Genomic DNA, 139,664 nt, shown 5'->3' on the forward strand with positions numbered 1-139,664 from the left:
GAATATCGGTCGAAAATTGTGAAATGTACCGCAACTGTCTCATCTGTCGAGGAGAAGCCTTATCATTGTTTTGCTTGAAAGCAAATGTGAGTGGCTTATGATCAGTGAAGATTATGAAGTCTCTTTCTTCCAGTAAATGCTTAAACTTTTTTACAGAAAGGTAAATTCCCAATAATTCTCGGTCATAGGTACTGTAACCCTTCTGTGATTTACTCAGTTTCTGAGAAAAGATGCAACAGGTCTCCAATTTCCATTTTCCAGTTGCTGGAGCACAGAACCAACAGCAATATCTGATGCGTCTGTACATAATGCTAGGGGTAAATCTGAGTTAGGAAAAACCAAAACCACAGCATTTGCTATATCTTGTTTAGATTTCTCAAACATTTTCTTTGCTTCTTCAGTCCACTGGATTTGTCTATTATCCTTCTTTCTTGCTCCCTTAAGACAGTTATGCAAAACAGCCTTAGTCTCTGCCACATATTTAAGGTAGCGACAGTAGCAGTTGGCAATGCCAAGAAATCTGCGGAACTCATGCAGTTTGTCAGGTAATTTATACTCTAAAATTGCTTGCACTTTCTCAGGTAGTGGACGGGATCCCTCTGATTTTATCCAGTACCCCAGGAACTCAATTTCATTTACTCCAAAAGTTGATTTTTATATGTTGATTCGAAGTCCATAATTAGACAATCGCTCCAGGACTAGTTTCAGGTGTGTTCGGTGTTATACTGGATGAGGCGATTAAAATGTCATCGATGTAAGGAAACTGCATTAATGAATCGCTGGAATGTTGAAGGTGCATTCCGCAGGCCAAAGCTCATGACATTCAATTCATACAGTCCAAATGGTGTGATTACAGCTGTTTTGTGCTTATCTTCTTCAGCTATAGGTATTTGATAATAGGCCTTAAAGAGATCGATTTTAGAAAATATGTTTTTGCCTTGAAGAATACAATGGAAATCTTCTATTCTAGGTAGAGGATAACGGTCTGGAATTGTTCTTTCATTTAACCGTCTATAATCTCCACACGGACATATTGAGCCATCCTTCTTAGGTACAATATGGAGAGGACTTGCCCATGCAGATTTAGATGGTCTAATGATGCCATTGTCTAACATGAATCTAAATTCTTGTTTTGCCATCGGCATGCGCTTTGGTTCAAAATGGCTCTGAGCACTATGGGACTTAACATCTGTGGTCATCAGTCCCCTAGAACTTAGAACTACTTAAACCTAACTAACCTAAGGACATCACACACATCCATACCGAGGCAGGATTCGAACCTGCGACCGTAGCAGTCGCGCGGTTCCGGACTGAGCGCCTAGAACCGCTAGACCACCGCGGCCGGCCATGCGGTTTGGGTCTAATTGTCTTGCCCTAGAAAAACCGGGCGGGCCTTCAGTGGTAATATGTTTAATTTCGCTATGTACCAAATTAGGTTTAGCTATGTCTGGATACTGTAACAGTAGATCTGTAAATTTTGTGTTTTGGCTCATGGTGCTCAGGACGTTTTCCTCTGAGATTGACATAACTTTACCCTCAGCGTTGAGCTTGGTTACATCATCTATTAATCTTTTATTATGGACATATACTAATAATTGAAATTTATTAAAAAATCGGCACCCAGTATAGCTTTATTGATCTTCGCAACTATAAATGGCCATTGAAATTGACGTCGCAGTCCCAGATCAATAGTACGAAGATCGATTCCTTATGTAGAAATTTCGGTACAATTTGGAGCATACAATTTATATGGTGAATTACCAATAACATGTGCGTGAGCGGGAATTACAGAAACATCCGCCCCACTGGCGACTAAAAATTGCTATCCCGTTTTTTTGTCGGTTACAAGTAAGCAGGTTTTGCGGCAATGGACTTGGGCAGCAGAACTTGCCGCTAATTCAGCTGCTGGGTCGCGTTTCCCTTTTCAGTCCAGCTACATGGAAGTGTGCATTTTTCAGGCTTGCAGTTCTGCCCAAAGCGAAAGTGGTAATAACAGTCCTTGCCCTTGGGGTTGTATTTATTTCGAGACGTAGTGCGACTTCTTGTACATTGATGCTCACAGCTTCTGTTACGAGACCTGCCTCGATAACCAGTTGACAGCGCGGCCATTTGTTGCTCTAGCCCCGAAATTCTTCCCATCAAGCCACTCATGGTTATAGAAACATCCTGTTGACTACAAGCACCACTTTTTGTGACGAACAATTCGTTATGGGGATTTATTTCTGTTATTCTATCAGCCATTATAGCCACCTTTTCGAGTCCCTCGTCACTAACAATTAGAATGGTCCTTATAGAATCTGGAAGTTTTTCTAGCCAAAGTGTATTTAGGACTTTTTCTGACACATATACACCTACCAAAGCTTGCATTTTGCGTAATAACTGACTAGGTTTTTGGTCTCCCAAATCAATTCCAGTAACTAATCTCTTAATACGCTTATCTTCACTTTCTTTAAAAATATTCAGTAGACGTTCCATAGCCAACGAATATTTATTCGCACCTGTGCCGCAAATAATGTCCCAAATATTTTCGATGTATTTTGGTTCTAATTGTGACACTAGGTGGTTAAATTTAATTTCTTCTGTGACAATTTTGCAAATGCTGAACTGTGCTTCTACTTGACAGAACCAAATTTCGGGTTTTTCACCCCCAAAAGGCGGAATTTTGAATCTGACCTTGTTTGCTTCCAGGCGATCTTCGGAACCGCTCCCGTTTGTCGTCATATCTTCTTCTTATCACGTCGGGGTCACCAAATATAACAGCTGTAACGTAATAGTTCCGGTAGTTCCCAAAAGATGTTGCTTTACGATATTTAGTCTAATTTTAAATCACCAAGAACACATGCCACTTGGCCTGCTTAAGACTTCTGTATTTACTTCTGCTTAGCAGCCATCTCAGAATCATCACATCTTTGCTACCAAAGAATAAACAAAAAAATTTTTTTTAAAGATATTACATCATGTTATCAGTAATGAACTATAACTATTAACGGTCTTTGGCAACATCATAAAATATAAAAATTCCATTTAGATTCATCACTGTTGTCTTTACAAGTTCTTCACAAGCATCAACACGTTGTTATCTCATTTCAGGAGTCAGCTGCCGTGGCACCCATCTTGCAGACACTTTGTGAAACTGGAGCACATCAGGCACAATGTGGTGTGCTGACCCATGACTAATCTGTAAACATGCTGCAATGTCATTCAGTGTCACGCGGCGATTTTCCTTCACTATGGCTTCAACTGTTGTGCCTCACCTGGACAAGGAGCATCATCCACTGAAGTCACACCATTTGCGAACTTCCTACTTCATTCGTAGACTTGCTGCTGTGAGAATCATGCATCACCGTACTGAACCTTCATTCGTCGATGAATTCCAATAGGTTTCACACCTTCACTACGCAGAAACCGAATAACAGAACGCTGTTCTTCCCTGGTGCAAGTCGCAAGTGGGGCGGCCATCTTTATACTGATACTGCGACAGTATGTGTGCACCTGCACTATGCTGCCACCTACAGGCCATTCTGCACGCTGTTTGTAGCACGCTTACCAACTTACAGGATAACGGCGCGAAATTTCGATTTCTTATTACAAATTTAAGGTTTTCATTTGACTCACCCTCGTATAAAAAAAATTCAAGCAAAATTCCAAGCACTTTGCTCCATATCTCATCATTCACTCAGAAATGCAAAATTTACTCTTGAGACAAAATTTAGTGGGTTTATAGAAACAACATAATTTTAGCCTTCATAGATTCTAAGAAAAGATACATAAAGTTTTAAAAACATAATTTTCAGGAGAAGCAGTTTTAAGTTCAACACTTTTTTTTCTTGTGTCACCTATTTAGAAGGCCCCAGATTGTACTCAGGGTCCTCTTTCCCTTCAAGGCTTCTCTTCTGGCTTCTTGTTTTCTGCCTTCTTTCCTTTACCAGGTCTTCTATTGATTTTTTTAGATGCAGATAGGTTCTGAAAAACTTTTTTTTCTCAAGATGCCTTGAGTGAAATTTCCCATCTTAATGCCCATTCTCTCTAATACCTTTACCCCCCCCCCCCCCCCCTACGTTTTCGTCCTTAAATGCAAGAACTGCTTCATAAGTTGCAATTCCGACAACTGTAGTAGATGAAAATGAAGTGTGGGTTTAGGGTATGATGATGTTTGGTTTTGTGGGGCGCTCAACTGCGTGGTTATCAGCGCCCGTACAATTTCCCAACCTTTGCTCAGTCCAATTTCGCCACTTTCCTGGATGATGATGAAATTATGAGGACAACACAAACACCCAGTCATCTCGAGGCAGGTGAAAATCCCTGACCCCGCCGGGAATCGAACCCGGTACCCCGTACTCGGGAAGCGAGAACGCTACCGCGAGACCACGAGCGGCGGACGTGGGTTTAGGGTATTGTTCCCTTACGAGTAAATTTAAAGTCTCATTTTGATTCTGGTTCTTGCCATGAACACACACTTTTAGGTGTAAGGATCGTCAGAAACCTGTGCGTGGGCTTGACAACATCCAGGGTACTATATGTAACCCTTTCCTTGTGACTGTAAGGGTTGATAACCTTCTGAGCCTGTTGATATGTACACCAGCTAATGTGGCACAGATCATGAGTGGGATGTCCATCTGTTGACACCACATGGAAATATGTAGCCCATACTGCAGTTCTCATGTCACGCAGGAGAGGTTCTGTCTAATAGCCTTGCCATCTCCGTAAGTAGCGCAATGCAAAACAAGAATTGCTTTTTCACAAAGAAAGCTGCTGGTTTGTTTTTGTTTCTAAGATATGGTACAGAGTCAGAGACGACCTATAAAACCAAAGAGTATGTATCACAACCTTCTGGATGTATTCCATCCAAGTTTTCTTGAGAATCATCCACGGAATCGCTGTTCACTGAACTTCAAAAAGTGAAGTGCCAACAAGATCACATCACACATTTAGTTGTATTTCAGGAACTTCTGATGCGACTGCATTCTTGAAACTTTAGGAACTTAATGTCCATGAGTTTTACGAACGAATAAAAAATAAATTGAAAATTGACATTTTTGATCAATGTCATGAAGGTTCCCCCTTAAAGCAGTGGGCTGAGATGTGAATGGGAATTTGGATTGAGGAGGGAGGTGTGCTAGCGTAGTTGTTATAGTTGTGCAAAGCCACTGAACAGTGGTTAGCGCATCAGCCAAGTGAGCAGGAGGCCCAAGTTTGAATGCTGGTCTTGGTACAACTTTTCATCTGTCACTTGAGCCTGCATATATACATCATGGTTGTTTGAGACTTGAAAAGGTCTCTGTAACCACATAGTTTCATTTCATCGAGTCATATTATTAACAATCAACAGCGACATAAATATCTTTTGCGCAATCTCCCTATAAATGATTCTCGTTTCGTTTTCAGTCTTTTATTCAGAATCACCATGGAAGAGGAAAGGAACATAATACTTTTAATTACATACACTTAAAACCTTATAGTTGTGTCGTTTATAGTATTTAATTCACTCAGCATGTAAGTGGGTGTTTGTTGCAAAATTCGAATATTCTTTCTTAGCTTTCATACTGCTCTATTGGAATTCCGCTACAGGTGAAACACCTCATATTTACATAACGATTTTCAAGTACAGGTGGCGAATTGTTTTCACGCAAAACTTCTCCTATGTAATGAGCATCATACAGAAGTTTTGTAGAAATTTCTGTTCTGCAGGTTTCATCTGACACTGAGTAATATGTAAAATAAACTACAAATTTCAAATTTAAATCGAAAGAATCCCTTGTCTCATACCTTTATTCTCTCCAATTGTTCCAGCCTGTGGTATCTAATACATCTCTGTATAACATTTATATTTCTCTGCATGACGTTTGAAAATATATCTTCCTGTAGAACACATTAGGCATAGATAGCGGTAGCTACCTTGCCGTTTTTATAAAGTGTTCTAATATGAGTTGTAGGGGTTGGGAGATTGAATCCTACAGTAGGGGCTGAAGTCAGCTGCTGGTATGTCAAGATGAAATGCGATTCCCCACTAGGATATGTCTGCAGCGGTGATGCTCGTAGGTGTCAAATGGTGGCCCATCACATAAACACTCTATGTTGAGAAAGTCCTATATTCATAACTGTTTCAGTGGTGAAATCGGAGCTTGAGATGCGGTCGCTGTTCTCTGTAACGTAGGAGACCACCGCCACTGAAGTTTGTGCCATCAGCAGTTGTTCACCAGGAGGATTGTGTGTGGCGAGATGATGGCTGACAGCATTCTGCTGCTATCAGCACAACAGTAGAGGTCTGATGCAAGGCAGTTGGCACCTACCTGTGATGGGCAGCTTTTGTAACTAAACTGGAAACACATCAGAGCCGACGAGGGACGGGGGGTGCTTTAACATGAAGTCTCCAGCATGGGTAATGATGGTGGTGTGTGCCCACTCTGGATGCTGAACAGTAAATGACTTATGACCACAAATGGCTGCAGTAGCGGGAGAACTACATGGCCCAGACTCAAATCCACAGGCCACCAGTTATTGGTAGTCACCCAATGGGTGACACAGTGGCGCAAAGGCACCAAGTGGACTACATACTGATGGCAGTCGCTGTCTGCTTCGTCTCGGACTGCAAGCAGGCTTCATGTCATGACTAGTGGTTAGCGTCGACCTCATAGCTGGGTGTACTGTGCACAATTGAGAATTAGCGGATTGTATATATATATATATATATATATATATATATATATATATATACACTCCTGGAAATGGAAAAAAGAACACATTGACACCGGTGTGTCAGACCCACCATACTTGCTCCGGACACTGCGAGACGGCTGTACAAGCAATGATCACACGCACGGCACAGCGGACACACCAGGAACCGCGGTGTTGGCCGTCGAATGGCGCTAGCTGCGCAGCATTTGTGCACCGCCGCCGTCAGTGTCAGCCAGTTTGCCGTGGCATACGGAGCTCCATCGCAGTCTTTAACACTGGTAGCATGCCGCGACGGTGTGGACGTGAACCGTATGTGCAGTTGACGGACTTTGAGCGAGGGCGTATAGTGGGCATGCGGGAGGCCGGGTGGACGTACCGCCGAATTGCTCAACACGTGGGGCGTGAGGTCTCCACAGTACATCGATGTTGTCGCCAGTAGTCGGCGGAAGGTGCACGTGCCCGTCGACCTGGGACCGGACCGCAGCGACGCACGGATGCACGCCAAGACCGTAGGATCCTACGCAGTGCCGTAGGGGACCGCACCGCCACTTCCCAGCAAATTAGGGACACTGTTGCTCCTGGGGTATCGGCGAGGACCATTCGCAACCGTCTCCATGAAGCTGGGCTACGGTCCCGCACACCGTTAGGCCGTCTTCCGCTCACGCCCCAACATCGTGCAGCCCGCCTCCAGTGGCGTCGCGACAGGCGTGAATGGAGGGACGAATAGAGACGTGTCGTCTTCAGCGGTGAGAGTCGCCTCTGCCTTGGTGCCAATGATGGTCGTATGCGTGTTTGGCGCCGTGCAGGTGAGCGCCACAATCAGGACTGCATACGACCGAGGCACACAGGGCCAACACCCGGCATCATGGTGTGGGGAGCGATCTCCTACACTAGCCGTACACCACTGGTGATCGTCGAGGGGACACTGAATAGTGCACGGTACATCCAAACCGTCATCGAACCCATCGTTTTACCATTCCTAGACCGGCAAGGGAACTTGCTGTTCCAACAGGACAATGCACGTCCGCATGTATCCCGTGCCACTCAACGTGCTCTAGAAGGTGTAAGTCAACTACCCTGGCCAGCAAGATCTCCGGATCTGTCCCCCATTGAGCTTGTTTGGGACTAGATGAAGCGTCGTCTCACGCGGTCTGCACGTCCAGCACGAACGCTGGTCCAACTGAGGCGCCAGGTGGAAATGGCATGGCAAGCCGTTCCACAGGACTACATCCAGCATCTCTACGATCGTCTCCATGGGAGAATAGCAGCCTGCATTGCTGCGAAAGGTGGATATACACTGTACTAGTGCCGACATTGTGCACGCTCTGTTGCCTGTGTCTATGTGCCTGTGGTTCTGTCAGTGTGATCATGTGATGTATCTGACCCCAGGAATGTGTCAATAAAGTTTCCCTTCCTGGGACAATGAATTCACGGTGTTCTTATTTCAATTTCCAGGAGTGTATATATATACGGTATGGTACACTGATCGTGACTGGGGCAAATATCTCACGAAATAAGCGTCAAACGAAAAAACTACAAAGAACGAAACTTGTCTAGCTTGAAGGGGGAAAACAGATGGCGCTATGCTTGGTCCGCCAGATTGCGCTGCCATAGGTCAAACGGATATCAACTGCGTTTTTTAAAAATAGGAACCTCCATTTTTATTATATATTCGTGAAGTACGTAAAGAAATATGAATGTTTAAGTTGGGCCACTTTTTTCGCTTTGTGATGGATGGCGCTGTAATAGTCACAAACATATGGCTCACAATTTTAGACGAACAGTTGGTAACAGGTAGGTTTTTTAAATTAAAGTACAGAACGTAGGTATGTTTGAACATTTTATTTCAGTTGTTCCAATGTGATACATGTACCTTTGTGAACTTATCATTTCTGAGAACGCATGCTGTTACAGCGTGATTACCTGTAAATACCACATTAATGCAATAAATCCTCAAAATGATGTTTGTCAACCTCATTGCATTTGGCAATACATGTAACGACATTCCTCTCAACACCGACGTTTCTGAGATTCCCGATTCTCGCATAATTTGTCTGCTACTCATGTGCTCATTAGCCGCAACAGCAGCTAAAACACCTACTTGGGCATCATCATTTGTTGCAGGTCGTGGTTGACATTTCACATGTAGCTGAACACTTCCTGTTTCCTTAAATAATGTAACTATCCAGCGAACGGTCCGGGCACTTGGATGATGTCGTCCAGGATACCGAGCAGCATACATAGTGTTGTGACTTGGCAAGACAGCCAAGTCACTATGACCGGTAGCCGAAAAGCACGCGTTTAAGCTCACGCAGGCTGGCGTGAGGTCTGGAACAGGACAATGTAATTAATATAGCCAATAAGGTACGTTGCTGCTGGAATACTTAAATTTAATTCATAATTGATGAACATCGGTCTGACGGTACATGTATCACAAGATAAATAGCAAATGATAATGGCGCCTTGCTAGGTCGTAGCAAATGACGTAGCTGAAGGCTATGCTAACTATCGTCTCGGCAAATGAGAGCGTAATTTGTCAGTGAACCATCTCTAGCAAAGTCGGCTGTACAACTGGGGCGAGTGCTAGGAAGTCTCTCTAGACCTGCCGTGTGGCGGCGCTCGGTCTGCAATCACTGATAGTGGCGACACGCGGTTCCGACGTATACTAACGGACCGCGGCCGATTTAAAGGCTACCACCTAGCAAGTGTGGTGTCTGGCGGTGACACCACATTCAACCCCCGCAAACCGGCGAACGGTTGTGTTATAAGGCTTCCACCCGCCGTGGGGAGGACCCCATGTTGACGTATGCGACGAGGTGGGGAGCCTAACAACAGCCGAGGCTGTGCCACCCGCACCCTGCCATTCGGTCCGAGGGGAGCTAGGAAACGCCTGAAAACCTAGTCCAGGGTGCACGCCAACACGCGGTGTACGCGCCCGTAGAGAGACAGGAGGGGCCGAAGGGTCGACCTCCATCGGGTCGGGGCACCCGACGGGCGAAGACGCCATGTGGTCCGGAGCGGGCAAGAAGTCCATGGCGGAGGACAACGGGTCACGGGAAGCGATCGGCGGCGCGTGACCCAGGGAGGCGCCCGGCGGTTGCAGCAACGCGTCCACTTCGGGCGTCGCCGGCGGAAGAACAGGCGGCGGCGGCGGCGGCGCGTCGCCATGGGACAAAATGGAAGGCAGCGTCGGTAACACCTGGGGCTGAGGCGAGCCAGTAGATGGGTCCCCAGGGCGCTGACCGGACGGCACCGTCGCTGAAAGGAGACGGGGAGCGGCAGAACCCGTGCGACGACAGAGGCGCAGCTGATTGAGATGCCGACGCACCTCACCAGAGGCCTCCAAAACCAGATACATAGCGCGGCCGAGGCAGCGAAGAATGCGCCCTCGAGCCAACGCCGTGAACCTCGATAGTGGCGATAGTAGACAACGTCGCCTGGGGCAAAAGCAGGTGTCTGCCGCTGCACAGGAACCTGATGCGGTGGATGTAGCAAAGACTTCAAGGTTCGATGAGGGCGACCGTGAAGCAACTCAGCCGGCGAGCGACCATCTCGTGGCTGAGAGCGATACGAGGACAAAAAGAGCAATAACGCGTCCTCCCAAGAATGCGACTCTTTCAACTTCAACATTTGTGACTTGAAAGTCCGGACCAAACGTTCAGCAGCACCGTTTGATTGTGGCGAAAACGGCGCGGACGTCAGATGTTGAATACCATTGGCCCTGCAGAATGACTGAAATTTTGCGGACATGAATTGTGGGCCATTGTCGGAAACAATAGTCTGCGGAAGACCTTCAATGCAAAAGATAGCGGATAACGCTTGGATTGTGCAGAAGACGTCGTGGAAGACATCCGGACAACAAAAGGAAAATTACTGAAGGAATCGACCAGAACCAACCATCGATCATTCCAGAATGGACCAGCAAAATCGATGTGTAAGCGTTGCCAAGGGGAAGTGGCTTTTCGCCATGCAAAGAATTTCTGCGGTGGTGCGGATTGTTGATCGGCACACGCCATGCAAGAAGAGCACATATTCGTAATCGTAGCATCGATTCCGAACCAAGTACAGTGCTGACGAGCAAGTTGTTTCGTTCTCACTATACCCCAATGTCCTTGGTGGAGAAGCCGTAAGACAGAGGACTGTAACGAACGCGGGACCACGACCCTGGACTGATCATTATCAGAACGCAACAGCAAAACACCACGTCGTACAAAAAGTCTCTCCTTGTGAGCAAAAAATATGCGAACCAACGGATCTCCGATCCGCGACTTTGACAAGGGCCATGCGTAGCAACAAACCGCAGAACGGTAGCAAGGACAGGGTCGGCAGCTGTGGCCGTAGCTACCCGACGAAAATCAATCGGAAACGATTCGACCACGTCATCGGTTTCCCAATCAATGAACATGCAAGCAAGTTCGGAGGAATCGAATGCTCGATCCTCAGCAACAGGCAAACGGGACAACGCATCGGCGTTTCCGTGCTTAGCAGTGGACCGATACAAGATATCGTAGCGGTACTGCGAGAGGAAAATAGACCAGCGAATGAATTTCTGCGCTGTACGCGGAGGTACAGGCTTGGTCGGATGAAAAACCGATGTCAAAGGTTTGTGGTCTGTGATGATGGTAAAGTGACGACCATACAAGAAATCATGAAACTTTGTAACACCAAATAGGAGAGCCAATGCTTCTTTCTCGATCTGTGAATAATTTCTTTGTGCAGACGAGAGCAATTTGGACGCAAAGGCTATAGGGCGATCATGCGATCCATCTTTGTCCGCAAGCACAGCACCGATCCCGAAATCCGATGCATCTACCATCAACAAAAGGGGCTCCCGGGGATCGAATGGCGTAAGGCAAGTATTGGAAAGCAACGCCGATTTCAACTGGCGAAAGACGCGTTCGCATTCCGTCGTCCAGACGAATGGAACACCCTTACGGCGTAAGCGATGAAGCGGAGCTGAAATGGAAGAGGCGTGGCGCACATAGCGATGATAGTAATTTACTTTACCCAGCACACTCTGTAGCCGCTTCAAATTCTGCGGCGAAGGCAAGTCTTGTATGGCACGGAGGTGCTCTGGACTGGGATGTATGCCTTGGGCATTGAATACATGGCCCAGATAGGGTAAGTCACGAGCAAAAAACACACATTTGTCCTTCCGCAAGCGAAGACCATTTTGTCGCAAGACCTGAAATAATGTTCTGAGATTGGCTAAATGTTCTTCTTCCGTCTTTCCGGAGATCACAATATCGTCCAGATAGTTCGCTGCAGTAGGGACCGACGTACAAACAGTTTGTAAATATTGCTGAAACAATGCAGGGGCGGATGCACACCCGAATGGCAGTCGTTTGAATCGGTACAAACCAAGATGCGTGTTAACCACCAAAACGCGCTGGGATTCTTCGTCCACTGGTATTTGCAAATACGCATCTGCTAAGTCCAACTTCGAAAAATATTTATCCGGGCACAGTTTGTCAAAAAGATCTTCCGGGCGGGGTAAAGGAAAAGTTGCAGTCACTAGTTGTGGATTCACTGTTGCCTTGAAGTCCACGCAAAGTCTCAATTTTCCGGAAGGTTTTTGCAAAATTACTAAGGGTGATTCCCAGAGAGAAGCCTGCACACGTTCAATTACACCTTGTGATTCCAAATCGTGTAATGTTCTTGCGACCTCATCACGCAATGCGTGGGGAACATTGCGCGCTCTGAAAAATTTCGGTTGCGCGTTTACTTTCAGTTCCAAATGTGCTTTATAGTTCTTAGCGCAACCGAGGCCCGGTGCAAAAATGTCTGCAAATTCTTCACATAGACGAGAAACACTGTCTGAAGGCACAGTCCGGTTCACTGATAGGACCTGATGGACTATAGACAAGTTAAACAACTGAAATAAATCGAAACCAAACAAGTTCACTGCAGAAGAAGAACGAAGGACGTAAAATGACACAAGTTTTGTTTGTCCCTTGTATGTTGCAAGAAGGCTGCACTGTCTCAACACAGGGATCGCTTGTCCGGAATAACTAGTTAGCTTAACATTTGCGGCATGCAACGGAGGTGTGCCCAACTGTTTGTACGTGTCGTGATTGATCAGTGAAACTGCAGCTCTGGTATCGAGCTGGAATGGGAGCACTTTGCCGTTAATGTCCAAGTCTACAAAAAGTTTATTGTCCTGCTGACGACAAGAGCGACTGTCTCGTGCAACGTGAACTGACACCGGTACAGAATCACTTGCGACATGACGGGATTTCCAGCGATGTCGACGCACACTTTTGTGGGACGAACACAGTCACTGTTAGAGAGAGTGGCACTGGGCGGAGTGGCATGAACTATATGAATTTCCATGGGCGAAGTGTCGCGAGCCTGAGTACCCTTGGTTCGATTCCGGCGTGAAGCAAAGGGCCTGGAATGGTTGTGAGTGTTCGATCTGAGCTTTTTCTGGCAAACACTTTGAACATGTCCTTTTTTATTACAGAAAAAGCAAATAGCCTGGCGTGACAGGCAATTCTCACGCGAATGTCTAGTAGCACACCGCGGGCATGATTTCACTGTATTTGCATGCTGGCGCAGGACACGTGGCTGAGAGCCAGGCGGCTTTGGCGCGTCCGGGCGCGAGGACTGTTTACTGTTCCGTGCAGCTCGCCCGGCGGGCCGGTTAACGTGACACACAGGTGGCGAAGTTTCAAATGATTTCTGAGAAAAGTCAAGTGTGTCCTGCCGATCCAATATGTCCATAACTTGTTGAAGGGAGGGATTGACTAGTTTCAAAATCTGTTCCCTTATATGAACATCAGAAACGTTCTGTGCAATTGCATCACTCACCATACTATCTGAATAAGGGAGTCCACATTGACACTCAAAATCACAATCCCTAGTAAGGCCCTGCAAGGTTGCAACCCACTCCCTATTAGTCTGACCTGCCATACGTTTTGTACGAAAGAAGGTATACCTTTTTGCAACTACATTGACTGATTCTTTGAAATATGCATCCAATGCAGACCAAATTTCTTCGTAGGACAGAATTGCTATGTCACGGCGGGGAAACAATTTCACTATCACACAGTACGTCTGGACGCCTACTGATGCTAACAAAAAAGGCTGCCGCTCATTACCTTGAATTCTGTAGGCGGCGAGATGGAATCCAAATTGGCGCGACCACTCCGTCCAGCTTTCCAGTGGCGCATCAAAAGGACAAAAAGGTGGTGCAACTGCGTGTTGTGGCTGCGTGAGCGGTGGAGCGGCGGCTGTCGCATCGTTTTGCAGTGCACGTTGACCCTGGACGAGCTGTCCAAGGGCGTCCAATAAGGCCTGCGTCTGCTGATTCTGCAAGCGATAAAATTCGGACAGTACATCTGGAGATTGTGGCGAAGCCATGACACAAGTAAATCAATACGAACGCAAAATTCTCGTCGCCAATCCTCGTCGCCAAACTGTTGTGACTTGACAAGACAGCCAAGCCACTATGACCGGTAGCCGAAAAGCACGCGTTTAAGCTCACGCAGGCTGGCGTGAGGTCTGGAACAGGACAATGAAATTAATATAGCCAATAAGGTACGTTGCTGCTGGAATACTTAACTTTAATTCATAATTGATGAACATCGGTCTGACAGTACATGCATCACAACATAAATAGCAAATGATAATGGCACCTTGCTAGGTCGTAGCAAATGACGTAGCTGAAGGCTGTGCTAACTATCGTCTCGGAAAATGAGAGCGTAATTTGTCAGTGAACCATCTCTAGCAAAGTCGGCTGTACAACTGGGGCGAGTGCTAGGAAGTCTCTCCACACCTGCCGTGTGGCGGCGATCGGTCTGCAATCACTGATAGTGGCGACACGAAGGTCTGACGTATACTAACGGACCGCGGCCGATTTAAAGGCAAGTGTGGTGTCTGGCGGTGACACCACACATAGCACACGCCCCTTGGGCATTTTGATCACAATAGCCATACATCAACACGATATCGACCTTTTCTGCAATTGGTAAACGGTCCATTTTAACACGGGTAATGTATCACGAAGCACATACCGTCCGCACTGGCGGAATGTTACGTGATACCACGTACTTATACGTTTGTGACTATAACAGCGCCGTCTATCACAAAGAGTAAAAAGTGGTCCAACTAAAACATTCATTATTCTTTACGAACGAATATATAATAAAAAATGGTGGTTCCTATTTTAAAAAACGCAGTTGATATCCGTTTGACCTATGGCAGCGCCATCTAGCGGGCCAACCCTAGCGTCATCTGGTTTCCCCCTTCAAGCTAGACGAGTTTCGTTCTTAGTAGTTTTTCATTTGATGCTTATTTCGTAGAATAGAGTGTGTCCCGACATGTCAGGCCAATAGATGTTCAATGTGGTGGCCCTCATTTGCTGCACACAATTGCAATCTCTGGCGTAATGAATGTCGTACACGCCGCAGTACATCTGGTGTAATGTCGCCGCAGGCTGCCACAATACGTTGTTTCATATCCTCTGGGGCTGTAGGCACATCGCGGTACACATTCTCCTTTAACGTACCCCACAGAAAGAAGTCCAGAGGTGTAAGATCAGGAGAACGGGCTGACCAATTTATGCGTTCTCCACGTCCTATGAAACGCCCGTCGAACATGTACCTCATCCCTCATGGTAATGTACATGTGCGTCAGTGAAAAAGACCAATAAAAAGGTGTTAGCATGTGGACGTAATGTGCTGTTCCAGTCTTTTCTGTACCTAAGGTCCATCACCGTTCCCTTTGGATCCCTACGTAATTTGGTGCTCTCCGATACACACGATCGAACAGCGGAGGAGTGGTACTCAAGCGTCAACTTTAGGTTACAATATCTCCGGATGTAATTAACATTTTACAATGCAACAAACGGCACTGATTACGTATTTGTTTATATGTTCAGATGTGCTAACAAAACTAACGGGGTTCCATTTAAAAAACGTAGGTTTGTGTTAAAAAACATACTTCCGTGCATTTTTTTATGGTTTGTATTAACCAATTACACTAGCCCCTCTCCCCACGTTTGGTCTGTGAAATCGATTCGTCAGTATTTGATGTGGTTTACGAAATACATCCAGCGGTAACGTTAGGTGACTCACCCATATATAATGTTGCATGCAGGCATGCAAACATGCATGCAATGTGTTGTATTGGTGTAGAATATCAGTTTGGGGGTTGGGCTTCATGCGTCTTGCACTTGGCTGGTCAACACAGAGATAGTTAATGTTGTTTGTTGTTTACGGATGACACTGGAGGTGTCGTCCGATGGTGTCCCATATGTGCCCGACTGGAGACAGATCTGGTAATCGAGCAGGCCAAGGCATCCCGTCGATATTCTTTAGAACACGTTGTGTTACAACAGCGATATGTGGGCGAGCGTTATCCTGTTGGAAAACACCGACTGGAATGCTGTTCATGAATGGCAGCACAACAGGTCGAACCACCGGACAGTGTTGCAAATTTACATAACCATATGAAATGGTACACCAGAGCACAAATCCAGGTGTAGATCCATTGCGTCTAGCACTCAGAAAGGTCTGTTGTAGCCCATCAATTGACAGAACCAGCTTTCATCAGAAAATACAAGATACTTCCACCCTGCCCTTCAATGAACTCTCGCTTAACATCACTGACGTCGCAAATGACGGTGGTTGGGGATAAATGGAACACACGCTATTGGGAGTCTGGCTTGGAGCTGCCCTTGAAGTAATCGCTTTGTAACAGCTCATTGTGTCACTGTGGTGCTAACTGCTGCTTATTTTGCTGCTGAAGGTGCAGTGCGATGCGACAGAGGCGTACGCCAAACACTATCATCTTCTCTCTTGGTAGTGTCATGTGGTCATCCAGAGCCCAGATTTCTTTGAGCCGTACATTCTAATGACCACTACTGCCATCACGTAAAGTTGCCAAATTCCTGCCATGCCTTTCTGCAGTATCGCAGAAGGAACATCCAGCTTCTCGTAGCCCTTTTACACGACCTGATTCAGATCTTGATAATGGTGTCTTTGTCGCCTTAAAGGCATTTTTGACTAACATGAACTCACTGTGTCCAATCTCAAAGGCAACTAACGCTTACAACTGTTACAGCGTGTATTTAAAGGAAACATTATTCGCCTCCTCATAGTTGGAATAAACATCTTTTGGGTGTAGAAACACGCCTATCAACTTTTGTTTATGTAGCACAACTCCTTCTTGGTGTTGCGATTATTTTTTGTCAGTGTATGAGCCGGGCTGGCTAGTGTTTCTCAAAGAGCAATACCCATGGCCTATAAATCTCAACAGGCTGGGGTGACTTGACCTAATCGTTGGGAACTTTGACGTCATTTGCCCTGGCTTTCCTGTCTGGTCACTTTCAATTCATCCTCCTTTATAGCAGTTGTCGACAAATGATCCAGATTTAGTTTTTCTCTTCCATTTCCAGTTTTATTTATCGTACACATAACACATTAATTGCACTTAAAGGAGTAATTTCTTTTATCAGAAATGGTTTAGATGTGTTCGATACACTGGGTTCTTTTTTTTAAGGGCTCCAAAATGACGTCATTTGTGGCCACCGGCCCCAATTCGACTTTTTCTTCTCCAGCTTTAACAGAACATCTCCATATAATACCTATGGTGTGCCTTGTGTTATCATTTACGACATAGTTTACACGTAAATAATTAAAACTGTTGACATGAAAACATATTTTATAATTTTTCTCGGTCTCGATTGTCTGGAAGGTTTGTTAGTCTACTTTCGCGTATTCTTACGGTTCCAGTGGACTCATGTCAGAATACTGTCAATCATAACACAGCCGCTGTTCTGTAAGCTGTCTGATAGTTTACACAATATAGAAACATCTGGCACATTACAGCAGAGCACATGTTAAACACCGTTTGTTTGTGCAGGATAAAACAAACCATACATTCTGCAGTTATAAATTGCAGCCTCTGATCTGGTAATACCACATTCTCTGGTTAGGGATGATGCTGTTGTACCATGACTTTGCCCAGTGTAATGAATGCCTCCTGTGTCGATTCATCAGAATGGCAACGTGAGAAGGGAAGTGCATTTCAGCTCAGTAAGTAGATGCCATAGCTCAAAAGTGCATATTCAGTAGGCAAGAACACATATTCAGAATGCTGACGATGAAGAAGATGCCATCCCGCGTCTCGTTTCTTATCTATATCGAGGCCGCGTGGTGTAGGGCGCCTTGTCACAGTCCACGCGGCTTCCCCCCGTCGGAGGTTCAAGTCCTCCCTCGGGCATGGGTGTGTGTGTGTGTGTGTGTGTGTGTGTGTGTAAGTTAGTTTAAGTTATATTAAGTAGCGTCTAAGCTTAGGGAGCGATGATCTCAGCAGTTTGGTCCCATAGGGTCTTACCACAAATTTCCAAACTTTTTTTTTATCTATATCGAACCAGAATGATTTGAAAGAACATCAAGCTTCCTAACATATTTTGTATATTTCCACTCAATAATGCAATACGGAGTAATTTTCTGGGGTGACTCATTTTTAAAAGGAACGTATTGATTGCACAAACGTGTGCAGTATGAATAACGTATGGTGTTCACCCAACGGTTGACATGTATGTACGTCTTCAAGGAACTACACATTTGAACGCACCATAACAATACACATATTTGCTGATCAAATTCATCATATACAATGAAGAGCCAAAGAAACTGATACACCGGCCTAATACCGTGTAGCCCCCTCCCCCTCCGCGCCCCCCCTCCCCCCAAGAACGCAGAAGTGCCGCAACACGATGTGGCTTGGACTCGACTAAAGTCTAAAGTAGTGCTGGATGGAACTGACACCATAAATCCCACAGGCCTGTCCATAAATCCGTAAGAGTACGATGGGGTGGAGGTCTATTCTGAAGAGCACGTTGCAAGGCATCCCAGATACGCTCAATATGAATTTGGCGGCCAGTGGAATTATTTAAACTCAGAAGTGTGTTCCTGGAGCCAATCTGTAGCAATTCTGTACCTGTGGGGTGTCGCACTGTGCTGCTAGACTTGCCCAAGTCCGTCGGAATGCACAGTGGACATGAATAGATGCAGGTGATCAGACATGACGCATACGTACTTGTGACCTGCCAGAGTCGTATGTAGAAGTATCAGGGTCCCGCATCACTACAACTGCACACCATTACAGAGCCTCCACCAGTTTGAACAGTCCCCTGTTGACATGCGGGGTCCATGGATTCGTGAGGTTATCTCCATACCCGTACACGTCCATCCCCTCGATACAATTTGAAACGAGACTCGTCCGAGCAGGCAACATGTTTCCAGTCATAAACAGTCCTATGTTCGTGTTGACTGGCCCAGGCCATGCGTAAAGCTTTGTGCCGTGCAGTCATTAAGAGCACACGAGAGGGCCTTCGGCTCCGAAAGCCCATGTCGATGATGTTTTGTTGAATGGTACGCACGCTGACACTTGCTGATGGCTCAGCATTGAAACCTGCAGCAATTTGCGGAAGGGTCGCACCTCTATCACGCTGAACGATTGTCTTCAGTCGTCGTTCATCCCGTTCTTGTAGGATCTTTTTCTGGCCGCAGCGATGTCGGAGATTTGATGTTTTACTGAGTTCTTGATATTCACGGTACACTCGTGAAATGGTCGTACGGGAAAATCCCCACTTCATCGCTACTTCGAAGATGCTCTGCCCATCGCTCGTGGGCCAACTATACCACCACGTTCAACATACTTAAATCTTGATAACCTGCCACTGTAGCAGCAGTAACCGACCTAACAACTGCGCCAGACACTTGTTGCCTTATACAGGCGTTGCCGACCGCAGCGCCGTATTCTTCCTATTTGCATATCTCTGTATTTGAACAAGCATGACTGGGTGTTGTGTGATGTCCTTATGTTAGATAGGTTTAAGTAGTTCTAAGTTCTAGGGGACTGATGACCATAGATGTTAAGTCCCATAGTGCTCAGAGCCATTTGAACCATTTTTGAACAAGCATGCCTATACCAGTTTCTTTGGCGCTGCATTGTATAATGCATCACAATTTGAGAAGAATAGTGATGTCCACACCTACAAAACTGCAAGAAAAATTATCTTTATTACCCGTCGTTATGCTCTCAGTGGCTCGGAAGGGAGTTCAGGTGTAGTTTTGATCATTTGCCCAATTACATAAAACGTCTGGCAGACAGCAAACTAAGTTTTAATTCTAACTTAAAATCATTTCTCCTGTACAATTCTTTCTATTCCACGCAAAAATTTGTATTAATTAGAAACTATTTTGAAGCGTAATTGCATGAGTATGACTAAAAAATAATGTGTTCATTGATGTTAACATTACTTATATATGCATACCCTGTAAACCGACCCGTTCCACATCACTTCGATTAAAGAATCATTCAAATGATATGTGATACACGTAGCTAACTCCAATAAATGGTGACGCCATCGAATCATCAGAAATGCTTTTCCTAAGGAGACTTTATAAACAATGGCAATTTAAATATGTTTCCTTACTTTTTTAGAGATGTTTTTCTGTACAATGGTTGGCTACTGAGGACAAGTTGGATTACATTAAAAATAGTGCCATCTTCGTTTTGTATGAACTTTTTGTTACAGATTTAGTCCAGAATGATATCGACTCTCTGTATGACGTTAGCCGTGTGGTATATTTATTGAAGCATATTATTCGACTTCGAGGGAGTGAGAGAAGTTGTGTGGTGACTCAGCTATAAAAACCGCCTGATGCAGAAAACGCCCTTTGTTGTGCTGCACTATTTTCTCTAATTCTAGTGGAATAAAAGAACACTGCAGCGTTCATGTCTGACAGGATGGTGTAGATGTCAAATTCATCTATTTAGCACGTGATATTACCTGTGTCAGATAAATTCACATTCAAAATCTAGATCTCATACATACAATTCAATCACGTCGTTCGTTGTCTATTCACTGTCTTTTAGTGATTGTGTGACTACTCGTGTTTCTGTGTTGATACTACATATAGTGTGTTTTAGAACAATGAGCGCTTCGAAACGTATAATTCATGCTATATTGTCAGCTGCAATCTATATTCTTGCTTTATACAAATTTTGGTTACATTATCCTCATTCAGACCACAATTTTATTATATGTCTAGTGAATAGTAGTATATTTTTGAGAATTTTTCAAAGTTTTGGGAGTGTTATACGTAATACAATTCGCAGTAAATGGAAGGTTACGAGTTACAGAAGCGTTTTCTACAAATTTCAGCAGCAACATCGGCTTTGGAGAATAGTTTCCCCCATAACAGCGGTCAGAGTAATAAAGTAATTAGTGAAATATTTCCACCTTTTCTCCACTTGTTAGACAGTTTTCTTTTAAAAGGAAACTTTACGATTACACTGTACACATAGCGTCTTTAACTTAGTCTGTATTGTATGCAAATTATTGGCGTCATATCGTGTTGTATTTAGTTTCCCAGTGTATATGCATTTGTCGCAAATGCGTGTTATATTCTAGATTGTTATGTACATTTGACAGTGATTGTTTTGCAAGTAGCTTCCTGGACTCAGTTCACTTCCTTGCTCCCTGTGAACTATATGGAAATCGCTCGAACAGTCATCTGGTGTACTGCCGGTCCATAGTGTCCAACGGGCACGATATTTGGCGATCAGACATGTCGCCATCGTCAGGTGCCCGTTGGACTCTATGGACCAGCAGTACACCCGTGGACTGTTCGAGCAAGAAATACGCCGGGAGAAATTGGACAATCACATTACATGGAAATCGATAACATGGAGGACAACACAAAAATTACACAGAAGTGTTAACCCATTAATGCGTTTGTACTCAGTTGAGGACAGGCGGTTTTCCGTTATTATTGCAATATGGGCTGTTTCAAACCAACAAGTCCGCCGCTCGTGGTCTCGCGGTAGCGTTCTCGCTTCCCGAGCACGGGGTCCCTGGTTCGATTCCCGGCGGCGTCAGGGATTTTCACCTGCTTCGAGATGACTGGGTGTTTGTGTTGTCCTCATCATTTCATCATCATCCAGGAAAGTGGCGAAATTGGACTGAGCAAAGATTGGATAATTGTACGGGCGCTGATAACCGCGCAGTTGAGCGCCCCACAAACCAAACATCATCATCATCATCATCAAAACCAACAATGGACTTTTGTTGTGGTAAAGTGAGTTTCCTTCAGCACTGGATACTATTGTTATCTCTCTGCTACAGTTACTCAGTTCGAGACTGTTAAGACGAGTGGAGTGTTTTTGCAGAGCCTGCTGATTATTTCTATTTTTATTAGTGTGACTGTGTCTAAGGTAACACCACAGTTATTTTTTGCTGCTGCGTAATGTAGTACTGTAATAGTGTTTCGAAGTAGTAATGGCCAAAATAGTTTGTAGCATTTTGTGTTCCAGTGCATCAAACTTGCTGTCTACTTTCGAGGACACTGGACATTTAAGTGGTAAATGTTATCTTTTAAAGTTTTTTCAGATTTCTTTGTCATAGCTCGCCAAATTTTTAAAACTATTGAGGGGGGAGTGGAAGTCATGTTTTTTTAAGAAACAGAAGCAGATGTGGTAACTCTACCTCCAGATGTAAATGAGCAAACAGATGAGAAAAATGCTGAAGATGAGTTGTCAGGATATAACTATAAGAAAGCTTCTTGCATGTCGGATGAATTGAAATAAAAGTTGTGTGGTCTCACTCCCGTACAGGTTTTTGAACAACTCTTTTCAGAAGAAGTTGTAAGCATGATTATGTAGGAAATTGAAAGATACGCAAGGGAGTGTGAAAATAAAATACATTTTTCAGTTGTACCTGATGAAATTCGTGTATTTGGTGGGTTCTTGATCTTAACTGGCTATCATCCTAAGAAATTTTGGTCTTATGTCAAAGCGGTAGGTGGATCAAAACAACGTGTCCAGACAATCTGTGTCCAAAATGGTACTGAAACAGAGGATGACAGACTAAAGGCCGAAATACTAAATATCTTTTTCCAAAGTTGTTTCACAGAGGAAGATTGCACTGTAGTTCCTTCTCTAGATTGTCGCACAGATGACAAAATGGTAGATATCGAAATAGACGACAGAGGGATAGAGAAACAATTAAAATCGCTCAATAGAGGAAAGGCCTCTGGACCTGATGGGATACCAGTTCAATTTTACCCAGAGTACGCGAAGGAACTTGCCCCCCTTCTTGCAGCGGTGTACCGTAGGTCTCTAGAAGAGCGTAGCGTTCCAAAGGATTGGAAAAGGGCACAGGTCATCCCCGTTTTCAAGAAGGGACGTCGAACAGATGTGCAGAACTATAGACCTATATCTCTAACGTCGATCAGTTGTAGAATTTTGGAACACGTATTGTGTTCGAGTATAATGACTTTTCTGGAGACTAGAAATCTACTCTGTAGGAATCAGCATGGGTTTCGAAAAAGACGGTCATGTGACACCCAGCTCGCGCTATTCGTCCACGAGACTCAGAGGGCCATAGACACGGGTTCACAGGTAGATGCCGTGTTTCTTGACTTCCGCAAGGCGTTCGATACAGTTCCCCACAGTCGTTTAATGAACAAGGTAAGAGCATGTGGACTATCAGACCAATTGTGTGATTGGATTGAGGAGTTTCTAGATAACAGGACGCAGCATGTCATTCTCAATGGAGAGAAATCTTCCGAAGTAAGAGTGATTTCAGGTGTGCCGCAGGGGAGTGTCATAGGACCGTTGCTATTCACAATATACATAAATGACCTTGTGGATGACATCGGAAGTTCACTGAGGCTTTTTGCAGATGATGCTGTGGTGTATCGAGAGGTTGTAACAATGGAAAATTGTACTGAAATGCAGGAGGATCTGCAGCGAATTGAAGCATGGTGCAGGGAATGGCAATTGAATCTCAATGTAGACAAGTGTAATGTGCTGAGAATACACAGAAAGACAGATCCTTTATCATTTAGCTACAAAATAGCAGGTCAGCAACTGGAAGCAGTTAATACCATAAATTATCTGGGAGTACGCATTAGGAGTGATTTAAAATGGAATGATCATATAATGTTGATCGTCGGTAAAGCAGATGCCAGACTGAGATTCATTGGAAGAATCCTAAGGAAATGCAGTCCGAAAACAAAGGAAGTAGGTTACAGTACGCTTGTTCGCCCACTGCTTGAATACTGCTCAGCAGTGTGGGATCCGTACCAGATAGGGTTGATAGAAGATATAGAGAAGATCCAACGGAGAGCAGCGTGCTTCGTTACAGGATCATTTAGTAATCGCGAAAGCGTTACGGAGATGATAGATAAACTCCAGTGGAAGACTCTGCAGGAGAGACGCTCAGTAGCTCGGTACGGGCTTTTGTCAAAGTTTCGAGAACATACCTTCACCGAAGAGTCAAGCAGTATATTGCTCCCTCCTACGTATATCTCGCGAAGAGACCATGAGGATAAAATCAGAGAGATTAGAGCCCACACAGAGGCATACCGACAATCCTACTTTCCACGAACAATACGAGACTGGAATAGAAGGGAGAACCGATAGAGGTACTCAAGGTACCCTCCGCCACACACCGTCAGGTGGCTTGCGGAGTATGGATGTAGATGTAGATCACAAGTTGTCCAGTGAAAGTGATTGTTAGTCTGAAGATGGTCTTGGTGACCAAATAGTGACATATGCAATGAATCGTAACAGGTATCTTGTACTTAAATCTGCATTACATTTCGGTGATAATAAAAAAGCCAACGGAAACAAAAAAAATTGAAAGTAAAACTATTAGCAGTGGTCCCAGCATAAAATTATCGGAGGTGGTGAGTCTTTCAGGAAAATGTAGCTGCTGATGAAATAGTTGTGACGTACTATGGACATCACCCTATAAAGTAGTTTATCAGACTCAAGCTCATACGCTTTGGATACAAACTATGGGCCTTACTGATGGCTACTGTTACAACTTCTTACTACATTGTGGTAAGACCAAAAGGATGACAATGAGCATCTACCGCATGCTCTGACGAACGATTCGTCTCCCACTGATGGAGACTTCTATCAGAGGCTTTCAGGGAGCTGTTACAGACTCAAACAAACTCAACAATCCGTACTCTCGACGTCTTAGGCTGTAGCGCCCTATATACGTCTATGTAAGAATAGGCATTTCTTTTGAAAGAGAAAGACGACCAAATTTCATTTTTAAATGTACAGATAATCACAATATATGACGGAAATTTAGGGCATAAAGGCTACAGAAAGCCCACTCGCACTGATAGATACCATCACAAAGATTCCGGTCACCACCCCAAACAGGAAATATAAAATAATCTTTGAACGCCAGTAATTGGAGGACGAGCTCGATCATTTAAGTACTGCCTCCAGAAAAAAATGATTACTCTGACAAAGAGGTAAGTAGGGCGCTATATCCTAAAAGGTCGGGAGTTTCTAATGACACAGAACCAACTAAACGGAAAGTTTTCCTTCGATTTGAAAAAATTATCACAGATCGCATCAGCAAAGTACTCAGTAAACAAAATATTGATACAGTGTTTAAACCAAGAAGAAGGGTGCATGAATATTTGCACTCTGCAATGGACTCATGCCCAATGCTTGCCACAGCAGGAATATACAAGGAACGTTCAATAAGTAATACAACACTTTTTTTTAAAAAAAGTGGGTTGATCTTATTCAGGATTCCAATACACCATATTATTCCCCACTCTTTCCTCTGCAAAAAAATATGTTTTGACATAATCTCTGTTCAGTGCGACGGCGTTATGCCACCTTACTGTAAGGGCCTGTACGGTCGCATGGCACCACTCTATTGGTCGACGTCGGAGCCAACGTCTCGCTGCATCAACAACCTCCCCATCATCCACGTACTGCTTCCCATGGAGTGCAGCCTTTATTGCGCCAAAAAGATGGAAGTCTGAAGGTGCGAGATGTGGACTGTAGGGTGGGTGAGGAAGACCAGTCCAATGAAGTTTTCTGTGCTCCTCTCGGGTGTGCAGATTTGTGTGAGGCCTCCCATTGTCACGGAGAAGGAGAAGTTCGTTTGCATTTTTGTGGCGACGAACTTGCTGAAGTCGTTTCTTCAGTTTCCTGAGGGCAGCACAATGCACTGCAGAGATGATCGTTGCATCATGAGGGAGAACATCAAACAGAATAACCCCTTCAGAGACCCATAAGACTGTCTTCATGACCTTACCGGCTCCGGTTGCGGCTTTGAGCTTTTCCTTCGGAGGAAAGGTAGTGTGGTGCTGCTCCATGGATTGCCGTTTTGCTTCTGTTTCGAAGTGATGAAACCATTCTTCGTCGCCTGTGGCGATGTTCGGCAAAAAATTGTCACCACCAGGCTCGTAACGCGTAAGTAGTTCCGCGCAAACGGTCCTTCGTTGCTCTTCATGTTTTTCTGTTTGGCTGCAAGGAACCCACAGGGCACAAACCAGATCCCCAACTGGTGGACGAGTGTATCAGCACTACCAACAGAGACGTCCAGTTGAGCAGCGAGGTGTTTGGTTGTGATCCGTAAATTACCTGGAATGGGAGTGTCCGTGTGTTCTAAGATTGGAGGAACCACAGCCGTGTGCGAGAGATCGAACAGGTTTGCGCGACCTTGTTGTGTTGATGACAGACGAGTCGCCCCATGATTAACTATGCTTTTGTTCACTGGCATGTCTCCATAGACATTCTGAAGCACCTCTTAGCATCTGCAGTGCTGTGGTTTTTGTCAAAAGAAATTCAATGACAACTCTCTGCTCCGTTACAGATGCCATTCTGAAGGCTACGTACAGCGCCACCACCAATCACAACTATAGGGACTGAAGCGGAAATATTCTGCAATGTCCCATAACAAATTCAGCATTTTTTCAAGAGAAATTGGCTGAGAAAAAAAGTGTTGCATTATTTATTGAGTGCACCTCATATAACATCCCATGCACTTGTGGCCAAGTGTACATAGGAACTTCAAAAAGGAGTATTAACACCCATCCAAAGGAACACAAGAATAATTGTGGTCTTGGATGTACAGAGCCAACTATCCCTCAGTACAAGCTCCATAGCATACGTCGGCGCGACACCACGATCTTAAGTCTATGTCCTACAGGAGCGACAGAAATGACAGGCACATATCTGAATAATGGTTTGCTTTTCAATGCATGATATGTTGCTACTTTCATATGGCTGGCGGAACTAGACATCAAATCTACATCTGCAACTGAACTGCTTTTAGTTTTACTGTGAAACTCTCTCAGATCGAAATGAAGTTTGCTTGCATAAACATTACATTTAATTTTGGACAGATCTCTGCCGACTTCTAGATCATCTGGAGCTTTGCAGACCTTTTCTACTTGATACATTGTTGTCTTTGTACGATATTAGATTCTAAACAAGTTATTCGAGACTCATGTGGTCCAAACAATTCTTTACTCCTAGAAACTTATTCTGAAAATGAACCAACTACTAACTTCCGCCTCTCTTCATAACCTTAAGCAAGATCGAGGTTCTGTAAATCAATCTCATCTTCCAGTTTAGCAGTATTGAGATTTGTTTTTCCACTGGAAATTTTAATTGCTTTTTCAAGTTCTCCTTGATGGAAGGTTTATTTCCATTAATTGAATTTTTAATTTTCTTCAAGATTTCTCTGAGACTCTTCCTGATATTGACGAAATTATTGTTTATTGTCTTTAATGGAATTTTCAGTTGACCAGTGGCATTCCTGCATATCATTTTCATGATCAGTAACATATACGACCTGACTTTCATTAGATAATTCACCATCACTATCAACAGGTACAGTTTCCGGCAAATACAGTGTGGTGACTTTCACTTGGTAAATTCATTTTGGACTCATGGTACTCTCCACGCACTTGAGCAGTATGTTCCATGTCAACTGAAATATCTTGCATTGGTGGACTTTCATCATATAACTCTGACAAATCGTCATGTGATTGTGATGAAAGTTCGTGATCAAAATCTCTCTCATGAGAAGGGTAATGCGCTTCCAGATTCCCTAATGCGTTGCCTCTTATGGCCCAAATGTTACTGGTATTTATAGCCACAAAATCTATTTACTACTTGCTACCAGGAGATTACATATTGCTGTACGCTAAGGGTGCATATTGCTCTACTCAGTAATGCTCTCCACACTCAGCTCTTTGCCTTTTAAGAAACTTGAGAGGGTGCTGCCATGAACTTATGGTGTCTGGCAGTCTGTTGTCAGTTGTATGGACCTCTCTCGCTCCACCAGGTGGTGTGTTGACTTTTGTTTTCATTGCTGGTGGCACCCCAAAGTGAGAAGGGTCATCTGCCTGAATCAAAGTAAAATCTACATTGGGCTGTCTGCTGCCTATTGCCGCACACAGTGATCTGGAGCGCAGCTGCTATGTTTTCACTCCAATGCGATGTGCTATCTCATAACCAAAGTCTTCAGTTCCTGTTTTCTTGATGTCAGTCTTTTACATCGAATCCCACCTCAGAATCAAATATGTTCCTCAAGCAACTCAAAATATGTACTGTCATTAAGTGTTTCGTAATTTTGAGATCATAACAAAAGTCGCCAAAGTGACTTACACTAATTTTTATAATCTTTAGTGATATTATGATCACAGGTCACTGTAGGTCCTCTTCAAAATAGTGTTCACCAAACTACTATCTCACGTGTCCTGGTAACTGGCTGTAACAGACTGACCATACACATCAAGGCTATAGTTGGGGAGGTAAAGCGACAGGCACACCTCGCAATGTTTTTAGTTCTCCTGTCTGGCTTCTTGAGAAGATGATGATGTCCTCTTGATTGCAAAAGACATGCTTGGTCATGGATTCGTTTATGAATTGATGCTGTAAAAGTTGATTATACGAGCCTTTCAATCGAATTTCAGAGCTATTATACTTTATTCTATGCTCTAAGTCTTAATACATTGAAACTGCTATCTCCACAAATCCAGCAGCAGGAGAGGCACCTATGTCCCGTGCGATAATGATCTCAACTGATTTACCTAATTACTATAAGCGACTTCAGCCCACAATCAAGGATTCGGTGGCAATAACAATAAACAAGGCTCAAGTTCAGGGAGAGGGGGGAACGAGGAAATCAACAAAGTTATCACACGAAATTATTATATGAAATAATGAATACACAATCTGTCACTCACGTAACATCCTGCCACACAAATCCAACAGTGCTTGATATAACACATTTTGTGAGCAATGAACCAAGTTATGTACCCTGCAGCTTATTTAATTAACAGAACTTTATACTCATGACTGCAATTGGCTTCGACCATCACGTACATGTCTGCTTTCTTTAATGGCCCGCTCACAACTCTAATAATGCAATACCTCTTAATAGTGATGCTACATTTGGGTCTGCTCACTATAACGGTCACCAGCTGACTCTAGTAATGCGCTCTCGTGATACAATTAAAGCTTTGAACGAAATAATTAACACATTTAATGCACCTCTTTAAAATGACCAATAATAGAACAATATGTTAAAAAAGCAAACTTAATAAGCTTTCCAATAATGTTAAAGATATTTATAGAGTGCATAGGATGACCTGAATTTAGTTCTAATTTCGTTTTAAACACAAATACTGAGTCTGATTAGCTTCCACTTCACCTATTTCTCATTGCCCTTATCTGTTTAAACTACTAGTGTAAGATACTCTCGTATTTTCTTCATATTAATTAGACTAATAATACTTATTTGAAAAGTACTATGCTTTGCAGTAGTGCTATCATTATTCTTTGTCATAATTTTGATTTTTAAATGTTTTTGCTTCCTCTTTTAACGGTGACTGTCGAGCTCAGCCATCGTTACTTTATAGTGATAATGTGATATAAAATTGGTGGGAACTCCACTTAGCCAACGGAAGCACAATAAAATGCTGGGAAACATAAAGAGCCAATGAAGATCAAGAATCCACTCCTCCTGCCCCTTCTTATCTTTTATAACAAGCTCAACTGTGTGCTGGCCTTTTCATTCAAGGTATGAGCGTCATGGGGGGAGGTGCAGGTTTGTTATAAACAATAGCAAATTTCCGACAGTAATTTTCTCTGTCCCTATACAGCTCACTTATTGCATGTGCCTAATCAGTAGCATTTGGTTGTGCAAGGGTTTGTAAATAATGAAAAGGGTATAAAAATAGTGTAAGGTTTATTGACAATAATTTTCTTAGTTAAGTGTTCTTGTATATTTATTAACTATAATACTTTTCGCTTTATTGACAAGGATATTATAGAATAAATTATTTTTCTTCTAATTTTCTTATACACAGTTTTTGAAAAAAATTAATAATCTCATGTACTATTTGCACTAAAACTAGATGAATGTAAATACTCCAATAGACTTATAATCAGTTCTTTTATTTGCTTCAATATTTACATTTCTTCCACACTATTTACATTAATCATTTCTATTCTATTTACAGTATTTATATTTTCTTTCATTTCTTTAAAACTAATAATCTCAATTACTAAAACTAGAACTTAAATACTACATTCTCCATTTTGTTTCTGTGTACTCATTTATACAATATTTACATGTCATTCAGACTGCTTTCATCATAATTTAGTAATATATACATGGGAAATAGACACTCACAGCAGCAGGTGAAAGAAAATCATATCCATACACGTACCCTAATAAAGAAAAAAACGTATGCACAGGAGTCTGGCTCTTTACAAATATTAACAAAAATATATTCTTTCTCCAAAAAGTAACACTTCAGTAATTATTATATCAAGCACTAACGATCCAGCATAGGATTATTTACAATTTTTGCACAAAATAAGCCACTGACAGGTCAGGCCTTTGAGATAAGCTGCCCATGCAGAACACCATCGATGCAACATCTTGCGGCAATGAAAAAATGCGAGCCTACCTGCTATAACGTGAGTTTGCTGCTTGTAATGCATAGAGGGCAAACTACGGATTTCAGACAAATACAAACACTCAGGTTTATCGAGAAGACGTAATTTTTGTGGAAGACACAGTATTTGGGGATTTGTAGACAGCAGAAAAGCATTTTGCTTAAAAACGTCGGTTTCACTACTTGCCTGGAAGTGGAATTGCAGATGTCACTAGTATGGAATCCAGTTATCTACTGGGTGAAATGGTGCAAATGGTAGTGGCGGATGCTGTTTGGGCTTGATGAGTTTCTGGAATATAAACTGTTGCTTCTGTTGTTGGTTAATTACATTCGAAGTTGCAGTTATTGCTTTCACTCTTCTTCACATTGTACTTTTGAAGGATCTATAATTGCAGTTGTTGCTGCCACAGTTTCATGAATTCTAAATCCATGATCAACGAAATTAGTGTGTTGTCCTAATACACACGCTGATTCGAAGTGTCTTGCAGTTGCTTGGCGGTCAGATTTTATTTCAGGCTTCACATCAACGGCCAGGCCCAAGTGACGAACCGCTGGCGTCTCTTATTGGCCTCCAAAATCGTCGATAGCGAAGATCGTAGTGTGTTGACCACGCTGTCAGATGGAGATACAGCAAGAAACATGTGGTGTAAATACTGTACTAGTAAAAAATTCCACCATTCGTTAATACTGGATAGTTATGTGTTACAATGTGACCACTGAAAATTAATGTTTGGCGCAGTACACGAACCGGGATCCACTTTCTTCGCTTTACTAGAATAGGCTACCTTATTGCACTTCTTGAACTGATTTAAATTCTGAGTGTCACACTTTTTGCGTCTGTTATCTCTCAATCAACGCACAAAAATTGTCCATTGACATAGGAATAGCACAGCACTGGGAACAGTTTGTAAACAGGCAGGGCTTAACGCTGACACAGTGAACTATACTATACAAATGTCTAAAGAGTAGTTCGTAAGTACTGAACATATGCTTGGAGAGAATTTGAGGCAAACTTATTGGACACTGTGAAATCGAGTCGGTTCAGTACGGTAATTGATAACCTGATTATTAAAAGCAGCTGGTAGCGAAAATTGGGAGATCCAGTCTGAAATCCCGAATCTGGAAAGAAATTAATAATGGTCAGTTTGTAATCGTATAGCAAATATTCGGTACGGTTTTTGTGCCATAAAATATATTCTTGTAAATGCTGAAAATAACCACAACATTTCCTCAGATCACTTGTGGCTGGATTTGTAAGTCTGTAAAGTTTATATAACTTGCCTTTGATGAAAAATAATAAATCTCTCCAGCATAAAATGTAAATACCATTTCTGGACCACTACATACTTAGGCCGTGTAGGCTATACATGTAGACTAACCAGCTGACCAGGGTATTCTCACCTTTGGTTTCACTATGTGGGAAGACTAAGGTATCCACTGATTCTGGTTTTTACCGTCTTTTCAATTACTGATAAGCAGAACTAACAGCAACAGACACCGCAGACACTGAGTTGTACAAAGTGCCTCAAAATTGATTCAAAACTATTATAGATCACTTTGTAAAGTAAAATGTTTCATTTTACCGACTTATCAAGTTTAAACTTCTGCATAGAATGAAACTACCTGACTCACCTTACAGGAATACGCCACACAGCAAGACGACACCTTAGTTTAGAAAGTCTGAAGTATACAGTGCTTAGCATTGGGAGCTTGCAACACAACATTGCGACACTTTGTGGAGAATCAATGAGATATAATACCACAGAGAGGCAACACCGTGACTATATTGAAGCGAACTGAATAACCAATGATCTCCATAGTATAGAGATCACTGTGAATAACCCTCCGCCATGTTTTCAGAAGTCAATAAAAGGGTGTCATGGAACATGATTGCACACAAGAGAATTACGAAATTACAACTGTTGGTACTTAACTATTATAACCAGAAAGAATATTACCTCTGAGTATAGTACACATCATCTCTCGACAGTGTCAGTAGGTTTCACGAAAACACTGTAACCCCAGATGGTCAGTAAAACAGTATTCATTTGAAATAAGCAATATTCGTAGTTGTATTTCTTCTGAACATGCATTTATATGCTACACAAATGTTAGGCATGATTTCGAAAAGAAATTCAGTAGTTGCATGCCTTACAGGTTCGCACACATACTACCTCGCCTTCAGAACAACCACAGATTGACTTCTGAAAATATGGCTGCTAATGGTACAGCGTGGCTCCACAAGGAGCGCTAACTAATGTGCCACAGCCTCTGTTATATACAAGGTGATTAAAAGAAAGAAAGTTTACAAACTGAATTGGCACATAGAGCATATAAAAGGATGAACAATCACAAAGGAACCAAGGATCACAAAGGCCATCTGGGTCTACTAAATGGCGTTGCAGTTATTTAGTCACATGCTGCAATTGGATACCCACCACGGGATATGCTCAAAGTTTTGTCCAGATTCCCTGAGACACGCCTGACATCGATGCTGCATTGAACAGCACACTCTCTCAAAGATACCTGGTATATATCGAAGACATCCTGCTGTCGCGACGATGCTGTTCACTAGGTCCTACGGAGATGTAGAAGGTGTTGCATACATAAGGTTCTTCAGATATCCCCACACGAAGAAATCGACAGAGTGCAGATCGGGTAATCGTGGTGGCTGTACGACTGGCCCACCATGATCAATCCATCAGGCAGGAATGGTTATGTAAAGATGTGCTCTGATTTCTCTGCTGAAATGCATTGGGACTCTTTCGTGCTGAAGCAGAATGCGATGACGAATAGGAACGCGAATTTCATTCAGTATATCCGCCACAACCTCTCACAGGAGTATGAGATATGTGTGACCATCAAATCCATGCGAGAGACTGTACGTCGCAATTAAACGTCCCCTACAATGCCAGACGACTCTTTATGGGTAAATTTGCGTTGTTAGGCATGTGTACAGGTAGCATGTACGTTCACATTTACCCACGTATGCAGGTGAAAAGGACACTCGCTGTGAAACTTAAGTCTACAGTGGATTCCTGCAGAAACCACCAGACAAATCCCATGCAACTGTTGTAGTCACCCAGTTACAATGCTATGACATGTTGAAATGAAACAGATGCAGACCTTCGTTGTACGCCAGACAGTCTGTTGAGGGAAATCAGTGGCGTGGGTTACATTTGGTGTTGCCATATGTAGTTGGGACCTCTGTTGGAACACTCTGAGATGGGGATGTGAAAATGAGGTAAAAAATTTATTTAATATAATTACTTTTTATTTTGAACACAAATGCAAGGAACTTGTTGCGGCAGAAGATTTGGTACTGTTGCAGCATAAAAGTCAAATGCCGACACGACGTTCAGCAACAGTAAAGCAGATAGGGCTGTGACGAAGACGTCAGTCAATAGTATCGCTATCGCTGACCTACCCCTCTCTAGGACGACACCAAGACAGCGCTAGACGAAGAGAACATAAGCGCTGCGCCACCTGGCCAAGGCCCAGTTGAAGACTAGTCGTTTTACAAGCTCTGCAGTATTGTTTCACTTGTATTAGGAGTTGTGTGTACTGAAGAGATTTTCTTATTTCGTCTGTCGCCCATTGCTTACGACACACCATTGTAAATTCTCAAAGTTTAGTATTGACATTTATCTTACTGTAATAAAAATTCATTAATACGATTTGCTTGAACTGTTGTCTAGCTGTCCAGGAAAGAAGGTTTGCTAGGTAGGTTCGAAGAGTAGGCAGAACACAACAGGTACACCATACTTTTCGTAAGATTTCCCGTTTTTTAGCAAGTTTTTTTCCCCTTTTACGTACATATAAAAGTCCATTCAAGTCAGCTTGTAGTTAAACTGCAACTGTAATATTGAGTTCACAGTCCCTGGCAGCAGTCGATTTTTTAAGTCCGCTGGGCCAACACGAGCGAAAATACTCTTTTCACTGTGGCGTTGGGTGTAGGAATAGAAAACAAAACTCGCATAATTTTAGCAGTTGACATTAGTGTTCAGGATTTTTTGTTTCCTTAAGAAAGTAAATCCACCTTTCTTCCATCGAGTGGTTAGAATTCCATTCTTGCGATTCACACTTAGCTTCTAAAAAGCTCTTCAGATTCATATATTCCCGAAAACAATTATCGCCTAAAATGTTCACACCATTGTTAGTCAGGTATATAACAGTGTTTTCAATAATCACTCAATCCTGGGCTTCAGATAGCGTCATCGAATCAAATACTTGATATTAATTGAAAGAAATAGCCCATTCTCTAAGTAATCAAATGCTATGGTATAAAAGCCATTATCTCTTCCTCAAATTTCGAAATCGAATAAATTATTTCTTGGTTAGGGTTCTCATTCTTTAATTTGTTCAAATTAATCTTGATTTACATGTCAGTAAAATTGACAGTCTTCCTTTAATTTGGACATCTTTGAATGTCGATTAATATATTTCTTAATTCAATTATTGATATTTACTCTTCTCCACACTTTTTATATTTCTTTCAAACAGAGCTAACTCTGACTGTAGAAACACGAAGTAAATTTCACTGATACGACTACTGAAAAAATCTGTAATTATTTTATGTGGTCTACTTTTGGCACCAAAAAATTGTTTTAATGGAATCCAAAGTTTAGAATTCTCTCAACTGCAGGTATTAACCACAGCCATCTCGTTTTTGAGTCAGATAGAAGAGTGTCATGATTGACATCAACATATAAGCAGAACTCTTTCAGCTTCTCTGTCCTTACTGTATATATTGAAAAATAATTAAATATTTTCGTAACGATTATTTCAATGTCAACAGTTAATACTCCAGCAGCGCTTGATATAGTATTGTGGAGAATATGGGCAGGGCCTCCAGTTCCTTCTTCACTTTTTCCTAGATCTCCTTTAATTTGGTGAAACACATACCGATGGCCAAGTCGATGAAGCCCCCGAGTTGGTATTGGTAAGGTCCCCCAAAAAGCTATTAATCTGTCCAATGGAATTTGCAGTTGTCTTAAAGTGTCTAGACAAAACATTGCAATTGTCCCTGATGTTTCGTTTTTCAGTGAGTCAGACTTCAACAGATTCTGTTGGATTCCATTAGTTTCAGTAAAGTTTGAGCAACTAAGGGAAACATCTTATCAAGAGTGTGGTGTGACAATATTTTTAACAATCACTGTAGTTTTGATTCTGGCTGTAGGATACTTTGCGGCGACTTTGGAGTTGGGACACATCGTGGCATTCAGTTTTACAGTACAGTCAAGAGAACTGAAGGATTGATGATGCTTGACAACTTTATAAGCCGTTGTTTGTTCTGCAGCAGCAACGAGTAATTCTTCCTGGGTATTTCCTTTGATCAATAACGTAGACATAGGCTTTGATGTCAATTCTACTGCGGATTTGTTTGTATGATTATTTGTAGAAATGTGATACCTCAAAACTGCCTTATCTCCATGAGTTACTGATATGAAGTAGTTACAAATCTCACATAATGCTTTCTGATCCATGCATCCTTTCTTGACAAAAGACCACTCTTTCGTGTCATCATCCGAAAAGTGACACATTTTCTTTCCATGCTTAGGCATTTTCATGAGCTGTGGTAAAATAAGATCATTAGACGGTGAAAAGTCGACGATAACACTTTAGTCACCGAAGTACACGTCACTATACACTGCACGCCCTATATACCCGAAGTAAACACTTCAAACATCACTAACTTGCACTCGTTGTTCATAATATGTTTAGAATGAAACGTCCTATCAGATTTCTATTCAAATGGGAACTGTTAAATTCCTCTGCGTGGCGCTCCTTAAATAGATCTAGCTCCGTACTGTTGAAGAAGTTTTATTTATTTATTTATTTACACATCAAGTTCCGTAGGGCCAAATTGAGGATCAAATCTCCAAGGTCATGGAACATTTCAGTACATGAAATTACAACATAAAAGTAATAACAGATAAAAATAAAATGTTTACGAACCCAAAAAAAGTCAATCCATAAGTTTAAGTTAAAGCAATCAACAATACAACAAGAATTAGTTTTCTGTTTCAAGGAACTCCTCGACAGAATAGAAGGAGTGACCCATGAGCAAACTCTTCAGTTTCGATTTGAAAGCGCGTGGATTACTGACAAGTGTTTTGAATTCGAGTGGTAGCTTATTGAAAATGGATGTAGCAGTATACTGCACATCTTTCTGCACAGGAATTATGGAAATTCAAGTTTGATTTCTTCCGAGTATTAACTGAGTGAAAGCTGGTTATTTTTGGGAATAAGCTAATATTGTTAACAAGACATGACAGTAAGGAATATATATATATATATATATATATATATATATATATATATATATATATATATATATATACACTCCTGGAAATTGAAATAAGGAAATGGAAAAAAGAACACATTGACACCGGTGTGTCAGACCCACCATACTTGCTCCGGACACTGCGAGAGGGCTGTACAAGCAATGATCACACGCACGGCACAGTGGACACACCACGAACCGCGGTGTTGGCCGTCGAATGGCGCTAGCTGCGCAGCATTTGTGCACCGCCGCCGTCAGTGTCAGCCAGTTTGCCGTGGCATACGGAGCTCCATCGCAGTCTTTAACACTGGTAGCATGCCGCGACAGCGTGGACGTGAACCGTATGTGCAGTTGACGGACTTTGAGCGAGGGCGTATAGTGGGCATGCGGGAGGCCGGGCGGACATACCGCCGAATTGCTCAACACGTGGGGCGTGAGGTCTCCACAGTACATCGATGTTGTCGCCAGTGGTCGGCGGAAGGTGCATGTGCCCGTCGACCTGGGACCGGACCGCAGCGACGCACGGATGCATGCCAAGACCGTAGGATCCTACGCAGTGCCGTAGGGGGCCGCACCGCCACTTCCCAGCAAATTAGGGACACTGTTGCTCCTGGGGTATCGGCGAGGACCATTCGCAACCGTCTCCATGAAGCTGGGCTACGGTCCCGCACACCGTTAGGCCGTCTTCCGCTCACGCCCCAACATCGTGCAGCCCACCTCCAGTGGTGTCGCGACAGGCGTGAATGGAGGGACGAATGGAGACGTGTCGTCTTCAGCGATGAGAGTCGCTTCTGCCTTGGTGCCAATGATGGTCGTATGCGTGTTTGGCGCCATGCAGGTGAGCGCCACAATCAGGACTGCATACGACCGAGGCACACAGGGCCAACACCCGGACTCATGGTGTGGGGAGCGATCTCCTACACTGGCCGTACACCACTGGTGATCGTCGAGGGGACACTGAATAGTGCACGGTACATCCAAACCGTCATCGAACCCATCGTTCTACCATTCCTAGACCAGCAAGGGAACTTGCTGTTCCAACAGGACAATGCACGTCCGCATGTATCCCGTGCCACCCAACGTGCTCTAGAAGGTGTAAGTCAACTACCCTGGCCAGCAAGATCTCCGGATCTGTCCCCCATTGAGCATGTTTGGGACTGGATGAAGCGTCGTCTCACGCGGTCTGCACGTCCAGCACGAACACTGGTCCAACTGAGGCGCCAGGTGGAAATGGCATGGCAAGCCGTTCCACAGGACTACATCCAGCATCTCCACGATCGTCTCCATGGGAGAATAGCAGCCTGCATTGCTGCGAAAGGTGGATATACACTGTACTAGTGCCGACATTGTGCATGCTCTGTTGTCTGTGTCTATGTGCCTGTGGTTCTGTCAGTGTGATCATGTGATGTATCTGACCCCAGGAATGTGTCAATAAAGTTTCCCCTTCCTGGGACAATGAATTCACGGTGCTCTTATTTCAATTTCCAGGAGTGTAGATTCTGTATAAGTCGCCTCTCTTTCCAATCTACTCCTTTTCTCTTCAAAATATCTATCAGCTTGTTCCAATGAACTCTGTCAAAAGCCTTTCCTAAATCTATAAAAACAGCAAAGATTTCTCTACCTTTTTCCATACATCTTTCCCCTATAGTTCTTAACAGGTCAATAGCATCTCTTGTTCCTTTTCCTCTTCTAAATCCGAACTGCTCCTCTGCAATCCCTCTATCCAGCTTTCCATATAGCCTTCTATTCCACACACTAGATAACACTTTTATAGACCAAGAAAGGTTTAAAAACATAAATTCTTGTCCTGTTGAGAATGGGTATGTCACATTTGCCAACTTTTTAGTGTAGTGTTCCAGTGACTATTCAGTGTTGTTTGTCTTTCTCGTGTTGTGAACAGAAACCATGCTGTCGCTCGGTGTGAATTTTATGTCTTCTGCGAACAGAATCCAGACTGTCGCCGTATTTTTTAATTGTCTGTCTATTGTTTTCCCTGTCTGCTTCGTATGTATTTTATTAGCATCATCATCCCTCTGTTGTTTGTTTTAAGTTCCACGATTTCTTTTCGCCATGTTATTCATTAAGTCTCCGATTTTATCGCCTGTTTTTCATTATTTATTCTCTTGAACTTTCTCGCAAAATCTGTAGGCTGAAGAGCGGCATACTAAGCTGCTGCCAGCCCGCCCCCTTCGGGGGGAATTGAAATTCAAAAAAGAAAAAAAAAAAGATGCGTTTCTTCTGTTCAACTTGGTGCACGAGCAGAAATTTCCAACAGCGCAACTGCGCATTCGCATGTCTAATTTCCTGGACATTGAGGCCGTGCGTTTAGCGCATTGCTACCGACCTTCGGTGGGAATCTGTGCGGTTTTTTGCAGACGACAGGTAGGTGGAGCTAATGTGTGCTTCATCGTGTAGTATGTTGAGGTTATGCTGTGAAGCTATTTACGTGCAAAAATATATGTTGACTCCAAAAGAAGCCTTACGAGATTATAGACAAAGAAAAGTCGTATGGAATGCCGCTTCTCAAGATTGTTTCAATACATATTTGAGATGTGATGCGTTGAGCGTCAAGTATTAGATAAAAAGTCTCTGATCATATTACTCTAAAGAATAAGTTACTGCAAGTTTCGAAGCAGGTAAACAGAGACGAATAAGCGAGAAATTTACGAAAAGTGTATGAGAAAACAGAGGACGAATATTCATGCTATGGTGACGTTAGAGGCAACAACTGAAGAGCGTGACATCTGATCAAAAGAAATGATGGTGTATGTGTAGCTCTTGGATTACTGGAAATTGAAATGAAAGACATCGCTGGAGCAAAAAATACAAAATTGGAAACCATAACCTCTCTTCTAGAGGAGGTTGACGTCTATGAAATTCAGAGTCCGAGGACAATCTACGTATAATCTTTCGTAATTAAAGTTGTGTAAACAGTCTTTTATGAACTAAAATACACATGGGCATAGAATGTTAATTAATCTTCACATAACGACTAAGAACCTCCTTAAGTATATATCAATTTCAGGAACAAGTTTTGAAATGTGAAATAAATAGTTCAGACTGGTATAAAAGTCGTCGGTTACCAGATAAAGAAATGTTATAACACTATGCAGTTTCCCTAAAGGCCCGTCCACACGCAACGATCTGTCTGCGCAAATGTCTGCGCACAACACATCTGCGCAGACAGATTGTTGCGTGTGGACCTTCGACCATAGATACTATGGTCGAAGGTGTGGACAGAAGATTTGCGCCAACCTGAGGTGTGTGCAAACCTGGAAGTTGGAGTTGGAGGTTTGAGCGAAACCTCTCAAATCTGTGGGTTCAAACCACATCTGCACAGACAAGTTGGAGCGTGTGTACAGGAGATCGCCGCAAATCTGGCGCGAAACAGCTGTTTACTCAGTCTAGTGTTTGTATTTGTGCGTACAGGGCATTAAAATGGCTGATACTCGTCAGTGTTCTCGAGAGTTTGTAAGTGAATTCATGCGCCGGCCGGTGCGGCCGTGCGGTTAAAGGCGCTTCAGTCTGGAACCGCGTGACCGCTCCGGTCGCAGGTTCGAATCCTGCCTCGGGCATGGATGTGTGTGATGTCCTTAGGTTAGTTAGGTTTAAGTAGTTCTAAGTTATAGGGGACTAATGACCACAGATGTTAAGTCCCATAGTGCTCAGAGACATTTGAACCATTTGAAGTGAATTCATTGAAATATATAGAAACCACCCATTTTGTGGAAGATTAAAAGTAAAGAATATAGTGACCGAGACAAAAAGACAGCAGCATACAATGCTCTAATTGAAATATTGCGGGCAGTTGACGCCTCGGCAAACAGAGAAACGGTAATTTAAAAAAAATTCGTTGCAAACTGGCGAAATTATTTGCGGATGGATATGGAAACTTATAATTATCTCTTAAAGCTTGTAACCCCTCATATTATGAGAAAAAAATACTTGTATGAGAAGGGCAATTTGTCCTCATGAACGGCTGGCGGTAACATTAAGATTCCTAGCAACAGGAAGGAGCTACAAGGATTTGGAATTTTCAACTGCAATATCGAAACAAGCGTCGAGTAAAATAATACCCAACACATTTGAAGCTATTTACGCTCTCCTGAAGGATGATTCATGAAGGCAAGTCAAGTAAATTAAGTCTGTCAGCGAACTGTTTACCGAAAAGAGTTATCCAAAGTTCGGAAATCTAGAAGATCTGGTGTAAGAGTAGATCAAGTATACCAGCCAATGTTATGGTATTTTGATCTGCTTGGCTTTCTTAGTGATCAAGAAACGCCAAGACCAAGCAGGAGTACAATTGAAGATGAAATTGGAGTGTCAATGTGCCAGGAAATGGAACACGAAGTAATGTAAAACAAAACAGGTTCGCCCTGCAACTCTCGCACTAAATGTACGTGAGAAAACTGCTTTCGCTTTAGCAGCCACTGTCTACACCATTTTGACCACTTTCTCTGTTTCTCTGCGGTTGGTCTGAATGTTTTTTGCAACACAAGCTGCGAACACAGACCACAATAGAACTTCCTACATTTCTATATTTCAAAATAACTGAATTAAATTTTTGACGTTTAAGGTGAGCGTAATCGTTTGCCACTGATATTTCTTTTCTACACCGACAGATGGCGGGCGAGTAGTAGATTGGGGTTTGTGTCGTGCGAACACACCACATTTGCAGCGATCTTTTGCATGTACAGACATCTGCGCCGATGTCTGCGCAGACAAATCGTTGCGTGTGGACCGGGCTTAGAAATTTAAAATCTCGCTGTGGCGATTGGGAGTAGGATATCGATTGATTTTAGAGAGTCGAAGTAAAATCGATGCCGTAACTGTCGATATAGAGAGACGCGGAGCATTCAGCGTTGTAAACACGACAACACGTATTTGTTTTCAGGTCCATCTGTCATGTGGGAGCGGGGTCTCATATGGCAAGAATGATGGAGCTTTATTGTGCATTAATTAAAAAAATGCACTGTGCGGAAAAAATAGTTTACTCAGAATTTGTGACTCATTCTTTTCTTTTCGTTTCCACAGTCTTTATAAACAAGGTAAGTACTGGTAAATACATAACATCACTACACGTGTTTTGCTTTGTTGGCATTCAGATACGGCCTGATCTGAAGTGAAGCTGGATGGAAAACAAATTCTAACTATTAATTTACCCCCTGTTCCGGTGTTTGATGGCGGCAGTTGTAAATTAAAGTTGAACAGTATGTCGACGCCACAAGCAGAAGATTGTTGACTCTAAGTATTAATATGTATTCCATCAACGACCAAACACCAGTGATCAACAAATGTGCAACCTGGTTGTTGATTCATCCGTCGTGTTTCACAGATCCCATAGGAAAGAAGAAACTTCATAGGTGGGGAATGTGACGAAGTATGCAATCTCCAAATGAAGCAGCTTTTATGAACTGCATTGTTTCCCCTAGCTCAACTACTCCAAAAATTATAATCACTCCGCAGCTATCGATACCACGAAACGAACACCTAAAACAACAAAAATTGGAATCGGACACTTCCCTTGATCTATGTAGGTCAGCAGCAGCTCACGATACCAAAACACACATAGCTATGACGACACATTGGAATCGGACACTTCCCTTGACCTTAAAGATGCATACCTCTCACCACAAGCACATGAAAATCATACGGCAACACACTGATCTGAGTACCAATAAATAAAATGAAATAAAAGTTAAATTTTTAAAACCTCTCACAAGCAACTTGGAAGACAAACCATTCGCCTATAGCCACACATTTCATCCACACATACTCGTACAAATACGTTAGCTGTGTAGTTCTGCGATACCCCTCTGAATAGCTGCCCTAATTGCAAGCCAGTGAAACCTTACAGCATGTGTACATGCTCCAAAATTCAAAATTTTTGGACTCCACCTGATGATTAACCATAAACTGCTGCTAGTTTAGGTCATCTAACCTTCAGTTAGTGGTCTATCCGTCAAAATATGTCATACTTTCCTCCTCTAAATTTACTTTAATAATGTCTGGTGAAGTGGCAGCATGCCTGTCATAAACAACATAAGACTAAAAACTTGAACACTTAACACTGGCTTACACTTATGACTTTTAATCTTCTGTAAACTAAGTTGAAGGTATACAGACCACATCTCTAACCTCCAATAAATACACAGAGAAATGAGAAAAATGTTCCTAAAACAAAATTCACTAATTTCTACTAATACCCCCCTCAATTATTGGCAAAACCGAAGATTGGGGTACTACCCATCGGTTTTGACCAGTGACATCAAGATTGCAGACACTTCTATTTCAAACATATCCCATACGATGACTGTGACATCACTCACAACATCCCCTGAGACAGACATGTACAATATGTGAAATATTGTATTACAGACATACAGGGGAATTATTGACACAACTGTGAGAATTAGGAACTTTTGGCAGTGACATACAAAATCAAATACATGGCACTTTTAATACTGAAGACATACCACAACCAATATTAAAGCAAAAATGAAACAAACAAAATTCTCAGAAGAGAGAGGGGGGGGGGGGGGGGGGGGAACGCACGCGCGCGCGCGCACACACACACACACACACACACACACACAGTGTATCAGAAGTTTCACTAGACCTATACAACTCAAATGAAGTCTGTGATACCACAAAACAAAACTTTGTTCACATAACATATGCTGAAAATGTAATCTCACCGGCTCCGATAAAACTATGTTCTTGATATCTACCAATCTCAATCCAACACAATCCAATTAACAGCACAAACCAGAAATTCATAAAAGCTAGCCTTGCTACTGAAATCGATATACAAGACACACACACAATTACAAAAAATACTCATTAACCTAAGCTGCTGATGCACAAATATTTTCTGGCCATCCACGCACACTAGCATGAACAGCCTAAGAAACAAAACAATCCACAGGTGCTTTCCAAACTGACCACCGCCCCCCCTCCCCCTTTTCCCCAACTATTAGACATAGTGAACCCACTACACAAACAAAAGTATAACTGATAACAAATAACAACATTAATAACTCTCTCTCTCTCTCTCACACACACACACACACACACACACACACACACACACACACACACACACACGAAACATCATCATTCATGAATCATCTCCAGCCCCCCAACCTACAGCACCTCCCCCAAACCACATCTTCTGCTCCAGGCTGTCCTCTGATAAATTTGCATCTTGTGGTAATTAATCTTCCCATTGCATACTGAATGATGGTAAGTTTTTGAAAGTGGCAACCAGAGAACACACATATAAAGGTACTGAAATTTGCAAGCTTTTGGCACCAGGAGCTCTTCCTCCTGGCAGAAGGATTGAAGGAGATGGAAGAGGGGTGAAGGAAAAGGACTGATGAGGTTTAGGGAATCAGGAGAGTTCGGACGGAACCGTAGTGCACAGGAAACTCACTAGGTGGGGTGAAAACAAAAGCTTGATTATTGGGAACTGTACCAGTTAAGATTTAAAAACCTCAGATCTTAAAAGTGAAATAAAGGGTAATGTGCAAGACAGATTACTGACAAGCATCTTAATGTGCATTGTTTGTGGTGGAGGTGGGGAGGGATAAGGAAAAATAGACAGTTTGGAAAATAAAAGATGTAGAACTAAAAGGGAATGAAGAACAGAATAGTTCCTGTGATCAAAGAAATTATGTAAATTGAGGCCAGGTGGTTAGTAAGAACCAAGGACATCTTGTAACACCAGCTCTCGCCTGCAGGGCTCTTGAAACTTAATTCTGCCACTGGCTTCAACATCAATACTGGTTAGACATGATGTGAAAGAATGAGCAAAAGAGTATATAGGAAATAAATATTCAAAAAGAAAGTGCCATATGAGGGTGCAGTTTCCCCCAGAAACCATTTCTCAGAACTTCACTGGTGGTAACTGGCATTACAACATGTCTTGGTTCTCAGCACCCACCAGCCACCTAGTCTAATATTGTGTTATGTTATTCAGTCTCAATATTTCCTCTCAGTAGTCCCTTTTAGTTTTCTAAATCTTTTACTTTCTGACCTGTCCATTTTCCTCACCCTACCTCTACTACATGCAATGCATTTAGCTTTTCGCTCTTATTAACTTGAGCATAATTTTTACTCTTCTGTTTATTTCTTCTGCAGCTCATCCAGTGGTTCTCTTGAAGTTCCCTAAATGGAAGAACTCCTCAGCTGTTTCTGTAGCATCTTTGTTAATTTCTGTGTTTATTATTGAAAGATTGAAACTTTCCTCTAGGATTGCTGAAAATAGTTTTGGTGATACAAATGCTGGGTGCATGTCTAATCTGTCAGTGTTAAGTTTTTCAATATCTTTACATAGTGAAACTGAAGCTGTGCCATTGATGTAGGTATTATTCAGCATAGCAACATAAATAGAAGCAGTACCTTGTATGTCAAGGACTGGTAAAACAGCTTTTATTGAAGGTGAGTCAGTAGCAATCTCGAAATCTAAGAATCATACCAAAGTGAGAGTTTGATAACTGTAGCCTTGTCTGTCACCTTTTCTGCAAAGTACTCTAATTACAACATTTTTCTATCTATGTGAAGTAGTTTTCCTATGCAGAGATGCAGCGGTTAATTTTGCAGGGTTCTTTTTCAGTTAGCATCCCTCCAGGTTCACTCATTTCTGTTGTAACACCATTATCTCCAGCCATCTTTTTTTTCATACTTCAAATGGAAGAATGTGCCAAAAACAAAATTTGTTGTTCTTGGCAAATTCTGCTAGCATATGATCTCAGTCATTTCTGAAGTTTCTTCCTGATGGATAATTGTTCTCTTATTTGTCCTATTTTCGCGTTAAATACACACATTATTAGCTTTTAGTTTATTTACTGTCATTTATCAATTTTTGTTTCTGTTTATGGAAATCTTCTATGTCATCATAATTTCAGAATGTTAGTTTGTGGCTTTCCTCTCCCCTGACATTTTCTCCATCCTGGAAACATTTTGTAAAGCTTATGCTTATTTTTCCTTGTAGAAGAAATATACTGTAGAACTACACTACTGGCCATTAAAATTGCTACACCATGAAGGTTACATGCTACAGAGCGAAATATAACCGACAGGAAGAAGATGCTGTGATATGCAAATGATTAGCTTTTCAGAGCATTCACACAAGGTTGGCACCGGTGGCGACACCTACAACGTGCTGACATGAGGAAAGTTTCCAACCGATATCTTATACACAAACAGCAGTTGGACGGCATTGCCTGGTGAAATGTTGTTGTGGTGCCTCGTGTAAGGAGGAGAAATGCGTACCATCATGTTTCCAACTTTGATAAAGGTCGGATTGTAGCCTATCACAATTACAGTTTATCGTATCGCGACATTGCTCCTCGCGTTGGTCGAGATCCAATGACAGTTAGCAGAGTATGGAATCGGTGGGTTCAGGCGGCCACATAGCTGTAATGGATCGTGCAGCCACGTCTTGATCCCTGAGTCAACAGATGGGTACATTTGCAAGACAACAACCGTCTGCACGAACAGTTCGACGATGTTTGCAGCAGCATGGACTATCAGCTCGGAGACTGTGGCTGCGGTTACCCTTGATGCTGCATCACAGACAGGAGCACCTACGATGGTGTACTCAACGACGAACCTGGGTACACGAATGGCAAAACATCATTTTTTCAGATGAATCCAGGTTCTGTTTACAGCATCATGATGATCGCATCCATGTTTGGCGACATAGTGATGAACGCACATTGGAAGCGTATATTCGTCATCGCCATACTGGCATATCACCCGATGTGATGGTATGGGGTGCCATTGGTTACACAACTCAGTCACCTCTTGTTCGCATTGACGTCACATTGAACAGTGGACGTTACATTTCAGATGTGTTACGACCCATGGCTCTACCCTTCATTTGATCCCTGCGAAACCCTACATTTCAGCAAGATAATGCATGACTGCATGTTGCAGGTCCTGTACAGGCCTTTCTGGATACAGAATATGTTTTACTGTTGCCCTGGCCAGCACATTCTCCAGATCTCTCACCAATTGAAAACGTCTGGTCAATGGTGGCCGAGCAACTGGCTCATCACAATACGCCAGTCACTACTCTTGATGAACTATGGTATTGTGTTGAAGCTGCATGGGCAGCTGTACCTGTACACGCCATCCAAGCTCTGTTTGACTCAATGTCCAGACGTATCAAGGCCGTTATTACGGCCAGAGGTGGTTGTTCTGGGTACTGATTTCTCAGGATCTATGCACCCAAATTGCGTGAAAATGTATTCACGTGTCTGTTCTAGTATAATATATTTGTCCAATGAATACCCGTTTATCATCTGCATTTCTTCTTGGTGTAGCAATTTTAATGGCCTGTACTGTACTTTGCAGTAGCCCTGCTTACATTCCATTTGTGTAACACTGAATTGCATCTTTTGTACCACATTTAACACGAACCCTCTTCTTTTTCAGTATGTTCTCTCTGTTTTAAGTTTCACATACCCCACAGTGTTCCAAGCTTGGCAAACTTTAGTGGGAGCAGTCATTTTTAAATACTTGAATGCAAAGAAAATGCTAGATGTTGTTCCATTGGATAGATCAGCAGCTTTGCAGTTGCTGCCACACTGCGTCTTCTTTGTTGGTGGTATTGTTGCTGGATCGAAAGCATTATCAAAACTGGTAAGTACAATGGCTCACTTTACAAATTTTTAAATTTGGCTTTGAGCTATGCTTAAAATTAGTTTTTAAAGCCTAAAACTTTTATGAATCATCATCTTAAACTGCCAGTCGTATGAATTTTTTGCAGTGACTTTTGAGAGTAATAGTTCCTAAAGTGTGGTTCATGAACTACACAATCTGTAGACATTTCTGCTTTCATTTTCTTTAGTAGTTGTCAACTCGATCCTTTAGAGCTTTTTTTTAGTGAGAGAATTATGTCCCTCAACACTCCATGTTAAGTGCGACTTTCTGTACCGTAGGGGTCAACGTGATAATGCACATATTTATTTATTATGTTAAAGCATATTATGCACTTCATCAGTGGTAGTTTTATAGTTTTTTGCCCCTCGTACCTCCTTAAAGTGATACCTTTTATGTTTCAAATGGTTATTAAGAAGCAGGTAGAATGGACAGTGGCCACTAGCTTTAAATTCCTCAAGAGAAGACTTATGTTTACCTTAAGCATGTTTTTACCAACGTAAAATTCAGGTGAGAGACCCAGTTATTAATGTAACTCCTGTGAGGAGATTTTAATTTTAAGACTTTGGTTGTATATCTGGATTTCTCAGTGACATGGTGTCTTGTGTAAGAATTGAAAGCAAGCTTATTTGAAGCTTTTAATGTCTTGAAATGCTTCAGTTGTAGGTCTTGGGTAGCAAACGTAACATACTTATTACACCAGTGGAAGACTTTAAGAAGTTATTCTTGAGACCATTTGGCAGTTACTTTTGGTATCTATAGGATTAATTTCTTTGTAAACTCTTTCAGATTTAAGGAGACCACTCATTGAAAAGCAGAAGTGTTGAGTTGTAGATAGGCACACACAAAGGAAAGAAAACTTGTTAGCTTTCAGAGCTATCCTTTGATGAGCTAGAGTAAAACACACTCTCTCTCTCTCTCTCTCTCTCTCTCTCTCTCTCTCTCTCTCTCTCACACACACACACACACACACACACACACACCCTGCCTCTCACCTCTCTGCCCCTACATTTGCCGCATGGGCTAACAGTGCCAATGCTTTGTTTCTCAGCATGTGGACTGGTTGTGTCGGGTGGGGTGGTTAAAGGGAGAAGGATGCAAGGAGAGGGGCTGGGGTTGGTGGCTAATGGCTTGGCAGTCAGTCAGTTTGCTGGTTAGGAATGCAGGATTGAGTTGTAGCAGATATATGGGCTAGGCATGTATTGCGCTGTTGTAGGGCCAGTGGTAAGCAGTACACACTGAGAGGGAGCAGGGACAGTGGGTTACATGACATTGAGGCCAGGACAGTTACGGCAGCGGAGGATGTGTTGTAAGGATAACTCCCGTCTGCGTAGTACAGAGAAGCTGGTATTGTCGGGAAGGATCCAGATGACCCATGTTGTGAAGCGGCCATTGAAATTGAGCATGTTGTGCCCAGTTACATGGTGTGCCACGGCATGGTCAACTTTGTTTTTGGCAGTAGTGTAGTAGTAGCAGCCATTCATCCTGGTAGACAGCTGACTGGTAGTCACACCAACATGAAAACCTGTGTAGTATTTGCAGCAAAGTTGGTATATGACGTGTCTGCTTTCTCGGCCATCCGCTGGTAGAGTAGGATAAGCCTATGACAAGACTGGAGTAGGAGGTTCTGGGTGATTGAATCAGGCAGGTCTTGCTCCTTGGTCTGCCACAGGGACGTGATACCTATGTTAACAATTGGTATGGGAGTTGCGTGTGGATGGACTAGGATGATGTGTAGGATGGGTTGGTTTCAGAACACCACTTTAGGAGAGAAGGGAAATATCTTGTGTGGGATATTCCTCATTTCAGGGCAGAATGAGTGATAAACAAAGACCTGGTGAAAGATATGGTTCATATGTTCCAGTCCAGGGTGATTTTGGGCGACGAGTGGCATGTCGGATGCTGTTCTACATACCACCCATCAATAGGATCACAGTCTTAACACTTTCCAGCAACTAACCACTAAATTTAACCACCAAAACCACTCAGTTCTCCTCCCACATTGCTCCTGTCAGAATTTGAAATCTTTCGTTTTTCCCCATACATGGTGATAACTTAAGTACAGTAAAATATACTCACACCACAAAACTATCCTGTTGCTCCCAGCGCAATTTCTTCCACCCTTTTCACTCCCTGAACCCACACTATGTTATCTAGTTCCCCTTATAACAACCCATCGCTTTCAGTCGTCCATTTCCTGCATCATTTCCTGTTTCCTGAACACCATCCCTACCCTAATGGGCTGTTGCTCTATCTGCAAGAGTTCAGAAAGGTATCCTTTTCCCTGGATAAAACCAAGTATCATATCCTGTTTCTTAAATGTTGTCTAAGCCATGGAATCCCCCCCACCCAGTGGTCTAACCCTGAAAATCACCGTCTCTGGATCTCATCCCTCCTTTCACAACCACCTTCACATTTTCAGATTCCACCAGTCCCTATTCCACTCAAACCTGGTACTGCAGAAACCCGTCTCCATGACCCAGGCAACCCAGAACCACTTCTACTACCTCCTCAAGATAATATCATTACATTACTATCTCTACATACACATCATCTCTGAAATAGGAACTGTTGCACTCCAACACATGGAAGAGCATTCCACACACCACCTCCATTCATTTTCCAACCTGTTGACACCCTACTCTTGCCTTCAGGCACCACTATCCATCCACACCCACCCTACTCACAGTGAAACCCAGCATCAACCCCTCCTAGCACCCGGATCCTGCATCACTGATAACCCCACTTTACCACATCCTGCAAAACTACCTCTCAACACCCCACAGAACTCAGAACTCGAGCAAACCCATAACACTGTTATTAACTTTTCCGCCAAAAACCACAGTTCCACAGGAATTTCAGTTTGATCCAAAGGCCTCACTTCAGCCCTACAACCAAGTTGAACCATGTTGGACTTGTCAAAGACCTACTCACTCTTTCCCAATCACTGTAATGGAAACACTACTTTGCCACCAATCCCTCCAACCAAAGCCCTCCTAATCCCAACATTGAACTTGACCTCTCCCATTTCAAACCACCATCCAACTGTGATGCTCCTTCCCCCCAACTTCTCTACCTAGAAGCTCTGGCAAGAGTGATTAAGTCCCAGAAGCCCTACATAACTGCCAGTCCCTACTATCCATCACCATCCTCAGCCCACCATCACCCCACAAACCCATCTTCTGTATGCTCTCCAAAATCCACAAACCCAGCTATCCTGGGCATTCCATTGTAGCTGACTATTGTGCTCCCACTGAAAGAATTTGAGCAACACCTCCAACCGACTGCCAGGAACCTAATCTCGCATCTCAGAGATACTGATCACTTCCTTGACTGACTTTCCACTAGTGCCACCCCTTTCCCTCCTGGATCCCTGCTTATCCCATTCCCTTTCAAGATTCCAGCTCCAGATTTGCAGATCCACCTCAAATCTCTCTTTGTCTGAAAATGGAATGACATCTGGTGCACTACTGCTCATAGTAATAAACTCCTCACAGTCAAGGAGTCTACTGCAGTTTGACGCTCTTCCTTCTGCTCCTCTGTGAAGGAATCCACTGTTTTATGCTGTCTATGCACTTATGCACTGGTCATACCAGGCTCACCCATTGTTTCTTTCTGCGTAATGAACCACCCCCACCATGTGGTCATGGAGCCAGACTGATGGTGTCCCACTTATTGGTGGAATGTCCCCTTCTTTGGCCCTTTGTGCTAAGTATAGTCTTCCCAATTCCTTAAGTTTAATATCAGCAGACATTTCACTGATGGTTGAACTGGTCCTCAGTTTCCTCCATGAAAGTGGTTTTTGTTTCCAGATATCAAGTTTTGCTTTACTCTTGTAGCAGGCGGCAGGGTGATTGTGGTTGAGACCTCTCTGCGTGTCTTCTCAGTCTGGACCCTCTTGACCACTCTCCTATGGAAAAACTGCACTTTTTTCTAGTTTGGTCTCACCTTTTATGACTTTTACTGTGTTTGTTTTAATTTCATTATTTTACAGTTTGACTCCCTTGACTGGATTCATCCACTTTTAGTGGACCCTCTTTCTTCTGTGAGTAACTTCAAAATTGTGAGACTGATGACCTCGCCGTTTGGTCCTATAAATCCTCTCAATTAGCCAGTCGGTCAGTCACTGTTAATGCTGCATCCCTATATATCAACATCCCTTATGCTCATGGCCTTGCCACTTTCGAACACTACCTCTCTCACCATCCTTCAGCCTCCAAACCCACCACCTCAATCCTTATACACCTTACCATATATATCCTTTCCTTTGAAGGGAAGTTATGCAAACGAATCCGTGGTACAGCCATTGGCATCTGAATTTCACATTCATAAGTCAACCTGTGTATGAGCCCTCTAATGGAAACCTTCGAAGTCTCCCAAAACTGCCAAACCCTAGCTGATTCAGTTTCATTGATGATATCTTTACAGTCTGGACTTGGGGCCAAGACAACCCATTGCATTCCTTCACAATCTCAATAATTTCTCTCCCATCCACTTCAACTGGTCTGCCTCTACCCTATATGCTGTCTCCCTGGACGCTGGAATCCATCTCTCTGATGGCTCCAAGCACATCTCTGTCCACACTAAATCCACTAACTGCTGTCAGTACCTACATTTTGACATCAGGCATGCTTTCCACACCACAAACTCACTCCCATGTAGCTCTTTCACTCTTGAATGACATATCTACAGTGTGCCGTGACAAGAACCCCCTTGCCCCATATGTTGAAGACCTCACAAAGGCCTTCATAGACAAGCAGACCCCCCCCCCCCCCTTTCCGAAACCTAGTCCACAAACAGATTTCCCATGCCATATCCTCCAACCACACCAAGAATCAGCTAAAAAGTAGTGTTCCCTTTGTCACCCAATAGCATCCTGTACTGGAACAACTAAACCATATCTCTGCTAGGGCTTTGCTTGTCCCTCACCCTGCCTTGAAATGAGAGATATCATATCCAAGATCTTTCCCACCCCTACTAAAGTTGATTTCAATCACCCAACAAACCTGTACTGTCCTAGACCTTCCCTATGTTAATCCTATTACCAAATCCTTGACCCAGGGATCATATCCCTGTGTCAGACGAAGATGAAATACTTGCTCGATTGACCCACCCAGCACCCCCTACTCCAGTCTTGTGACAAACTTATCCTACCACATCAGTGGGCAGGCCACCTGTGAAAGAAGCCACATCATATACCAAATCTGTTGCAAATAATGCACAGCTTTTCATGTCAGTATGACTGTTCACCAGCTGTCCACCAGCCAGCCTGTTGCCCAGAACAGAGTTGACCACTTTGTGGGACAACATGCAGCTGGGCAAAAAATGCTAGTTTCAGTAGCTGCTTCACAGCCCGGAGCATTTGGATCTGTCCCTCCACCACCAGCTCCTCTGTACTATGCAGATGGGAGTTATCGTTACTACACATCCTCCGCCCCCGCATCCTCTGATCACCTTCAGCGTCCATTGCTCCCCATTGGTCACTACAATTGTACGTTACACGCATAGTGCATATACTTGCCAGAGCTCCCTCCTGCACTTCTAGCTGGCAAACCAGCTGCCTCCCTCTGAGCTGCTAGCCACCCACACTCAACCCCTCTCCCTGCTTCCTGCCTCTCTCTCCCTCCTGCCTCTCTCTTCCTCTTCCCACCCCAGCCGACACTAGCCCCTCCACAACTAGTCCATCTGCCGAAAAACAAAGCATTATTTTTTGTGTGCGCCTGTTGACAAAACAATGCTTCTGTTTTTCAGGTGAGTAGTCTCCTTTAATCCAAAAGTGTTTACACTGTATAAGACCTTTCCTACAACAGTTAATTTCTTTGCCCAGGGATGCGTTTATTTCTCCATCTTGGGTCCATTGGCAGACCACAGTAAATTGAGATTTACATGAATATAGAAATACAGTACTCGAACATGATTTTTGCACTGCCCTGAGGTTAACTACACAGAAGGTCTTAAGCTTGACTGCTTTATTGTTTCCTGTGCCTCTTATTTTCAAGATAGACCTGCCATCTGAATTCACTGTTATCAACACTGAACTGCTTTCAATCTTGAAGGCTTGGATGAAAAGGGGGACTGACAGTGTTGTGCTTATCTGTTCTATCTTCCTGGATGGTCTTCAAACAATTCTCTTCCTATGTTTAGCCTTCGTAAAAAGTTAGGGGAAGGAATTTATATATCTGGGTACTTTCGTGAAGAAGCGTTGGCATGGCTTGGAGTGAACAAGTGATTCTGTGCCTGAGATGTATATGGGTGCAGCAGAAAGCAGCTGCCAGCTGCCTTTGGATATAAAGCCATTTACTGTTTATTATTTACAGTCATTCTGTACTGTTGGCCATGGGTGTTCATTTCTGAGACCTCAGCGAGTTTGCCAAATACACCGCTACAGCACCTCCTGGCACAGTCCTTGTTGTGCCATCATTGTCAGCAGTATTGCTTACCAAGTGCCTGCTGATACAGCCTCAACTGTATGTAAATGTCCCATTTAACTGAGCTCATAGGGGGCTCAGCCGCAATGCATGTTGTTGCCCCAGTCTTGGCCAAGTGATGACAGGGCTACCCAGTACCCAGTGCCTTGAACTCTGCCCTGAAGAATGGATAGATTCAGCTGGCTGCATCAGGTACCATCAATACAGGGCTGCAGAGACCGTCGTTCAGGCCCTGGAACATATAAAGGTGGCTGGATCCTAACGATTAGACCCACATTGGTGGCAGAGTACATGGCTGCAAAGAGCCTGGGCAGTTAGATAGTAGTTCAAGGTTCGAGGCCCGGTGACAGTGTTGGAAGCTGTGTCATAGGTATGTTGTCTTCATGGCAGCACCCTGCACAGGGTTGGTGTCATAACATTGTGCAGCTGTTTGATGTCGACTGACCAGCTATGGGGGGGGGGGGGGGGGGGGGGGCACAAACATTGTTGTCTGGAGGTGATCTCGCAGATGAAGTAGCACTGCAACATCCTTCTGTCATGTGGAAGCTTTTTGCTTCTGAAAGTAAACCAATTTTGTGACATATTACAAGTTCGTAATCAGGGGCGAATTACGTAGTTTCACCTGAGTGCTTCAGTAATTAGGTTTTTGAATCTCTGTGTATTAATCTAATTAATTAGACATAGCTCCTGCGTTTTCATCAGGGTCCACAGTAGAGTTGCGCAGCACGTGCCTATAGTCTGTTTATCTGCATAGTTTAGTTTTCCATGAACTTTAGTATGGGCAGGGACTGCAATTGTTGTGTGCGTGTGGATGCGAGCCGAGTTAGTTGCACTTCGCTCTCCCTTTCAGGCTGTGATGACTTTGGTTACACAGCTTGAGGCTGCAGTTTATGGGCACCACTGTTGTGAGCCAGCTGTGGGGGTACAACGGACATCCAGCGTGTCCGAGTCCTCCGATCGGTCCTCACCGGTGGCCCGCTCAGTTACTGCTTGCACTGAGGTTGACCCCTGACGTATGGTTGAGTGGAAGGTTGGCCCGGGGTGTAGCAGGTGGCGAAAGACTTCCCAGGCAGTCGCACATAAATTCTCCCCGGTTTGTCTGACAAATTGGTTCAAGGTACTGTCTGTGTCTGACACTGTCGCTGAGCCAGATGCTGTCACATGTCCTGTTTCAGAGGAAACCTCTCAGCCTGCGAGATCCAGACAATTACAGAGGGTGGGATTGTTGCTAGTTGGGAGCTTCAATGTTAGGTGCATTATGGGGCCCCTTAGGGACATGGCTGCCAAGAAGCGAAAGAAAACCAATGTGCACTCCATTTGCATACCAGAACAGGTCCTCCTGGGTGCCATGAAGAGCACAGTGTGCAGCCAACTGCTCACTTCGGTACCAATGATATATGTCACTTTGGATCAGAAGAGATTCTCTCTAGTTTTGAGCAGCTAACAGAAGTGGTAAAGGATGCCAGTATTGCTTGCAAGATGAAAGCAGAGCTGACCATTTGCAGCATAGTTGGTACAGAACTAAGTGGAGGGTCTGAATCAGAGGCTCAGACAGTTCTGTGACTGTGCAGGCTGCAGAATCCTTGACTTGTGCCAAGGGGTGGTTGTGTTTTGGGTTCCGCTGAATAGGTAAGGTATCCACTATACACAGGAGGCAGCTACGCGGGTAGCAGGGACTGTTTTGTGTTGACTGGGCAGTTTTTTTAGATTAGAGGGTCTCGGGGAAAAAACAAGAAGGGCTTCCGTCACAAAGGGTGCAGGCCGAACACAGGAAGAATGTAGATACAGGAACCAACGGTATAACAGTTGTAAATTGCCATAGCTGTGTTGGGAAAGTACCATAGCTCCAAGTGCTGATAGAAAGCACTGATGCTCAAATCATTATAGACAGTGAAAACTGGCTAAAGCGGGATATAAGCTCAGCTGAAATTTTTGCGAAGAACCGAATGGTGTTCCAAAAGGATAGGCTAAACACAGTTGGCGGTCATGTGTTTGTTGCTGTTACAAGGAGTTTATTTTGTCGTGAAATTGAAATAGATGGTTACTGTGAGTTAGTATGGGCAGAGGCCATTGTTGGCAACCAGAATAAAATAATAATTGGATCCTTTTACTGACCTCCCAATTCAGATGATACAGTTGCTGAAAGGTTCAAAGAAAACTTGAGTTTGATTTCAAACACGTACCCGAGTCATATGATTATAGTTGCTGGTGACTTTAATTTACCCTCGATATGTTGCCAAAAATATCAATTTAATTCCAGAGGTACGCATAAAACATCATTAGAAATTATGCTAAGTGCATTCTCTGAAAATTATTTCGAGCATTTTGTTCATGAGCCCATGCGAATAGTAAATGGTTGTGAAAACACACCTGACCTCTTAGCCACAAATAATCCTGAGTTAATAACGAGCATCAAAACCGATACAGGGATTAGTGAACACAGGGTTGTCATAGTGAGATTGAATATTGTAACCCTCAAATCCTCCAAAATCCTCCAAAAATAAACGGAAAATATACAAGGTATACAACATTGCTTCTGCCATTTGGCGATATGTGGTGACAACAGTAAGTAGCGGTTGAAAGAAACAGATCGCAGACGTCAGGTAGTTAGCTTGGACCTCGGCCAACATAACCTCGTTCAAACATTAGTCGATTTGTGTCTGCTTCATAAAGTTGTTCTTGATTGAAAATGTCAGTTTACAGGCCTAATTCTCATCGTTTGCGGGAGGTGTTACTGTTTTGTTTCAGTATGAAGAAAACAGCAGCTGAGTCTCATCGAATGCTCTCAAGTACGTATGGTAAGGATGCTATTAGTGAGTTTCAATGCTTCAAGAATGGTGATTATAACATCATAGACTGCCATAGTGGTGGAAGAGAGAATGTTATCGAAGGTGCAGAATTGGAGACATTGCTGAGTGAAGACTTGTGTCAAACTCAAGAAGAATTGGCACGATTAGTGGGAGTGACACAGCAAGCCATTTCAAAATGTCTCAATGCTATGGGCATGACTCAGAAAGAAGGAACTTGGGTACCGTGTGAGCTGAAATCGAGAGATGTTGAACGGCGTTTGTGTGTTTGTGAACAGTTGCTTCAGAGGCAAAAACGGAAGGGATTTCTGCATCACATTGTGACCAGGGATGAAAAATGGGTTCATTACGATAACCCTAAATGCAAGAAATCGTGAAGATACCCCGGCCATGCTTCTACATCGATGGCCAAACCAAATATTCACGGCTCCAAGAACATGCTCTGCATTTGGTGGGACCAACTCGGTGTCACGTACTATGAGGGGTTAAAACCAAGTGAAACAATCACAGGTGCTCGTTATCAAATGCAAGTAATGCATTTGAGCAGAGCATTAAAAGACAAACGCCGACAATACAGTGAGAGGCACGGTTAAGTGATTTTGCAACATGACAACGCTCGACCTTACGTTGCAAAAGAGGTCAAAATCTACTTGGAAATGTTAAAATGGGAAGTCCTACCCTACCAGCCATAGTCTCCAGACATTGATCCCTCTGACTATCACCTGTTTAGATCAATGGCGCATGGCCGGCTGACCAACACTTCCGATCTAATGAAGAAGTCACAAATTGGATCGATTCGTGGATCACTTCAAAAGATGCACAATTTTTTCGATGTGGGACTCGTACACTGCCCAAGAGATGGGAGAAAGTAGTGGCCAGTGATGGAAAATACTTTGAATGATACATGTGTAAACAATTTGTTTCATTAAAGCCTCAAATGTTGGAGAAAAAATGGCAGAAGCAAAGTTGTACACCTTATACCTATTAGAAAAAGCAGATAAAAACTCACCTGATGCCTTCCTGAGAGACAATCTCCACTCCTTCCAAATTAATAATATAAGTAGACCAGATGAGGCTTGAATTCAAAGAAATAGGATCATCAGCAATTGAGAGATTTATACCAAATAAATTAACAAACAAGGAGCTGATCCACCTTGGTACAAAAAATTGGTCAGAACAGTGTTGCAGAAACAACAAAACAAACATGCCAAATTTAAACAGATGCAAAATCCCCGAGATTGACAATCTTTTACAGAAGCTCGTAATTTAGAGTGGACTTCAATGCGAGATGCTTATAACAGTTTCCACAACAAAACTTTGACTCGAAACATGGCAAAAAATCCAAAGAGATTCTGGTCGCATGTGAAGTATGTTAGCGGCAAGAAACAATCAATGCCTTCTCTGCATGGTAACAATAGAGATACTATCAAAGACAGTGCTGCCAAAGCAGGGTTATTAAACATATCCTTCCAAAATGCCTTCACAAAAGAAGACAAAGTAAATATTCCTGAATTCAAATCAAGAACAGCTGCCAATGTGAGTAACACAGAAGTAAATATTCTCGGGGTAGTGAGGCAACTTAAATCACTTAACAAAAGCAAATCTTCCAGTCCAGACTGAATACCATTTAGGTGCCTTTCAGAGTATTAACTCCATACTTAACAATCATATACAACCATTCACTCGACTAAAGATCCGTACCCAAAGACTGGAAAGTTACGCAGGTCACACCAATATTCAAGAAAGGTAGTAGGAGTAATCCACTTAATTACCGGCCTATATCGTTGATGTCGATATACAGCAGGATTTTGGAACATATAATGTGTTCGAACATTATGAATTATCTCGAAGAAAACAATCTATTGGCACACAGTCAACATGGGTTTAGAAAACACCGTTCTTGTGAAACGCAACTAGCTCTTTATTAGCATGAAGTGTTGAGTATTATTGACAAGGGATTTCAGATCAATTCCGTATTTCTGGACGTCCAGAAGGCATTTGACACTGTACCACACAAGCAGCTTGTAGTGAAATTGCGTGGTTATGGAATATTGCCTCAGTTACGTGACTGGATTTGTGATTTCCTGTCAGAGAGGTCACAGTTCGTAGTAACTGACTGAAAGTCATTGAGTAAAACAGAAGTAATTTCTGGCGTTCCCCAAGGTAGTGTTATAGGCCCTTTGGTGTTCCTTATCTATATAAACAATTTGGGAGACAATCTGAGCAGCTGTCTTAGGTTGTTTGCAGGTGAGGCTGTTGTTTATCAACTATTAAAGTCATCAGAAGATCAAAACAAATTGCAAAACAATTTAGAAAAGACATCTGAATTGCGTGAAAATTGGCAGTTGACCCTGAGTAACGAAAAGTGTGAGGCCATCCACTTGAGTGCTAAAAGGAATTTGTTAAACTTTGATTACACGCTAAGTCAGTCAGATCTAATGTCCATAAATTCAACTAAATACCTAGGAATTACAATTATGAACACATAGAAAATGTTGTGGGGAAGGCTAACCAAAGACTGCATTTTATTGGCAGGACACTTAGAAAACGTAACAGATCTAATAAGGAGACTGCCTACACTATGCTTGTCCGTCCTCTTAGAATACTGCTGTGCGGTGTGGGATCCTTACCAGATAGGACTGATGGGGTACATCAAAAAAGTTCAAAGAAGGGCAGCACATTTTGTATTATCGCGAAATATGGGTGAGAGTGTCACTGAAATGATACAGGATTTGGGCTGGACATCATTAAAAGAAAGGCATTTTTCATTGCGACAGAATCTTATCACGAAATTCCAATCACCAACTTTCTCCTCTGAATGTGAAATTTTTTGTTGACAGCGACCTACATAGGGAGAAACGATCACCATGATAAAAATAATGGAAATCTGAGCTTGTACGGAAAGATGTAGGTGTTTGTTCTTTCTGCGGGCTATACGGGATTAGGATAGTAGAGAATTGTGAAGGTGGTTCGATGAAACCTCTGCCAGACACTTAAATCTGATTTGCGGAGTACCCATGTAGGTGTAGATCTAGATGTAGATAGTTAGTATCCGAGGACTCGGTCATTGCCTTGTGGAAGTCACTTGGAGCCCAGTTGTGACTTGCGGTGGAGGGTGTTGTGTCAGCATGGCTCATTGACTGTGGCAGTCAGTGCACAGAACACAGCACTACAGCTATAGTCAGGGTTTGGTTCATTACATTCGGGACCAGGAAAATTAATTACCAATTGTCAAGGCTAAGAAAGCCTTTAGTAATGTTACTATGATTCAACTTGACATCCCCCCCCCCCCTCCCGCCCCCCTGCAATCAGTATTGTAACTGTTAAATTGGAATGACCTCGTTGTTACTGAGAACAACATCGACGGGAAGAGAAAGACAACAAACTTATGTCAGTGAAATTTACCTAGCCACAGTTTACTTTCTCTGGGCACTCTGATGGGGTAAATTTGTCGTAGTGTGTCTTCAAATAGGATATTTTGATTTGTTTTCATCACATTCTCAATGTTTTCACTGAAAGAAATAATCATATGACATTTTTGGTGGAGGCCCTATCTGGGGTTGATCACCTGCCTAGTGCAAGTCTTTTTATTTGACACCACTTCAGCGACTTGCAGGTTGGTGCTGATAAAATGATGATTGATGATGACAATACAGCAGCCAATTCCTGAGCGAATAAAATATGTCCGACGCAACTGGAAATCGAATCTGCCCCCCCCCCCACCCCCCCACCCCCCTCCCCGCATGTCAGTCAGCTGCACTGACCACTTGGCTATGGAGGTGGACATAGTTTCCATTTGTTTTTCATAATAAACTTGTATTATACCTTATCATATCCCCTTATGGAACTGTCGTATATTGTTTTGTTTAGTCCACATTGGAGGCAACTCATGGTTTCTAGACTGGGAAACTTGTAAATCTGTTACCATTGTAGTCATATTTTTGAATACCAGTCCGGCTGCTTAGCTGGGTGGTAACGTGCTCACCTCCCATGCAAGCAGACCCGAGTTTGATTCCCAGCCGCGGCAGATATTTTCTCCACTCGGGGACTGGGTGTTGTGTTGCCCTCATCATCATTTCACCCTCATCACCAGCGTGCAAGTTACCCAGTGTGGCATTGAATGAAATAAGACTTTCACCTGGTGGCCGAACTTCCTCGAATAGGGGCCTCCCGGCCAACTATGCCATATACACTTATTTCATTTCTTGAATACCAGAGATTGGTTCCTTAAATTATGTCAGAAAATATAGATTTGTGACAGTTTTATGTAATGCACACATTGCAAAAGCTGTGGAAGTGCATCTCAGGTAACAAAAAATCATGCTAACAACTCATTGCGTAAATGTCATTAGGAAGAAAGACGCTTGTTACCAGCTGAAAGTAAAGACACATTTCATTCCCTTATTTTATTTAATTGTATTTGAAATTTTCGGTAGGTCATGCAGCTACACAGAAGTCATGGGATACCTCTTAATATTGTGTTGGACCTCCTTTTGCAGGGCACAGTGCAGCTGCTTGAAAGGGTGTGGATCCAATAAGTTGTTGGAAGTCCTGTGCAGAAATATTTAGCCATGCTGCCTCTATGGCCTTCCATAATTGTGAAAGTATTGCTGGTACATGATTTTGTGCATGAACTGACCTCTCTATTATGTCCCCTAAATGTTCGATGGGATTCATGTTGGGCAATCTGAGTCGCCAAATCATTCACTTGAATTTCCAGAATGCTCTTCAAACCAGTCACAAACAATTGTAGCCTGGTGACATGGTGCATTGTCCGTGAATGGTTGCAAATGGTCTCCATGTAGCCAAACATAAACATTTCCAGTCAATGATTGGCACAGCTGGACCAGAGGACCCATTCCATGCAAACACAGCCCACTCCAGTCTGAAGCCACGATCAGCTTTCACAGTGCCCTGTTGATATCCTGGGGTCCATACCTTTGTGGGGTCTGCATCAGACTTGAACCCTACAATCAGCTCTTACCAACTGAAATTGGCCACCATGTGACAAGGCCATTGTTTTCCAGTTGTATAGGGTCCAACCGATATGGTTATGAGCCTATGTGAGGCACTGCAGTTAATGTCACGCTGTTAGCAAATGCACATGCATGTGTCACGTGCTGCCATGACCCATTAACACAGACTATAGCCACACTGTTCTAATAGACAGCACTGCTCCGTACATGTATATGCGTGAGTTGCTGACGGATGGGATGGTGGATACCATGCCGTGCACACACCTCCCACAGACGGCCTCCAGTGGCTGACCCTCGCTGATACAGTTGAGGGCCAAATTGAGGACACACACACGGCGACACCACACTCGGCACACTCACTCTCACGTGTACTAGTAGCAGGATACAGCACACCTCTCCCTCGTCTGAAGTGGGCACCCAGGCAACTGAGGAGACATCAGCAGCACGACGAGAGACATATCCATTGGATCTGGAGAGGCAGCAGCTGGGCAGGCATCAGAGCTCAAGGCCCCCCATGTGGCACTCGATGACAGCGCCAGAGAGGAGAGTGCCATGGCCATCCCTGCATCATCATCATCAGCAGGCAGGTCCCAGTGCAGAGGAGAAAGGGCTGGATCCATTGGTGATGATGGCATGAGGGATCATAGTGAGGGAGCCAGTGGAGGCAGCCCAACTAGAATGACAGGTTGCGATGACAGACTGGTACTTGACGCCAGGAAGGTGGAACTCTAGGGTGGTGCACATAGATGAGGCAGCGAATGGGACGGGGCTGCCTCTACAGGAGGTGATATTGGGCTTGAGGAGGAGGGCAGTGGGGTGCGCTGCAGTGATGGAAGCTGCACCCACAAATCAATAGCTTCCAGTGGCAAGGGAAGGCACAACTGATCAAAATGGCATGCCACCAGCCATAAGCTGTACGAGTGTCACAAAGACACCATCCCCGGCAGTGGACAACAGTGGCTGGTATCCACTTGGGTTAGCGACCAAACCCTTGCACCCACATTAGTGAGCCCACCGTGAAGCCGTCAAATGAACCCGACAGCGGCAGGTGCGGAGTTGGCCTCTCCACTCCGCTCCACTACTGGTATGAAGCAATAGGTGCTCAGAAAATGGAGAAAGGCATTGTCCAGCAAAGAATCCACAATATTTTTCATTTGAGACTTGAATGTATGCACTAGTCATTCTGCCTTACCATTTTATTGAGGGGGGAGTGGTGGAACCATGACGTGAGGACCACTGTGATGGGAAGAAAACAGTTGAAAGGTGTGAGTAACGAACTGGGGGCCATTATTGGAAAATTAAGGTGCAAGGCATAATAAAAAAAAAAAACTTTTAATTCTACAAATTGTGACCTCAGCCGACGTTGATGCAAACAGGAGAATGTAAGGAAACTAGGAAAAGGCATCCACAACCAAGAGCTAATAGGAATTCAAGAAGGGTTTTGCAAAGTCTACATGAATGCTTTCCCATGGCTGGCGGGGAGCTGGCCAGGGGCCAGAGATCCCTTGAGAGCTGTATGTTGTTGGGTACACTGCTCACAAGCTATGCCAAGGTGAACAAATTTGCCATCAATCCCAGGCCAGAAATCGTATCCCAGCTAACAGTTTAGTGTGCGAAACTCCCCATTGACGTTGGTGGAGAAGGCATAGAACCTCACACATAACACAGAGGGAAGGACTACTCTGGGAGAGAAGTCTTCCACAAATGACAGCAAAATACCATAAGGAAAAATGATTGTGTGGGGGGTCGAAAGCCTGACCCGGAGTTTTATCTGGCCAGACCTGTTGAACTGAACCACCTGGCGGAGGACAGGGTCGGTGGCAACAATAGCTGTTATGCTCGAGCTTGTAATTGGGAAACCCTCAACTGTGGTCTGCATTTCAGCATCGAGATGGAAGCAAAGTAATTCTTCACAATCAAAGTCAGGATCAGACCCACAGGAAGGCAACATAAGGTGTCTGCATTGGCATGTTTAGTAAAAGGTAAAAAATGGAATTCATAATTGTAGCAAGTAAGAACAGCACCCGACATTGTAGATGTTGTGCTGCCTTTTCTGGCAAGGAAGTGTGAGGGTGAAACAAGGAAACCAAGGGTTCATGGTCAGTAATAAGGTGAAACTTGGAGCCATACAAAAAAACATGAAATTTCCAGAGAGCATAGACTATGGCAAGAGCCTCTTTTTCCACCTGACATTAATGCTGCTGGCCGGAGTGAGAGTTTGAGGTGAAAGTAACAGGTGGTTCAGAGCTGTTGGCATATTGGTGCAGGGACCATGCTGAAGCTGTACTATGAGGTGTCAGTCGCTGAAACTGTGTGTTGGTCCGGAGAGAAAGTAGCTAAACAATGGGCTGAAATTAATTTGGATTGCAACACTTGAAAATCATGTTTGCAGTCTGGGCTCTAGCAAAATTTTACATTCTTGCGTAACAAGGCATGCAATGGGTGGGCCAACGTAGCCGCCTCCGGCAGGAATTTATGGTAGCAAGTATCTTCCCTAGGAACACCTGATGCATTGTGAATGAGTGCGTATTTCTCAAGTTATTGGCCTGGAAAAGCCTGTACAACAATATCATCCAGATAATTAATGCAATCTGGGACAGGCATAGTCAGTTGCTCTAAGAATAGTTGGAAAATAGCAGAGGCATTACCTACACCAAAAGGAAGGTGCAAATATAGTTAGAGACTGAAAGGTGTATCAAAACCAGAATTCGCTGAGACCCTTCATGTACAGGAACCTGTAGATACACTTCAGACAAATGAATTTTAGAAAAGCACTGACCACCCAATATTTTTACCAACAGTTCTTCCTGGCGTGGGAGAGGATACGAATCCACAGTCCTCTGTGCATTGACAGTAGTACAGAAGTCACCACAGAGGTGAAGTCCCCCCAATGGCTTCCGAACTGCAACCAGCAAAGATGAACGTCCTCTGGCCATAGCAGGTTTCACCAGCCCTAGAGATTGAAGTCTGTCAAATTCTGCTCTCATTTGATCTTTCAGGGTTACAGGTATAGGACGAGCACAACAAAAATGAGGCCAAGCCATGAATTTCAGAGAAATATGAGCAGGAAAATTCATAGCGCACTCTGTACTTTCCGAAAACAAATCTGAAAACTTTGCACACAATGTTGCCAATTGAGAATACGGTACCTGATTGGACACAAGGTTAACTGCAACGGTGGTAGAAAATCCAAATGCTTGAAATATGTCTATCCCGAAAAAGTTCTCAGCACCAGCATCAGCAACCACCAAAAATGTAATGGAATGGACTACTGACTTATAAGAGACAGATGCCATAAATTGTTCTAACAGTGCAATGTTCCGTTTTTTTTTTTTTTTTTTTTTTTTTTTTTTTAAGTGACCAGCTTCCGTGTGATCAGTGTCAACGGCAATGAGCCTAAACTCGCATAGGTTTCAGAATTCAATAACCTCACTGCAACACCTGTGTTGACCACAGGCTGGAACACTTGGCAAGAACACTTAATTCAATAAATAACTTGGGAGAAGTCACAAGAACAGGAGTCATTCAGATTGCATCCATGTCCCTATACTGACAATGACAATGACACACGGAAGCAAAGTGGCCTTTCTTCTGGCAGGCATTACAAGTAGCCCAGTGCTTAGTTCAACTAAATGTTTGTGCTGGAAAAAACAGTTAGGACAAGAGAGAGCTGACACTGGCACTGTGGCTGTCGCGGCTGATGGGACCAGCATTGGTCTGCTCAGTGCTGGACCTGCATGTATATTGCCACCACTGCCATTTCCTTCATCACCACTGCTGCTTCCTCGTGCAGGCTATCTGTTGTCCTAGCGGATGCATCTTGTGACTCTACTGCCACATCGCCCTCTGCTTTAATTTGGTCACCCGATTCCCAAGAAGTTTCGAAAGATTGTGCTATTTGCAAAACTTTATCAGTGGGGGTTTTTCACAGAGTAAAGCTTTCTGGTGCAATTCCTTGTCTGAAGGTAAACAGATAACTGTGTCGTGCACCATAAAGTCTACATAAGAATCATTATGGGCATCAGTAACAAATCGACACTTATGGCTAAGACTGTGAGGTTGGGCTGCCCGGGCCCTGTATGACTGGTTTGGTTTCTTGCGGCATCGGTAGAATTCAACTTGGGGTCAGATACATCACATGATCACACTGACAGAACCACAGGCACATAGAATTCAACTTGGTAGATGACACGTGTTCATGTGCAGTGGTAATTGGACAATAAAATGCTCATGTTTTCAAAAGTAAGAGCTGCTGGTTTTTGTAAAGGGGCAAGCTGACACAGTAATAGATACATTTTAGGTGGAATCCATGAGAGGAAGACGGGTTTGCACAAATTTGAGTCTGTCACACTGAAGACCAAGTCTTTTTTCATAAGCTTCCCAATCCTCATCTGAATCATCATATGGAAGAAAATGTGCGTGGATGAACTGGTGAAATGGCACTGTGTCTGTTAATGCAAGCTGACAATGTGGTCACTGCCAAAGTAAGCTGCTCAGTCAGGGCCAGTAGAATAGCGTCCATAATGACTAATTTGATGAAACTACACTTGAAGACTGCACTTGTGGAAACCACCCCACCTCATCACCAATAGGGTAGTAACCAAGTAGTACACAAAACTGATCCAAGTAACACAAATATGCCTTTATTCGTAACTTCTCAACACTAATGGAATTAAGCTTCTTGTGAATCTGCATTTGAAAAGAAACAGAACAACTGATGTTAGTGACAACTGGAAGAACATAGAGAGGGCCGGTCAGCACTGCTGAGTCGGCAGCAGACAGTGTGGCAGAGACTACGCTGCATGCGTGCCTCCCACCGGCAGCCTCCAGTTTCTGGCATGCGTTGATACAGTTGGCAGCTGATTTACGTGCTCACACACAGTGACACCACACTTGGAGCACTCACAATCACACACGCTGTGTTGGTTAATGATGCTTGACTGCATAGTAGTGGTACAGAGACAGAGATTCAAGAGTGAGGTCTTAGCAACTCTGTTGATTCCCCATCATTGTAAGCAGCAGAATGTGAAAATTATGTCGAGCTTGTGTAAACCCCCCTTAAGTATTTTATACACTCCTGGAAATTGAAATAAGAACACCGTGAATTCATTGTCCCAGGAAGGGGAAACTTTATTGACACATTCCTGGGGTCAGATACATCACATGATCACACTGACAGAACCACAGGCACATAGACACAGGCAACAGAGCATGCACAATGTCGGCACTAGTACAGTGTATATCCACCTTTCGCAGCAATGCAGGCTGCTATTCTCCCATGGAGACGATCGTAGAGATGCTGGATGTAGTCCTGTGGAACGGCTTGCCATGCCATTTCCACCTGGCGCCTCAGTTGGACCAGCGTTCGTGCTGGACGTGCAGACCGCGTGAGGCGACGCTTCATCCAGTCCCAAACATGCTCAATGGGGGACAGATCCGGAGATCTTGCTGGCCAGGGTAGTTGACTTACACCTTCTAGAGCACGTTGGGTGGCACGGGATACATGCGGACGTGCATTGTCCTGTTGGAACAGCAAGTTCCCTTGCCGGTCTATGAATGGTAGAACGATGGGTTCGATGACGGTTTGGATGTACCGTGCACTATTCAGTGTCCCCTCGACGATCACCAGTGGTGTACGGCCAGTGTAGGAGATCGCTCCCCACACCATGATGCCGGGTGTTGGCCCTGTGTGCCTCGGTCGTATGCAGTCCTGATTGTGGCGCTCACCTGCACGGCGCCAAACACGCATACGACCATCATTGGCACCAAGGCAGAAGCGACTCTCATCGCTGAAGACGACACGTCTCCATTCGTCCCTCCATTCACGCCTGTCGCGACACCACTGGAGGCGGGCTGCACGATGTTGGGGCGTGAGCGGAAGACGGCCTAACGGTGTGCGGGACCGTAGCCCAGCTTCATGGAGACGGTTGCGAATGGTCCTCGCCGATACCCCAGGAGCAACAGTGTCCCTAATTTGCTGGGAAGTGGCGGTGCGGTCCCCTACGGCACTGCGTAGGATCCTACGGTCTTGGCGTGCATCCGTGCGTCGCTGCGGTCCGGTCCCAGGTCGACGGGCACGTGCACCTTCCGCCGACCACTGGCGACAACATCGATGTACTGTGGAGACCTCACACCCCACGTGTTGAGCAATTCGGCGGTAAGTCCACCCGGCCTCCCGCATGCCCACTATACGCCCTCGCTCAAAGTCCGTCAACTGCACATACGGTTCACGTCCACGCTGTCGCAGCATGCTACCAGTGTTAAAGACTGCGATGGAGCTCCGTATGCCAGGGCAAACTGGCTGACACTGACGGCGGTGGTGCAAAAATGCTGCACAGCTAGCGCCATTCGACGGCCAACACCGCGGTTCCTGGTGTGTCCGCTGTGCCGTGCGTGTGATCATTGCTTGTACAGCCCTCTCGCAGTGTCCGGAGCAAGTATGGTGGGTCTGACACACCGGTGTCAATGTGTTCTTTTTTCCATTTCCAGGAGTGTATTTAAGTCATTAATGATAAGTCACTCAATTTTAGTGTATATCAGAGGAGGGATAGGGGTGGCATTGACATCAGGTACATTGGTGGCTATTGAATTTTAGAGCATGCATAAACTGAACCATGCATATAGGTATTTATGCTTAATGACAGTACTAGCATGGTAAGAGTCATTCAATTTTAGCACAGTTTGTTTATCTGTGAAACAGGTATAAGGTCATCCTTCCCTAATCTGAGCATCTGGCCCATCTCTAATCACCTTGTTGTCGATTCGACATTAAACACTAATCTCTTTTCCTCTCTTCTACTCCACAATCCTTTCTTACTAATTTTACTACTACTTTGCTTCATTTATAAATTCACAAAATTTCTTCCATGTGTACATAAACACATCCTCTATTCACAATACTTCTCGTGTTTGCAATCAGACTAATATTTCCTCACCCATAACAACTTATCCTGCTTTTAGGCTGCCAAATGACCATCACCTTTGGGCGTTTGTAACACTCTGATGATGCCTGTCAATCAGTAGCACATATTCACTGCATCCACTGCATGGTTGTCACTATTTTCTGTAGTGTAGTTTTTAAATAACATTTCCTACATGTTCCTTTCCGTAGTCTATTCAAGTTCCTGACTGCTCAAGCTGAAGCATATTTGTATGATCTATTCTAGCAATACAATAAGGTTCTTTATAAATTGGTCAAAAGTTCTTTATGACATTTTGTACTCCTTTTTTTTCTAATTTCATGTGAGTACGCACAAGAACTAAATTTCCTGATTTATATACTACTGTGTGCACCAACTTACTATGTGAAGCTTTACATTCTGATGCTTTCTTCAGTAATGTTTCTTCAATCTTTCTATCCTTTCAGAACACATTTTATCATTAGCAGATAGATCTCTAATTGCTTTACTTATTAAACTGCCATGTTTCTTGTTAAATTATACTTTATTTGGGCCAAATCAAGTGGAATCATGTAGTGTATTATTTAACATATCCTCAAAGAGTGTGACAGGTTGTACTCGGTTTCCATGTCTTTTCTGGCAATATACTCCAAAGTATATCCAGTTCCTTTCATTACATGCTCAGCTGGACTAAATGGTGGCCTGTAGTGTGACATTTACTCTGACTTAAAATTAAATTCATTCAGCATTTCATTCCAAGTCTTTCCAGTGATTTGGCTTCCATTGTTACTAATTGTTTTCTCCTGAGCACAGACCTTCAACAAGGTTTTGATGCTATGGCAGTTCCTCCTGCCATTTGTAATGGATTTGGAAAATAGCTCTAATACTATTAGCAGCTGCGTGACAGCACCAGTAGTTGTGATAATGGACCCACAAGATTAAAAGCAACAACCTGTTTTATTGTTTTCGTGTTACTGGATACATAAACCTTATCTCATAACAAATATCACTTTTTGTCAATACTTCTTATATCTCCTGAGTCATGTTATTAAAGAGGCATTAATGTCTTGACATCTCCAGACATATTCTTGCTCAAAAATGACGTGTACTGTTTGTAGTGAGTATACCACATCAGCTCATTTACTACATGCTCTGGGATACACAGTTTTCAGTCTTCATGTCATATATTTGTCTGATCATATACTATAATAGATCATATGTTCTAATCTTATTTTACTCTGTACAATCATATTTGCTCAATTTCAGTATTTTGAAATACTTTCTTACGAAATTCTTCATATCGCATTTCTCTCATAACTCTGATTTTCACTTCCACAATCTGCTGTTGTCCTTTGTGAATCTTCAGTCCTCTGGGATGCCTGGGCAATTCATCTGGCACAGTGTATTCATGTTGTGGTATCTGGTGAGTACCAAAATCAAGTTCTTGAAGTACTAGAATCCATCTTGTTAATCGACTTTGCTTCGATTTACAACTGAGTAAGAATGATAGTGCTTTATGGCCAGTTACTACGGATGAGTTCTGCTCTGGCAGGTAATAGTGGAACTCCGAAAATCCATTAGCTTTCTTCTCTGCCACACTATATTTTCTTTCCCTACTAGTTAATGTTCAACTTACAGAACATCATTATCTTTCCATTGTCATGTAAATTGAAACAGCTGCAATCATATTCCATAATCTGATGAGTCAAAAGCCAAGTAAAACCTTCTATCCAGATCTGGCTGATGCAGAACTGGAGCAATACCTAGCTTACTCTTGGGGGCCTGAAAGTCATTATCACAGCTGCTTGACCACTCCAAAATATGTAGTGCTTCACTGTACAGTATCTGTTCATCTGCACATCTTCTGTAGCAACCTGCAAGTCCAAGAAATGTCTTTCCTGTGTCAATGAAACTGCTTCAGATTCAGTCTACATCACTTTTCCTTTATCCGCAGTTACACACATCTCCATCCAAGCAGTTAGCAATGAAGCGTCAGCCCATGCTGATGGCAATACAGCTCTAAGACTTCTAAAGAATGTTACTAGATGTATATCCCCTTGAGGCTTGAATCTATCTCACTCTGGAGAAAGCACATCCACGATCAATCATCATTGCTTACGTCACAGCAATGCATGCGTGGAAGGCTGATACATTTGGTCAGTTCCAGAGGTAACCTATATACCACATTGGTTCACCTTCCAATCTCATGAGCCTGGATTGGTGTGTGCTTTTGATCAAGACCATGTGTCAATTGTCTTTAGCTATCAGATCCATGATCTGAGTCACTTTTACCACTAGCTTTCCCTGTTTCACAGCCACTTTTTGCACCTTCACATCAAAATTTACTACCTTTGGGCCTGCACCACTCTATTGCTCTCTACATTATCACTGCATCCTTCCCAGTTCCTTTGTTATTTTATTTACTTCTCCTGATATCTTGTTGAGCTTGTTCTCTTGTTTCTTTTTAAAACCAGTGAAATCCTTTTTACCAACAACACAAGTTTGACTTTGCACTCAATTTATAATTTATTAGCTACATCTTTCTGAAACAGAAGAAGAACTCGTCTTTCTTCCTTGAACTCCTTGGCTATATTATCCTGCATTTCTTTCAACTGTCCATTTGTTCATTTTTGCTTTCTTTGATTTTAGCTTCAAAATATTTGTGGCATTTTAAAATTTTGTTAGTATCAGTACATACTGGGTCTTCTATCGTTTGATGATTTAATCTGCAGCATCTCAATATGAAGAAACTGAGCTACATGAAAAACTCCCTCCTGTAACCAGTGACAAACTTTATTGAATGCATTCACAGGAGAAACAACAGAGAAATATTCATGCACAACTACGTCGCTGCTCTGAAAATTCCACTGGCAGAGGGTTCACAATAATTCTCTGTTATTCCACTCTCGAACAGCGCACAGAAAAAATGAACACCTATACCTTTCCATGCGAGCTCTTATTTCCATTGTTTTATTATGATGATCATTTCTCCCTTTGTAGGTCGACATCAACAAAATATTTTTGCATTCAGAGGAGAAAGTTGCTGATTGAAATTTTGTGTGTAGTTCCCACCACAGTGAGAAAGACCTTTGTTTTAATGATTTCCACCCCAAATTGTGTATCATGTCCATGACTGTCTCTCCCCTATTTCTTGATAATACAAAACATGCTGCCCATCTTTGAACCTTCTCGATGTACTTCATTAATCCTATCTGCTAAGGATCCCTCATTGCACAGCAGTATTCCAAAAAGAGATGGAAAAGTGTAGTGCACGCAATCTCTTTAGTAGATCTGTTGCATCTTCTAAGCGTTCTGCCAATAAAACACAGTCTTTGGTTTGCCTTCCCCACAACCTTTTCTCTTTGTTCTTCCTAATTTAAGTTGTTTGCAATTGTAATTCCTAAGTATTTAGTTGAATTTATGGCCTTAAGATTTGATTGATATTTATTATGTATCTGAAGTTTAATGCATTCCTTTTAGCTCTCTTCATTATTTAGGATCAATTGCCAATTTTCACACCATTCATATATCTTATCTAAATAATTTTGCAACTGGTTTTGATCTTCTGATGACTTTACTAGATGATAAATGACAGCATAATCTGCAAATAACCTAAGATGGCTACTTAGATTGTCTCCTAAATTGTTTATATAGAAAAGGGACAACAGAGGGCCTATAATGCTACCTCAAGGAACACCAGAAATCACTTCCATTTTACTCAGTGACTTTCCATCAGTTGCTACAAATAATGACCTCTCAGACAGAAAATCATGAATGCAGTTGCATAACTGAGCAGGTATTCCACAAGCACACAATTTGATTACAAGCTGTTTGTGAGGTATGGTGTCAAAAGCCTTCTGCAAATGTAGAATTATGGAATCAATTTGAAATTCTTTGTCGATAGGACTCTCACTTCATGTGAGTAAAGAGCTAGTTGTGTTTCACAAAAGCAATGCTTCCTAAATCTGTGTTGATTATGTATCAATAGACCGTTCTCTTTGAGGTAATTCATAATGTTCGAACACAATATATGTTCCAAAATCCTGCTGCATATCGACATCAGTGATGTGGCACTATAATTTTATGGATTACTCCTATTGGCTTTCTTGAATATTGCAGTTAGCTGTGCAGCTTTCCATTCACTGTTTATGGATCCTTCATTGAGAAAGCAGTTGTATATGATTGTTAAGTAGTTAAGAGATTCGTAAAAGGATCCAATTATTATTTTATTCCGGTTGCCAATAACTTCCAGAATACAAGCTCACAGCTCAACGTTAATCCACAAAGAACAGTATGTAATATTTATCCCATAACTATACACTAATAACAAGGCACGGAGGATAGAGAAACATAAAAAGCATTAACCAAAGTGGGTTTGTATGCAGTGAGCATGGGGCCCCGAGTTCTAGGGACCGAGCGAGGTGGCGCAGTGGTTAGCACACTGGACTCGCATTCGGGAGGACGATGGTTCAATTCCGTCTCCGGCCATCCTGATTTAGGTTTTCCGTGATTTCCCTAAATCGTTTCAGGCAAATGCCGGGTTGGTTCCTTTGAAAGGGCACGGCCGATTTCCTTCCCAATCCTTCCCTAACCCGAGCTTGCGCTCCGTCTCTAATGACCTCGTTGTCGACGGGACGTTAAACACTAACCACCACCACCACCACCGAGTTCTAGGAGCCTTTCTTCTCCCTTGAGTTGCAGTACTGTCCCTGTATCCACTCCTTCCCATTGTAACTTTCCCCCCTCCCCCTTGCCCCTCCCTGCCCCCTCCCTCTTTCTTCCTAGGTGTTTCCTGTTTTGATGACTCGGGCATTCCCTTGGTAACTCTGTTCCTTTTGGTCCTCTCTCTCTCTCTCTCTCTCTCTCTCTCTCTCTCTCTCTCTCTCTCCCCCTCTCCCTCTCTCGCCCTCTGTCTCTCTCTCTTGCTCTCATTTTCCTTGGTTCCTTGGCTTTTTAGGGTTCCCTTGGGGGTTTGACCTTCTAAATTCTGTTTACATAGTGTGAGCCATTTGGAGAATAACTTGAACTCCTTCCATAGCATCTCCGGCATGGGTTCGCCTCCCTCCCCTTCCCTGCTGTAGCACCCCCAACCCCCTAGGTCACCAGCGTATGTAGCCAGTCTGTGTGGTACGTGGTAGGGTGAGGCCCCTCACCACACCGGAATCACACTTCTGGTACCTGAGCTGGTGCTACCTTGTGTACGCCTAGGACTGGTTACTCGTGTTTTGGGGCACTGAACTCCTGCCAGTGATTGCCATGCCAGGCAGCCCTTGCTGTGGTTGAGGGGCACCCGTGGGATGAGTCCATGATTGGAGTGGGTGGTACCAGAACGGACACTCTGCACATGAAGTGTGCTAAACTCTATACTTCTGGCTCCTCTTACACAGCTGTTTTTTCATATTGGAATGGTTCTTTCTGTCCTCCTACTTTCACTTCCTCGGCCTTCCCCTCCGTGGCCAACCCATGGGAGGAGGGTCAGGCCTGCCGGCATGGGGTGAAACCCTTTCCCTGTTACTTTGTTTGTTCCAGGACAAACGGGGAGATTTTCACTGCTACCAAACTGCTCTTTTTTTGTAGAACATATTGAATATAAGTTGGGTGAAGTTGACTCACCTAGTAATATTTGATCTGGCTCCTTACTGATTATAAACTCTTCTGCCAGTCAGTTGGCTTCTTTGTGTTTGTGGGTGCGTAGGAGATATCCCAATGAGCATTACTCCTCAACAGTCCTTAAATATGACCCATGGTATTATTTTTCACAGGGACCTCCTCCTTTAGTCTGACAAGGAGCTCAGGACTAACCTGGAACAGTGCAGCATTTATTTTGTCCTGTGAATTCAGAAAGGTCTTAAGGACAAGCGTGTTGATCCCAGCACTTTTATCTTGGCTTTTGAGGGGATACTCTTCCAGAAAAAGTCATAGTTGTGGTTTACCATTGTGACATGAAGCCCTGTATCCCACCTCCCGTGCTTTGTTTCCAGTGTGTCTGCTTTGGTCACATGTCTTTGTGATGTTAGGCAAATCCTATTTGTAGCAATTTTGGCCACCCTATCCATGTGGGGAGTCCTTGCCCTCCACTACCCAAGTGCTCGAATTGTTCCCTCCAACATTTTCCTCGCTCGCTCGATTGCCTGATCAGTAAAACGGAAAGGAAGGATCAGGAATTCAAAACTCTTGATTGCCTATCCTACTCTTAGGCCCAACAGAAATTTGACTATCTCCACTCATTCTCTTTAACATTTACTTTTACTTCTGTTGTATTCTTTCTTCCTGCTTCCTCCTCCTTACCGTCATCCTGTCATCGTTTTCTTTTGTCCTCGCTGGCAGTTCCCATTCCCTCTCCTCACAAAACCACTCCTTTTTCTCCTCCTCAGCCAGAGAAGCAGCCCTCTTCTCTGGCACCCACCAAAGGTTGGGCTTCCTCTAGGAACCCGCCTTTCCAGTGTCTCCAGGACAAGAAACCTATTACATTTAGTCGAACAGTCGACCCATGCTTTGTGAGCCTCAAGGCCGCTCGCTCTCTTTCGGATCCTGATATTGCTGTGACTTGCTCTCTTCCTGACCACACTTCCTCTCACCTCCTGAAGGAGAAGAAGAAGTTGCATAAGCCTAGTGACAAGGTCACCCGACATCGCAGCAAGTGTCGCCTCCTCCCTCTCAGTCAGGGTCTGATCTTACATTCAAGGATGTCACTCTGTTCTTACTGATGATGGACGCTGACTTGACACAGTGATCGATTCTGGCCCATTGAGCATCCTTCCAGCCATTTATATTACTCTCCTCCAATGGATTTCTAATGACTACTATCACCACCAACTGGAATTGCAGTATCTTCGTTCTCTTTACTCTGTAACTTATGTTGTATTGTGGGAATCTCATTTTGTAGATACTCATTCACTGACTCTTTGTGGCTTCCAAACCTTCTGCTGGAACAGGGTCAGCCCTCTGCAAGTCTTTGGTGGTGTCTGTACTTTGGTGCACACAGACTTTTAGTTCCTAGGTTCTTTCCTCTTCATACTGTGCTGGAAGTGGTGACCCTTCAGATCTATTTAGACTCTGCAGTAATAATATGCAATCTCTATCTCACCCAAATCAGCCTCCTATGCTTCCTGCTCTTCTTGGCAGCTTTCAACAGCTCCCTCTCCCCTTCCTTCTCCTTGGAGATTTTAACACCCGTAACCCTCCGTGGTGTGGTTCTGCTACCACTGACCAGGGCAGGATTGTTGATGTCCTGCAGGCAGGGTGTGATCTCAGCCTTCTCGATACCGCAGCTCCCACATACTATAGTATAGCACATGGCATTTCTTGGCCATTGATATTTCCAGCTGTAGCCCTGAATTCCTCCCCTCCATTCAGTGGGCACTTTGTGATGATTTGTATGACAGAGATCGTTTTCCGGTCTTATCTTTCCTTCAGCATCACTCACTTGCATGCCCTGCCAGTTGAGCCTTTACTAATATGAATTGGGATGCCTTTTTCTTCAGCTGCGATCCCAACCACTCCACCACACTACGACATTGATGAGTCCATATGGAGTTTGACCAGTGCCGCTATTTTGGCAACCCAATTCAGTGAATCTTTTTTCCTAAGGCTCTCCCCAATGGATGACTGTCCCTTGGTGCACCCCTGAAATTGCTGCGGCTATTTAAGATTGCCATTGTATCCTCCAGTGCTACAAATGGTATCTGTCTCATGACCATCTCCAGGTCTTTAAATGCCTTCATGCCCAGGCCCATTATTTTCTTAAATGCCAGAAACAAATTTGCTGGGAACAATTTGTCACTTCTGTACAGTGTCATACTCCCTCTTCGCAGGTATGGACTAAGACGAGGCACATTTTGGGCTACTCTACTCCTGCAAGTATCCTCTGATTTTCCTGAACGGTGTTATCCTCACCAGCCTGGACTCCGTCATGAATATTTTGCTCAGAATTTTGCCCAGGCCTCAGTGTCGATCCACTATCTGCGTGTGTTTAATCTTCTCAAACAGTCAGGAACAACTCTATTTATCCTTGGTTCTGGAAACTTATAGTATCCCCATTTAGTGAGTTGGAATACCCCAGCGCCATTGCTCTCTGCCCCGGCAAGTCTTCTGGACCGGACTGGTTGCACAACCAAATGCTTCAACTCTTATCGGTGGCTAGTCAGTGTCATATACTAGCCCTTTTTAATGTCTCTGGAGTGAGGAGTAATTCCCTTCCCAGTGGTGAGAAAGTGTTGTTATTCCAGTTTGGAAATCAGGTAAACTGCTTTCTCAGATGAACAGCTATAGGTTGATCAGTTTAACTAATGTCATGTGCATGTTACATGAACATATGGTGAGGCTGTATTGGATTCTTGAAACTTGGGATCTTTTGACTTCAACCCAGGATGGTTTTTGGCAAGGCCACTGTACTGTGGGTAATTTAGTCCATGTGGAGTCTTCTGTCCGAATGACTTTCACCTGTCATCAAAATCTTGTTGCACTCTTCTATGATCTGCATAAAGCTAATGATACCTATGGCACTACTACTTTCTTGCCACCTTAATGAGTGGGGCCTCCATGGCCCATTCTAGATTTTTATCCAGGACTGTCTTTCAAGCTGCATTTTTCAGGTACAGGTTGGCATCTCTGGCAGCACTTCTCATCTGCAGGAGAATGGGGTTCCACAGGGTTCTGCTTTGAGAGTACCTCTTTTTTACTGGATATCAGCAGTCTAGTGGTGGTTGCAGGGTCTGTGGTGTCCCCTTTTTGTATGCTGTTGATTTTTGCATTTAGTTTTGTTCAGCTGTGACGGGCATTACTGAATGCAGTCTGTAGGGAGCTATACGCTGAGCGAAATCTTGGGCTCCCACTCATCTTCCGTTTTTCAACTACCAAGACCTACATTATACATTTCTGTTGTCGCCATACAGTCCATTCTCATCCATATCTATTTCTTCATAGCCAGTCCCTCAATGTGATGGACTGTCATTGTTTTTAGGATAGGTCTTTGACATCTGATTGATATGACTTCCCCCTTCTTTGTGAACTAAATTGGACATGTTTGTCATGCCCCAGTTCTCTTTGATACTTCAGCAACACCAACTGGGGCATGGACTGCTCTACTCTGATATGGCTCTATACAGCCTTGGTCCAGTCCTGTCTAGATTATGGGGGTCTCACATAAGCTGAGCATCACCTTTGATGTTAGAGATGTTGGACACAGTACATCATTGTGGGGTATGACTGGCAACTGGTACCTCTCAGACTAGCCCCATGATCAGTCTCCTAGAGGAGACAGAGGTTCCACTGTTGCGGGTTTTGCACCAGCAGCAGGTGATCACTTATGCCCTACGCATCCAATGCTGCCTGAAGCCCTCTGACTACCATTTACTTTTTCTAGATATAGAGATCCACCTCCCACAAGTCTGGGGTTATGATCACCATCCTCATGTGGCTTTTTTTTCTGAACTCCAGCTTTCTTCTTACCACCTGTTCTCTGAGTCCACTCACATACATTTCCATGGTGCATTTCCTGTCCACAGCTGTCTTGACCTATCACGAGGTCTGAAAGACTTGACCACCCTGAGGCCCTCTGCTGATTCTTCTCCATTCTCAGAGTGTTTTGGGGTTCAGAAGTAATCTATACTGATGGTTGCGTCACACTGGCTTTGTTTATATTCATGCAGGATGTAATGAAGTCCAGTTCTTGCCGGATGGCTGCGGTGTTTTCACTGCGGAATTGGTAGTCATGTCTCATGCCCTTGAGCATATTCATTCCTTCACCAGTGAGTCCCTTCTCATTTTTAGTAACTCTTTGAGCAATTTACAAGCTCTTGACCAGTGTTACAACCTCCATTCATTGGTTCTGACTGTCCAGAATTCCCTTTTTGGCCATGAACAATGTGGATGCTTGGTGATCTTTTGATACCAGATCCCAGGGTACATTTGGATATCCCAAAGAATGAATTTGCCAAAAGGCTGGTCGCATTGGCTACTGGAAAACCATCTCATGAGGTCTGTATTCCAGAATCGGACCTTTAATTGTTATTATGCTGTCAGGTTCAAAGAATTTGGGATGTGGAATCGCATACTCTGATTTTGTCGAGCAAACTGCATGTGATAAAGGAGACCATGAATTTCTGGAGGTCCTCCATGCAGGCCTCTCGCAAGTGCTCCATCATCCTTTGCTGGCTCTGCATCAGCCATACTTGGATGACTGATGGCCATCTCCTCCATCGCAAGGGTACGACCCACTGTTATTGTGGTGCCTGTTTGACATAGGTCCGCATTTTGCTGAAATGTCCTAACCCAGCCGCCCTATGGTGGACTCTTAAATCTTTCTCACTTTCTACCCCTGCTGTTAGCAGTAGATGCCTCAGCAGCTTACCTGGTTTCATGGTTTATTTGTGAAGGATGTTTTTAACTCTCTCTCTCTCTCTCTCTCTCTCTCTCTCTCTCTCTCTCTCTCTCTCTCTCTCTCTCTAAGGGAGGGCACCTCAGCCTTGGTGACCCATTGAGGGATTGGCAGGATGCCCTGTTGCCTCCTCTGCCCCGAACAGACAGCAACTGTCTGGGCTTGGTTGTCCTCCTTGGCACTCGTGTTTCCCACTCTTTTGCCCTTCTTTCCCCTTCTCATGTGTTCCATTTGACTTGGTGCTCTTCCTCTGTTTTTCTGTGCTTTTCTCTGCCCCCCCCACCCCCCCCCCCCACCCCCCGTTCATATTACTAGTCTTCCTTGGGTGTAGTTGAGCGGAGTGCCACTGATAAGTGACAGGGCATGTGCCCCCCATCGCACTTTCTGCCTTTTGAAGCTTCCGGCTGCTCCCTGGATGGGGCAGTTCTCCTGCTTTTCTCCCTTTCCCCTTATTTTCTTCTTCCTTGGTCTTTTCTCTCAGCTTCATCACCCTTCACTAAGTCATGAGGTTTTCTTTCCTTGGGTTTCACGCACTATGGTCGTATTTGCTGGGTAATTTTGTTGACTTGCCTGCTCCAGGTAGGAGGGACTGATGACCTCATAGTTTGTCTCCTTTAATCATTAAACCAACCAAAGAAACAATAAACAAAATGACACAGGCCTCTGGTTTCTGTTGCAAAATATTTTGACAGTGCAGTGTTTGTAAACGCATGATGCGTATGACACAACATTACATAATGGCAGTTGGTCACTACATCAGCACACTCAGTGGAAGTGGAAGTGGACTGAAAAATGGATGTACTAGCCAGATCCGGTGGTTTGTTAACACTGGAGTCGGCACTGGTGTTGATCGTAGGGCAGCTGTTGAATGAGGCTGGGGCCTTGGAACTTCTAACGAGAGTACTTCATGAAATATAGATGATAGCTTGACCATGCATGAAATATGTGGTCAATTTGACATTAGTCAAAATGTCAAGCAGTTTTCCAGTCCTTGCGAGTACACAACTTGGGCCTTTGTACAGAGGCTGTAAAGATGGTTTGATACTTCCTGTGTGTAAGATGAAATTCGAACAGATGTTAAAGGTCCTGATGAACAAAGGTAGAGCCTGGTGGGAGTGGATCTGGGTTACATGGTTTCTGAGCTGATGGACAAAATTGGGATAATCTTGATCCGGTGGTGGCAGAGTGTTGGAGTCCACACATTCACCAAGTACATGCAACAACTCACTGTGCACTAGCTTAGCCGATGAAGCATCTAAGTCTGGTTTATAAGTGTTCCTGAGGCTCAGTAGCACCATGGGAACATCCTTAGTCCACTCAGTGTCGTGGCACATCAGTGCTGCTTTAAATGAGCAGTGTCATCTTGCAGTCATCTTGTTGCTGGCCGGGTGGTAGCTCATCGTTTTGTGGTGGACTATGCAGCAAAATTTAGTGCACTTTAATTCAAATTACCATGCATGCTCTGTTGTGATGTACAGCGGACAGTCGAATTATGGTACCCATTGCGACAAAAAAGAAAGAAAGAAAGAAAGAAAGCAAAGACTAATATTTCTGCTGAAATATTGTCTAACATTGCAGCTCCTGGCCAGTGAATGAAATGGTTCATGATAAAGAGTAGATAGCGTTGGCCATTGGATGGTGGTAATGACCTGATGATTTCGATGTGGACATGGATGAAGCAGACAGTTGAGTTCCAGAAGTTCTCTACAGCTGCAGGCACATGTCTGTGACTCTTTCTGCACTGACCCTTAATGCAACTGCTCATCCATTTATGGCAATCTTTTTGTATCCTTAACCACACACAACGATTTGTCGTCAGACGGTTCGTTGATCATACACCAGGGTGTCAAAATTTGTGTGAAAGTTGTAACTTTGTCACTTCTGAATGTGGCTAGTAGGATAGGACGATGTTTTAAGGTGGACTTATTGGCATACAGTTTGATATTGGTTGCAGCAGTCTCAGTTAGCTGGAGGTTAATGTTTATGATGCTGCTGTTAGTAGTTCCCGGTCTATTTGTTGCTCCCTGGCAAGCTTAGTTTAATCAATCATGCTAGACATGCTGCCGACCCAAGAGAGACAATGGGCAACTTCATTGTTAATACCAGGTATGTGTCAAACATCGGTGCTAAATTATGAGATGAACACCAGCTGGTTTACTGCTTTGGTGAACAGTTCATGTTGTTCTCTCAAGAGGCATACATCAACAGTTTGTGATCATTGTAGATGTGAAGTCTCTGGGGTTCAGCTGAAGCCTGAACTATTTAATGGCCTTGTACATCGCTACATGTTCCCAGTCATACCCTTTTCTTTTGCAGTGGTGACAGCTTGTATGAGAAGAATGCTAGTGGTTGCATGCGTCATTGCACCGTTGCTAGAGCACTGCACCAGTTGCTGACAGACTAGCATCAACTACCTTTGCCAAGGGTGCACTAGGGTCAGAATGCACAAGCAGTACAGCATACGGGAAACTCTTTTTGGCTACTTTCCTGCCAAGGTTGTACCATCAGTCCACATTATGGGTGAGTTGCCTTTACTCTTTGGGACAGAAAGTGCTGCAGCTAATGGCTCTTGTAGCTCTGGTGAGTCTTGAAGGTGGCAACGATATAAATTCAACATGCCCAGAAATTGGCGCAATTCCAAAGTGTTGCTGGGCTGTGCGATGGGCAAGAGAGTTGCCACTTCCTCAGGTAGTTGTAGCAGTCCCACAGATGATATCCTGTGCCCCAGGAAATCCGCTTGTGTCTGACTGAAGGTACATTTAGCTCTGTTGAGGACCACACCATGCCATTTCGGCCATTTTGAAGATGCTGCTCTGAAGATGCTGAAAAAATCACAATGTCACCAAGATAGACGAAGCAAAAAGACAGACCTTGTAGTACCAAGTCAATAAACCTTTGCCAAGTTTGTGCAGCACTCCTGAAACCAAATATCATAAATGTGCTCTCAAACACTTCAAAAGGAGTAATTATAACCACCTATGGGATATTCTGTTGTGCCATGGGTACCTGCATCTATGCTTTAGCACAGTCCAGTATGCTGAAGACGTTGACACCACCCAACACACAATTGTGATCATGCACCAATGGCACATAGTATCTTTTTGGTATTGTTCTGGCATTAAGAACTCTATAATTGTCACACAGACCCCACACACCACAATTTTTCAGAACTAGATGTAACAGTGAGAGTACCAGGGGCAGCTGAATGGGCACATGACTCCTCATGGATCATACAGGCAAGCACTGTCTTTGTGTTTACCAGTTGATCTGGAGCCAAACATCATGGTCTACAAGATGAGGGAGGCCTGTTGGTTATCTTGGGATAATGAACAGTGTCAAGCATTTCCTGCTTAGTTAGGCATGTAAAGAGTTTGTGTCAGGGCTGTGCGCAAAACAGTTGGCGTTGCACTAGCACGGACTGTGCCGACAGGAGCCGGTCTCATTGCATCCTGTTCCGCTACCAGTTACTCTACCATGTTTAAGGATGTGTGAGTCTGGGACGCTATGATTGCTTTGACAGGCGGTGGTGAATGGCTGCTCTATATTGTGCATATTAAATAGCCCAGTATGGTTCCCACATGCACTTTGCTTTGTAGGTGCCGCAAGTATTGCAAAAGCTTTCTGTCTCTGATATTTTCTTATGTGGGGAAAGTGCTGTATTCACTCTTCCTGTGATGCTGACATTCGCTGGATCAGTTCTGCCTTAAAATTGTCACAGGATTTAGCCGTTGGTGGTATGGTAATTACATGTTGTACTACCTCCACAGTGTACAGGTGATCTGATTGACTTACTATCAGTGCAAATTTGGTATCATCTGCCAAAATTTTGGAATAAAAAAGCTGGCCTCCAGCTGCACAAACGATAAAGTCGGATTGTGTTGCTGGAAATGTGGTAGCTGTATGACCAGGTGTGACATAGCAGGATTAGTCATAGCGGATGTCTCAGACATTTCATAAATCTTCTTTGTGAGCAATCGTTAATTCAGTGGTATTACGCAGGCCATCACACCAGTTTGTTGGTGCAAGTCGGGTAGGCTGTAGTTTGATGATATAATCTTGCATGTATCTCAATATGGGTAAATTGGGCAACACGAAAAGGTCCCTTGTGCAACCAATGACAAACTTTGTTGAATGCAGTCGCAGGAGAAATGGAGAATACACATACTAGGTTCAGAGAATAGAAGCTCATAGTTGTTGTTGTGGTCTTCAGTCCTGAGACTGGTTTGATGCAGCTCTCCATGCTACCCTATCCTGTGCAAGCTTCTTCATCTCCCAGTACTTACTGCAACCTACATCCTTCTGAATCTGTTTAGTGTACTCATCTCTACGATTTTTACCCTCCACACTGCCTTCCAATGCTAAATTTGTGATCCCTTGATGCCTCAGAACATGTCCTACTAACTGGTCCCTTCTTTTTGTCAAGTTGTGCCACATACTCCTCTTCTCCCCAATTCTATTCAATACTTCATCATTAGTTATGTGATTTACACATCTTCAGCATTCTTCTGTAGCACCACATTTCAAAAGCTTCTATTCTCTTCTTGTCCAAACTCTTTACCATCCATGTTTCACTTCCATACATGGCTACACTCCATACAAATACTTTCAGAAACGACTTCCTGACACTTAAATCTATACTCGATGTTAACAATTTTCTCTTCTTCAGAAATGCTTTCCTTGCCATTGCCAGTCTACATTTTATATCTTCTCTACTTCGACCATCATCAGTTATTTTGCTCCCCAAATAGCAAAACTCCTTTACTACTATAAGTGTCTCATTTCTTAATCTAATTCCCTCAGCATCACCCGACTTAATTCGACTACATTCCATTATCCTCGTTTTGCTTTTGTTGATGTTCATCTTATATCCTCCTTTCAAGACACTGTCCATTCCGTTCAACTGCTCTTCCAAGTCCTTTGCTGTCTCTGACAGAATTACAATGTCATCGGCAAACCTCAAAGTTTTTATTTCTTCTCCCTGGATTTTAATACCTACTCCAAATTTTTCTTTTGTTTCCTTTACTGCTTGCTCAATATACAGATTGAATAACATTGGGTAGAGGCTGCAACCCTGTCTCACTCCCTTCCCAACCACTGCTTCCCTTTCATGTCCCTCGACTCTTATATCTGACATCTGGTTTCTGTACAAATTGTAAATAGCCTTTCGCTCCCTGTATTTTACCCCTGCCATCTGTGCAAGTGGAAGAGGAAACAGAATGACTAGTAGTGGTACAGGGTACCCACTACCACACATCATACAGTGGTTTACAGACTATGTATGTAGATATAGATGTGGAAACTAATTTCGGATAGTGAGGTTTTGTGAGGACTGCAAAGAATTTGGTCCATGGTGTAGAGGTATTGTGTGAGTTCCCTGAGTGGTATTCCCAATATTCTGCCACACAGACAGGAATATGAACCAGCACATGACAGTATCCATTGTACTATAGCCTGCCATGGTTCAAAGAGTTTGGCAACACATGTGTCCAGCAGGCTCATCTCAAGTCTGAATACTTCAGAGTCTGAGTGTGGGCTCAAAATTTGTTTGTGTGCGATTGTGTGCTGATGTTGTTGTGCAACAGACTGTCTTTGTGTGACATGCTTTGAAGTCTAAGAGGCTGGAGATATTGCCATCTGCCGTGAGTAGCCCGTACATACTATTTCTTTGTAAAGTAAACCATGAAGGTGCTACCTTGGGGTACTAATCGCTGCTTGAACATTTGGATTAGACATTGGGATCTACTATGGTTAGTTTCTTTAATTGTCACCAAGATGTCATTTAGGACCTTTGTATGTTAGTTCTGTACCAGGAGCTGTTACCACATGCTTTTGTGTAATGAATTTTAAAGTATGAATGCAGGTACAAATATTACACAGTTTTCATTAAATTCTACCAGTGCTGAAAATGATGTGAATACACACAGGATCAAACACTGATATTAAAATTCTATTGCTCTCTCCAGTTTAAGTAAATACAGGTGTACTGAGCCAACATTAGTTTCAAAAGTGATCTATAAATTATTTTGCTATTGTAAAGCACTCATTCAAATGGAACAACAGTGCAGGTATCAAGGCAAATTAAATTTTGTTAACACACTCTTTTCTAACTTATGGTAGTTATTATCATTATACTCTAACTTATAGTGGCTATTACTTTCTGAGGAAAATTTTGTGATTACAGCCTATTCCGGTATTCGTGAGTGTGGGTAGCCTTCCAAGAGTTTGTGTGTTCCTGCTGGACTACGTGTCATCAGCTATCAAGGCTACAACATTGCAGCTGACTGCAGGGTTGGTTTGCTTATTGGCAGCTACATCTGTCATCTTGCTGGACGTGAGTCTGCCTGTGAGTATACCTGATGAACAGGTTCTAATAATAAATCATCATCAGCAGCAGTAGCAACAGTAACAACAACAACTGATAACAAACATAACAACAAACATAACGACCACTTGACATTAATGTTGACTAAATGTGAGACCGTCTTATTGCTTTGCCTGGATAGGTGCCAGAACCAGCTTATTGCTTTGACTGATTGAATTTTTTCAGACTTTTCCTTATTGGCAGGTGATATTAACAAAATCTTTGTAAGTTTGTTAGGTTTTATTTTTCCGTGAGCTATAAACAAGTCTATTGAATCACAATTATCCCCATGAACTTTTCCTTCCTTCATACCCATGGCTTTGTACATCTTGTGTATCATTACATTCAGAATGACCTTTTTTTCAACTATCTGGTACTCCTCTTGCACACTAAGAACTTGAAGGTAATATTGGAATCTTGTACATTTAACTCTGTTGTTGTTATCCCCAACAGGTAAGAACAGGTAAGCAATGATTGTAAGTTTCTGTTTTGTTTTCCTTGTAGTCTTATTGTTTTCAATTATTGGTAAAATGTTTGAGCAGGGTGAAAACAAAACTCCCTATCAATTATGCAGTGGATTTTTGCCTACATTGCTACATTGTTTTAGTGAAATCAAGAATGGGAAGGTATCAGATTGGCTGGCGTAAGGTGTAGTTTTGCAAAATAGAGTTTATTTGCTTGAAAGAAGTTAGTGTAGTTAATAAAAAATTAATTAGTGATTTGAGGCAAAATAACACAATACATTTTTGTCCAAATTTATATAGCTGATCTGAGAGTGGGAAATGGACAAATGGGGTGTCAAATTGACAGCGTGAGATCTATTATTGAATAAAAAAAAAAAAAAAATAAAGTGCTTGAAACTAATCTGGGTAATTAAGGAAAACTTAATTAGTGATTTGAGGTAAAACTGAAATATTTCATGAACAGCTGTTGCTAGCCATATAAATGAAGTGTCAGAAAGTTAATCTCTTTGTGGCCTAGCTATTTTACACATAAATAGCTACATTGGTGTGGTACTTAACTGTTAGAATGATTTCCTTTGAATCAAGTACGAAATTTAGGACATATCAATAACAGAAGACACTAGGAAGGCAAATGGGGTGTTAAAAATGTCATCTCTTCTAAGTGTAGTAATTTTGAGTAAAAAAAAAACTTTGGTGCAATATTTGATTTTTAAAATGGCTTCCTACAAATCAAGCACTAAATTTAGGATGTTTCCAGAACAGAAGACACCAGAAAAGCAAATGAGGTGCCACAAAGATCATGCTTTTTGAACAAAACATTAAAAAAAAGTCAAATATTTTGCGGAATGATTTGTCTATCTGTAAGAAATAAAATAGATTAGAGAAACATTGGATACATCTATGAAGGGCACTGACAATAGTGTACATCAAATTAGGTGCATCATTGTTTCTCTCATCTATTTCATTTCTTACTTTTAGACAAATCGTATTGTAAAGGATTTGACTGATATCTTTTTTCCCCTGCAAAATTTTTATTGTCTCTTTTGGCATACTTTTAAAGATATTTGTGAATAATTTTGTTTAGTTCAGAGTATTCTGCCGTGTTCCTTTTATCGTTTGCTTGAAATTCACATTATATTTAATAGCGGCTTAGTTTCATTTGAGATTTTCTTTTGGCTTCTACACACCTGAACTTTTGCTTTTTGCATAAGTAGAATTGTTAAATAATTGTGCAACATTTCAGATTTCCTCCCTAATCAGTAAGTTTCTTTCTAGTTTTATACCTAGTTTCAATTTGTAAAGCACTAGTCTATCTCCACATGAAATATTCTGAAATAATATATGACTGTTAAATTGAATATAGCTTCTTCATTGCTTGGTATTCCATGATAAATGAGATTTTTAGTTCAGTTTAGTCCTTGTAAAGTTGGTTTTTTCCTGCACTTCTGATAACCGTACTCAGACTTAACCTTTGGTGACCAGTGGACAACGTTTACATGTTTGTTAGGCTCGCAGGCATGATACGACAGCAGCACTCCAGAACTGTAGCGTCCATGACAGTGTGTACGATATATTGCACCAATATTAATGACACCTCTTTAATGAAAAGCCACAGTAGAAAATTACACCTCAAAAACACACGTTTGGAGAGTACATACATTCATTTTATGTTTACCCCATTTTCAGACGTTTACATTTATTTGTGTGTGGTGAGCATTGTTTCTTTAGTTATGACATTTGACAATAGCTATTCTAAAAACTCCCCTGGCAAAATTCTGTAGTGTCTTGCTTACTTTCTCTCTCTCTCTCTCTCTCTCTCTCTCTCTCTCTCTCTCTCTCTCTCCCCACAAATTTCTTCTGTGGGCTGGATTGAAACCAGTTGTGTGCCACATCTGACCTGTAGGCTGCGTGTTGCCCACCTGTGACCTACTGCACCCCATTTGATGCTGCTTGATTTCTCTTTTAACTCCACTTGCGTATCAAGTAACCACACAGCTTACAAAGCCTTACTTGAGTGTAATGATCTCTGTCTCCATGACTTTTGTAAAGCAATGTTTATCTCCTAGGTTGTGTCAAACTGTGATCACCTCAGGGAGCTAGGCTTCTGGGTTTGCCAAACCCTTAGTTTCTGAGCTGGGGACTGCTGAATAACGTAAGTACTTGGTAGCCATAAACTTTCAATGACCGTCGTGCAATGTAGAGGTGAAATGTTGTATGTCAGAGGGGGCATGATTACATCATGAAGATAAAAAAGCACCCTCAGTCTGACTGTGCTATGTGCCAATGGGGTTAATGGATTTAGAGACGAAGCAAGTGTTAGCTAGCAGCCTCTGAGCCACCTGCTGCTCCCCAATTTGATAAGGCATATCTACATGAAGGCCTCTGTCTGGATGTACAAGTATTTCCTTAACATTTCATAGAATCAAAATGGCTCATATCTTTCTCGGCCAAAAGATGTCCAGTCCGTCAGGGCAGGAGCGTATAGAGCAACTGTGGCTGAATTTAAAAAGATTAGTTGCTAGATAGATATGTACCCAGTACAACAGTTCATAATGGAAGGGACCCTTCGTGGTTTACAGTCACTGTAAAGAAACTTCTAAAGAAACAGAGATTACTGAGATGTAAGATAAAACATAAGGCTGTAGATAGAGAGGAGCTGAATGAAATGTGTTTGACTGTCAAGAGAGCACTGCGTGATGCCTTCAATGACTATTGTAACAACATATTGCCAAGTGATCTTTCACAGAATTCAAAGAAATTCTGGTTGTATGTAAAGGCTGTTAGTGGCACCAAAGTTAGTGTCCAGTCCCTAGTGAATGAGACAGGAACTAAAATTGAGGGTAGCAAAGCAAAAGCTGAAATATTTAACTCCATTTTCAAATTTTCCTTTACAAAGAAAAACCTTGGAGAATAGCCCCAACTTAATCCTCATACCACTGAAAAGATGAATGAAATAAGTATTAGTGTCAGTGGTATTGAGAAACAGCTGAAATTGTTGAAACTGAACAAAGCTCCAGGGCCCAATGAGATCCCTATCAGATTCTATATTGAATTTGCGGCTGATTAGCCCCTCTTCTAACTACATCTATTGTAGATCCCTCAAACAAAAAACAATGCCCAGTTCTAGGGGAAAAGGCACAAGAAGGGTAGTAGAAGTGACGAACGAAACTATTATCCATTATCCTTGATATTATCTTGTTGTAGAATCTTAGAACATGTTCTGAGCCCAAACATAGTGAGGTATCTTGAACAGAATGACCTCCTCAGTACCAAACAACATGGATTTCGAAAACATTGATCATGTGACACTCAACTCACACTTTTCTCACATGAAATACTGAAAGCTTAGGATCGAGGCAACCAGGTAGATGCTGTGTTTTTTGATTTCCAAAAAGCATATGACTCAGTGCAACACTTGTGCTTATTGTCAAAAGTACAATCATATGAGGTATCAAACGAAATTTGTGACTGGATTGAGGACTGTGTGACAGGGAGGACACAGCATGTTATCTTGGATATAGAGTCATCAGCAGATGTAGCAATTACTTCGGATGTGCCCCAGGGAAGTCTATTGGGGCTCTTACTGCTCATGTTGTATATTAATAACCTCGAAGAAAATATTAATAGTGAAATCAGGCTTTTTGTAGATTATGCAGTTATCTCTAAGGAAGGACTATCTGAAAGAAACTGCATAAATATTGAGGCAGAGCTTTACAACATTTCAAAGTGGTGCAGAGACTGGCAACTTGCTTTAAATGTTCAGAAATGTGAAGTTTTGCACTTCACAAAATGAGAAAACATAGTATCCTATACAACAACCTGCTATGTATCACTCACATAGGGATTGTGAGGATAATATTAGAATAATTACTGCATGCACAGAGACATTCAAAAAATCATTCCTCCCGCACTCCATACACGAATGGAACCAGAAGAAACCCTAATAACTGGTATGATGGGATGTACCCTCTGCCATGCATCTCACGGTGGTTTGCAGGTTATAGATGTAGATCATTAGTTGACATTAATACTGTTGTGTCTATACAAGACAGTCTAGACACAGGGTGAGGTTACCGATAGGCACGCGTACACACACGCCGGCTGGCGTGAGTTCTGGAACAGGATACTTAATGAATGCTATAGAGAAAAGAACGGAGCATCTCATATACTTAACTTTATTCTCTTGAGTGGTACATCTCTATGGTGAATACAAGTAAGACTCTCTCCAGATATGGTTAACTGCGCCTTGCTAGGTCGTAGCTATGGACTTAGCTGAAGGCTATTCTAACTGTCTCTCGGCAAATGAGAGGAAGGCTTCGTACGTCTAGTCGCTAGCAATGTCGTCCGTACAACTGGGGCGAGTGCTAGTCCGTCTTTCTAGACCTGCCATGTGGTGGCGCTAGGTCTGCAAGTACTGATGGCGGCGACACGCGGGTCCGACATGTACTAATGGACCGCGGCCGATTTAAGCTACCACCTAGCAAGTGTGGTGTCTGGCGGTGACACCACATTCCTCCCCCGCAAATCGGCGAACGGTCGTGTTATAAGGCTTCCGCCCGCCGTGGGGAGGGCCCCATGTTGACGTATGCGATGAGGTGGGGAGCCTAACAACAGGCGAGGCTGTGCCACCCGCACCCGGCCATTCGGTCCGAGGGGAGCTAGGAAACACCTGGAAACCTACTCCAGGGTGCACGTCAACATGCGGCGCATGCGCCCGTAAGGAAACAGGAGGGCCCGAAGGGTCGACCTCCATTGCGTCGGGGTATCCGACGCGCGATGACGCCACGTGGTCCGGAGCGGGCAAGAGTTCCATGGCGGAGGACAGCTGGTCACGGGAAGCGATCGGCGGCGCGTGACCCAGGGAGGCGGATGGCGGCTGCAGCGAAGCGTCCTCTGCGGGCTGCGCCGGCGGCGGCTGTGGCGGCGGCGCGATGCCATGGGGCAGAATGGAAGGCATCGTCGGTAACACCTGGGGATGAGGCGAGCCAGTAGAAGGGTCCCCAGGGCGCTGACCGGACGGCTCCGTCGCCGAAAGCAGACGGGGAGCGGCAGAACCCAGGCGACGACAGAGGCGCAGCTGATTGAGATGCCGACGCACCTCACCAGAGGCCCCCAAAACCAAATACATCGCGCGGCCGAGGCAGCGAAGAATGCGCCCTGCGAGCCAACGCCGTGAACCGCGATAGTTGCGATAGAATACCACGTCGCCAGGAGCAAAAGCAGGAGTCTGCCGCTGCACAGGAACCTGATGCGGCGGATGCAGCAAAGACATCAAGGTTCGATGAGGACGACCGTGAAGCAACTCAGCCGGCGAGCGACCATCGCGGGGCTGAGAGCGATACGAAGACAGAAATAGCAACAACGCGTCCTCCCGAGAATGCGACTCTTTCAACTTCAACATCTGTGACTTGAAAGTCCGGACCAAACGTTCAGCGGCACCGTTTGACTGAGGCGAAAACGGCGCGGATGTCAGATGTTGAATACCATTGGCCTTGCAGAATGACTGAAATTCTGCGGACATGAATTGTGGACCATTGTCAGAAACAATAGTCTGCGGAAGACCTTCAATGCAAAAGATAGCAGACAACGCTTGGATGGTGGCAGAGGACGTCGTGGAAGACATCCGGACAACAAAAGGAAAATTACTGAAGGAATCGACAACAACCAACCATCGAGCATTCCAGAATGGACCAGCAAAATCTATGTGTAAGCGTTGCCATGGGGAAGTGGCTTTTGGCCAAGCAAAGAATTTCCGCGGCGGTGCGGATTGTTGTTCGGCACACGCCATGCAAGAAGAGCACATTTGCGTAATCGCAGCATCGATTCCGAACCAAGTACAGTGCTGACGAGCAAGTTGTTTCGTACGCACTATACCCCAATGTCCTTGGTGGAGAAGCTTTAAGACAGATGACTGTAACGAACGTGGGACCACGACCCTAGACTGATCATTATCAGAATGCAACAACAAAACACCACGTCGTACAAAAAGTCTCTCCTTGTGAGCAAAAAATCGGCGAACCATCGGATCCTCGATCCGTGACTTCGACAAGGGCCACTGCGTAGTAACAAAACGCAAAACGGGAGCAAGGACAGGGTCTGCAGCTGTGGCTGTAGCTACACGACGAAAATCAATCGGAAACGATTCGACCACGTCATCGGTTTCCGCATCAATGAACATGCAAGCAAGTTCGGAAGAATCGAATGCTTTATCCTCGGCAACAGGCAAACGGGACAACGCATCTGCGTTTCCGTGCTTAGCAGTGGACCGGTACAAGATATCGTAGCGGTACTGCGAGAGGAAAAGAGACCAGCGAATGAATTTCTGCGCTGTACGTGGAGGTACAGGCTTGTTCGGATGAAAAAGCGATGTCAAAGGTTTGTGGTCTGTAATGATGGTAAAGTGACGACCATACAAGAAATCGTGAAACTTCGTAACACCAAACACGAGAGCCAAAGCTTCTTTCTCTATCTGGGAATAATTTCTTTGCGCTGACGAGAGCAATTTGGACGCAAAGGCAATAGGGCGATCATGCGAACCATCTTTGTGCGCAAGCACAGCACCGATCCCGAAATCCGATGCATCTACCATCAACAAAAGGGGTTTCTGGGGATCGAATGGCGTAAGGCAAGTATTTGAAAGCAACGCCGATTTCAATTGGCGAAAGGCGCGTTCGCATTCCGTCGACCAGACGAACGGAACACCTTTACGGCGTAAGCGATGAAGCGGAGCTGAAATGGAAGAGGCATTGCGCAGAAAGCGATGATAATAATTAATTTTTCCCAACACACTCTGTAGCTGCTTCAAAGTTTGTGGTGCAGGCAAGTCCTGTATGGCACTGAGGTGCTCTGGACTCGGATGGATGCCTTGGGCATTTATGACATGTCCCAGATACGGCGAGTCACGAGCAAAAAACACACATTTGTCCTTCCGCAAGCGAAGACCATTCTGTCGCAAGACCTGAAATAGTGTTCTGAGATTTTGTAAATGTTCTGCTTCTGTCTTTCCTGAGATCACTATATCGTCCAGATAGTTAGCTGCAGTAGGGACCGACGCACAAATAGTTTGTAAATATTGCTGAAACAATGCAGGGGCGGATGCACACCCGAATGGCAGTCTTTTGAATCTGTATAGTCCAAGATGCGTGTTAACCACTAATACGCGCTGGGATTCTTCGTCCACCGGTATTTGCAAGTACGCATCTGCTAGGTCCAACTTTGAAAAATATTTTCCCGGGCACAGTTTGTCAAAAAGATCTTCCGGGCGGGGCAAAGGAAAAGTAGCAGTCACTAGTTGTGGATTCACTGTTGCTTTGAAGTCCACGCAAAGTCTCAATTTTCCGGAAGGTTTTTGCAAAATCACTAAGGGTGAGGCCCAGAGAGAAGCCTGCACACGTTCAATGACACCTTGCGAGTCTAAATCTTTTAATGTTCTTGCGACCTCATCACGCAATGCGTGGGGAACATTGCGCGCTCTGAAAAATTTCGGTTGCGCGTTGACTTTTAGTTCCAAATGTGCTTCATAGTTCTTAGCGCAACCAAGGCCCGGAGCAAAAATGTCTGCAAATTCCTCACATAGACTAGAAACACTGGCTGAAGGCACAGTCTGGTTCACTGATAGGACCTGATTCACAATAGACAAGTTAAACAATTGAAATAAATCTAAACCAAACAAGTTCACTGCAGCAGAAGAACGAAGAACGTAAAACGACACAAGTTTTGTTTGTCCCTTGTATGTTGCAAGAAGGCTGCACTGTCCTAACACAGGGATATGCTGTCCTGAATAACTAGTGAGCTGAACTTTTGCGGCACGCAACGGCGGTGCGCCCAGTTGTTTGTACGTGGCGTGATTGAGCAATGAAACTGCAGCTCCGGTATCGAGCTGGAATGGTATCACTTGTCCGGCAAAGTCCAAATCTACAAAAAGTTTATTGTCCTGTTGACGACAAGAGCGACTGTTTTGTGCAACGTGAACAGACACTGGTACAGAATCACTTGCGACGTGACGGGATTGCCGTCGACGTCGACGCACACTTTTTGTGGGACGAACACAGTCACTGTTAGAAAGAGTAACACTGGGCGGAGTGGCATTAACTACGTGAATGTCCATGGGCGAAGGTTCCCGAGCCTGAGTGTCCGTGGTTCGATTCCGGCGCGAAGCAAAGGGCCTGGAACGGTTGTGATTGTCTGATCTGAGCTTTTTCTGGCAAACACTTTGAACATGTCCTTTCTTGTGACAGTAAAAGCAAATAGCTTGGCGTGACGGGCAATTTTCACGCGAATGTCTAGTAGCACACCGCGGGCATGATTTCACTGCATTTGCGGGCTGGCGAGGCACACCTGGTTTAGAGCGCGGCGTCAGCTGCGTCGAAGTGCGCGAGGGCCGGTTACCGGGCCGCGCAGCGCGTCCAGCGGGCCGGTTAATGTTACACACTGCTGGCGAAGCTTCAAAAGATTCCTGAGCACAGTCAAGTGTGTCTTGCCTATCCAATATGTCTATCACTTGTGGAAGGGAGGGATTAACTAGTTTCAAAATCTGTTCCCTTATGCGAACATCAGAAACGTTCTGTGCTATTGCATCACGCACCATTGTATCTGAATAAGGAAGGCCACAGTCACATTCAAATGCGCAGTCCCTAGTAAGGCCTTGCAAAGTTGCAACCCACTCCCTATTAGTTTGACCGGCCGTACGTTTTGTACGAAAGAACGTATACCTTTTTGCAATGACATTTACTGTTTCTTTGAAATAGGCATCTAAAGCCGACACAATTTCTTCGTAGGACAGAGTTGCTACGTCGCGTCGGGGAAACAATTTCACTATCACACGGTACGTTGGCACGCCGACACAAGACAAGAAGTGAGGCTGCCGCTCGTTACCTTGAATTCTGTAGGCGGCGAGATGGAATCCAAACTGTCGGGACCACTCCGGCCATGTTTCCTGCGCCGCGTCAAAGTTGCGAAACGGCGGTGCAACTGCATGTTGTGGCTGCAGGAGCGGCGAAGCGGCGGCTGCCGCATCGGTTTGAATGGCACGTTGACCCTGGACGAGCTGTCCAAGGGCATCCAATAACGCCTGCGTCTGCTGATTCTGCAAGCGATAAAATTCGGACAGTACATCTGGAGATTGTGGCGAAGCCATGACACAAGTAAATGTAAGCAATTAGAAAGAACAAAACCCTTTTTTAACTCGTCGCCATGTTTTGTTGTGTCTATACAAGACAGTCTAGACACAGGGTGAGGTTACCGATAGGCACGCGTACACACACGCCGGCTGGCGTGAGTTCTGGAACAGGATACTTAATGAATGCTATAGAGAAAAGAACGGAGCATCTCATATACTTAACTTTATTCTCTTGAGTGGTACATCTCTATGGTGAATACAAGTAAGACTCTCTCCAGATATGGTTAACTGCGCCTTGCTAGGTCGTAGCTATGGACTTAGCTGAAGGCTATTCTAACTGTCTCTCGGCAAATGAGAGGAAGGCTTCGTACGTCTAGTCGCTAGCAATGTCGTCCGTACAACTGGGGCGAGTGCTAGTCCGTCTTTCTAGACCTGCCATGTGGTGGCGCTAGGTCTGCAAGTACTGATGGCGGCGACACGCGGGTCCGACATGTACTAATGGACCGCGGCCGATTTAAGCTACCACCTAGCAAGTGTGGTGTCTGGCGGTGACACCACAAATACTAAACAGGAGAGCTCAACAGACTAGCTCCCAAAACAATCAGTACCACAAAGTGAAAACATCCATGTTTCAAAATGTATTCCATCTAGTACTCCCACTAGTATCCCCGTTTTACTGCATATAACATTAGAATCGATTACGTAAATTTGAAGTCAATGGAATGCCTCTAGGATGGAATCCTTCTAGGAGAGATATCATTTGCTGAGCAAGCATAACTGCTACTGAAATGTCAAAAGTTAGGCTAACACCCAGTTGTAACTGACCAACACAATACACTTAATGTTTGTAAAGGGGGTGTTAAATGGTGGAACTTAAATTGAGAGATACCTTTTCAAATTTAAAGAGTCAGTGAGGTTTCTGGGCACCACTTTCATTCGGTAGCTTACATGAGTGCCACATATCACAACTTGGGTACTGAATCCCTCAAAGCTCCTAACATTTTAAAATGCGTTGCCCTCCAGTTATGTTGAACCGACTGAGAAATTATAAAGAATATACAAGATACTCTTGTCTTGCTGCAACAGCAAGAACAGGATATAGCATTCTACTTGCTACAAGGGCACATGGGAATAAAAGCCTTTAGGAATGACAGAATTGAAAAGTGTGCCACTTCTGTGCAGGCTGTGAGCTTGCTGTTGAGCCCAAAAATACTTTACTAGTGGGTGGAAGAGTGACCGGAGATGAAGGATGTTGTACTGTTGTATGGACACAATATCAGAAGTAACACCAGCCAAGTTTTATTCTGTATGAAGAGATCCACACTAACACTGAATGAGGTAGAGAACAGTACAAAGTGTGATAACTATGGAACAAATCAATACACAGTCTTCTAGGTGAGCATACAATAAGCAAGTAAACATAAGTGAGGCTGAGGGCCTGGTGCACCGGGCTTGTTTTGGGCTGTTGTGCACATTGCACAATGTTTGCTGCGCCGTCTGTCCAATTTGTGAGGTGACTTCTCTAGGCCAGCTGTGGAGGCACTTGCATCATGCACTTTTCGGTTACACACACTCACACTTAAGGTCCAACACTTCTTCCCCCTTGGGGAAAACTGTCCATGTCTTCATAGGTAAGTGACGACTGCTGGAGTGGCTGTCATGCTGTCACAGGAGAATTTGGTCTGAAATGGCACGGGCACGGATATGTGTGGTGCCGACTCCCCTTGAGAGACAGTAAGGAAGCACTGGTGATGGTGATGCTGTACCCATGCCAACATCCGGACAGGCATGCGGTGATGGAGGCAGCAGAGAAAATGGTGGCAGCAATAGGGCCTGCAGAGATGGAGGTGGCCTGGCACTGATTGCTCCACCCAGTGGTGGCAGCACCCAGAGCAAAGATGGCTTCTGAGCTGGAGGAGGTGTGTATTGCACTGTGGAGGCTGGCACAGATGGTGGAAGTGGCCATGGGGGCAGAGGCCCCTGTGCTGCATGGTCGGTCGCCTACGGACTTTGCTGGTTGTAGTGTCATGACACCGAGCCACCAGAGTTGCGCACGACACAGAGGCAGCAGCCTTAGCAGTGATGGGTGACTACTGGTACCCACTTAGGGCGCCGGCCAAATCCGTGGACCCCAACTGCAAAGCCCATATAGAATTGCTGTGAGTCGGATGCTGGTGGGTGGCTGGGTGTTGGCCAGAGCAGATGAAGCTGTGTGCAGAGCCGGCGGCCATGAAGAAGCTCCGCTAGGCTATGGTCGCCAACTGAAGTGAACCTATATGAACTCGAGAACCTATCGAAGGCTTCCTTGGGAAAAGAGTGAGTGTTTTTTTTTTCATCCGAGTTTTAAACATATGGACCAGTCATTTCGCCTCTCCATTGGACTGGGAATGAAATGGAGGGGCATAACATGCTTGTTGGCACTCTTTGTACAAAAATCTACAAAATCTTGAGGCACAAACTTTGGCCGTTGTTCGCCACACGTGTATGTGGCAGTTCTTCTAAAGAAAAAAAAAAAATCTTTGAGAGGGCTGTGACCATAGCCACTGTGGAAGTGGACAGGCAACAAACCACACAAGGAAATTTTGAAGAAGCATCAGCTACTTCAAACCAAAAGGAGTGAATGATCAGCCCCACAAGATCAGCATGACCACACTCTCAGCAGTGCTGGGGGGTGAGCCAAAGGGAAAGAGAGATCTTGATTGGTGGTGCACTGCAGGCAGGCTATTACAATGCACGTTTCATTGTCAATATCTGGCCAAAACGTGGCAGCAGGCCAGCAGTTTTGTATGAGAAACACCCCAGTGGTCCAGATGGAGAATGACATCCCGCCACACTGCAGATAAGATCACAAACCTGGGCGCTGGCTCTTCAGTAGCCAACAGTAACACATCATTGAGAGCTGTGAGGTGGTGGTAGAGAGCATAATCAGCTGCAACAGCCACCAAAGTCTGAGAACTGGTAATGGGAAAACCAGGCATGGTGTTTTGGGCTTTGATGTCTAAATGGAAACACAACAGTTCCTTCTGTTCAAATGCTGGATCAGGGTCAGTTGGCAAACTAGAAAGAGCATCCACATTAGTGTGTTGTGCTACGGGTCAGAAATGAATCTCATCTTTACAGCATGACAACAGAGCCCAGCATTGCAGATGATGGGCCACTTTATCTGGTAAAGATGCTGAATGACTGAAAAGAGAAACTGAAGGTTTATGAGCAGTAATCAAATGAAAATTACAACTGTATAGGAAAACATGAAATTTTTGGAGTACATAGAAATAGCAAGGGCTTCTTTTTCTGTTGCATCTGATTTAATGTCAAAGAAGCGTATGCAATAGGGCTTTCGGAACCACCTGCTGAGGTGCTGAGTGTAATTTTGACCTTAATAGGGTAAAAGCACACTGGCAGGTGGACGACCAGTGAAATGGAACAACTTTACGTAAGAGATAATGAAGCTGCCGGGCCTTTGTGGCTACACCAGGAAGAAATTTATGACACTATTCAATCTTTCCGAGAAAGACTTGCAACTCTTTGGCATTGGTAGGATGCATCAAGACTGTAATGGCATCGACATGCTGGTGTAAATACTTGATGCCAGCACGTGAGACTTCAAAACAGAGATAAACTGTAGATGACTGAAAAAATTATGGCGTGCCCAAGTTACATCAGAGGCCGGTAGACCTGTGAACGAGGCATGTAGGTTCTGCAAATGTTTGCCTGTTGAGAAACCTGCACCCCAGTACAGACGCCGTGATTTGTTACAAAAATCGTTGGGAAATGGCAGGGGTGCTAAACACATTGAATGGCAGGTGCTGGGATTGATATAACCCGAAGAGGGTATTCACTACGAGGACATGTTTGGAATCGTCATCCTGAGGCAGTCGTAAATAGGCTTCTGACAAGTCTGTTTTGCAAAAGTACTGGCCCCCAGATAGCTGTGATAAGAGTTCTTCCGGATGGGGTAAGGGATAAGTATCACTAACAGACAGTGAATTTATAGGCACTTTAAAACCACCATAGAGCTGAAGGTAGCCTTTAGGTTTTTTGACGTTTACCAACAGAGTAGAATATTCACTATAGAACAGGTGTGACAACACTCAAAGATGTAAGATGATCTAGTTCCACTTTGACTTTCTCCCATAAAGTTGCTGGGACTGGGCAGGCACAAAAGAAAAGGAGGTGAGGGGGAGAATGCCATCAGTTTCATTGTTTTATGATCCTTAAAATTGGTAGCGCATCCTAAATCTTCCAAGAACAGGGAGGAAAAATCCCAGCAGAGCACATTCAGTTGTTGATTCAGAGCTTGATATGATGCCAGATGCACTTCATAAGAAATAGAGAACCCAAAAATTTCGAAGACATCAAACCCAAATAAGTTTTGAGGGTTGGTAGTGTTAGGTGAAAGGCTGAACAACTGCTTTGTACACTATGGTAGTTGAAAACTGTTCCAGTATGGGTATTATTTGTTTGTTGTAACTAACCAACTGATGAGATACAGACGGCAATGCCAGTAATCCAAGATCCATATACATTTAAGAATTTAACATAACTGTCACATCTGTGTACATTTGCACATTTAACATTGTCTATCACACATACTTCAGTGTAGAGTTTGTTTGAGGCTTCCATCACTTGAAAAACACTGCTTACATCCAGGTTCATGTCTGGTTTAAGCAGGTTGACACATTGTACGTATTAAACAAAACAATAAGGTTGTGATGGGAGATGAACACATGTCTGCTGTTGTGATGCCAACTGCTGCTGCTGCTGCTGCTTGGCATGGTGCTGCCCCATGCGGCATTGAGGCCATGGTTGCATTGCTACTCATCGTCTTCTACCATGAGCTAACCGATGCTAGCTGAGGAGGAGCCAGGCATGTTAGAGCATCACGAACCACTGAATCAGCATATGAGCCCTTGTAGGCTTCAGTAACAAACTGGCAGTGGCAGCTAATCTAAAGTTTCAGACTTAAAGTGTGAATGCGAATCTGGGTTATTTCAGTTTATTCCTCAAAACCACTTTCCAGTTATTTGCGAGGTGACTTACTTGGAATTTGCAGCCGATCTTCTTTAGTGGATAGCCGGCTGCTGGAAACCCTCTTGACTTCTTCTCTGTCGAATAAAGCTAGGTACAGGAATTCTTAGACTCTTTCTACTTATGAAATAAGTAGATATACAAACTTTCTTTTTCATCAATTAACGATGTATTTGACTTTCATACACAATAAAACCTCACTTTCAACATAAGTATATAACTTCCGGTAACAGTCGAACGTCAGAAACAAATTGAGTTACAGTTAAAAGAAAGTTGGCTTTGATACCATAACTTTTCTTAACATAAATCACAAAATAAGTCTTGCCTATAGCAAGGTTACGTCAAGAGTTTTCAAGAGTTCTTTTTCAGCTGTCTTTGTTTTCATAACAATAGTCAATGACCCAATAAGCACAGAGCTGCATATAAACTCCATGGTTCTTCCTTACACACTCACTAAAACATCTATGGATTGCCCGACAGGTACTTGTCGATGCCGTTCATCCGTCATGTCTACTTTCTTCCTGTGACTGATTTTAAACCTGCACACACAAACATGTGACGTGCAGTAGGTAAGATTCTACCATCCCACACTCATATCCGGAACATCATGTGTCAGAGACGGTAGAAGGCTGAGTGGTTCTAGAATTCACACAGAAATTCTTGAATGACTACACTAAGCCCATGGAGTTCTGCTGCCGAAGCTCTGTATGACTTACCGTCACTTTTGATAGTAGTATAACCCAATGCAAGCAGCAATAACATGAGTACATTTGCAATGATAATTATAGAGCAACTGACATATTTCATCAAAAGAGAGACTGGCAGGTTCCTGAAGAGGAGCTAGCTGATACAAAAGGTGATAAACACAAGGAGAAATCTATTGGCAAAAATAAAGCCATACAGAAGTTGTGGATTGGTGAGTCCAAAAGCCTGAAAATGTTGCCAAAGGCATTTTTCATGTGTGTCCCAGTCTCCACGGAATCATCATACGGAAGAAACAGTGGGGGTTGTGTCACCAGCTGTAGAATGTGATGTCACTGAGGTTGCCAAAATGCTTAATGCCATGGAGATAGCCTGCCACTGGACAGTGAGAGCTCGATGTTATTCATCAAGAGATTGAAGAACTTGTTCCATTAACGTTTGGGCTTTATATTGAACCACAGAAATGAAACACGTGGAGTAGAATACTGCACTCACCGCCAATGTTGTTCTTCCACATGAAGAGATCCACAATAACACTGAATGAAGTATATAGCAGTCCAAAGTCTCGTAATTATAGAACACATGAATATAGAGTCTTTTAGGTGACATACAACAACTTTGCTTAAACATAAGTGAGGCCCAGTGCACCGAACTTATAAGGGGCTGTTGTGCACATGGCACAAACCTTGCTGCACTGTCTGACCACATTGTGATGCGATGTCTGTAGGCACTTGTATTGTGCAGTGTTTGATTGTGTGTGCTCACACTATAGAGTGTGCAAGAATATGTGGTCTGTGAAAGCAGCTACCTACCTGTGGCATTCCTCCTCCCAATCACACAAAAAGAAAAAAAATCTCCCTTACTCAGTTTTATGTAGGACATAGGCACCTTAGGCATGACTTTAGCTCCTGTGAAAGGATCCAACCATTTGAATACCTGTGGTATTTCACTATGTGTGATTTTAATGAAATTCATTTCATATTTTGATGTTATGTTAGGGCCTGCCTTGTATTTCAGAAGATGATGAGATGAGTAAGGTTTGTGCTTTAAAATTTTGTGGCTGGCCCTTGTATTAGGTTGCAGGTCTTGTGTGTTCAAATGGCTGGGTCACCTTTCTTAAGTCATGATTTTTTCTACATTATTTTTTTACAGTCATTGTGTCATTTCTCTTTTAGTTGGAAGTTTTACTGACCGGTGGTTGGATTTTAATGTGTATGTGTGTGTGTGTGTGTGTGTGTGTGTGTGTGTGAGAGAGAGAGAGAGAGAGAGAGAGAGAGAGAGTGATTTGACGTACCTTTTAATTCAAGTCTAAAATACTGTTTTCTTTTAACAACACACATCTCATCGTAAGAGTGCTAAAGAAACAAATATATCACCTCCACCACCATCGCTACCATCAGCATCACAGTTTAGCCCTATCTCATGCAGTAAAATATGGATTTAGAAATAACTGGATGTGTTTGAAGCCATTGCCCAAGTTCCTTCAGTCCACTCCTCCATGTAGTCACTTATGTGAACCAGAATACTAATTTTGCCTATGGCAGAAAGGTTTTTGAGAGCCCTACCGCTAGTACACTATCATGGAAGGCCAAAAAGTACCATGAGACGGATGAAAAATTATAAATATTGGCGAAGTTAGGCTGATAGCTTTCTGAGCCCAGAGTTGAGTGTTTCTGAATTTAAAAGTCTGAATCAATATGAGCAGTTCACATACTGATTGTAGGCCAGCAGGTCAGCGGGAATCTCATGCTGATATTGTCATTTCGCAGTCAGTGTTTATTGGCAGCACATAATACATTTAGTCTAAGGAGGTGCAGATATTCAGTACTTATTTTGTTGTGTGCTGAACAGATTGGCGAGCAGCCCATTTGTATTTGTTTTCCATGAAGTGATTCATGAAGACAATGGCTAACAGATGCATAATGAGTGTCTCTGGATTGGACTATGGAATTGAATCTGGTTGTTTCCCTTAATCCTCTCTGAGATATAATTAAAGGGAGCCGGAATGGTCCATCTCCTCCATGTTAATTTTAGCAAATAGAAGGAACATTTTTTCTAAAACCGTTAAACATATTGCTCTGAAATTTGGAGTACATGTTCAGTGAATATTTCTCTACAAAGTTATAATGCCATGTTAGGAAATATTTATTGGTTTTTGTTTTACAATTTTTTTTAAACAGATGCTTATTTTTTCTCTAAAATTTTGCACTTTTTCTTCTATATCTCTTGAATTATGCAATATTTTTTAACAATTTATTATAAAAATGAAGGAAAAGAAGAAAACAATGTTGTGTTTAAATTTCAATGGTATACTGTTAGCAGTTTTTGAGAAAATGTTCCTCAAAGATGAAAATTTTAAAGTTACAGGAAATGGCTTGCAAAGTTTTTTAATACATTCCTGTCCCATATGATGGATTATCAGCAGTCTCTTCTTTTTCCAGTGTTGTTTCATTTGCACTGGTCTTTTCTTCCCTTTTGCTGCATGTTGTAGGCTTTTGTCTCTTCTTCCTGCACCTCTTAGTCTCTCTTCATCAATTAGTCGCATTGTGGAAATGGTGTTGTGTCCTGGTTGGAAACCTAAACATTTCAGCACATCACATTTGATAATATTTCCTTCATTATACGTTGCCACTGCATCATACACTCCAAAATGCAACATTTTTATCTGTACAAACACTCTTTTGGGAATCCTAATCCAAATTAAATTATTTACACTTTCATTTGGATTTTGTTTCCCATGTAAACACTTTTCCAATAAACTTGGCTGTGATAAATCTCTGAATATGGGCTTCGTTACATTAATTACAGCATTTGGCAAACTGTTTTCATGGGCATATTCCTTTCCTGATTGGTACTGACACCACGAGTCATCACTTGTGGGGCACAGTGCATGTTGTGGGTGCTCATTTGTTGATGCAGTATAAAAAAAAAATGCCCATGCTGCTCTCCTCATATGCTCAATGCTTCTTGTATTTTGCCTAATTGCACACCCATAATACCTCTGCAATCTATCAATTGCTTCATCTGTCAGTCTTTCTCTTCCTCCAAGGGTCTTACCATCACTAAGCTTCTGGGATCCTAATGTCTACTTAATTTTTGCACAAGTGAGCCCCCATGCGCTTCTGCACATGTCAAGTGCACTCCTGTTTTTTAATGTGAATTTCATTGCCATAAGGTCTGACTTCCTCTACAGCTTTATATCCCTTAGAATCACCATCTCCTAGATAGTTAGTGTATCATACATTACACCATTCCTGTGATCTGGAAAGAACTGCTTCCACTCCCTCTACTTCCATTGCTCCACTCATACTGTGAAAATCTGCTTCACAATTTTCACTATGTTTGTCCTTGGTGTTGCCCTTACATCTACAATGTTTTGAGAGAATAGCAACATCAGTTACTTTGCAACTGTCTCCACTGGTAGCTGCCACAACTCTATTTAGAGATTTATGACCTCCACATTGCCATGATCCATCTAAAGCAACAGTTAAATCTCTACAATTCCCATTATCTGTCACAGCTTCTTCAACTGCTTTCTTCATTGTTGCTTGAGCAATATCTTCAGCAGAAGATCCCACCAATTCATTATAAAATCCAAACTTGGTTGGTGATTTTGGCAAGTTCATAATTCCACATAGCATTGTCCCTGCACACTACCCTTGCTAATGTAACGCAAGCCGTACACTAGCCTAACATTTATGTCATGCACCTTCTTTCCATTATTACCAATAAGAGGAATACTGTTAGAATTAGAAGATGAAACTTCTGCAGCACATTTGTTACACTTCAATAACATTTTACATGCCAAACCAATGTGTGAAGTTATTTTCGATTCCAGTCATCTTTCTTTGCAAATTTGGCATAATACGTTATGTTTCAAAATATTAGAGAGTAAGGAAATGTTAATTATTTCATTCACATCATTACTGTCACTTTCATAGTTCTCAAATTTTTCTTTGTTGTCACAAAGTTTCTTGCTGGAAGAAGTTCTATCACATTCATTTGGAGTAGTTGGTGAAGCAGTCTCAGCAGCATCTCCCTTCGAGACAACAAAAGATTTCTTCTTCCACTCATTGTGCCTTTTCTTAAACACTCTATTGATGGAATGGTGCTTATTTTTACAGCCAGTGAGCGGCACCATCAGAGGTGACACACCAAGTCACTACAACCGTTTACGCGGCACGTCAACTTTGCAGCGATAAATAACACACATAGAATTCACTTAGAAGGGTGAAACTTGATTTGTTTTATTCAGAAAACTCCAAATAATTTTATAATGAAAAAGAAAACAAAAAACACTAATTTTGTCATTTTCATTGTTCCAGCTCCCCTTAAGGATTCTCCTCCCAGTTCCGAGTTAAGCCACGTTTTCACCCTATAATATCTATTCATTTCTTGATGTGTATTCAGATATGAGCAGTTTAATTTCTGATAGTCACCACGATGAAGAGAGAGCATTCTCTTGATACCTCAGCTAATTAAATAATTACACACACACACACACACACACACACACACACACACACACACACACACACACACACACACACAATAGCTATATGACTGACAGTCATTGTTAGGATGATCAGTATTGAGACAGCAGTATATTTGATGGTAGCGAGCTCACTGTGACTGGGTGCCCATGGGATTTGTCCTCTGTAGCAGTACGAGCATCAGGATTTCTGTTGTCACTGTATCAAAGGTTTGCCTATGTATGGTCGTAAACACTGCTGTGTAGGTGAGACTAGTGCTTTGAATGAATTGTGGAAGATGAGTCATTATTTGTTAGTTTAGATTGTAAAAGTAGACAGTTGGATTCGTACATTTTATATTATTTATTGTTTCACTGCTGAATAAAACAGCAGTTTGTGAGCACTGTGGCAAATTTTTTATTGTCAGTGGAAGGAGATGAAGTACTTACAGGGTGTTCCAAAAATGACCGGTATATTTGAAACGGCAATAAAAACTAAACGAGCAGCGATAGAAATACACCGTTTGTTGCAATATGCTTGGGACAACAGTACATTTTCAGGCAGACAGACTTTCGAAATTACGGTAGTTACAATTTTCAACAACAGATGGCGCTGCAAGTGATGTGAAAGATATAGAAGACAACGCAGTCTGTGGGTGCGCCATTCTGTACGTCGTCTTTCTGCTGTAAGCGTGTGCTGTTCACAACGTGCAAGTGTGCTGTAGACAACATGGTTTATTCCTTAGAACAGAGGATTTTTCTGGTGTTGGAATTCCACCGCCTAGAACACAGTGTTGTTGCAACAAGACGAAGTTTTCAACGGAGGTTTAATGTAACCAAAGGACCGAAAAGCGATACAATAAAGGATCTGTTTGAAAAATTTCAACGGACTGGGAACGTGACGGATGAACGTGCTGGAAAGGTAGGGCGACCGCGTATGGCAACCACAGAGGGCAACGCGCGGCTAGTGCAGCAGGTGATCCAACAGCGGCCTCGGGTTTCCGTTTGCCGTGTTGCAGCTGCGGTCCAAATGACGCCAACGTCCACGTATCGTCTCATGCGCCAGAGTTTACACCTCTATCCGTACAAAATTCAAACGCGGCAACCTCTCAGCGCCGCTACCATTGCTGCATGAGAGACATTCGCTAACGATATAGTGCACAGGATTGATGACGGCGATATGCATATGGGCAGCATTTGGTTTACTGACGAAGCTTATTTTTACCTGGACGGCTTCGTCAATAAACAGAACTGGCGCATATGGGGAACCGAAAAGCCCCATGTTGCAGTCCCATCGTCCCTGCATCCTCAAAAAGTACTGGTCTGGGCCGCCATTTCTTCCAAAGGAATCATTGGCCCATTTTTCAGATCCGAAACGATTACTGCATCACGCTATCTGGACATTCTTCGTGAATTTGTGGCGGTACAAACTGCCTTAGACGACACTGCGAACACCTCGTGGTTTATGCAAGATGGTGCCCAGCCACATCGCACGGCCAACGTCTTTAATTTCCTGAATGAATATTTCGATGATCGTGTGATTGCTTTGGGCTATCCGAAACATACAGGAGGTGGCGTGGATTGGCCTCCCTATTCGCCAGACATGAACCCCTGTGACTTCTTTCTGTGGGGACACTTGAAAGACCAGGTGTACCGCCAGAATCCAGAAACAATTGAACAGCTGAAGCAGTACATCTCATCTGCATGTGAAGCCATTCTGCCAGACACGTTGTCAAAGGTTTCGGGTAATTTCATTCAGAGACTACGCCATATTATTGCTACGCATGGTGGATATGTGGAAAATATCGTAGTATAGAGTTTCCCAGACCGCAGCACCATCTGTTGTTGAAAATTGTAACTACTGTAATTTCGAAAGTTTGTCTGCCTGAAAATGTACTGTTGTCCCAAGCATATTGCAACAAACGGTGTATTTCTATCGCTGCTCGTTTAGTTTTTATTGCCGTTTCAAATATACCGGTCATTTTTGAAACACCCTGTATTAAGTGTGTTGTGATTCAGTCAGACCTTAACGTACTTTAGATAATGTAACAAACAATTACACATAACAATGATTTGGATTTTAAAAATCCAACTACTTAAACAATTTTTTTTATTCAAGAGACAGTACACCACAGAATTTTATGAAGGAGTGATAGGTTAGTGGATTTGGAAAATAATTTAAACCAAATGTTGTATGTTGTAAGGTTACATAGAGAGTAGTGAAAAAATGACAAAATAGTGTGCCGGATGACTGTAACTGATTATATTTATCAGACAATGAAGAAATTGAGCAGGATATTGTAGGCTGAAACCATTTTAGATTTTCAACTGATCATAACCTTTTAAGACCAAAAGTAAAAATTGACACAAAAATCAAAAGAAGCAACCATATTAGGCAGAGAATCAGAAATGTTGATTAAGAGAATTCACTTAATAGTGAAACACACTATATCAAATTCAGCAACAAGTTCAGCATCTTGGAAAATTAAGATTATGTGGACATAAATGAAGAGGATAAGTGTTTAACAAAGTTATTTAAAAAATACCAAAAAATGTTGCAAATACTGCATGAAGAAGGCAAAAGAAAAGCATCTTAGATAGAAAGAGGAAACTGTGAAAAACTGAGAATTATGAGCAAACAATAAAGAAAAATATACAGGGTGTCTCAAAAGAAAGTTTGTAATTGAAGAGCTCTCTGTGCATGCATAGCAAATCGGAGCAGAGTTGGATGTACATTCATTGTTTGCTTGGCCTTTAGGAATTAATAAATGTGGAGTGCTTCTCAGGGGCATACTGCATATTCTGAGTATGAGAATTTTATAAAAATGGTGATTTGGTGACTAGCATGGAGGAAATTTTGCAGTGATTGTGGATTGCAGACTGTAAATGATGTTCCAAGTGTTCCCCTTATTTGGAAATGGATAAAAACGTTTGAGGAGACTAGTTCAACACTGACCAAACTGAAAATTGGGTGCCCAAGGTTATCAAGAGCGACTGAATCCGTGGAGAGTGAAAATTGATCTGTTCATGACAATCCTAACTTCCCCATTTGCATCTGTGCAGGTTCTTTAAATGTGCATAGATCATCAAAACACCAAATTCTGCAAAAAGACCTTAAACTGCATCTTTACAATATCCAGTTGGTGCAAGAATTAAAGCTTCAGGTAGCCAGACATATAGACAGCAGTTCATTAACGATGTGACTGAGTGTCCTTCATTTAACAACATTTCGTTTTCTGATGATACTCATTTTCAGCTGAACAGTCATGTCAATAAGCAAAACTGCCATTACTGAAGTGCAATGAATTCTAAACAGAAGCACTTGAACCCCTTCATTCACCAAAAGTTACTGTTTGGGCTGCGATGTCAGCTCAAGGAGTAATTGGGACAGTCTTTTTCGACAACAAGAGTGGTCGTGTAGTTACAGGGAATTCAGAACATTATGTGATGATGTTAAATGTCTTTTTGGTGCCTGAATTGTAAAACTTTGTCAGCTAAAACCAAAGAATATGGTTTCAGCAAGATGGAGCCAGAGCACACTTGTCAAATGTGTCTATACTACGGGTTCGTGGAATTTCCCCTGGCAAACTGATCTTCTGGAGGAGTGACATAAACTGGTCCTTCACATTCCAGATTTGAGCCCCATCAGTTTTTTGTTATGGGGATATGTCAAATCTAAAGTGCATTTCAATAATCCAACTTCTTTGGAGCAACTGAAAGAAAATATCCGCAGTGAAGCCGCCATGCAAAATTTTGTTCATCATTTAAATGAGTGCCATAGGCTTGCAGGATTCCATTTAAATTCCATTATGTTTGAGGACTAAATCCCTAAACTGTAAATGTCAAAAATACGTGAAGATTTTGTGGACAGACTTCAGCCTCTATTTTGTTTTGACACATCAGATATAAACTTTCTTTTGAGACACCGTATAGAATAGGCTGAGTTAATAGAAATACTTGGAAATGGTGTTGAAAGGATGTCTGAAGGTACAGTTACAGTCTGATAAAAGAAAAAAGTGTAAACAAAAAGGAGTATGAAGGAAACAACCCCATAACTTATGGTGGGTAGAAATGACATTTCATTGGATAAGATGAAAAATGGCACAGTAACTTATGGTGGAGGGAAAATTGTTAGAAGCATTTGATGACTTCTGTAAATGTTTGGGTAGTTTGAGATGAATCCGAAGCAATTAGTTTGTAATGAAAGTAGTGACTGTCAGGAAGTGATGTCTAGGTGAGGTGTATAAAATGAGTTGCAGTTTGTAGAAAGGCAAGGTATGTAGAATTGATGATATTTCAGTAGAAATGTTCAAATTTTTACTTAATATTCATAAAAGCTGGAGTAGTTTTTGAGTCAGTTTCAACATAGTCTGTGCAAATGGCCCTTGAGACATGGCATTCATTTATTCGACTCTCTTTGTCAGAAAAGTTCCATGACAGGCTTTTTTCTGAGTTTTCAATACTAAAAAGGAACAAATGTTTTTATGTTACCTGGTATGTTATGCTTGAAATGACCTTGGCCATGTTTCCGCACAAACTCACTGTGTGGCAGGGCTGTGCTTAGTAACATGTTGTTTGGGTTCTTGGTGCTTTAGTCACAGTGACACAATTGATGCTGATTGTGAGCAAGACGTGAACATTAAGTTCTGCGTTAAGCTTGGTAAAATGCCTAATGAAATGTGGACAATGATTAAGTAAGCATATGCAGGTGAGGCACTTTCAAGAAGTTGTGTTTTTGAGTAGCACAAAAGTTTCACGAAAGGAGAGATATAGTGCAAAATGAGTCCAGAGCTGGCCACCCATCTACAGCACATACCGATGCAAATGTGGAGCATGTAAAGCAGTTATTGCAAGAAGACCATCATGTAATTGTGCATGCAGTATCAGAAGAACTTAATTTGATTCATCATTTGTGTCATAAGATTTTACGCTAAGATTTAGGGAAATGGAAAATTAGTGCAGAACTCATCCCTCGCTTACTAACAGATGAACGGAAAGAGGAAAGACAAAGAATTTTTGCTAAACTTTAGGATAGAGCTAGACATGATCCATAGTTTTCCAGAGATTGTTGCTGGGGATGAAAGCTGGTGTTACTAGTATCCCCTCAATGAAACGTCAAAAGTGCTGAATGTGGAGTCCTGTATCACCAGTCTCAAAAAAAGTCTAACAACAACCTTTGAGAGCAAAGGCAATGTTGATCAGATTCTTTGCTAGTAAAGGATTAGTTCACCAGAAGTATGTTCCTCCAGCTCAAACAGTGAATCGAACTCTTTACATCGAAGTCTTGAAATGTTTGTGACAAGCAATTCAGCATTACCACCCTAGTTTTTGGCATTCTCCGTACTAGTTCTTAGTGCATGACAATTCAAGACCCCCATACTGCTTTATCTATTACCAATTATCTGGCCAAACATTTTGTTGTTGCCATCTCTCATCCGCCATATTTGCCCAACCTCTTGTCTTACAATTTTTTTCCTTGTTTTGCGAGTGAAAAGTTGACTGAAAGGAAAGCTTCATCAAGATATCACAGACATCTAACAAGCTGTAACAAATGAGCTTACAAACATCACAGTTGAAAATTTGCTGATTGCTTCCAAGACCTCCAGAAACATCTCAAACTGTGTAGAGATAGCTAAGGGACTACATTGATAGTAGCTAGGATCATTACTTGGCAAGTGCAGTTTTCTGCTTTAAAAAAATTTAAAAAAAGTAATAGCTTTCGGAATGATCCTTTTCTGAGTGATAGTAAAATACACACAGTTAATTCAGGGGTGTAGGCCTGTGTGTGCGTGCTTGCTTATAGTGCAGATAAACTTAGTAAAGCAAATTTGAAAGCATCCCTGAAAATCAGTTATATTAAGCCACAAATGTATAAAACCATCACATAGAAGAGAACGAAGTCAATAGACGGACCAGATGGACCTGTTCTTGCAGCTGGGACCACAGAAGCCAAAAAAAGAAAAAAAAACAGATATAAAAAATAAATAAATAGAAGAGTAAAAAACCACTTAGTGTGTTTTTTGTGTGCTACATAGTTCTTAAAAACAAGTTTTGTCTTTAGCTAGTTATGCCTGTTTTGATTTGTAGTAATTGTGAGACATAACTTGTAATGAAAGAGAAAAAAAGAAATTGACAGCTGAGACTTACTTATCAGTAATTATTAATAGCAATCAAAGAAATAAAAATAAAACAAATAAATGGGTAGGTGGACAAGCAGGGCAACATGAAAGTACTGAATGCTGAAATTAAAGTAGCAGCACCTCCTGCCCCCCTTCCCCCACACACAAACACAGCAGTGGATTGCCGAATTGATGATAGAGATTGTGGAAGACTGTTTTGTATCATCTTCTGTCAATTTAAGTGGAATGCTTACATGGCTCAGAATAGTTGCTTTTATTATTTTCTCTTATTTCTTACTTAAACATTTAAAGAGGAAGATATAATCTGTAGGAAAGTTAATTTCTTAACTTGTGGTAAAAGAAATCAGCACAAAAATGGATTTATGTCAAAGAAACAGAACTGCAAATGACTGTGTGACAATTTTATTGCTGATATATACTATTAAATATTAATTTCAATTTGTTGTCGTCAACAGTTTGTTCCATTTTATTGCAGTATTCAAAATCATACCTGGACAGTTTGCAGATTCGGGATACACCTGGCTGTTGGCACATGTTGTTTTCATAACAGCTCAAATTCTGCATGGCAGGATAACTGACAGTCACTACACAGAGACAGATAAGCTGTATTATAGCAACATTTTTAGGTAAGTTTATTTGTGTCACTGCTGTAACCTTTATATACAGGGTGTTTATAAATGAATATCGGGGTTTTAGCGCTTTATAATATTTATTATGTTCAATGTGAGCACCATTTGTCACATGGCATACATCAAGTCTATAGGCGAGTTCTTCCCAAACATTGATAAGTGTGTCTTCAGTGATTGTAGCAACAGCTGCTTCAATCCAGTTTCTTAATTCAGGTAGGTCTGCTGGTAGCAGAGGCACTTACACACGATCCTTGATGAAGCCCCAAAGGAAAAAATCGCATGGCGTTAGGTCGGGTGAACGTGAAGGCCATGCAAAGCAAGCCCTGTAATTGGGCCCCTTGCGACCTATCCAGTGCTTGGGCTATAGACTTGATGTGTGCCCTGTGACAAATGGTGCTCACAGTGAACATTTATAAGGTTGTTGGTAAAACTGTTTGAGTTGCTCTTTCATTTGACACATCATTTATAATTGTAAGTTTAATGTAATAAATATTGTAAAGTGTTAAAACCCTGATATTCATTTATAAATACCCTGTATATAGTCAGTTCTATAGAGTATTATGAAATATATTTTTAGAAAACAACATAATGATATATAAGTAATGTCTGTAAAAATATGAATTCCTTGTACATGGGAGACATGATCCTAGACAATAATGATCAGGACTAATGATGTCATTCCAGTTTAGGCTCTTTCCTGTTTTTTTAAATTATTTTTCTGTGCACTGTATTGATCCTATGAATAAGTACTCAGGAAATTCAATCCCAAATTGTAACTTATTATTATTTCTTGCTTTCCTAATCAAGGGCTAGCATTAAATTTTCCACATATACAAAAATTCTGTTTCCGTTTCATATATTTTGTTTTTCCTATGAAGCAACTGTTTTATACTTTCTGTAAGGTCAAATGTGTTTGTCTGGGTATCTCATTCTCTTCCTCTCAAACAAGGAAGTGACCACTTACAGACAAAGAAAAGTAAAGTTATCTTGTTCATTGGTAAACTGGGATATTTATTGTTAAACTTTGCCTTTTAGAGATTTTAAAGTTTTATACCACAGTTGGGGCAGATCTCCACCTTGGCTCTTAAAGAGACCAAGAACTATTTTAGACATGACAAACTTTAAGAAAGGTTGCACTCCAGATTTAACATTTAAATCTGTGTTTTATAACATTTTAGAAAGACATCATTGTTTTAAAGCAGTGTACACTGATGGTTCAAAACAGAGGACTGCCTTGGTTGTTCAGTATTGTTCCCCAATTGTTTCTTCAAGATTCACCTTCCATTTAACACAGAGCTCCATACAGTTGTAAAGGTACTGGAGTGGAATGAAGTGTGTGCAGAGGGCTGACCGCTGGTGGCCGAGCGGTTCTAGGCGCTTCAGTCTGGAACCGCGCGACTGCTATGGTCGCAAGTTCGAATCCTGCCTCGGGCATGGATGTGTGTGATGTCCTTAGGTTAGTTAGGTTTAAGTAGTTCTAAGTTCTAGGGGACTGATGACCTCAGATGTTAAGTCCCATAGTGCTCTGAGCTATTTGAACCATTTTGTCTTCAGAGCAAAAAAACATCTTGTCAGCTCTGATTCCCTTAGTGCCTTACAACCACTGCAATAAATGTTCCTAGCAGAGAACATGATACAAACCATTCAGGACAATCTGTTCGCTATCTAGCAGCAAGGGAAGCATTTATCATTCTGCTGCATACCTCGGCATGTGGGAATTTGAAGCAATGGGCAAGCAGTTCAAACTGCCTTGGTGGTCTGCAGGAAACATTGTGTAATACAATAAGTCATTCTGTACAGACTGTTATTTTGCTGGTGTGTCAGAGAGCCATGTAAGTGTGGAAGATGGAATGGCTGGCAATGAGGAACAGTAAGCTGTGGTTGGTGAAGCCAGCTATTTGACTGTGGCATTCCTCAGACCGGTCAGTCTGGTGGGTCTATAGTGGGCATTGACCCCTAATAATACCATAAAACTCTGGTGAGAGGTCATCTCCTGTGCCTCCCCCCCCCCCCCCCCTTTCTTTCTTGTCTATAATGTCTGTGGCTTGCAAAACACCATATACCACGTTTTAACTAACTGAATTTTACGTTGTAATGAGAGGGAGGGAGGGTGGTGTGTGTGTGTGTGTGTGTGTGTGTGTGTGTGTGTGTGTGTGTGTGTGTGTGTGTGTACGTGCGTGCGTGAGAGAGTAAGTTTAAGGCATTTTTGTAATTTTTTTTCTTTACTGTAGTTAAAATATAATTATTGTATGACTGTTATCCACACTTGTCTCATACAATTTTACTATGGGCACTAAACTGTTAAATTCATGGTATCAGTTACACAAAGATTTGTGAGGCTTATTGGGATGATTGAGGTCTCAGCTGAATGACGGGAGCTTTAATCCTATCTGATACAGATCCCATACTGCACAGCAGGACTCAGAAGATCATGGACAAGCTAATCTTCCATCATCATGATTTGAGTTCCAAAGTGTATAGCCTAACATTATTAATGGAAGTGATCATTTAAACCTGTAGTAATAAATAACTGTTACCAAAGCACAATGTAGGAAACCTGAGTTTCCAATAGCTAATCCCTAATTTTAACAGAAAGGCAGGGAAAATACTTAAATTTCCTGTACCAAGTTTAGCCAAGAGGGTAGATGTATTGCATAATCTGTGATAAAATCATGTTACTCTAGCAGCTGCAGTGGTTAGTTGATTTGATTTGTGTGTGTGTGTGTGTGTGTGTGTGTTTTGTTTCTCTGTATAAGAGCACATTAATCTCTAAAATTATCTAAATGTCTTGCAGTTAATACTCAGTACTTTGTGATTTGTTATGATACAATTATGGTATGAACTGAGCCAGATAGTGACATGTAACAGGTAACCTGAGATGCTGGTATAGAAGAGTATTAAAGTTGAACCAGTGTAGTATTAATGAAATGGCAGTGTACATATGCAATTCTCCCAACAGTGGAACATCAATTTATAGAACAGGGAAGTTTTGAAAGTGAGGTCGTACATGGGAAAAAATTATTGTGCAAGCAGGGATTTTATTAGAGAACTGCTTCAATTGCAACCTGTGGTCAGTGTGTCTGGTACCAGATGGTAAATATCTCAAGGATTTTCATATGCTGTGACTTGCCTGGTATATTTAGAATGCCATTAACCTATTCTTTTGTACACACTCTCGGCTGGAGGACTGATGATGACTGTAGTTGTGGTAGATGACTAAGAACTGCAAGTTCAATGTACCTACTTTGTCTCAGCAACAATAGGAAATGGAACTGGCCAGAGATGTTGTGTCTTCCCTTGCATGCTGTTGGATTCCTTAGTGGATACAAGAGTGAGGAACAGATGCTGTTTACGAACAGAGAATTCTGATATTAATTTATTCTACATCTGATATTAACTAGTAAAAATAATACATAACTTTGTTGCTGTATTTGCAACATCAGTTGCTAACAGTAGATCTGAATGTAGAAATATATACAGATGCAAGAGATTTATAATTCTGTCACTCATCAATAGAATGTCTATTCAGAAGATGCCTGGCCACTATGAAAGTCTGTAAATAACAGACATACAAAATGGGGTCAGTGCATAAATGTGTAAATTTAAGTACATCTGCTGCTGGATATCCAGAGAGGGGATGCTTGCATCTCATTGGCAGCATTGGCGTAATTGTTCATGGCAGCACCCTCATGCCATGATGGCAGCTGTAGGAATCAGGTGGCGTAACTGGGCAACCCGTGTATTTGAAAGTGTGGCTAACTGAATGGCAGCCAATATCGATTTGAAGACTTACATTAACTGTTTATGTAGAATAGGGAATAGGAGAGCAACAGTTTTTAGCACAAGAGGAACTAGTGTGATACTTCAGAATAATTTTTATTTGAAAGAGATTATGAAACTTATATGTTTTATCATAGCTGTCAATGTTGGAAGCAATGTGCATGGTGGGCCAAAGATTTTGTGACTAGTCTTCACACTGCATAAAGAATGAAAATCAAATGAGCTCTTGAGAGTTAATCATCAAGCCTTGTGGAATTTAGTAGCTGTTAGGTATTGAATCACACAATAAATTACAAGCGTGTTATTTCTAGAAATGCCTTTACAAGTGTGTGCGGCTTCCCTTCCCCCCCCCCCCCCCCCCCCCCCTCCACACACACACACACTCACACCTGCATGCGAGGGTGTACTGCTTGCAGATGTTACACTTCCCTGTTCACAAGATGTCTGGAAGTTGGCGTCTCTTGTCGTCATGTCTCAGGCTTTTCAGGGCTAGGAAGACAAATGGTAACTTTCCACAGTAAGGATACTAGCACTGTAAATCTTGAAATAATGGGATTTGTGGCTTGTATCACTGCATGTCGATCTTCCTGTAGAAAATTTTATACTATATAATTTTGTGTACTTAATGCTGGATAAATACTGCAACATTGTGTTTAAACATTCTGTTGCACATGCCATACTCATGTGGCTTAAACACTGGATACACTGGATATACAGCAGCAGAGTACAGCTGTCATTGTAGTCATAGGGCATGGTTTTATGTCTGTACATTAATTTTTATTGTACTCTTATAAGCATACTGTTGTTAATTTGGAACTTCAGTGATGAACAGATAATGAATATATTGTATTTGTGTATTTCAGTGTTGTCGTGTTGGCCCCTGCAAGCTTTTACTTGGAGGAGGCATTCTCCGTGTTGCACTTCCGCCACAGGCGGCAGATAAGATTCTATATTGGTTGTCTGTGCAGCGGAGTGCTGGGAACATGTCTGCAGCTATGGGCTCCACAGACAAGGGCCGCTCCACAGGCTAATGCTGTGGCACGTATGGTTGCCTGCTTGTTAGCAGTGCCTGTATTTGGACGTCATAGTCCCGACTGGCAGACTGTGTCTGGAGTCGCAGTGATAGGTCTCGTTTGTGCAACCATTGTACCATCTTTAGATGAAGTGGAACCAAAAGAGAAACATACAGATTTACTATCAGTATGATTGTCAAGAGGCTGATATTGCCACAGATAGAAAACTGCATTTATTGTAATTTGACCATAGATGAATTTTTTATTTTTTTATTTTTCTGTAAGCAGAAATAAGTCAAGACTTCTGCAAAAGAACTGACAAAGACATTTTTTCTATATTTCAGTGCTCAATTATAAGTGCTTGCTTATTGTATTAGGGACTATGTTTGTTAATATTGATTTTTTTGTACATTGTGGTGCTGGAAGGCAAAACTTCAGATTATGACAAATGGAAATCATGTACCTTATTATGAGAAATTGGAATTATGCACCTTACATTTGAGAGAAAAGTCTCCTTTCATTTGAAACTTGCACATTCCTCATCCAAGCAAAACTGTTTCCTGCTAGGATTTTGCTATTTTGACTAATGCATATCTCATTTTGCATTGAGTGTGGTAGGAAACTTGTATGTTGTTTATCACTGAGTACCGTTTTACTCTATTGCTTCTTATCAGACTTATGACAGTTATTGAAATCACAAGAATGGCTTCCTTTTTTATAGATGTATATGTTCCCATAGGTTAAGAAATGCAAGTTTTCATTGTAATGTTCAGAAATGCCTGTTTTGGTTTTTTTATCTGTAAAAGTGAATGTAACCTATGTTAATGAAACTGCTATTTTAGCTGAACTTCACTTTCCTGACGCGTAAGAAAAATCAGTAATTCGTATTCCTGCAGTGGAGTTAACCTATTTCAGAATGCCAGAGATATTTGCATGCACACACCCATGCACACGTGCGCATGCACACAGATGCTCGCATGCCCCCCCTCCCCCCACCCCCCCCTCACACATACACACACACACACACACACACACACACACACACACACACACACACTAAAAAAGTGATTGTCTTCTGGTTCTCTAGTTAGTTTAATTACAATATTGTAACCAAGACATTTTCAAAGTGGTTACGTTAGAGCCTGCACCTTGGTATGTATCAAGTGATAAAAATGTCCTAAGAAACCAGTGTGTGCCAACATTTTGAAGCCCTGCCTTATTGGCTTGTTTTGAATATATTGTCAAAGACTGCTGTGTCCTTTGAAAGCTGTAATTTCTTTTTCAGTAGACTGATTCCAATAAGGAAATAACGACCAAACTGTTGAGAACCTAGTAAGTGAATGTAAATTTTCCATAACTTAGAAAAAAGAAAAAAAAATCAGTAAGGTTGCCTAGGAAATTGTGTTGATTTTTTAAAAAGTAGTTTCATGCTGTTACTTGGACAACCAGATTGTATTTATCTTTGTTTGTGAATGACATCTCACATTAGGTGTTTGAACAAAGTCTAATTTGCAACTACATGCCTGAAAACTGCTCTTGTTCAATTACAGGAATGCCAACAAATGTTGCTCTATTTCCAAGCTCGATAAATACTAGTTTGTTGAAGAGAGAGTTTCATCATTTCAGTGTATCATAAGGTATTTAAAATACTCCAAACCAGGAGGATTTCTTGAGGATCAACTGCTGGAAGCTCCACAAAAGACTGACTTTCTGCAATAAAGTCCCCATTAATCCATGACATCGCTATACATTATAGGGCATCCTCAAGATTTACTGACTCAAAAATATCTTGCATTTGCAGCATCTCAGGAGTAGAAGTAGCATCTGGGGAAATTTCTATCATTTGTAAGAATTTTCAGGTTGAGAGAAGTCACGTTCACTTGTATTATTTAAAATCTGTAATCTCATCTACAGTTAACTCAAACTGAAAGGAAACGTGGATATTGTAGAGACAAACATTCCTGAAGTTACCTAGCCTTAAATGCTCATTGTTATGTGGATGAAAAAAAGTTCAGTTCTGTATTTTATATGTATTTAAATATACTGAAATAATTTGTTCACTGCTTCTTATTTGGGGTGAAATTATTTAACATGTACTGATGAAAAACACATTTTCCTTGTAACAAAGGATCTCTCATATCTTTTGTGACAAAGTGGCTGCCAAATTCTGTCCTAGTGTTCTTAAGACATTCTGAGCAAGGCCAAAGTTAAGACTTTTGGACTAGGTCCACTATTCCTCACAGAATGTACTGCGTGACATATATAAATGTGTAGCAGTGGAGGTTGGCGAACTAGCCCAAGTTGAAGGGTAGTTAAATGCCTGGAAAGCAGACATTACATAAATGTATCTTAGCATACTAGAGGGAATATTTGTAATTCTATTATGAGGAAAATAACTGTGAAGAACTGTAAGAATTATTCTTTTTGAACTTTGTTTTATGAATAATAATAATAATAATAAGTAATGTATTTTATTGCATGTTTAAATTATTGATAATGCCTTTTAACTTGTCCTTACCTCTGTGTCATGAAAGCACTTTCAAGCAGTAATATGTTTTACATGAAGACTATAGGTTACTAGTTGCAGTGTAAGGTTATAAGTGAGAAGAAAATTGCCCTAAGTATAGGAACAGGAACACTGATGATGCAAAAAGGGAATGATGGGCAGACTAAATAAGCTGCTCATAATCTGTTAATGTTAATGGCTGGTTAAATGAATGTTTATTTAGTTTTAAGGAGAAAAACATTATGCATTTGCTCCTAATATATATTCAACCATTGCATTATGTGTGCATCAAAAACTTTACAATGTAAGGGGAACAGAATGTCCATTGATGTAACTTTGCAGAGTGAGGATGAAGGTGATGGCATTGTTAGTTTCTTGAATGTTAAGAATGCCTGACAGATTCCAAACCAACAACCTCCTTCCTAGATGTCATGACCAGCTATATCCTCACCCACAATTACTTCTCCTTTGAAGTCATTACCTACAAAGAAATACTGGGTATGGCTATGGGCATCTCCGTGGCACCATCCTATGCCAACCTATTCGTGAGCCATCTAGAGCAATCCTTCCTAAAAACCCAGAATCCTAAGCCCCTCACCTGGTTCAGATTAATTGATGGCATTTTTGCGATCTGGATCGAGGGTGAGGACACCCTATCCATTTTGCTCCAGAGCCTCAACAGCATATCCCCCGTTTGCTTCACCTGGTCCCCCTCAACCCAACAAGCCACCTTACTAGATGTTGACATCCATCTGTAAGATGGCTACATCAGTACCTCAGTACATATCTAACCTACTAACCACCAGCAATACCTCCACTTTGACAGCCGCCACCCATTCTATACCAAGAAGCCTGGCCACCTGTGATTGTCGCATTTGCAGTGACGAGTGGTCCCTCTTAAAATACACCAAGGGTCTCACTGAAGCCTTCACAGACCATAATTATCCTCCCAGCCTTGTACAGAAATAAATCTCCTGTGTCTTATCTTTCCAGTCTTCCACCACCTCCCAAAGTCCCACCGTCCGGCCACAGAGGAGCATTCCCCTCGTAACTCAGTACCGTTTAGGACTGGAGCAACTGAATTACATTCTCTGCCAGGATTTCGACTACCTCTCGTCGTGCCCTGAAATGAGAAATGTTCTGCCCACTATCCTTCCCACCTCTCCCACAGTGGCATTCCGCATCCACCAAACCTACACAATATATTCGTCCATCCTTACACAACCCCTGCTTCCAGCTCTATACCTCGTGGCTCATACCCCTGTAATAGACCTAGATGCAAGACCTGTCCCATACATCCTCCTCCCACCACCACCACCACCACCACCTACTCCAGTCTGGTCACTAAAATAACCTATCCCGTCCAAGGCAGGGCTACCTGGAAAACCAGTCGTGTGATCTACAAGCTAAGCTGCAACTACTGTGCTGCATTCTATGTGGGCATGACAACCAACAAGCTGTCTGTCTGCATGAGTGGCCACTGACAAACTGTGGCCAATAAACAAGTGGACTACCCTGTTGCTGAACACGCTGCCAAACATGACATCCTTCATATCAGTGACTGCTTCACAGCCTGTGCATTATGGATCCTTCCCACCAACACCAGATTTTCTGAATTGTGCTGGTGGGAACTTTCTCTGCAATACATCCTACGGTCCCGTAACCCTCTTGGCCTCAACCTTCGTTAGTCACTGTCCTCACCCATCCAGCCCCTTCCCTGTTCCCATTCCAGCACTACACAGCCATCATTCCACCATCACATGCCTGCAGTGTGGTTGCAGTTGCCTGAGACTGCAGGTGTGTGTGTGTGTGTGTGTGTGTGTGTGTGTGTGTGTGTGTGTGTGTGTGTGTGTGTTTTGATGAAGGCCTTATTGCCCAAAAGCTTTATTTGTGACAATCTTTCTGTTGTGCCTACCTGCAACTCGACATCTCTGCTATATGGTGAGTAGCAACTTTCCTTTTCGTAATATTGTTGGCTGTTGATGTATGGGATAGCTCCCATCAGTTTCCAACAATTGCTCTCGTGTACTGTGTTGAAGTTTATGGCAACTGTGAACACTCAGTTTGTGGTCTGCAGCAAGTTTCTCAGCTTTAATCACAATTGTTACCTGTTTACAAGTTTGGTACAGGATGTACATAAATCTGTTTAATTTCATCTAGTGTTTATATGGTGCTTCTGCATGCAAAGTTGGAAGTGAGTAAGTGAATGGTATCGAATTACAGGCTGGAATAATTTCAGAACCAAATATGAAATGATCCAGAATTCTTAAATTTCTATCATAGCTACAAAAAGATCTATAGGAAGGTGCTTATTGCTGCAAAAAAGTCATTTAATGACAAAATAATAAATAAAGCAGAGAATCAAGATGGCCACTGAATGGGATCACAGGTATTTTCTTCGTCCACTAAAAGAACTTCTTTAAGAGGAAATACTGTCAAATTTAAATTTTCTTTGTTTTGTATACTTGCTGTAGTGTCTGTTCTTGTCACACAACTAAATATTAGCATCCCAGCAACTTGTTCTTTAGCAGAAGTCCTGATAATCGTGATATAAACCAAAATTTTGCATGACATAACCCGAAATTTTGCATGACATAAACAATAAAATCTTGGTTGTATCTGATCCTCCATTCCCCTATATCTGCATCCAGAACCGGACCAAAGGTCTTCTGAAGCACTTTTCTCTAAAAAACAAGGAGCTTATGGAAGTCCTGTTTCCGGAAACTCCACATCTCACAGCTGTATAGACTAACAGGCTAGATCAGGGTTTTGTACAGTCGAATCTTGAACTGTCTGGAGAGATATCTGGACCGAAGCAGTTGTGCTAGGCTGTGGTAAGATTTGTTTCCTGCTTGTATTCTGGCATTGATCTCTGTTTCACATGACAAGTTCTCAGTGAAAAGTGCCCCTAGGTATTCGAATTCATGCACTCTCTTGTAGGACTGGTCCCCAACCTGCAGTGATTGTAGATGACCAGCAGTCTGACAATGACCACACGCCATAACGAGGTACTCTGTCTTGGCTTCGTTTATTTTTAGCCCAAATTTGCTGGCAGCCTCCTTTAGTGCTTTGGTCATTTGCTCCAACTCCTCTTCCGACCTAGAGAGTAAACAGATGTCGTCTGCGTAGGCTAAGTATGCCAGTCTCTTTCCCCCGATTTCAATCCCTTCATTCTCTTGGAGGGTCTCACGTATGATATTCTTGAGGGCAAGGTTGAACAGGATAGGGGACAACCCATCTCCTTGCCTGAGTCCTGTCACAATTTCAGATTTCTAAGTTACCCACTTTCCCAACTTCACCTTTGCACGTGTTTCGTTCAGACAGATCTTTATCAGACTGATGAGTTTCGCTGCCATGCCAAACTCCCTTCAACAGTTGAGCAGGCTCTTGCAATGTATGCAATCATAGGCCTTCTTAAAATCAAAGAATAAAATATGCAAATCTTTACCATATTCACCCAGTTTCTCAGTGAGCTGCCGGAGACTTAATTATTTTTTCGAAACTGACCATGAGTGAGAAATGTGGGAGCTGTTATAGGGTAGTGAGTAGAGGGATTTGTTGCCAATCTTGTAGGAAATATTTTCACTGGGGGGGATGCAGTGGGGAGAATGTTGGGAGAACGAAAGAGGCTCTCTCCTGGAACTGCAGAGTATGCAGTAGGAACATTCTGATTGGGGAACAGGAAATGAAAATCTGTGCCCTTCAGGCACAGTTGGAGGAAGCAAGGTAGGAACTCATAAGGATCAAGGGAGATAGGGGGGAGGAGGGTGGTTGTGGACTGGCAGCTGGTAGGAGGATAGGAAGAAAGAGAACGAGGACAGTTTTATCATAAACACAAAAAACAGGTATCTACCACTGCCAGAGTTAAGTGGAGAAGAGCCTCAGGTAGAACGAGAAGCAGGAAATGTGCAGCACACTTCAACCGAGGCCAAGAAGCCTAGGAATGTACAAAGTGTCAGGAAGAAGAAATTGCTGCTGCTAGGTAGTAGCCATGGGTGAGGGGTAAGCCACAGTTACAGGGAAGTTTAGGGGCAGTGTACCAGGCCACCAGTATCTTCAAGCCAAATGCAGGGGTAAGTCATGTGATAGAGGACCTAGGGTCTTTATGTAAGGACTTTACAAAAGGGGACCATGTAGTGATAGTGGGTGGGGCGGGAAACAGTTTGGACAGGGATGGGGCATAGGACATAGGTGGTGACCTGGACAAGATAACTTCCCTGACTCATGGCACCAATGTACACTTTGTTGAGCTGTTTCAGCATCATGATCGACCACACCTTGATGGAGCTGTGAGGCGAATCAGTGTGGGGTTAGGGATAGCTCTGAGGCAGCCAACTTTGCTCATATTTCTCTGGTGCCAGTCGGGATTATCAACAGATGGGGTTTCACTAGGCATGGCCTACACCTAAACAGGACTGGGAAGGGAAGATTGGTACAGCTGATTCTTGAAAGTATAGGGGTGGATCTCGGGCTACACATGGTCAAATACCTGTTGTCATAGGTAGGGAAAAGTAGGTCTTTTTTAGGATAAATCCAGACAACAGGTTCCCCTGCCTACAGAGTATCTCCAGCACTTTAAAAAATACTAAAACAATTGTCTCTAACTAGAAGTCTGTAAATATATGTGTATACTAATTAGCTTATTTTAAATTTATCTACATTTTTAAATACTTCGACATGTCCTATATTCTTGTAAAAAGAGATGTACAGATGAATAAAGCTGCTGCTACTGCTACTACTACTACTACTACTACTACTACTACTAATAACAACTATGCAAGTCAAACCTGCCTGTGGCCTTTCCATGATGGATATACTAGTTCTCCCATGGCATTGGCATTAAGTAACGTCTGGCCTAGTTAAGTGTTAATTTGGTTTGGTGCCCACCTGGGAATCAGGTGATGTTGGCTCAGAAACACAGGTGTCACTTATGTTGCACCCAGCTGAAAGACTTGCACCAGGCTATTGAGCCTCATGAAATTAATATTGTTAGAGCCAAATAGAATTTAAAATATTTTAGCATGGAATGAGTTGTAAAAATCTGTCATATTCCAATATAAAAGATAATACTGAAGTTATAGGTCCCACCAAGTTGGGATGATCTAGCTACCATAAGTATGTGCAGAGCAACAAAACTGCAAACTTTGTGACTTTATATATAATAAAGTAAAACTACAGTGAGACATTTTTCTGTGTCATAAATTTAATTTTTTCCACAAATTCTTTTTGAAACTGGACAATAATCGCCTTTAAGTTTTAGTAAAAAACAAAATACATTACTTGTTACTTATTACAGTTGAGTCATTTGTACTATTTACACACATGTATCAATACAAAATGCTTTTTTCAATTGAACCTGAATCTGATTAATATTAATTCAATAACATTTCGTCTGTAGGACCTCATATATGGATGGGTACAATAAGACACAACATGGATCCATACACTAGAGTTCACTACTATATTCACATTATGTATGTACACTGCTGTGAACTGAATGTCCTAATGTAACACAGGCTGGGTCCAGACTAACCTGGCAGAGAGTATCCACTAGGTGCTGCTCTATAGTCAGAGATATTGTGTTGGGAAGTCTCACTGGTCGAGTACCCACAGAGACCAGCCTCCTCCCCCACCCGCACTCCATCTAGTGCAGAGCACAGGATGAGGACAGGTGCTTGTGACCACCTGTGTCATGGCTGGCTGCAGGACAGAGCATGGGCGGGCAGACTGTTTCTCATGGGAAGACGCAAAGGTGTATGAGGCATAACTGGACCATTTCTCACCGAGATTGTAGGGTATGAGTCATCAGGTTGGGAATTCATAACTGTGACATGGGCAGCAGATTGAATGCCCTGCTCTGCGTTTGTTGTGAGAGAGGATTGTCTGAAACCAGCAAATTATATCTCATAACTTGGTCACACAAGTGTTCCACTTGTTCAGGAAGGAACAGTGTGTAACAAGTTGCCCACTAGATGTCAGTGGAACCGTGCTATGCTGCTCGAATTTCATGTTCAGTGCAGTAACAGTGTTCTCCAGGCAATTCTGCATGTGCAATGTGGGTCACACATGATGGAAAAATGTCCAAGGCCATCTGCACTTGCATATGGGAGAGCCAGACTGCAGGTGGAACCAGCATAGACATGTGGCACATAGTGGGAAACCGGCATCCACTGCACAACAAGTTGTTACATCATCTGACAGCCACTGTAGGGAAGTGCCGCCCCCCCCCCCCTCTCCCCTTACGAGGCAGTGATCATTCCAGTCACGTCATCTTGGTGGAGGTATGACATCACGGCTGACTGCCATGGTAGGGAGAGAACACCAGCTTCTACAGTGATGGTTGGGAGACATGATACATCAGCCAGCTGGAATGGCACGCTGACGATGTCATGATCGGTGACAGTTGGCTGCATTCATACATGTTCAGGTTCTTGCCATTGGGAGGTGTGTGGAGATTGCAGTGAGGCAAGAAGGTTGCCATTGTTGACAGTGTTGGTTACACATTGTTGACTGTACAAAATAACAGGGCAGAAAATAGCATGTGAGGACTGTTTTGGTGAAAAGCACAATCATGAAAATGTATACTGTCCGAACATGGTGTGGTTGAAACAGTAGCATAAAAAAAAAAAAAAAAAAAAAAAAAAATGTACTATCTAACTAGTTGGATAGGGTGTCTCCATCTGGAACTATAATGACACTTCATACTGAATTTAAGTCCCATGGAGAGTGTTCAGAACGCATTTGTGGAGCACCAAACTTGTCAGCTGTATATTCCATGCCCAAACGAGCCATTTCTTGCACACTGATGGATGGCGGAACACTGTAGATGCAGTGGGTGGTTGGTACACTACACAGTTGTAGTGTGTGGCAGTCAGCTGTATAAGTCTGGCCTTGGGAGAGCCAGTACTGACAAAAGTCTGCCATCTGGTGAGCAGGATGTATAAGACAGGCGAAATACCCTCAGACTTCAAGAAGAATATAATAATTCCAATCCCAAAGAAAGCAGGTGTTGACAGATGTGAAAATTACCGAACAATCAGTTTAATAAGTCACAGCTGCAAAATACTAACGCGAATTCTTTACAGACGAATAGAAAAACTAGTAGAAGCCGACCTCGGGGAAGATCAGTTTGGATTCCGCAGAAATACTGGAACACGTGAGGCAATACTGACCTTACGACTTATCTTAGAAGAAAGATTAAGGAAAGGCAAACCTACGTTTCTAGCATTTGTAGACTTAGAGAAAGCTTATTAAATCTGTATATTGAGCAAGCAGTGAAGGAAACAAAAGAAAAATACGGGGTAGGTATTAAAATCCATGGAGAATAAATAAAAACTTTGAGCTCCACCGACGACATTGCAATTCTGTCAGAGACAGCAAAGGACTTGGAAGAGCAGTTGAACGGAATTGACAGTATCTTAAAAGGAGGATATAAGATGAACATCAACAAAAGAAAATTGAGGATAATGGAATGTAGTCGAATTAAGGTGGGTGATGCTGAGGGAATTAGATTAGGAAATGAGACACTTAAAGTAGTAAAGGAGTTTTGCTATTTAGGGAGCAAAATAACTGATGATGGTCGAAGTAGAGAGGATATAAAATGTAGACTGGCAATGGCAAGGAAAGCGTTTCTGAAGAAGAGAAATTTGTTAACATCGAGTATAGATTTAAGTGCCAGGAAGTCGTTTCTGAAAGTATTTGTATGAAGTGTAGCCGTATATGGAAGTGAAACATGGACAATAAATAGTTTGGACAAGAAGAGAATAGAAGCTTTCGAAATGTGGTGCTACAGAAGAATGCTAAAGATTAGATGGGTAGATCACATAACTAATGAGGAAGTATTGAATAGGACTGAGGAGAAGAGAAGTTTGTGGCACAACTTGACTAGAAGAAGGGATCGGTTGGTAGGACATGTTCTGAGGCATCAAGGGATCACCAGTTTAGTATTGGAGGCTAAAAAGTCGTAGAGAGAGAGAGAAAGAGATGAATACACTAAGCAGATTCAGAAGGATGTAAGTTGCAGTAGGTACTGGGAGATGAAGAAGCTTGCACAGGATAGAGTAGCATGGAGAGCTGCACCAAACCAGTCTCAGGACTGAAGACCACAACAACAACAACTCTTCGATCTCATGCTTCAGAAGTTAGAGAGTATGAATGAAACGTGAAACTATTTCCTAACATAAAACTTTTTGCATTTAGTAGGCCTAATAGGCATATGATATTGGTACTTCGTGAATTTCATTCTGTCGCGTTATAAAAATGACGATTTGTGGCAAAACAGTCTCATTTATTTGGTGTGTGTAACGATTGTTGCAATATTAGGTGTGCTTATTTTGTTTTATCTAGCAGACAGTGACAAAATACGCGTAATCAGATCGGAAAACCACACGTCGTGGGTACTATTTGTATTAATAGCTTTTCTAGTATTAGACAGTGACCTTTCGTTTTTTTCATGTAGCGAACTTTGATGAGGTAATAGATTCTTTCCCAGAAAGGAAAGTACACCACATAAAGCTATGGCAAGATTAGAGAGAGAAAAAAAAGCTAGGACTTAAGGATTGAAGAAATGTATACTGCCTTGCTTGTCTCTTGTCTTTACTCGTTTTATGTATCCTATATTTAATTTTATGTCACACAAAACAGCAAGTTACTAGATAATAGACAGTAAAAAATGCAGATTTTCTGAAGAGATCTTGTTCTCCCGATTACAAATAATCTCATTCGCTATTAATTGCAAGATTTTTTTTTTAAAGAGGGGCAGGCTGTCAAACCGGCCGACTGGGAGCAGGGGAGGCACCATAGGAGATTTTAATTTGCACTGGCCCGAATATAGTTTGATGGCACCCATTACAATTACACATTTGAATTCCACAGAGCGAAATACAGAGGCGTGCGATGGAAGAATGCTGTGTGAAGAGGCGTGGCACTGCACTTCGGCACACTTACGACCAAATAACGTGTCTTTTTTTTTTAATTTTTGGCGTTCTACCTCAAACGCTCGAGGGAGGGGGAGCGCCACTAAGTAATATTGCCGCGGTTCGAAAATAATGTATATCCGGAGCTGATGCACAGAGTAGTTTGAGTTGTAGTGGGGAGGTGGTATAGTCTCCACATGGCCCGTGTTTACGTTAAGTGGTTTTGCTGTTTCTTCTTCATTTGTTGCTCTCACGTCAAATGAAAACAAAACGGATTTCTGTGGCCGGGAGCTATCAAGTGAATTAAAATACATTCACATAATTATTGAAGGGTCTCCCGCATCGTTCACTACGCTCCTCAGAGTATGGGATCTCATCATCATCATCATCATCATCATCATCATCATCATCAAAATATGTTATTAGTTTCAGATTTTATTTTGTTTCCACCTTTCTGACAGTCAAGCGTTAATCACCTTGCAGAACGATGAAGTTATTTTTTTGTTGGTTTTTTAAAGAAATTTGACTTTTATTAATCTTTTCCGCTGAGGCAGTCAATTTATTTTAAATGAAGTGTTTAATTCCACACTATTGGCTAGTTTCAACTGTTCGCTGTATTTCAAGTTCACCTTTTCATCTTCTAGCACGTATGGCATTATGCCATAATAAAGAACCAAACATGAGATAATACAGTACCGGTACTCCAAGAAACTTTACATCTGAATCTGGACATACGCATGTGCACTTTAAGACGAATATTGCATTTTAGTATGGTCCACAAAATTCCCATGCTCTTGGAGTATCCTCTAATGTCTTGTTTCTTTTTTGACATAATGTAAGATGTTTTAATCGTACGAACATCGTAGTAGCTGTGCAAGCACGGTGACGCTCTGGTAACTGCTGAAGCGAATCTATTTCTAACAGGTCGCGGGAAAATATTCCGAATGGTTATTTGAGAAGCATTACTTTCAAAGTTAATTTCCTTTTACGCAAGATGAACGCTGTGCACGAATGTCCGATGAATTACGTAAATCACAGAGCGTTTGACTCTCATTCTAAAATCAAATCTTTGAGGACGACCATTTAGAATATTTTCGAGCCCAGAAGATCAGACATTTATGTCGCTGTTAAAAATTTTACTGGCACATATGTGTGATGTATCTTAAAGCGTAACACGCGCAAAAAATATCAACATTATGTGTGAAAGCTTAGCTTCTCTTTGCAGCTTATTAATCTTACAGACCAATATTATACATCTACGTGGTTACTCTGCAATTCACACTTAAGTGCCAGGCACAGGCAACACTATATATATTAAGTTAAACCATGACCTTTTCCTATTTGTGTGTTCGCACTACTTAACAGTGATGTTGCTATTGGCTGACTACATCAAGTGTCCTATGCTGTGAATATCCTCTGTCATCGGCTGGCGAGATCGCTTGACATGAGCTGCAACTGGCTTAAAAAAAACGCATCGTAATCTCGAATTCAAATTTATACTTTCGTTATACGAAAATATGCAATGTACATGTTGCTGCACATCAGACAACTTTTCAAAACGTGTTTCTTCCCCTGAGTTTTCTAAAGTGCAGGGAACTTCAACGCCGGTATATAAAACCACAACCATTGAAAGAATTAATAAGTTTTACAGTTCCGAGGAAGAGTATAGTGTTACTTAACACGGAAAAAGTGTATTTTCATCCAGGAGAAAGTGTATTTTTAACCTGGAAATCCTCGAAAAATCCAGGATTTTTTTTTCCTCGTCCACGTATACACCCTGAAAAAGGCATTGCTCTTAGCCTCAATAAACTCAACCAACTGGAAATTAAAAATCCCACAAAATCTATATTACATGTAAGTAAAGCTTCAGGCAAACCCAAGTTAATTGAAGGACCTTTAAATTAAACAGGCAATCGTCTTGCCGCAGTGGCTACACCGGTTCCCGTGAGATCACCGAAGTTAAGTGCTGTCGGGCGTGGTCGGCACTTGGATGGATGACCATCCTGGCCGCCATGTGCTGTTGCCATTTTTCAAGGTGCACTCAGCCTCGTGATGCCAATTGAGGAGCTACTCATCTGAATAGTAGCGGCTTCGGTCAAGCATACCATCATAACGACCGGGAGAGCGGTGTGCTGACCCCATGCCCCTCATATCCGCATGTTCCACTGAGGATGACATGGCGGTCAGATGGTCCCGGTAGGCCACTCCGGGCCTGATGACGGAGTGCTTTTTAAATTAAACATATTATGTAATGTAGGTTTTAAAATATTTATTTATGACAAAAGTAACAAAGCTAAAACTGCAGATATTTATATATTATTAAATTATGTAATTAATTATATTATTATATCTAAAAAGAAAGATGATGAGACTTACCAAACAAAAGCGCTGGCAGGTCAATAGACACACAAACAAACACAAACATACACACAAAATTCTAGCTTTCGCAACCAATGGTTGCCTCGTCAGGAAGGAGAGGGAAAGACAAAAGGATTTGGGTTTTAAGGGAGAGGGTAAGGAGTCATTCCAATCCCGGGAGTGGAAAGACTTACCTTAGGGGGAAAAAAGGACAGGTATACACTCACACACACACACACACACACACACACACACACACACACACACACACACACACATATCCATCCGCATATACACAGACGCAAGCAGACATTTGTACATTTTTACCGCAATTATATTATTAATACAATACTCTTATATTACTACATTGTTCTTTGTTTATATTTATTTTTGTGATGCTTTGGGATTTAGCAATAACTTTAGGTCATAAGTTAGTGTAATTTAATAAATGTGATCCTAACATAAAGAATTAAATTTAGCCTTCTATGTGTTACGTGATGTCCATTAATTACATGAGGCACTTTTTTTGAAAATTCGAGCCTCCCCCTCCCCCCTTGTTGGGATCTGGTGAGATGTGGAGGGAGTGACACCCCCCCCCCCCTTCTTTTCCCAATCATGTCTTGTTTATGCTATAATTGGTAAATAATTAACTTCATTTGATATGTTCATTTTTTGCTTCAGACTACAAAAAATACCTATTATGTTCCTCGGAATTAATTTTATAAAGCAACAGGTTATTTGTTATTGTAATGGATACTCTTGTGGCATTTGACAGTATTCAAGACAGTTTATTTATTTATTTATTTCATGGTCCATGGAGCTCGTATTGTGAGCATGTCACATGAGATGTGGAACAAGTCAAACATACAAAACAACAAACATACAAAAAGATACAAAACAGTCTTCATTAAATATATAAAAAATGTTCTACATAACTGCATATAGTTAATACAAAGTTTAGAGGAATAACAAATATTGTACATATAACAGCAGATTTCTTTGAGTGTTAATACAAAATTTCATGTTTTAATTTGGAGAAAAATTGCAAGCACATTTCTTTGTTAACAAGATGAATAATTCTATCTAAATGCTATTTCCCTTTTTGCATCATAAAACTCTTCTAATGTATAAACAGACATATTTAACAAATATTCCTTTAGTTTTGCTTTAAAAAGAGATTAATTTTGTCTTAAACATTTTATCTGGTCAGGGAGATGGTTAAAAATGTTTGTTCCTGACCATTTGACACCTCTCTAAACAACTGTCAGGTTCTTAAGTTCACAATGAGGATTTTCTTTCCCTCTTGTATTATATTTGTGATAGTTCTTATTTGATGGAAATTGTGCAGGGTTCTTAATTACAAAACACATCAGCGAATATATGTACTGGGATACAGTGGTCATTATTTGCAGCTTTTCGAAAAGGTTACGGCATGATGTCCTAGGGGGTACTCTGCACATAATTCTAACAGCCCTTTTCTGGGCCACAAAACTTTTCTTTGCCAAAGCTAAATTTCCCCAGAAGATAATTCCGTAACACATAACGGAGTGAAAATACCCATAGTGGTTAAATCTCCAATGGAAGACATCATTCTGATAGCATACATAGCTGAGCTCAATTTTTTTAGGGTCTGTTGTATATGGAAGGACCAGTTCATTTTGCTATCAATAAGTACTCCAAGAAATTTAGACACATCCATTCTTTCTATTGGTTTATTTCCACATGTTACATTCATTTCTATCACTTCTTTTGTTTTTATATGGAACTGGATAAAATTAATCTTACTTGAGTTTAGAGAGAGACCATTAACACTGAACCAGTTAATCACTTCAGAGAGTATGTTGTTAACTGACTCCTCTAGCCTTCCCTGCTTAGCCATTTTGCACTTCCTGTCAATCTCATTTTTGAGACGTCTGTATTCCTTTTCGCCTGCTTCATTTACTGCAATTTTGTATTTTCTCTTTTCACCAGTTAAGTTCAATATTTCTTCTGTTACCCAAGGATTTCTACTAGCCCTTGTCTTTTTATCAACATGATCCTCTGCTGCCTTCACTACTTCATCCCTCAGAGCTACCCACTCTTCTTCTACCGTACTTTTTCCCCCCATTCCTGTCAATTGTCCCCTTATTGTCTCCCTGAAACTCTGTACAACCTCTGGTTCTTTCAGTTTATCCAGGTCCCATCTCCTTAAATTCCCAGCTTTTTGCAGTTTCTTCAGTTTTAATCTACAGTTCATAACCAATAGATTGTGGTCAGAGTCCACATCTGCCCCTGGAAATGTCTTACAATTTAAAACCTGGTTCCTACATCTCTGTCTCACCATTATATAATCTATCTGATACCTTCTAGTATCTCCAGGAATCTTCCATGTATACAACCTTCTTTCATGATTCTTGAACCAAGTGTTAGCTATGATTAAGTTATGCTCTGTGCAAAATTCTACCAGGTGGCTTCCTCTTTCATTTCTTACCCCAATCCATATTCACCTACTACCTCCCTCCCTTTTCCTACTGACGAATTCCAGTCACCCATGACTATCAAATTTTCGTCTCCCTTCACTACCTGAATAATTTCATTTATCTCATCATACATTTCTTCAATTTCTTCATCATCTGCAGAGCTAGTTGGCATATAAACTTGTACTACTGTAGTAGGTGTGGGCTTCGTGTCTATCTTGGCCACAATAATGCGTCCACTATGCTGTTCGTAGTAGCTTACCCGCACTCCTATTTTTTTATTCATTATTAAACCTACTCTTGCATTACCCCTATTTGATTTTGTGTTTATAACCCTGTACTCACCTGACCAAAAGTCTTGTTCCTCCTGCCACCGAACTTCACTAATTCCCACTATATCTAACTTTAACCTATCCATTTCCCTTTTTAAATTTTCTAACCTACCTGCCCGATTAAAGGATCTGACATTCCAAGCTCTGATCCGCAGAACACCAGTTTTCTTTCTCTTGATAACGATGTCCTCCTGAGTAGTCCCCACCCGGAGATCCGAATGGGGGACTATTTTACCTCCGGAATATTTTACCCAAGAGGACGCCATCATCATTTATCCATACAGTAAAGCTGCATGCCCTCGGGAAAAATTACGGCCGAAGTTTCCCCTTGCTTTCAGCCGTTCGCAGTACCAGCACAGCAAGGCCGTTTTGGTTAATGTTGCAAGGCCAGGTCAGTCAATCATCCAGACTGTTGCCCCTGCAACTACTGAAAAGGCTGCTGCCCCTCTTCAGGAACCACTCGTTAGTCTGGCCTTCCTTTTTCATGTGCTTCGTCTGGTCTGAATCGATTGCGTATTTTTCTTTGATCTGAGAGTGCCGTTCTCTTTGTTGTAGGTCTTTACGGCACTCTAAGCTAAAAATCTAAAAATGCATTATTGTACTGCGTCACGCATTGTTTGTCGCATTCTGATAATATGTGTTTACGACCTGTCGCCGCTCGCGGCATGGCTTGCTTTTGTGCGCGCTATCGCCGCTTACAATAAAAAAAAAAGAGGAATTGTCTCATTAACGAAACAATGGCAAGAGACTGCTATTTGTTGTTACTTAGACTGCTGCTTTCTTTGATAATGATCAAAAAGAACCAAACAATAGACTGCGTATGATAGAAGATGTTCTGGATGAGAGTTTAGCTAAAATTTTTCTCCGTTTGAAATTCTTTGCAGATGCCTCTTTTGTACATTACAATGTGCGCAGAAATTAGAGTCATCTTAGATTTAAAAATCTTGTCAATTGCCGTGCTTCATTTCTGACTGTATCACTATTAGGCACAAGAATAATACGAATATAAACATGACATTATATGTATATTCTTCCGCGTTTGCTGTTGTCTCACACTAGTATCGTAGTTTATTAGGCTGAAGGATGTAAATGAGACAGCAGCAAACACCAAAAAAATACATGGCGAAATGTTTATATTCGTATTATTCTTATGGTGAAGAGAATACTGCATGTGATTCACAATTCATAAAAGTTCCTATTAGCAACCATCTCTTCTCACAGGTAGGAAAAAATTCAGAACGTAGAGCTGGCCATATTGACAAACATCCCAAACAGTCTTGCCAGTTGGATTTTCATAGTACATTGGAATGCTGTTACATTCGAAGATGAACAAAACGGAATTTGTATTTACTTCGTTGGATAATGTATGAAAATGCAGTGGTCGAAACTCGGGGCGGAAAAAAAAGCTCGTTTTACACCTTTTTTTAAATTTATATACTGACGCAGAGGTTTTGGCGCCAGTATTTATCTTTGTGACTGCAAAGCATGCCTGTGTAGCGCTACATATATTCGTCGGCTGAAGTTAGTTGTGGCGGCACCTACCAACATTTTTCAGAATTTCTGCTTACTTTGCACTCGATTCTAAGCTGTAGGCGGTATTTTTGGATTACAAAAACAGCAAAAAAAGTGCGGCTTAAATTTGAGTAAATACGGTGATAATTCTGATTCTTTGCAGGCATCTACTGCTGCTGTTGCGACCGAACAGCATTTGCAGATACAGAATCATGATAATAGTTGGAATAATTTTAACAATTCACAATCTGTAAAAGGTACAGCTATATCATAGCCACAACAGCCTAATCACAGTGCAAAAATTATCAAAGTTACTGACGAGTCACAAAGTGGACCTTCCACTTCATCAAACCAGAGATGGCCAATCTGTCTTCTGAGGCTGGTTACAGGGCAGGAGGAAGCAATGTGGAAATCCATGTTTGTATGTTACGGTATAATGATGGAGTGAAGTTGCAAGATGAGCTCAGTACAGAATCAGAAAAGTTCAAGACAGCAAGTAATAAGTCGATACAATCTACAGGGTGAGTCGTGTAAGACGTAACATCCCCTTTATTCCGGGGGTGATTGCACGTATCGCCAAGCGGTTTTTGGCAAATCATAGCAGACTATGGGGCACATACATTGATAGATGCACAATAATCACAACGTTTATATTGTCTGAGATAATGAGGCAAGTACATGTTTTTTAAATGGGACGCTATACTTTTTTTTACCATAGTTCGAACGCTCAGGAAAAGACGCGTATAGTGATGATAAGTCACAGAAAACACCAATTCCTATCATTTTTTTGATTTAGACATTCAAGTACTTCATTTGTAAGTGCATACACTGCATCCTCAGTTGAACAGCCCCTTTGAAAGCCAAACTGGCTCTTGTTGATAAGTCTGTTCATTATGAGGTGTTCAGTAATTTCATTCTGCATTAATTTTTCTAGAATTTTAGAGAAGGCTGTTAAAAGTGAAATTGTGCTAGTGAGCTCAGCTCTATCACCCTTCTTGTATAGGGGCTTCACAATGGCATACTTGAGTCTTTCAGGAAAAATGCCTTGTTGAAATGAAGCATCAAAAATATGGCACAGAATATCAATAAGCCATATACATGAAAATTTCAATAAATTATTGGACACATTATCTACTCCTGCAGAGTTCTTACACTTTAAAGACCAGATGGCTGTTTGAATTTCCTCTACAGTGATAGGATTAATGCACATTTCTGGTATTATGTTGGAGTATGCATCCTGACATAAAGTCAAAGCTTCCTCAACAGAGGGCCTACAGCCAACTTGTTGGGTTACTGACAGGAAATGTTTGTTAAAAATTTCAGCCACACTTTTTTGATTTTCTATTAAGTTACCCCCATGCCTGATTTTTAGGTCATCTGTGTCGCTTGTTTTTGTCTTTGTCTCACTTTTTATAATGTTCCAAATTGTTTTCATTTTATTATTATATTTATCTATTTTCTCCTTATAGAAAAGGGCTTTTGACTTCTGTATTACTTTCTTTAAAATTTTGCAGTACAATCTATAATGATTCCATTTTTGCGTATCATTAGTAGTTCTGATTTTAGCATAAATTTCTCTCTTAGTTCTGCATGACTGTTTAATACCTTCTGTGATCCAAGGCTTACTTACAGAATTTGGATTAATATTTTTGACCCATTTCTTTGGAAAAGATTCTTCGAAAAGGGCAGAAAAATCATTTATAAAATAGTTAAATTTGTCACTAGCATTATCAATGTTGTAAATAAAGGACAAGTCCATTAGCTGCAACTTACAGTTGAATCTTTTGCCTCTTTGTTCATTATTCTTATACATTTCCACTGGGGAGATAGTTTAACAAGAGAGTTAACACTGTAAAGAGTGATTAATTGACTATCATGGTCTGTGAGACCATTTATAACCTGGTTTACATTAATGTTCTGGTATCTACTTACATTTAAAAATACATTGTGTATCATAGTTTGGGAATCTGGTGTGATTCTAGTGGGAAAATTGAGTACTGAATTCAGATTATAAGTGGACATCATATTCTGGAAGTTACTTCTATTGTTACTATCAGTCAGACAGTCTACATTAAAATCACCTAAGGCTACAATATCCTTTGTTTTTGAAAATAAAATTGACAGTACCTGGTCCATGAGACTAAAAAATATTTTTATATTTCCTGATGGTGCCCTGTAAACAGCCAGGACTATTAATGAATTGAGATCAGTTTTTATTTCAGTAGCACATGCTTCAGATAGTTGGTCCATACAGTATTTTGTAATGTCAATTACTTTGTAGTCAAAATTTTCCTTAACATATATTGCCACTCCCCCCACTTCTTTATTTACTCTACAGTATTGGGTTGCTAAGTTGTAACTTGGTAAAAAGAGCATGATGCAGTTGCTAGTAACATGGTGCTCAGTGAAGCACAATATCTGGGCATTATTTATACAGTCTTTCTCATTAATGTTGATAAGCAATTGGTCTATTTTGTTAGGGAGGCTTCTCACATTTTGATGAAAAATTGATAACCCTGCCTTCTTTATTTTGTCAGTGCTGTTATTTCTTGACTGAGATTCCAGAGGAGTCTGCCTAAAGTCAGTTAACTTAATTAAACTCTTGGCTCATTTTAAATGTAGTCATCATTTTCACTTCTAATTCCACAGAAAAATGTAGTACCTAGATTTAGAAAGTGAAGTACACAGTGTTTTTAACATGTGATTAAAAACACTTTATTTTAAACATGCCAATCCTGAGTACTGTAATATTTGGAAGGACAGACAGACAGAGACAGACGGATGGATGAAAAGGCTCCGCGAATGTGGTACTAACCTTTTTGGCAGATCTCCAAAAAGATGACCGTTTATTGATGTAGTATATACGTTAAAGGTCACTGAACCTGTAATTACTTTGTAGGTTAAATACAAAATTATTTGTACCTTTCTTTGAAGAGTACGACTACATAGCTTGATTTATGTATCACCAAGAGAATGCCTGCTGATGAACTTGAGCTTAGCTTTCTTCCACAAGCATTCCTTCACAAGCAATTAATTTCCTGCTGGCACATTTGTTTCAACTTGTCAGCATGCTGCTAAACATATGCATATAGAAGTTTTGATACAAATTCATTTTGAGCAAAATAACATCATTTTCAGGGGTCTCAGTGGACACAGTGTGTGACTAAAATGATAAGAAGCTTTTTTTTATGAAAGGAAAAAGCTATTCATCACATTGTTCAACAGCGTGTATCGCAGTGACGGGTTTTTGCCCTGCAGATGTCCAATGATTGTGTCATATCTCATATTCACTCAGAAATTCTGTTCTTGTGTTTTCATCTAGAAATATTTGTGCTATCTTTGTATGATTTGCCTTTGTCTGGAATCATTACGAGTTTTGTCAGGCAGAAACATGGTACTTTCCTTGATCATTTCTTCATGCTGCTTAAAACAATATAATCACATGTTTAATAAAAAGAAATTTATGTTTCAGTGGTAATCAGATTACCTTCTATTAGGAATGTGGAGGCACTCAACAACTGTGATATAAATTTTAAAATGATGGAGCACAGCAGTTGTCCTTTACTTGCAGGTTTTATTAAACAAATCTAGATTTCAGCTAGTGCCTAGCCATTATCAATGCATTATTTCATAGTATCAATGCATGTCCTTCTGTTACAGTACGTTCAAGAGTCTTGAATGAACTGTGACAGAAGTCCAAACATGATAGGAATGGCTACAGTAATGGTAATGGGAACTGTAACCAGCATTTCCGTGTGTACGACAATCAATATTATAGTAATGGCATGCAGCATAATTCAAATAGAAATCATAAATAAAATGATAATTTTATTTGTGATAGCAATAATAATGATAGGAATTTCAATAGATAATAGGGAAATACAGTATTTACTCGAATATAAGCCGCACCTGAAAAACGAGACTCGAAATCATGGAAAAAATAAACTTCCCGAATCTAAGTCGCACCTGAAATTTGAGACTCGAAATTCAAGGGGAGAGAAAAGTTTTAGGCCGCACCTCCAAATCGAAACAAAGTTGGTCCATTGTAATATGAAACACAATTTAGGTCGAATGAATGACGATACAGCTACAGTAGCTTGGTTTGTGTCGTAAGGTTAGCAGTAAAGCTTTACCAGGTAGCCATTGCTATGCGTCAGATGCTCCGTCCGTATTTATACGTTGTTGTGGCCTTCAGTCCTGAGACTGGTTTGATGCAGCTCTCCATGCTACCCTATCCTGTGCAAGCTTCTTCATCTCCCAGTACTTACTGCAACCCACATCCTTCTGAATCTGCTTAGTGTATTCATCTCTTGGTCTCCCTCTACGATTTTTACCCTCAACGCTGCCCTCCAATGCTAAATTTGTGATCCCTTGATGCCTCAGAACATGTCCTACTAACCGGTCCCTCCTTTTAGTCAAGTTGTGCCACATACTCCTCTTCTCCCCAATTCTATTCAATACTTCATCATTAGTTATATGATCTACCCATCTAATCTTCAGCATTCTTCTGTAGCACCACATTTCGAAAGCTTCTATTCTCTTCTTGTCCAAACTATTTATCATCCATGTTTCACTTCCATACATGGCTACACTCCATACAAATACTTTCAGAAACGACTTCCTGACACTCAAATCTATACTCGATGTTAACAAATTTCTCTTCTTCAGAAACGCTTTCCTTGCCATTGCCAGTCTACATTTTATATCTTCTCTACTTCGACCATCATCAGTTATTTTGCTCCCCAAATAGCAAAACTCCTTTACTACTTTAAGTGTTTCATTTCCTAATCTAATTCCCTCAGCATCACCCGACTTAATTCGACTACATTCCATCATCCTCATTTTGCTTTTGTTGATGTTCATCATGTATCCTCCTTTCACGACTCTGTCCATTCCGTTCAACTGCTCTCCCAAGTCCTTCGCTGTCTCTGATAGAATTACAATGTCATCGGCGAACCTCAAAGTTTTTATTTCTTCTCCATGGATTTTAATACCTACTCTGA

At 42.2% G+C, this 139,664-nt stretch overlaps 1 protein-coding gene across 1 annotated transcript; it reads left to right on the forward strand.

The window, feature by feature from the left end:
• The first annotated feature begins 41,572 nt into the window (after positions 1 to 41,572).
• Positions 41,573 to 117,579, forward strand: LOC126187865 (transmembrane protein 241-like). Its single transcript, XM_049929188.1, has 5 exons — positions 41,573 to 41,768; positions 47,164 to 47,370; positions 85,058 to 85,219; positions 111,659 to 111,786; positions 116,433 to 117,579. Exons 1-5 carry the CDS (start codon positions 41,646 to 41,648, stop codon positions 116,773 to 116,775), a joined length of 963 nt encoding a protein of 320 aa, XP_049785145.1. The 5' UTR covers positions 41,573 to 41,645; the 3' UTR covers positions 116,776 to 117,579.
• The last annotated feature ends 22,085 nt before the right edge of the window (positions 117,580 to 139,664 follow it).

The sequence above is a fragment of the Schistocerca cancellata genome, chromosome 5 (assembly GCF_023864275.1).
Source record: "Schistocerca cancellata isolate TAMUIC-IGC-003103 chromosome 5, iqSchCanc2.1, whole genome shotgun sequence".
NCBI classification, from domain to species: domain Eukaryota; kingdom Metazoa; phylum Arthropoda; class Insecta; order Orthoptera; family Acrididae; genus Schistocerca; species Schistocerca cancellata.

Coding starts and splice junctions, on each gene's coding strand:
- LOC126187865 (XM_049929188.1), top strand. CDS start 41,646: ATGGCAAGAATGATGGAGCTTTATTGTGCATTAATTAAAAAAATGCAC. Junction 47,371..85,057: donor CGAAAGCATTATCAAAACTG/GTAAGTACAATG, acceptor TTGTGATTACAG/CCTATTCCGGTATTCGTGAG. Junction 85,220..111,658: donor TGCTGGACGTGAGTCTGCCT/GTGAGTATACCT, acceptor ATACCTGGACAG/TTTGCAGATTCGGGATACAC.